Consider the following 111,841-nt stretch of genomic DNA (forward strand, 5'->3'; position numbering starts at 1 on the left):
ATAGACTATAACATGGTGTAGAGGTCTACTATAGACTATAACATGGTGTAGAGGTCTACTATAGACTATAACATGGTGTAGAGGTCTACTATAGACTATAACATGGTGTAATATCTAGGTCTATAAGACTATAACATGTGTAGAGGTCTACTATAGACTATAACATGGTGTAAGGTCTACTATAGACTATAACATGGTGTGAGGTCTACTATAGACTATAACATGGTGTAGAGGTCTACTATAGACTAAACATGTGTGTAGAGCCAGGTCTACTATAGACTATAACATGGTGTAGAGGTCTACTATAGACTATAACATGGTGTAGAGGTCTACTATAGACTATAACATGGTGTAGAGGTCTACTATAGACTATAACATGGTGTAGAGGTCTACTATAGACTATAACATGGTGTAGAGGTCTACTATAGACTATAACATGGTGATAGCCAGGTCTACTATAGACTATAACATGGTGTAGAGGTCTACTATAGACTATAACATGGTGTAGAGGTCTACTATAGACTATAACATGGTGTAGAGGTCTACTATAGACTATAACATGGTGTAGAGGTCTACTATAGACTATAACATGGTGTAGAGGTCTACTATAGACTATAACATGGTGTAGAGGTCTACTATAGACTATAACATGGTGTAGAGGTCTACTATAGACTATAACATGGTGTAGAGGTCTACTATAGACTATAACATGGTGTAGAGGTCTACTATAGACTATAACATGGTGTAGAGGTCTACTATAGACTATAACATGGTGTAGAGGTCTACTATAGACTATAACATGGTGTAGAGGTCTACTATAGACTATAACATGGTGTAGAGGTCTACTATAGACTATAACATGGTGTAGAGGTCTACTATAGACTATAACATGGTGTAGAGGTCTACTATAGACTATAACATGGTGTAGAGGTCTACTATAGACTATAACATGGTGTAGAGGTCTACTATAGACTATAACATGGTGTAGAGGTCTACTATAGACTATAACATGGTGTAGAGGTCTACTATAGACTATAACATGGTGTAGAGGTCTACTATAGACTATAACATGGTGTAGAGGTCTACTATAGACTATAACATGGTGTAGAGGTCTACTATAGACTATAACATGGTGTAGAGGTCTACTATAGACTATAACATGGTGTAGAGGTCTACTATAGACTATAACATGGTGTAGAGGTCTACTATAGACTATAACATGGTGTAGAGGTCTACTATAGACTATAACATGGTGTAGAGGTCTACTATAGACTATAACATGGTGTAGAGGTCTACTATAGACTATAACATGGTGTAGAGGTCTACTATAGACTATAACATGGTGTAGAGGTCTACTATAGACTATAACATGGTGTAGAGGTCTACTATAGACTATAACATGGTGTAGAGGTCTACTATAGACTATAACATGGTGTAGAGGTCTACTATAGACTATAACATGGTGTAGAGGTCTACTATAGACTATAACATGGTGTAGAGGTCTACTATAGACTATAACATGGTGTAGAGGTCTACTATAGACTATAACATGGTGTAGAGGTCTACTATAGACTATAACATGGTGTAGAGGTCTACTATAGACTATAACATGGTGTAGAGGTCTACTATAGACTATAACATGGTGTAGAGGTCTACTATAGACTATAACATGGTGTAGAGGTCTACTATAGACTATAACATGGTGTAGAGGTCTACTATAGACTATAACATGGTGTAGAGGTCTACTATAGACTATAACATGGTGTAGAGGTCTACTATAGACTATAACATGGTGTAGAGGTCTACTATAGACTATAACATGGTGTAGAGGTCTACTATAGACTATAACATGGTGTAGAGGTCTACTATAGACTATAACATGGTGTAGAGGTCTACTATAGACTATAACATGGTGTAGAGGTCTACTATAGACTATAACATGGTGTAGAGGTCTACTATAGACTATAACATGGTGTAGAGGTCTACTATAGACTATAACATGGTGTAGAGGTCTACTATAGACTATAACATGGTGTAGAGGTCTACTATAGACTATAACATGGTGTAGAGGTCTACTATAGACTATAACATGGTGTAGAGGTCTACTATAGACTATAACATGGTGTAGAGGTCTACTATAGACTATAACATGGTGTAGAGGTCTACTATAGACTATAACATGGTGTAGAGGTCTACTATAGACTATAACATGGTGTAGAGGTCTACTATAGACTATAACATGGTGTAGAGGTCTACTATAGACTATAACATGGTGTAGAGGTCTACTATAGACTATAACATGGTGTAGAGGTCTACTATAGACTATAACATGGTGTAGAGGTCTACTATAGACTATAACATGGTGTAGAGGTCTACTATAGACTATAACATGGTGTAGAGGTCTACTATAGACTATAACATGGTGTAGAGGTCTACTATAGACTATAACATGGTGTAGAGGTCTACTATAGACTATAACATGGTGTAGAGGTCTACTATAGACTATAACATGGTGTAGAGGTCTACTATAGACTATAACATGGTGTAGAGGTCTACTATAGACTATAACATGGTGTAGAGGTCTACTATAGACTATAACATGGTGTAGAGGTCTACTATAGACTATAACATGGTGTAGAGGTCTACTATAGACTATAACATGGTGTAGAGGTCTACTATAGACTATAACATGGTGTAGAGGTCTACTATAGACTATAACATGGTGTAGAGGTCTACTATAGACTATAACATGGTGTAGAGGTCTACTATAGACTATAACATGGTGTAGAGGTCTACTATAGACTATAACATGGTGTAGAGGTCTACTATAGACTATAACATGGTGTAGAGGTCTACTATAGACTATAACATGGTGTAGAGGTCTACTATAGACTATAACATGGTGTAGAGGTCTACTATAGACTATAACATGGTGTAGAGGTCTACTATAGACTATAACATGGTGTAGAGGTCTACTATAGACTATAACATGGTGTAGAGGTCTACTATAGACTATAACATGGTGTAGAGGTCTACTATAGACTATAACATGGTGTAGAGGTCTACTATAGACTATAACATGGTGTAGAGGTCTACTATAGACTATAACATGGTGTAGAGGTCTACTATAGACTATAACATGGTGTAGAGGTCTACTATAGACTATAACATGGTGTAGAGGTCTACTATAGACTATAACATGGTGTAGAGGTCTACTATAGACTATAACATGGTGTAGAGGTCTACTATAGACTATAACATGGTGTAGAGGTCTACTATAGACTATAACATGGTGTAGAGGTCTACTATAGACTATAACATGGTGTAGAGGTCTACTATAGACTATAACATGGTGTAGAGGTCTACTATAGACTATAACATGGTGTAGAGGTCTACTATAGACTATAACATGGTGTAGAGGTCTACTATAGACTATAACATGGTGTAGAGGTCTACTATAGACTATAACATGGTGTAGAGGTCTACTATAGACTATAACATGGTGTAGAGGTCTACTATAGACTATAACATGGTGTAGAGGTCTACTATAGACTATAACATGGTGTAGAGGTCTACTATAGACTATAACATGGTGTAGAGGTCTACTATAGACTATAACATGGTGTAGAGGTCTACTATAGACTATAACATGGTGTAGAGGTCTACTATAGACTATAACATGGTGTAGAGGTCTACTATAGACTATAACATGGTGTAGAGGTCTACTATAGACTATAACATGGTGTAGAGGTCTACTATAGACTATAACATGGTGTAGAGGTCTACTATAGACTATAACATGGTGTAGAGGTCTACTATAGACTATAACATGGTGTAGAGGTCTACTATAGACTATAACATGGTGTAGAGGTCTACTATAGACTATAACATGGTGTAGAGGTCTACTATAGACTATAACATGGTGTAGAGGTCTACTATAGACTATAACATGGTGTAGAGGTCTACTATAGACTATAACATGGTGTAGAGGTCTACTATAGACTATAACATGGTGTAGAGGTCTACTATAGACTATAACATGGTGTAGAGGTCTACTATAGACTATAACATGGTGTAGAGGTCTACTATAGACTATAACATGGTGTAGAGGTCTACTATAGACTATAACATGGTGTAGAGGTCTACTATAGACTATAACATGGTGTAGAGGTCTACTATAGACTATAACATGGTGTAGAGGTCTACTATAGACTATAACATGGTGTAGAGGTCTACTATAGACTATAACATGGTGTAGAGGTCTACTATAGACTATAACATGGTGTAGAGGTCTACTATAGACTATAACATGGTGTAGAGGTCTACTATAGACTATAACATGGTGTAGAGGTCTACTATAGACTATAACATGGTGTAGAGGTCTACTATAGACTATAACATGGTGTAGAGGTCTACTATAGACTATAACATGGTGTAGAGGTCTACTATAGACTATAACATGGTGTAGAGGTCTACTATAGACTATAACATGGTGTAGAGGTCTACTATAGACTATAACATGGTGTAGAGGTCTACTATAGACTATAACATGGTGTAGAGGTCTACTATAGACTATAACATGGTGTAGAGGTCTACTATAGACTATAACATGGTGTAGAGGTCTACTATAGACTATAACATGGTGTAGAGGTCTACTATAGACTATAACATGGTGTAGAGGTCTACTATAGACTATAACATGGTGTAGAGGTCTACTATAGACTATAACATGGTGTAGAGGTCTACTATAGACTATAACATGGTGTAGAGGTCTACTATAGACTATAACATGGTGTAGAGGTCTACTATAGACTATAACATGGTGTAGAGGTCTACTATAGACTATAACATGGTGTAGAGGTCTACTATAGACTATAACATGGTGTAGAGGTCTACTATAGACTATAACATGGTGTAGAGGTCTACTATAGACTATAACATGGTGTAGAGGTCTACTATAGACTATAACATGGTGTAGAGGTCTACTATAGACTATAACATGGTGTAGAGGTCTACTATAGACTATAACATGGTGTAGAGGTCTACTATAGACTATAACATGGTGTAGAGGTCTACTATAGACTATAACATGGTGTAGAGGTCTACTATAGACTATAACATGGTGTAGAGGTCTACTATAGACTATAACATGGTGTAGAGGTCTACTATAGACTATAACATGGTGTAGAGGTCTACTATAGACTATAACATGGTGTAGAGGTCTACTATAGACTATAACATGGTGTAGAGGTCTACTATAGACTATAACATGGTGTAGAGGTCTACTATAGACTATAACATGGTGTAGAGGTCTACTATAGACTATAACATGGTGTAGAGGTCTACTATAGACTATAACATGGTGTAGAGGTCTACTATAGACTATAACATGGTGTAGAGGTCTACTATAGACTATAACATGGTGTAGAGGTCTACTATAGACTATAACATGGTGTAGAGGTCTACTATAGACTATAACATGGTGTAGAGGTCTACTATAGACTATAACATGGTGTAGAGGTCTACTATAGACTATAACATGGTGTAGAGGTCTACTATAGACTATAACATGGTGTAGAGGTCTACTATAGACTATAACATGGTGTAGAGGTCTACTATAGACTATAACATGGTGTAGAGGTCTACTATAGACTATAACATGGTGTAGAGGTCTACTATAGACTATAACATGGTGTAGAGGTCTACTATAGACTATAACATGGTGTAGAGGTCTACTATAGACTATAACATGGTGTAGAGGTCTACTATAGACTATAACATGGTGTAGAGGTCTACTATAGACTATAACATGGTGTAGAGGTCTACTATAGACTATAACATGGTGTAGAGGTCTACTATAGACTATAACATGGTGTAGAGGTCTACTATAGACTATAACATGGTGTAGAGGTCTACTATAGACTATAACATGGTGTAGAGGTCTACTATAGACTATAACATGGTGTAGAGGTCTACTATAGACTATAACATGGTGTAGAGGTCTACTATAGACTATAACATGGTGTAGAGGTCTACTATAGACTATAACATGGTGTAGAGGTCTACTATAGACTATAACATGGTGTAGAGGTCTACTATAGACTATAACATGGTGTAGAGGTCTACTATAGACTATAACATGGTGTAGAGGTCTACTATAGACTATAACATGGTGTAGAGGTCTACTATAGACTATAACATGGTGTAGAGGTCTACTATAGACTATAACATGGTGTAGAGGTCTACTATAGACTATAACATGGTGTAGAGGTCTACTATAGACTATAACATGGTGTAGAGGTCTACTATAGACTATAACATGGTGTAGAGGTCTACTATAGACTATAACATGGTGTAGAGGTCTACTATAGACTATAACATGGTGTAGAGGTCTACTATAGACTATAACATGGTGTAGAGGTCTACTATAGACTATAACATGGTGTAGAGGTCTACTATAGACTATAACATGGTGTAGAGGTCTACTATAGACTATAACATGGTGTAGAGGTCTACTATAGACTATAACATGGTGTAGAGGTCTACTATAGACTATAACATGGTGTAGAGGTCTACTATAGACTATAACATGGTGTAGAGGTCTACTATAGACTATAACATGGTGTAGAGGTCTACTATAGACTATAACATGGTGTAGAGGTCTACTATAGACTATAACATGGTGTAGAGGTCTACTATAGACTATAACATGGTGTAGAGGTCTACTATAGACTATAACATGGTGTAGAGGTCTACTATAGACTATAACATGGTGTAGAGGTCTACTATAGACTATAACATGGTGTAGAGGTCTACTATAGACTATAACATGGTGTAGAGGTCTACTATAGACTATAACATGGTGTAGAGGTCTACTATAGACTATAACATGGTGTAGAGGTCTACTATAGACTATAACATGGTGTAGAGGTCTACTATAGACTATAACATGGTGTAGAGGTCTACTATAGACTATAACATGGTGTAGAGGTCTACTATAGACTATAACATGGTGTAGAGGTCTACTATAGACTATAACATGGTGTAGAGGTCTACTATAGACTATAACATGGTGTAGAGGTCTACTATAGACTATAACATGGTGTAGAGGTCTACTATAGACTATAACATGGTGTAGAGGTCTACTATAGACTATAACATGGTGTAGAGGTCTACTATAGACTATAACATGGTGTAGAGGTCTACTATAGACTATAACATGGTGTAGAGGTCTACTATAGACTATAACATGGTGTAGAGGTCTACTATAGACTATAACATGGTGTAGAGGTCTACTATAGACTATAACATGGTGTAGAGGTCTACTATAGACTATAACATGGTGTAGAGGTCTACTATAGACTATAACATGGTGTAGAGGTCTACTATAGACTATAACATGGTGTAGAGGTCTACTATAGACTATAACATGGTGTAGAGGTCTACTATAGACTATAACATGGTGTAGAGGTCTACTATAGACTATAACATGGTGTAGAGGTCTACTATAGACTATAACATGGTGTAGAGGTCTACTATAGACTATAACATGGTGTAGAGGTCTACTATAGACTATAACATGGTGTAGAGGTCTACTATAGACTATAACATGGTGTAGAGGTCTACTATAGACTATAACATGGTGTAGAGGTCTACTATAGACTATAACATGGTGTAGAGGTCTACTATAGACTATAACATGGTGTAGAGGTCTACTATAGACTATAACATGGTGTAGAGGTCTACTATAGACTATAACATGGTGTAGAGGTCTACTATAGACTATAACATGGTGTAGAGGTCTACTATAGACTATAACATGGTGTAGAGGTCTACTATAGACTATAACATGGTGTAGAGGTCTACTATAGACTATAACATGGTGTAGAGGTCTACTATAGACTATAACATGGTGTAGAGGTCTACTATAGACTATAACATGGTGTAGAGGTCTACTATAGACTATAACATGGTGTAGAGGTCTACTATAGACTATAACATGGTGTAGAGGTCTACTATAGACTATAACATGGTGTAGAGGTCTACTATAGACTATAACATGGTGTAGAGGTCTACTATAGACTATAACATGGTGTAGAGGTCTACTATAGACTATAACATGGTGTAGAGGTCTACTATAGACTATAACATGGTGTAGAGGTCTACTATAGACTATAACATGGTGTAGAGGTCTACTATAGACTATAACATGGTGTAGAGGTCTACTATAGACTATAACATGGTGTAGAGGTCTACTATAGACTATAACATGGTGTAGAGGTCTACTATAGACTATAACATGGTGTAGAGGTCTACTATAGACTATAACATGGTGTAGAGGTCTACTATAGACTATAACATGGTGTAGAGGTCTACTATAGACTATAACATGGTGTAGAGGTCTACTATAGACTATAACATGGTGTAGAGGTCTACTATAGACTATAACATGGTGTAGAGGTCTACTATAGACTATAACATGGTGTAGAGGTCTACTATAGACTATAACATGGTGTAGAGGTCTACTATAGACTATAACATGGTGTAGAGGTCTACTATAGACTATAACATGGTGTAGAGGTCTACTATAGACTATAACATGGTGTAGAGGTCTACTATAGACTATAACATGGTGTAGAGGTCTACTATAGACTATAACATGGTGTAGAGGTCTACTATAGACTATAACATGGTGTAGAGGTCTACTATAGACTATAACATGGTGTAGAGGTCTACTATAGACTATAACATGGTGTAGAGGTCTACTATAGACTATAACATGGTGTAGAGGTCTACTATAGACTATAACATGGTGTAGAGGTCTACTATAGACTATAACATGGTGTAGAGGTCTACTATAGACTATAACATGGTGTAGAGGTCTACTATAGACTATAACATGGTGTAGAGGTCTACTATAGACTATAACATGGTGTAGAGGTCTACTATAGACTATAACATGGTGTAGAGGTCTACTATAGACTATAACATGGTGTAGAGGTCTACTATAGACTATAACATGGTGTAGAGGTCTACTATAGACTATAACATGGTGTAGAGGTCTACTATAGACTATAACATGGTGTAGAGGTCTACTATAGACTATAACATGGTGTAGAGGTCTACTATAGACTATAACATGGTGTAGAGGTCTACTATAGACTATAACATGGTGTAGAGGTCTACTATAGACTATAACATGGTGTAGAGGTCTACTATAGACTATAACATGGTGTAGAGGTCTACTATAGACTATAACATGGTGTAGAGGTCTACTATAGACTATAACATGGTGTAGAGGTCTACTATAGACTATAACATGGTGTAGAGGTCTACTATAGACTATAACATGGTGTAGAGGTCTACTATAGACTATAACATGGTGTAGAGGTCTACTATAGACTATAACATGGTGTAGAGGTCTACTATAGACTATAACATGGTGTAGAGGTCTACTATAGACTATAACATGGTGTAGAGGTCTACTATAGACTATAACATGGTGTAGAGGTCTACTATAGACTATAACATGGTGTAGAGGTCTACTATAGACTATAACATGGTGTAGAGGTCTACTATAGACTATAACATGGTGTAGAGGTCTACTATAGACTATAACATGGTGTAGAGGTCTACTATAGACTATAACATGGTGTAGAGGTCTACTATAGACTATAACATGGTGTAGAGGTCTACTATAGACTATAACATGGTGTAGAGGTCTACTATAGACTATAACATGGTGTAGAGGTCTACTATAGACTATAACATGGTGTAGAGGTCTACTATAGACTATAACATGGTGTAGAGGTCTACTATAGACTATAACATGGTGTAGAGGTCTACTATAGACTATAACATGGTGTAGAGGTCTACTATAGACTATAACATGGTGTAGAGGTCTACTATAGACTATAACATGGTGTAGAGGTCTACTATAGACTATAACATGGTGTAGAGGTCTACTATAGACTATAACATGGTGTAGAGGTCTACTATAGACTATAACATGGTGTAGAGGTCTACTATAGACTATAACATGGTGTAGAGGTCTACTATAGACTATAACATGGTGTAGAGGTCTACTATAGACTATAACATGGTGTAGAGGTCTACTATAGACTATAACATGGTGTAGAGGTCTACTATAGACTATAACATGGTGTAGAGGTCTACTATAGACTATAACATGGTGTAGAGGTCTACTATAGACTATAACATGGTGTAGAGGTCTACTATAGACTATAACATGGTGTAGAGGTCTACTATAGACTATAACATGGTGTAGAGGTCTACTATAGACTATAACATGGTGTAGAGGTCTACTATAGACTATAACATGGTGTAGAGGTCTACTATAGACTATAACATGGTGTAGAGGTCTACTATAGACTATAACATGGTGTAGAGGTCTACTATAGACTATAACATGGTGTAGAGGTCTACTATAGACTATAACATGGTGTAGAGGTCTACTATAGACTATAACATGGTGTAGAGGTCTACTATAGACTATAACATGGTGTAGAGGTCTACTATAGACTATAACATGGTGTAGAGGTCTACTATAGACTATAACATGGTGTAGAGGTCTACTATAGACTATAACATGGTGTAGAGGTCTACTATAGACTATAACATGGTGTAGAGGTCTACTATAGACTATAACATGGTGTAGAGGTCTACTATAGACTATAACATGGTGTAGAGGTCTACTATAGACTATAACATGGTGTAGAGGTCTACTATAGACTATAACATGGTGTAGAGGTCTACTATAGACTATAACATGGTGTAGAGGTCTACTATAGACTATAACATGGTGTAGAGGTCTACTATAGACTATAACATGGTGTAGAGGTCTACTATAGACTATAACATGGTGTAGAGGTCTACTATAGACTATAACATGGTGTAGAGGTCTACTATAGACTATAACATGGTGTAGAGGTCTACTATAGACTATAACATGGTGTAGAGGTCTACTATAGACTATAACATGGTGTAGAGGTCTACTATAGACTATAACATGGTGTAGAGGTCTACTATAGACTATAACATGGTGTAGAGGTCTACTATAGACTATAACATGGTGTAGAGGTCTACTATAGACTATAACATGGTGTAGAGGTCTACTATAGACTATAACATGGTGTAGAGGTCTACTATAGACTATAACATGGTGTAGAGGTCTACTATAGACTATAACATGGTGTAGAGGTCTACTATAGACTATAACATGGTGTAGAGGTCTACTATAGACTATAACATGGTGTAGAGGTCTACTATAGACTATAACATGGTGTAGAGGTCTACTATAGACTATAACATGGTGTAGAGGTCTACTATAGACTATAACATGGTGTAGAGGTCTACTATAGACTATAACATGGTGTAGAGGTCTACTATAGACTATAACATGGTGTAGAGGTCTACTATAGACTATAACATGGTGTAGAGGTCTACTATAGACTATAACATGGTGTAGAGGTCTACTATAGACTATAACATGGTGTAGAGGTCTACTATAGACTATAACATGGTGTAGAGGTCTACTATAGACTATAACATGGTGTAGAGGTCTACTATAGACTATAACATGGTGTAGAGGTCTACTATAGACTATAACATGGTGTAGAGGTCTACTATAGACTATAACATGGTGTAGAGGTCTACTATAGACTATAACATGGTGTAGAGGTCTACTATAGACTATAACATGGTGTAGAGGTCTACTATAGACTATAACATGGTGTAGAGGTCTACTATAGACTATAACATGGTGTAGAGGTCTACTATAGACTATAACATGGTGTAGAGGTCTACTATAGACTATAACATGGTGTAGAGGTCTACTATAGACTATAACATGGTGTAGAGGTCTACTATAGACTATAACATGGTGTAGAGGTCTACTATAGACTATAACATGGTGTAGAGGTCTACTATAGACTATAACATGGTGTAGAGGTCTACTATAGACTATAACATGGTGTAGAGGTCTACTATAGACTATAACATGGTGTAGAGGTCTACTATAGACTATAACATGGTGTAGAGGTCTACTATAGACTATAACATGGTGTAGAGGTCTACTATAGACTATAACATGGTGTAGAGGTCTACTATAGACTATAACATGGTGTAGAGGTCTACTATAGACTATAACATGGTGTAGAGGTCTACTATAGACTATAACATGGTGTAGAGGTCTACTATAGACTATAACATGGTGTAGAGGTCTACTATAGACTATAACATGGTGTAGAGGTCTACTATAGACTATAACATGGTGTAGAGGTCTACTATAGACTATAACATGGTGTAGAGGTCTACTATAGACTATAACATGGTGTAGAGGTCTACTATAGACTATAACATGGTGTAGAGGTCTACTATAGACTATAACATGGTGTAGAGGTCTACTATAGACTATAACATGGTGTAGAGGTCTACTATAGACTATAACATGGTGTAGAGGTCTACTATAGACTATAACATGGTGTAGAGGTCTACTATAGACTATAACATGGTGTAGAGGTCTACTATAGACTATAACATGGTGTAGAGGTCTACTATAGACTATAACATGGTGTAGAGGTCTACTATAGACTATAACATGGTGTAGAGGTCTACTATAGACTATAACATGGTGTAGAGGTCTACTATAGACTATAACATGGTGTAGAGGTCTACTATAGACTATAACATGGTGTAGAGGTCTACTATAGACTATAACATGGTGTAGAGGTCTACTATAGACTATAACATGGTGTAGAGGTCTACTATAGACTATAACATGGTGTATAGAGGTCTACTATAGACTATAACATGGTGTAGAGGTCTACTATAGACTATAACATGGTGTAGAGGTCTACTATAGACTATAACATGGTGTAGAGGTCTACTATAGACTATAACATGTGTGTAGAGGTCTACTATAGACTATAACATGTGTGTAGAGGTCTACTATAGACTATAACATGGTGTAGAGGTCTACTATAGACTATAACATGGTGTAGAGGTCTACTATAGACTATAACATGGTGTAGAGGTCTACTATAGACTATAACATGGTGTAGAGGTCTACTATAGACTATAACATGGTGTAGAGGTCTACTATAGACTATAACATGGTGTAGAGGTCTACTATAGACTATAACATGGTGTAGAGGTCTACTATAGACTATAACATGGTGTAGAGGTCTACTATAGACTATAACATGGTGTAGAGGTCTACTATAGACTATAACATGGTGTAGAGGTCTACTATAGACTATAACATGGTGTAGAGGTCTACTATAGACTATAACATGGTGTAGAGGTCTACTATAGACTATAACATGGTGTAGAGGTCTACTATAGACTATAACATGGTGTAGAGGTCTACTATAGACTATAACATGGTGTAGAGGTCTACTATAGACTATAACATGGTGTAGAGGTCTACTATAGACTATAACATGGTGTAGAGGTCTACTATAGACTATAACATGGTGTAGAGGTCTACTATAGACTATAACATGGTGTAGAGGTCTACTATAGACTATAACATGGTGTAGAGGTCTACTATAGACTATAACATGGTGTAGAGGTCTACTATAGACTATAACATGGTGTAGAGGTCTACTATAGACTATAACATGGTGTAGAGGTCTACTATAGACTATAACATGGTGTAGAGGTCTACTATAGACTATAACATGGTGTAGAGGTCTACTATAGACTATAACATGGTGTAGAGGTCTACTATAGACTATAACATGGTGTAGAGGTCTACTATAGACTATAACATGGTGTAGAGGTCTACTATAGACTATAACATGGTGTAGAGGTCTACTATAGACTATAACATGGTGTAGAGGTCTACTATAGACTATAACATGGTGTATAGAGGTCTACTATAGACTATAACATGGTGTAGAGGTCTACTATAGACTATAACATGGTGTAGAGGTCTACTATAGACTATAACATGGTGTATAGAGGTCTACTATAGACTATAACATGGTGTAGAGGTCTACTATAGACTATAACATGGTGTAGAGGTCTACTATAGACTATAACATGGTGTAGAGGTCTACTATAGACTATAACATGGTGTAGAGGTCTACTATAGACTATAACATGGTGTAGAGGTCTACTATAGACTATAACATGGTGTAGAGGTCTACTATAGACTATAACATGGTGTAGAGGTCTACTATAGACTATAACATGGTGTAGAGGTCTACTATAGACTATAACATGGTGTAGAGGTCTACTATAGACTATAACATGGTGTAGAGGTCTACTATAGACTATAACATGGTGTAGAGGTCTACTATAGACTATAACATGGTGTAGAGGTCTACTATAGACTATAACATTGTGTAGAGGTCTTCTACAGACTATAACATGGTGTATAGACCTCTACACATGGTGTAGAGGTCTACTATAGACTATAACATGGTGTAGAGGTCTACTATAGACTATAACATGGTGTAGAGGTCTACTATAGACTATAACATGGTGTATAGAGGTCTACTATAGACTATAACATGGTGTAGAGGTCTACTATAGACTATAACATGGTGTAGAGGTCTACTATAGACTATAACATGGTGTGTAGAGGTCTACTATAGACTATAACATGGTGTATAGAGGTCTACTATAGACTATAACATGGTGTATAGCCAGGTCTACTATAGACTATAACATGGTGTAGAGGTCTACTATAGACTATAACATGGTGTAGAGGTCTACTATAGACTATAACATGGTGTATAGCCAGGTCTACTATAGACTATAACATGGTGTATAGCCAGGTCTACTATAGACTATAACATGGTGTAGAGGTCTACTATAGACTATAACATGGTGTAGAGGTCTACTATAGACTATAACATGGTGTAGAGGTCTACCATAGACTATAACATGGTGTAGAGCTCTACTATAGACTACAACATGGTGTAGAGGTCTACTACAGACTATAACATGGTGCATAGCCAGGTCTACTATAGACTATAACATGGTGTAGAGGTCTACTATAGACTATAACATGGTGTAGAGGTCTACTATAGACTATAACATGGTGTAGAGGTCTACTATAGACTATAACATGGTGTAGAGGTCTACTATAGACTATAACATGGTGTAGAGGTCTACTATAGACTATAACATGGTGTAGAGGTCTACTATAGACTATAACATGGTGTAGCCAGGTCTACTATAGACTATAACATGGTGTAGAGGTCTACTATAGACTATAACATGGTGTAGAGGTCTACTATAGACTATAACATGGTGTAGAGGTCTACTATAGACTATAACATGGTGTAGAGGTCTACTATAGACTATAACATGGTGTAGAGGTCTACTATAGACTATAACATGGTGTAGAGGTCTACTATAGACTATAACATGGTGTATAGACGTCTACACATGGTGTAGAGGTCTACTATAGACTATAACATGGTGTAGAGGTCTACTATAGACTATAACATGGTGTAGAGGTCTACTATAGACTATAACATGGTGTAGAGGTCTACTATAGACTATAACATGGTGTAGAGGTCTACTATAGACTATAACATGGTGTAGAGGTCTACTATAGACTATAACATGGTGTAGAGGTCTACTATAGACTATAACATGGTGTAGAGGTCTACTATAGACTATAACATGGTGCATATAGAGGTCTACTATAGACTATAACATGGTGTAGAGGTCTACTATAGACTATAACATGGTGTAGAGGTCTACTATAGACTATAACATGGTGTAGAGGTCTACTATAGACTATAACATGGTGTAGAGGTCTACTATAGACTATAACATGGTGTAGAGGTCTACTATAGACTATAACATGGTGTATAGAGGTCTACTATAGACTATAACATGGTGTATAGAGGTCTACTATAGACTATAACATGGTGTAGAGGTCTACTATAGACTATAACATGGTGTATAGAGGTCTACTATAGACTATAACATGGTGTAGAGGTCTACTATAGACTATAACATGGTGTATAGAGGTCTACTATAGACTATAACATGGTGTATAGAGGTCTACTATAGACTATAACATGGTGTATAGAGGTCTACTATAGACTATAACATGGTGTAGAGGTCTACTATAGACTATAACATGGTGTAGAGGTCTACTATAGACTATAACATGGTGTATAGAGGTCTACTATAGACTATAACATGGTGTATAGAGGTCTACTATAGACTATAACATGGTGTATAGAGGTCTACTATAGACTATAACATGGTGTAGAGGTCTACTATAGACTATAACATGGTGTATAGAGCTCTACTATAGACTATAACATGGTGTAGAGGTCTACTATAGACTATAACATGGTGTAGAGGTCTACTATAGACTATAACATGGTGTAGAGGTCTACTATAGACTATAACATGGTGTAGAGGTCTACTATAGACTATAACATGGTGTAGAGGTCTACTATAGACTATAACATGGTGTAGAGGTCTACTATAGACTATAACATGGTGTAGAGGTCTACTATAGACTATAACATGGTGTAGAGGTCTACTATAGACTATAACATGGTGTAGAGGTCTACTATAGACTATAACATGGTGTAGAGGTCTACTATAGACTATAACATGGTGTAGAGGTCTACTATAGACTATAACATGGTGTAGAGGTCTACTATAGACTATAACATGGTGTAGAGGTCTACTATAGACTATAACATGGTGTAGAGGTCTACTATAGACTATAACATGGTGTAGCCAGGTCTACTATAGACTATAACATGGTGTAGAGGTCTACTATAGACTATAACATGGTGTAGAGGTCTACTATAGACTATAACATGGTGTAGAGGTCTACTATAGACTATAACATGGTGTAGAGGTCTACTATAGACTATAACATGGTGTAGAGGTCTACTATAGACTATAACATGGTGTAGAGGTCTACTATAGACTATAACATGGTGTAGAGGTCTACTATAGACTATAACATGGTGTAGAGGTCTACTATAGACTATAACATGGTGTAGAGGTCTACTATAGACTATAACATGGTGTAGAGGTCTACTATAGACTATAACATGGTGTAGCCAGGTCTACTATAGACTATAACATGGTGTAGAGGTCTACTATAGACTATAACATGGTGTAGAGGTCTACTATAGACTATAACATGGTGTAGAGGTCTACTATAGACTATAACATGGTGTAGAGGTCTACTATAGACTATAACATGGTGTAGAGGTCTACTATAGACTATAACATGGTGTAGAGGTCTACTATAGACTATAACATGGTGTAGAGGTCTACTATAGACTATAACATGGTGTAGAGGTCTACTATAGACTATAACATGGTGTAGAGGTCTACTATAGACTATAACATGGTGTAGAGGTCTACTATAGACTATAACATGGTGTAGAGGTCTACTATAGACTATAACATGGTGTAGAGGTCTACTATAGACTATAACATGGTGTATAGAGGTCTACTATAGACTATAACATGGTGTAGAGGTCTACTATAGACTATAACATGGTGTAGAGGTCTACTATAGACTATAACATGGTGTGTAGCCAGGTCTACTATAGACTATTACATGGTGTATAGCCAGGTCTACTATAGACTATAACATGGTGTATAGCCAGGTCTACTATAGACTATAACATGGTGTAGAGGTCTACTATAGACTATAACATGGTGTATAGCCAGGTCTACTATAGACTATAACATGGTGTATAGAGGTCTACTATAGACTATAACATGGTGTAGAGGTCTACTATAGACTATAACATGGTGTAGAGGTCTACTATAGACTATAACATGGTGTAGCCAGGTCTACTATAGACTATAACATGGTGTAGAGGTCTACTATAGACTATAACATGGTGTAGAGGTCTACTATAGACTATAACATGGTGTAGAGGTCTACTATAGACTATAACATGGTGTAGAGGTCTACTATAGACTATAACATGGTGTAGAGGTCTACTATAGACTATAACATGGTGTAGAGGTCTACTATAGACTATAACATGGTGTAGCCAGGTCTACTATAGACTATAACATGGTGTAGAGGTCTACTATAGACTATAACATGGTGTAGAGGTCTACTATAGACTATAACATGGTGTAGAGGTCTACTATAGACTATAACATGGTGTAGAGGTCTACTATAGACTATAACATGGTGTAGAGGTCTACTATAGACTATAACATGGTGTAGAGGTCTACTATAGACTATAACATGGTGTAGAGGTCTACTATAGACTATAACATGGTGTAGAGGTCTACTATAGACTATAACATGGTGTAGAGGTCTACTATAGACTATAACATGGTGTAGAGGTCTACTATAGACTATAACATGGTGTATAGCCAGGTCTACTATAGACTATAACATGGTGTAGAGGTCTACTATAGACTATAACATGGTGTATAGCCAGGTCTACTATAGACTATAACATGGTGTAGAGGTCTACTATAGACTATAACATGGTGTAGAGGTCTACTATAGACTATAACATGGTGTATAGCCAGGTCTACTATAGACTATAACATGGTGTATAGCCAGGTCTACTATAGACTATAACATGGTGTATAGCCAGGTCTACTATAGACTATAACATGGTGTAGAGGTCTACTATAGACTATAACATGGTGTATAGCCAGGTCTACTATAGACTATAACATGGTGTAGAGGTCTACTATAGACTATAACATGGTGTAGAGGTCTACTATAGACTATAACATGGTGTAGAGGTCTACTATAGACTATAACATGGTGTAGAGGTCTACTATAGACTATAACATGGTGTAGAGGTCTACTATAGACTATAACATGGTGTAGAGGTCTACTATAGACTATAACATGGTGTAGAGGTCTACTATAGACTATAACATGGTGCATAGCCAGGTCTACTATAGACTATAACATGGTGTAGAGGTCTACTACAGACTATAACATGGTGTATAGGTCTACTATAGACTATAACATGGTGTAGAGGTCTACTATAGACTATAACATGGTGTAGAGGTCTACTATAGACTATAACATGGTGTAGAGGTCTACTATAGACTATAACATGGTGTAGAGGTCTACTATAGACTATAACATGGTGTATAGCCAGGTCTACTATAGACTATAACATGGTGTAGAGGTCTACTATAGACTATAACATGGTTCAGAGGTCTACTATAGACTATAACATGGTGTAGAGGTCTACTATAGACTATAACATGGTGTAGAGGTCTACTATAGACTATAACATGGTGTAGAGGTCTACTATAGACTATAACATGGTGTAGAGGTCTACTATAGACTATAACATGGTGTAGAGGTCTACTATAGACTATAACATGGTGTAGAGGTCTACTATAGACTATAACATGGTGTAGAGGTCTACTATAGACTATAACATGGTGTAGAGGTCTACTATAGACTATAACATGGTGTAGAGGTCTACTATAGACTATAACATGGTAGAGGTCTACTATAGACTATAACATGGTGTAGAGGTCTACTATAGACTATAACATGGTGTAGAGGTCTACTATAGACTATAACATGGTGTAGAGGTCTACTATAGACTATAACATGGTGTAGAGGTCTACTATAGACTATAACATGGTGTAGAGGTCTACTATAGACTATAACATGGTGTAGAGGTCTACTATAGACTATAACATGGTGTATCGAGGTCTACTATAGACTATAACATGGTTGTAGGAGTGTCTACTATAGACTATAACATGGTGTAGAGGTCTACTATAGACTATAACATGGTGTATAGCCAGGTCTACTATAGACTATAACATGGTGTAGAGGTCTACTATAGACTATAACATGGTGTAGAGGTCGACTATAGACTATAACATGGTGTGTAGCCAGGTCTACTATAGACTATTACATGGTGTATAGCCAGGTCTACTATAGACTATAACATGGTGTATAGCCAGGTCTACTATAGACTATAACATGGTGTAGAGGTCCTACTTAGACTATAACATGGTGTAGAGGTCTACTATAGACTATAACATGGTGTATAGCCAGGTCTACTATAGACTATAACATGGTGTAATAGCCAGGTCTACTATAGACTAATAACATGGTGTAGAGGTCTACTATAGACTACAACATGGTGTAGAGGTCTACTACAGACTATAACATGGTGCATAGCCAGGTCTACTATAGACTATAACATGGTGTAGAGGTCTACTAGACTATAACATGGTGTAGAGGTCTACTATAGACTAACATGGTGTAGAGGTCTACTATAGACTATAACATGGTGTAGAGGTCTACTATAGACTATAACATGGTGTAGAGGTCTACTATAGACTAATAACATGGTGTAGAGGTCTACCATAGACTATAACATGGTGCATAGCCAGGTCTACTATAGACTATAACATGGTGTAGAGGTCTACTATAGACTATAACATGGTTCAGAGGTCTACTATAGACTATAACATGGTGTAGAGGTCTACTATAGACTATAACATGGTGTAGAGGTCTACTATAGACTATAACATGGTGTAGAGGTCTACTATAGACTATAACATGGTGTAGAGGTCTACTATAGACTATAACATGGTGGTAGAGGTCTACTATAGACTATAACATGGTGTAGAGGTCTACTATAGACTATAACATGGTGTAGAGGTCTACTATAGACTATAACATGGTGTAGAGGTCTACTATAGACTATAACATGGTGTATAGCCAGGTCTACTATAGACTATAACATGGTGTAGAAGTCTACCATAGACTATAACATGGTGTAGAGGTCTACTATAGACTATAACATGGTGTATAGCCAGGTCTACTATAGACTATAACATGGTGTAGAGGTCTACTATAGACTATAACATGGTGTAGAGGTCTACTACAGACTATAACATGGTGTATAGCCAGGTCTACTATAGACTATAACATGGTGTATAGCCAGGTCTACTATAGACTATAACATGGTGTATAGCCAGGTCTACTATAGACTATAACATGGTGTATAGCCAGATCTACTATAGACTACAACATGGTGTAGAGGTCTACTATAGACTATAACATGGTGTATAGCCAGGTCTACTATAGACTATAACATGGTGTAGAGGTCTACTATAGACTATAACATGGTGTATAGCCAGGTCTACTATAGACTATAACATGGTGTATAGCCAGGTCTACTATAGACTATAACATGGTGTATAGCCAGGTCTACTATAGACTATAACATGGTGTATAGCCAGGTCTACTATAGACTATAACATGGTGTATAGCCAGGTCTACTATAGACTATAACATGGTGTATAGCCAGGTCTACTATAAACTATAACATGGTGTATAGCCAGGTCTACTATAGACTATAACATGGTGTAGAGGTCTACTATAGACAATAACATGGTGTAGAGGTCTACTATAGACTATAACATGGTGTATAGCCAGGTCTACTATAGACTATAACATGGTGTAGAGGTCTACTATAGACTATAACATGGTGTAGAGGTCTACTATAGACTATAACATGGTGTAGAGGTCTACTATAGACTACAACATGGTGTAGAGGTCTACTATAGACTATAACATGGTGTAGTGGTCTACTATAGACTATAACATGGTGTAGAGGTCTACTATAGACTATAACATGGTGTAGAGGTCTACTATAGACTATAACATGGTGTAGAGGTCTACTATAGACTATAACATGGTGTAGAGGTCTACTATAGACTATAACATGGTGTATAGCCAGGTCTACTATAGACTATAACATGGTGTAGAGGTCTACTATAGACTATAACATGGTGTATAGCCAGGTCTACTATAGACTATAACATGGTGTAGAGGTCTACTATAGACTATAACATGGTGTATAGCCAGGTCTACTATAGACTATAACATGGTGTAGAGGTCTACTATAGACTATAACATGGTTGTAGAGGTCTACTATAGACTATAACATGGTGTATAGCCAGGTCTACTATAGACTATAACATGGTGTATAGCCAGGTCTACTATAGACTATAACATGGTGTAGAGGTCTACTATAGACTATAACATGGTGTATAGCCAGGTCTACTATAGACTATAACATGGTGTATAGCCAGGTCTACTACAGACTATAACATGGTGTATAGCCAGGTCTACTATAGACTATAACATGGTTGTATAGCCAGGTTACTATAGACTATAACATGGTGTATAGCCAGGTCTACTATAGACTATAACATGGTTGTATAGCCAGGTCTACTATAGACTATAACATGGTGTAGAGGTCTACTATAGACTATAACATGGTGTATAGCCAGGTCTACTATAGACTATAACATGGTGTATAGCCAGGTCTACTATAGACTATAACATGTGTATAGCCAGGTCTACTATAGACTATAACATGGTGTATACCAGGTCTACTATAGACTATAACATGGTGTATAGCCAGGTCTACTATAGACTATAACATGGTTGTATAGCCAGGTCTACTATAGACTATAACATGGTGTATAGCCAGGTCTACTATAGACTATAACATGGTGTATAGCCAGGTCTACTATAGACTATAACATGGTGTATAGCCAGGTCTACTATAGACTATAACATGGTGTATAGCCAGGTCTACTATAGACTATAACATGGTGTATAGCCAGGTCTATATAGACTATAACATGGTGTATAGCCAGGGTCTACTATAGACTATAACATGGTGTATAGCCAGGTCTACTATAGACTATAACATGGTGTAGAGGTCTACCATAGACTATAACATGGTGATAGCCAGGTCTACTATAGACTATAACATGGTGGTATAGCCAGGTCTACTATAGACTATAACATGGTGTATAGCCAGGTCTACTATAGACTATAACATGGTGTATAGCCAGGTCTACTATAGACTATAACATGGTGTAGAGGTCTACTATAGACTATAACATGGTGTATAGCCAGGTCTACTATAGACTATAACATGGTGCATAGCCAGGTCTACTATAGACTATAACATGGTGCATAGCCAGGTCTACTATAGACTATAACATGGTGTATGCCAGGTCTACTATAGACTATAACATGGTGTATAGCCAGGTCTACTATAGACTATAACATGGTGCATAGCCAGGTCTACTATAGACTATAACATGGTGTATAGCCAGGTCTACTATAGACTATAACATGGTGTATAGCCAGGTCTACTATAGACTATAACATGGTGTATAGCCAGGTCTACTATAGACTATAACATGGTGTATAGCCAGGTCTACTATAGACTATAACATGGTGTATAGCCAGGTCTACTATAGACTATAAACATGTGTGTATAGCCAGGTCTACTATAGACTATAACATGGTGTATAGCCAGGTCTACTATAGACTACAACATGGTGTAGAGGTCTACTATAGACTATAACATGGTGTAGAGGTCTACTATAGACTATAACATGGTGTAGAGGTCTACTATAGACTATAACATGGTGTATAGCAAGGTCTACTATAGACTATAAAATGGTGTATAGCCAGGTCTACTATAGACTATAACATGGTGTATAGCCAGGTCTACTATAGACTATAACATGGTGTATAGCCAGGTCTACTATAGACTATAACATGGTGTATAGCCAGGTCTACTATAGACTATAACATGGTGTATAGCCAGGTCTACTATAGACTATAACATGGTGTATAGCCAGGTCTACTATAGACTATAACATGGTGTATAACCAGGTCTACTATAGACTATAACATGGTGTAGAGGTCTACTATAGACTATAACATGGTGTATAGCCAGGTCTACTATAGACTATAACATGGTGTATAGCCAGGTCTACTATAGACTATAACATGGTGTAGAGCCAGGTCTACTATAGACTATAACATGGTGTATAGCCAGGTCTACTATAGACTATAACATGGTGTAGAGGTCTACTATAGACTATAACATGGTGTATAGCCAGGTCTACTATAGACTATAACATGGTGTATAGCCAGGTCTACTATAGACTATAACATGGTGTAGAGGTCTACTATAGACTATAACATGGTGTATAGCCAGGTCTACTATAGACTATAACATGGTGTATAGCCAGGTCTACTATAGACTATAACATGGTGTATAGCCAGGTCTACTATAGACTATAACATGGTGTATAGCCAGGTCTACTATAGACTATAACATGGTGTATAGCCAGGTCTACTATAGACTATAAACATGGTGTATAGCCAGGTCTACTATAGACTATAACATGGTGTATAGCCAGGTCTACTATAGACTATAACATGGTGTAGAGGTCTACTATAGACTATAACATGGTGTATAGCCAGGTCTACTATAGACTATAACATGGTGTAGAGGTCTACTACAGACTATAACATGGTGTATAGCCAGGTCTACTATAGACTATAACATGGTGTATAGCCAGGTCTACTATAGACTATAACATGGTGCATAGCCAGGTCTACTATAGACTATAACATGGTGTAGAGGTCTACTATAGACTATAACATGGTGTATAGCCAGGTCTACTATAGACTATAACATGGTGTATAGCCAGGTCTACTATAGACTATAACATGGTGTATAGCCAGGTCTACTATAGACTATAACATGGTGTATAGCCAGGTCTACTATAGACTATAACATGGTGTATAGCCAGGTCTACTATAGACTACAACATGGTGTATAGCCAGGTCTACTATAGACTATAACATGGTGTATAGCCAGGTCTACTATAGACTATAACATGGTGTAGAGGTCTACTATAGACTATAACATGGTGTATAGCCAGGTCTACTATAGACTATAACATGGTGTAGAGGTCTACTATAGACTATAACATGGTGTATAGCCAGGTCTACTATAGACTATAACATGGTGTATAGCCAGGTCTACTATAGACTATAACATGGTGTATAGCCAGGTCTACTATAGACTATAACATGGTGTATAGCCAGGTCTACTATAGACTATAACATGGTGTATAGCCAGGTCTACTATAGACTATAACATGGTGTATAGCCAGGTCTACTATAGACTATAACATGGTGTATAGCCAGGTCTACCATAGACTATAACATGGTGTATAGCCAGGTCTACTATAGACTATAACATGGTGTAGAGGTCTACTATAGACTATAACATGGTGTAGAGGTCTACTATAGACTATAACATGGTGTAGAGGTCTACTATAGACTATAACATGTTGTATAGCCAGGTCTACTATAGACTATAACATGGTGTATAGCCAGGTCTACTATAGACTATAACATGGTGTATAGCCAGGTCTACTATAGACTATAACATGGTGTATAGCCAGGTCTACTATAGACTATAACATGGTGTATAGCCAGGTCTACTACAGACTATAACATGGTGTATAGCCAGGTCTACTATAGACTATAACATGGTGTATAGCCAGGTCTACTATAGACTATAACATGGTGTATAGCCAGGTCTACTATAGACTATAACATGGTGTATAGCCAGGTCTACTATAGACTATAACATGGTGTATAGCCAGGTCTACTATAGACTATAACATGGTGTATAGCCAGGTCTACTATAGACTATAACATGGTGTATAGCCAGGTCTACTATAGACTACAACATGGTGTATAGCCAGGTCTACTATAGACTATAACATGGTGTATAGCCAGGTCTACTATAGACTACAACATGGTGTATAGCCAGGTCTACTATAGACTATAACATGGTGTATAGCCAGGTCTACTATAGACTATAACATGGTGTATAGCCAGGTCTACTATAGACTATAACATGGTGTATAGCCAGGTCTACTATAGACTATAACATGGTGTAGAGGTCTACTATAGACTATAACATGGTGTATAGCCAGGTCTACTACAGACTATAACATGGTGTATAGCCAGGTCTACTATAGACTATAACATGGTGTATAGCCAGGTCTACTATAGACTATAACATGGTGTATAGCCAGGTCTACTATAGACTATAACATGGTGTATAGCCAGGTCTACTATAGACTATAACATGGTGTATAGCCAGGTCTACTATAGACTATAACATGGTGTATAGCCAGGTCTACTATAGACTATAACATGGTGTATAGCCAGGTCTACTATAGACTATAACATGGTGTATAGCCAGGTCTACTATAGACTATAACATGGTGTATAGCCAGGTCTACTATAGACTATAACATGGTGTATAGCCAGGTCTACTATAGACTATAACATGGTGTATAGCCAGGTCTACTATAGACTATAACATGGTGTATAGCCAGGTCTACTATAGACTATAACATGGTGTATAGCCAGGTCTACTATAGACTATAACATGGTGTATAGCCAGGTCTACTATAGACTATAACATGGTGTATAGCCAGGTCTACTATAGACTATAACATGGTGTATAGCCAGGTCTACTATAGACTATAACATGGTGTATAGCCAGGTCTACTACAGACTATAACATGGTGTATAGCCAGGTCTACTACAGACTATAACATGGTGTATAGCCAGGTCTACTATAGACTATAACATGGTGTATAGCCAGGTCTACTATAGACTATAACATGGTGTATAGCCAGGTCTACTATAGACTATAACATGGTGTATAGCCAGGTCTACTATAGACTACAACATGGTGTAGAGGTCTACTATAGACTATAACATGGTGTATAGCCAGGTCTACTACAGACTATAACATGGTGTATAGCCAGGTCTACTATAGACTATAACATGGTGTAGAGGTCTACCATAGACTATAACATGGTGTAGAGGTCTACTATAGACTATAACATGGTGTAGAGGTCTACTATAGACTATAACATGGTGTATAGCCAGGTCTACTATAGACTATAACATGGTGTATAGCCAGGTCTACTATAGACTATAACATGGTGTATAGCCAGGTCTACTACAGACTATAACATGGTGTATAGCCAGGTCTACTATAGACTATAACATGGTGTATAGCCAGGTCTACTATAGACTATAACATGGTGTATAGCCAGGTCTACTATAGACTATAACATGGTGTAGAGGTCTACTATAGACTATAACATGGTGTATAGCCAGGTCTACTATAGACTATAACATGGTGTATAGCCAGGTCTACTATAGACTATAACATGGTGTATAGCCAGGTCTACTACAGGTCAACTCATATGTTCTTCCTAAATAAATGTTCTTTATGTCATGATGTTTCTTTTATATCTGCTCAAACTAAATAAACAATTTATTGCGATGGCGTATATTAAATGTATTTATTATACTTTCTTAAATGTTGACGTTCCCGAAAGCGGCTTTTATACGAGGAGGTCTGGATTTGCCAAACATGTTAAAGTTAATTAACGGCCAATTACCATGAGGCCGGCAGTGTTTTATCATGGCAATAGTTAGGCCGGACTCAATTTCATGACTGCCTCTTAGAGTCCACTTGGAGTTACTTTCACCGATTCACCAGACCCCAATCACTTCTCCACCCAATCTGACACCACGTATTGATTAGGCAGAATAAACGGATCCATTCCCTTCACAAATCTCACTTCCACTGGGCCAGAATCATCTTTGCCATCATTAGGACAAAGCCTGAACGCAGCGGTCTTCATGGCACCACAGGTAATTCATTCTCACTCTCCTGAGATTCCATTTCTGAGCTACCAGAGTATATTGGGGTTTTTTGGACTTGAAGGCAATCTTCCTCAACACACTGCTTCACTCTACACTCAGCTCCTTTCCTCACCACACTACTTCACTCCACAGTCAGCTCCTTTCCTCCACACTCAGCTCCTTTCCTCACCACACTACTTCACTCCACACTCAGCTCCTTTCCTCACCACACTGCTTCACTCCACACTCAGCTCCTTTCCTCACCACACTACTTCACTCCACACTCAGCTCCTTTCCTCAACACACTGCTTCACTCCACACTCAGCTCCTTTCCTCACCACACTGCTTCACTCCACACTCAGCTCCTTTCCTCACCACACTACTTCACTCCACACTCAGCTCCTTTCCTCACCACACTGCTTCACTCCACACTCAGCTCCTTTCCTCACCACACTACTTCACTCCACACTCAGCTCCTTTCCTCAACACACTGCTTCACTCCACACTCAGCTCCTTTCCTCACCACACTGCTTCACTCCACACTCAGCTCCTTTCCTCACCACACTGCTTCACTCCACACTCAGCTCCTTTCCTCACCACACTACTTCACTCCACACTCAGCTCCTTTCCTCACCACACTGCGTCTTTTTCAGTTTTAGCGTATCTCTTTCGACAGTCTGTGAGGGATCCTGACCCGTACGCGATTGGCTGACCATCTTGTAGGATCACAGCTCCCAAGCCTTCTGTGAGCATCTACAAGATGGTGTCACAGTTTAGTTTTTTTATCACATCGTTGTACTTTGACACATTTGCTGACGAGTGTTTTCAAGCTTTCGAAGCTTGATTTCCTGCGAAGACTCCCAAGTGCCGACTGAAAGTCTCCTTCCAGCAGTTGTGTCAGTGGTGCGTTGACATCTGAGAGATTTGGGGTGAACTTTGTGAGATACTGCAACATTCCCATGAACCTCTGCTTTGTCCTCTGGCTCTGGCATTTGTATTTTTTTTGCTCTGACCTTTTGGGAGTCTGGTTTCAGGCCTTCCTCGCATTAACACACGACCAATGTAGCGGATTTTCTGTCATTCTGATTTTACACTTGTCCTTATTCAGTTTCAAGTTGATGCTTCTCAGTCTGTCTAGTAGCTGTCTCAGTCTCCGGGCCGTGCTGCTCTGTGTCATCACCTCAGACAAGAATGTCAACCACGATGTTTACGACACCTTCCGGCACCTTCCAGATGCTGTGTCGAGGGACCTCTGGAACACCTCCGGAGCGGGACGCGATTCCCAAATGGCGTATTGAACATGCAGAGTTCGGGAGCTCTCTTCGTCCAGTTGGATTTGACAAAATCCTTGGTTTGTATCAACAACTGAAAATACCTTGGTGCATTTCAGTACCTCTTTAACGAAACGTAAAGGATCCTGGTTTCTATTTAATGGCTTTGTTTGGATCCGGTGGTTCCATTTGTATTTTGTTTGGTTTCACGATTGTCGCCAAGGTTTTTTTTACCCATTCGGTAAGCTCAGTCTACCCGACGACAACATCCACGTTTTTCGGTTCATTTCCTTTTCCTGTTTTTGTTTGAGTGCTACAGGCACCAGCGAACCGCCGCTGTGACTTCTGGGTCGACGTGATGAACTACTGGAGCACTTCCAGGTCCTGTGAATAAATCTTAATATTCACTCAAAATGTCCGTCTCCGTGATTCATTCATATTCACTCAAAATGTCCGTCTCCGTGATTCGTTCATATTCACTCAAAATGTCCGTCTCCGTGATTCGTTCATATTTACTCAAAATGTCCGTCTCCGTGATTCGTTCATATTCACTCAAAATGTCCGTCTCCGTGATTCGTTCATATTTACTCAAAATGTCTGTCTCTGTGATTTGTTGTAATGGCTCTCGTCGGTGGATGAAGGTGAGGACCCAAGGTGCAGCGTTCATGATTTTTAATAATAATCAAAACTGAACACTGACTAACAAAACAACAAAGAAACAACCGGAAAAGTTCTGTCTGGTGGAGACACACAAAGACTGAAAACAACCGGAACAGTTCTGTCTGGTGGAGACACACAAAGACTGGAAACAACCGGAACAGTTCTGTCTGGTGGAGACACACAAAGACTGAAAACAACCGGAACAGTTCTGTCTGGTGTAGACACACAAAGACTGAAAACAACCGGAACAGTTCTGTCTGGTGTAGACACACAAAGACTGGAAACAACCGGAACAGTTCTGTCTGGTGGAGACACACAAAGACTGGAAACAACCGGAACAGTTCTGTCTGGTGTAGACACACAAAGACTGGAAACAACCGGAACAGTTCTGTCTGGTGGAGACACACAAAGACTGGAAACAACCGGAACAGTTCTGTCTGGTGTAGACACACAAAGAGTGGAAACAACCGGAACAGTTCTGTCTGGTGGAGACACACAAAGACTGAAAACAACCGGAACAGTTCTGTCTGGTGGAGACACACAAAGACTGGAAACAACCGGAACAGTTCTGTCTGGTGGAGACACACAAAGACTGAAAACAACCGGAACAGTTCTGTCTGGTGTAGACACACAAAGACTGAAAACAACCGGAACAGTTCTGTCTGGTGTAGACACACAAAGACTGAAAACAACCGGAACAGTTCTGTCTGGTGTAGACACACAAAGACTGAAAACAACCGGAACAGTTCTGTCTGGTGGAGACACACAAAGACTGGAAACAACCGGAACAGTTCTGTCTGGTGGAGACACACAAAGACTGGAAACAACCGGAACAGTTCTGTCTGGTGGAGACAAACAAAGACTGGAAACAACCGGAACAGTTCTGTCTGGTGGAGAAACACAAAGACTGGAAACAACCGGAACAGTTCTGTCTGGTGTAGACACACAAAGACTGAAAACAACCGGAACAGTTCTGTCTGGTGTAGACACACAAAGACTGGAAACAACCAGAACAGTTCTGTCTGGTGGAGACACACAAAGACTGGAAACAACCGGAACAGTTCTGTCTGGTGGAGACACACAAAGACTGAAAACAACCGGAACAGTTCTGTCTGGTGGAGACACACAAAGACTGGAAACAACCGGAACAGTTCTGTCTGGTGGAGAAACACAAAGACTGGAAACAACCGGAACAGTTCTGTCTGGTGGAGACACACAAAGACTGGAAACAACCGGAACAGTTCTGTCTGGTGGAGACACACAAAGACTGGAAACAACCGGAACAGTTCTGTCTGGTGTAGACACACAAAGACTGAAAACAACCGGAACAGTTCTGTCTGGTGTAGACACACAAAGACTGGAAACAACCGGAACAGTTCTGTCTGGTGGAGACACACAAAGACTGGAAACAACCGGAACAGTTCTGTCTGGTGGAGACACACAAAGACTGAAAACAACCGGAACAGTTCTGTCTGGTGGAGACACACAAAGACTGGAAACAACCGGAACAGTTCTGTCTGGTGGAGAAACACAAAGAATGGAAACAACCGGAACAGTTCTGTCTGGTGGAGACACACAAAGACTGGAAACAACCGGAACAGTTCTGTCTGGTGGAGACACACAAAGACTGGAAACAACCGGAACAGTTCTGTCTGGTGGAGACACACAAAGACTGAAAACAACCGGAACAGTTCTGTCTGGTGGAGACACACAAAGACTGAAAACAACCGGAACAGTTCTGTCTGGTGTAGACACACAAAGACTGAAAACAACCGGAACAGTTCTGTCTGGTGGAGACACACAAAGACTGGAAACAACCGGAACAGTTCTGTCTGGTGGAGACACACAAAGACTGAAAACAACCGGAACAGTTCTGTCTGGTGGAGACACACAAAGACTGGAAACAACCGGAACAGTTCTGTCTGGTGGAGAAACACAAAGACTGGAAACAACCGGAACAGTTCTGTCTGGTGGAGACACACAAAGACTGGAAACAACCGGAACAGTTCTGTCTGGTGGAGACACACAAAGACTGGAAACAACCGGAACAGTTCTGTCTGGTGGAGACACACAAAGACTGAAAACAACCGGAACAGTTCTGTCTGGTGGAGACACACAAAGACTGAAAACAACCGGAACAGTTCTGTCTGGTGGAGACACACAAAGACTGAAAACAACCGGAACAGTTCTGTCTGGTGGAGACACACAAAGATTGGAAACAACCGGAACAGTTCTGTCTGGTGGAGACACACAAAGACTGGAAACAACCGGAACAGTTCTGTCTGGTGGAGACACACAAAGACTGGAAACAACCGGAACAGTTCTGTCTGGTGGAGACACACAAAGACTGGAAACAACCGGAACACTTCTGTCTGGTGGAGACACACAAAGACTGGAAACAACCGGAACAGTTCTGTCTGGTGGAGACACACAAAGACTGGAAACAACCGGAACAGTTCTGTCTGGTGCAGACACACACAAAGACTGAAAACAACCGGAACAGTTCTGTCTGGTGCAGACACACACAAAGACTGAAAACAACCGGAACAGTTCTGTCTGGTGCAGACACACAAAGACTGAAAACAACCGGAACAGTCCTGTCTGGTGCAGACACACACAGACTGAAAACAACCGGAACAGTTCTGTCTGGTGCAGACACACAAAGACTGAAAACAACCGGAACAGTTCTGTCTGGTGCAGACACACACAAAGACTGAAAACAACCGGAACAGTTCTGTCTGGTGCAGACACACAAAGACTGAAAACAACCGGAACAGTTCTGTCTGGTGCAGACACACAAAGACTGAAAACAACCGGAACAGTTCTGTCTGGTGCAGACACACAAAGACTGAAAACAACCGGAACAGTTCTGTCTGGTGCAGACACACACAAAGACTGAAAACAACCGGAACAGTTCTGTCTGGTGCAGACACACACAAAGACTGAAAACAACCGGAACAGTTCTGTCTGGTGCAGACACACAAAGACTGAAAACAACCAGAACAGTTCTGTCTGGTGCAGACACACAAAGACTGAAAACAACCGGAACAGTTCTGTCTGGTGCAGACACACACAAAGACTGAAAACAACCGGAACAGTTCTGTCTGGTGCAGACACACACAAAGACTGAAAACAACCGGAACAGTTCTGTCTGGTGCAGACACACACAAAGACTGAAAACAACCGGAACAGTTCTGTCTGGTGCAGACACACAAAGACTGAAAACAACCACCCACCAAAACCCAGGTGGAAAAAGGCTACCTAAGTATGATTCTCAATCAGAGACAGCTAACGACACCTGCCTCTGATTGAGAACCATACCAGGCCGAACACAAAAACCAACATAGAAAAACAAACATAGACTGCCCACCCCAACTCACGCCCTGATCATACTAAAACAAAGATTAAACAAAGGAACTAAGGTCAGAACGTGACATTTGTTCATATTCACTCAAAATGTCCGTCTCCGTGATTTTGTTCATATTCACTCAAAATGTCCGTCTCCGTGATTTTGTTCAAGCTTGAATATTCTCTGTACTAAACAGACAAGCTGATATTCAAAGTATTACAGGGGATATCTTGTTCTATCACTTGAAATTCCAGTTCAAACCACGTTCTCTTTGTATTTGACATTTGAGCGTTTTCTTGCCTTTTGGCTCCATCTGGTGGCCAGAATATGGCACAAGCTTGCAGTTGGATTTTTGCATGGAATCACCATTCACTTTCACTTTCAGCGTTTTTCAAGTCTCCCAAAAATATTTGGCTCCCGTAATCCACCTTTAACAGAAAGTGTTGTGATTGTTTCTGTCCAGTGCTCTTTCTCAGTATTTGTCTCATTGCCCGTCATTAGCTGAGCTACATGCTGTCCTGCTGTAATCTGCCTGTCAACGCTTTGAATTTTTTCTGTAACTTTGTATATCTGACCGAATGCTGGACATTTTTGTGGTTCATATTTGTACCCACAATGTGAGGATTCTCCCTGCTACTTTTTTTTTTTTTTTTACAAGCTGTGTACTGTCTCTGTCTCTGTCTCTCTCTCTGTCTCTGTCTCTGTCTCTGTCTCTCTGTCTGTCTCTGTCTCTGTCTCTGTCTCTGTCTCTGTCTCTGTCTCTGTCTCTGTCTCTGTCTCTCTCTCTGTCTCTGTCTCTGTCTCTGTCTCTGTCTCTGTCTCTGTCTCTGTCTCTGTCTCTCTGTCTGTCTCTGTCTCTGTCTCTGTCTCTGTCTCTGTCTCTGTCTCTGTCTCTGTCTCTGTCTCTGTCTCTGTCTCTCTCTCTGTCTCTGTCTCTGTCTCTGTCTCTCTGTCTGTCTCTGTCTCTGTCTCTGTCTCTGTCTCTGTCTCTGTCTCTGTCTCTGTCTCTGTCTCTGTCTCTGTCTCTCTCTCTGTCTCTGTCTCTGTCTCTGTCTCTCTGTCTGTCTCTGTCTCTGTCTCTGTCTCTGTCTCTGTCTCTGTCTCTGTCTCTGTCTCTGTCTCTGTCTCTGTCTCTCTCTCTGTCTCTGTCTCTGTCTCTGTCTCTGTCTCTCTCTCTGTCTCTGTCTCTGTCTCTGTCTCTGTCTCTGTCTCTCTCTCTGTCTCTGTCTCTGTCTCTCTGTCTGTCTCTGTCTCTGTCTCTGTCTCTCTCTCTGTCTCTGTCTCTGTCTCTCTGTCTGTCTCTGTCTCTGTCTCTGTCTCTCTCTCTGTCTCTGTCTCTCTCTCTGTCTCTCTGTCTGTCTCTGTCTCTGTCTCTGTCTCTGTCTCTGTCTCTGTCTCTGTCTCTGTCTCTCTCTCTCTCTCTCTCTCTCTCTCTGTCTCTGTCTCTGTCTTTTTATGCCATTTCTGTGTTTTCTTATGCACCTTGAGAACCGGCACCTCGACTTCATCATGAAGCATTTTCAGCTCACTTCACTAGCACGGAAAATGTCTATTGCTCTAGCTAGCAGGAAGTCTGGTTCTCTGAGTAATCTGCCTCGCACTTGGTCATTTGTGATTCCAAACACACGTCTGGAATCCAGTGGGGAGACCTGAGGTCAACCTACCCCCGCTCCCCTCCCCCTCTCATACTTCTGAATGGGAGACCTTCCCAGATAGCAGCCTGCCTAGCTCCCAAACTAGAATCAGGGCGCCCACTCCGACAATGTTAATTGACCCACAGTCCCACACGGTGACATGATATCATTGACCTGACGTGCAAAGGAGCGATAGAACACCGTTCGCGCAAATGTCACCATTCAAAAAAATAATTGTGTGCGGGCGCCCCGTGCTGCCACCGGCAAGATGCCATCCTGGGCGGCTGCCCATGTTGCCTGAACTAAATCCGCCACTGCACACACACACACACACACACACACACACACACACACACACACACACACACACACACACACACACACACACACACTACTGTAGCATCTTGTATACATTTCTCACATTTTAGGCATCCAGCTGAGGCTTTGGATGGATGATGATGCTCTGAAATGGGCACAGAGGTATGTATGTAAAGTCCTTTTCAGTGTGGTGAGTTGAGTTGAACAGGAGAAGAGGATGAGAGGTTGTTTGTGGAGGGAGAGCAGGGTGGGTTGTGGGTAGAACAGCTGCAGTGACGTTGATTGGTTGCTCTGGCTCATCACTTGTTGACTAAAAGAAAGATAGATTTTGAAATGAGTTGGACTTTGCCATCATTCAACAGATGAAAATCCCCACATTAACATACTCCCAGAGATAGAACGACATCCAGTATTCACTGCCTGAAGTAGCCTACCCATCCTCATCAATGAAATAAATTATACTATAGGACAATCAATTACGGTATTATTGTAGACTTTAGGCTACTCCTGTATCAACCGTGTAATCATTGAATGAAGGACCGTACCCAGCCACATTTACAATTTCATTCATCAACTAGATAAATAACACTAGCATATACAGTTACATCATTGTAGAACAGTCTACTCCTGTATCCACACTATATTAGGATACCATTATGATGTCATCAGTGTAGAACAGTCTACTCCTGTATCCACACTATATTAGGATACCATTATGATGTCATCAGTGTAGAACAGTCTACTCCTGTATCCACACTATATTAGGATACCATTATGATGTCATCATTGTAGAACGGGCTACTCCTGTATCCACACTATATTAGGATACCATTATGATGTCATCATTGTAGAACAGTCTACTACTGTATCCACACTATATTAGGATACCATTATGATGTAATCATTGTAGAACAGTCTACTACTGTATCCACACTATATTAGGATACCATTATGATGTCATCATTGTAGAACAGACTACTGCTGTATCCACACTATATTAGGATACCATTATGATGTAATCATTGTAGAACAGTCTACTACTGTATCCACACTATATTAGGATACCATTATGATGTAATCATTGTAGAACAGTCTACTACTGTATCCACACTATATTAGGATACCATTATGATGTCATCAAATCAAATCCATTTTTATTGGTTACATACATATATTTATTAGATATTATTGCGGGTGTAGAGAAATGCTTGTGTTCCTAGCTCCAACAGTACAGTAATATCTAACAATTCACAACAATACACACAATTCCAGTTAAGGTAGTTTATTGACTCTGATTCACATAGAGCAGGAAGCTGCTCAATGGCAGCTATAAATAATATGGCTACAATTGGTTATCTGCTGCACAGGGCAATACAACCTAACAACATGGCTGTGACTTCACTAATGAATGATCAAAGGAGTGCAACTACACAGCACCACCGAGCAGCAGCTAACAATGCTAACAATGCTAACAATGCTACCCACAAAATCTATACAGTAAACATCCATACATCCACAGCGCATATACGACTAGACACTGGTGGACATTATACTATACACTGAAATGCTAAATGTCTGAAATTAGATAACAGAAACAATAGGGTTAGCAAGCTTACAGTTGCTAGCTCGCGGTAAAAAATGCTAATTAGCGTAACAACGTGGAGTGCGTCCACAACACATGAATAGTAAGAAATATGAAAGGACATTTCTGAAGGACGCACACTGGCCTTGGCTAAAACAAAGAATGCTAATTAAAGGTAATCACAGAAGATGGCTGGAACTTATCACTTGGCTTGTGTACTTTCTCGAGCTACTTCCTTCTCCTCAGTTATTGGAGTAGCAGGTAGGGCGGCTGGTAGCCTAGTTGTTAGAGTGTAGGGACGGCAGGTAGCCTAGTGGTTAGAGTGTAGGGACGGCAGGTAGCCTAGTGGTTAGAGTGTAGGGACGGCAGGTAGCCTAGTGGTTAGAGTGTAGGGATGGCAGGTAGCCTAGTGGTTAGAGTGTAGGGACGGCAGGTAGACTAGTGGTTAGACTGTAGGGACGGCTGGTAGCCTAGTGGTTAGAGTGAAGGGACGGCCGGTAGCCTAGTGGTTAGAGTGTAGGGACGGCAGGTAGCCTAGTGGTTAGCGTGTAGGGACGACAGGTAGCCTAGTGGTTAGAGTGTAGGGGCGGCAGGTAGCCTAGTGGTTAGAGTGTAGGGACGGCAGGCAGCCTAGTGGTTAGAGTATAGAGACGGCAGGTAGCCTAGTGGTTAGAGTGTAGGGACGACAGGTAGCCTTATGGTTAGAGTGTAGGGACGGCAGGTAGCCTAGTGGTTAGAGTGTAGGGACGGCAGGTAGCCTAGTGGTTAGAGTGTAGGGACGGCAGGTAGCCTAGTGGTTAGAGTATAGGGACGGCAGGTAGCCTAGTGGTTAGAGTGTAGGGGCAGCAGGTAGCCTGGTCGTTAGAGTGTAGGGACAGCCTAGTGGTTAGAGTTTAGGGGCGGCAGGTAGCCTTCCTTCTCCTCAGTTATTGGAGTAGCAGGTAGGGCGGCTGGTAGCCTAGTGGTTAGAGTGTAGGGACGGCAGGTAGCCTAGTGGTTAGAGTGTAGGGACGGCAGGTAGCCTAGTGGTTAGAGTGTAGGGACGGCAGGTAGCCTAGTGGTTAGAGTGTAGGGACGGCAGGTAGCCTAGTGGTTAGAGTGTAGGGACGGCAGGTAGCCTAGTGGTTAGAGTGTAGGGACGGCAGGTAGCCTAGTGGTTAGAGTGTAGGGGCGGCAGGCAGCCTGGTGGTTAGAGTGTAGGGACGGCCTAGTGGTTAGAGTGTAGGGGCGGCAGGTAGCCTAGTGGTTAGAGTGTAGGGACGGCCTAGTGGTTAGAGTGTAGGGGCGGCAGGTAGCCTAGTGGTTAGAGTGTAGAGACGGCAGGTGGCCTAGTGGTTAGAGTGTAGGGGCGACAGGTAGCCTAGTGGTTAGAGTGTAGGGACGGCAGGTAGCGTAGTGGTTAGAGTGTAGGGACGGCAGGTAGCCTAGTGGTTAGAGTGTAGGGATGGCAGGTAGCCTAGTGGTTAGAGTGTAGGGGCGGCAGGTAGCCTGGTGGTTAGAGTGTAGGGACGGCCTAGTGGTTAGAGTGTAGGGGCAGCAGGTAGCCTAGTGGTTAGAGTGTAGGGACGGCATATTGGTTAGAGTGTAGGGGCGGCAGGTAGCCTAGTGGTTAGAGTGTAGGGGCGGCAGGTAGCCTAGTGGTTAGAGTGTAGGGGCGACAGGTAGCCTAGTGGTTAGAGTGTAGGGACGGCAGGTAGCCTAGTGGTTAGAGTGTAGGGATGGCAGGTAGCCTAGTGGTTAGAGTGTAGGGACGGCAGGTAGCCTAGTGGTTAGAGTGTAGGGACTGCAGGTAGCCTAGTGGTTAGATTGGTGACGTTGGTATGACGATGTGTTAATTACACACAGTCGTCACGCAGGCGTTGGTATGACGACGTGTTAGTAACACGCAGCCTTCACTCAGGCGTTAGTAAGGCGTTCAATGGTAGGCGACAGCCACACAGTTGTACGGTTGCCTTGGCTTAATTCTGTCACTTATCACCCCCCATACTCCCCATCTTTCAGGTAGATTTCTATGGAATGCTGTTTGGGTCTTTGTGTGTCAAAAAAGAAACACACGTCAAATAACAAAATTCTATTGTAGAAGGTTGTGTGTGCTGAATTTGTGTTTACAATACTGAGTTGGTAATAAGGCATTATTTGTTCAACCAAATGGGAAAACGTCTGTGCTGAGGCATTTGAAATCAGAGCGGGATCAAAAATGTTTGCAAATATCTTTGATACAGATGTTATTCGAAGCTTTCGCTTGATACCTAGCTCGCACCAATACAACCAGCCTGAACACAATGACCAGTAGAAACGGCAGTCATTTTCATTATTCTTAGCAATGATTTAGGAATCCATGTGAGTAAGTATTAGCTAGTTATTAGCTAGTTAGCCACTTGTTGTTCTCCTATTGAAATCGAACTTCAGTTCATGAAAATAACTACATTAGCTAGACATCTACCCTGTTGCCCAAAGCTAACATTATAAGCAGCCAGCTAGCTCCAGTTGGCTAGTGAGACTTGACCGGACTGAGTTGTGTTATGAAGCTAGCCACAATAGTGGAATTTGCAGTTTGCCTTCAAAATCAAACTCAGTCTGCTCAATAAAAGAGAAGGGGGAAACAGTCCATTCTCTGTGGACACATTAAATGACGCGTGCATATGACATCACTAACAGACGAGTCATGACACACAGTCGCGCTCCACTTGACTCAGTCCATTCTCTGTGGACACATTAAATGACGCGTGCATATGACATCACTAACAGACGAGTCATGACACACAGTCGCGCTCCACTTGACTCAGTCCATTCTCTGTGGACACATTAAATGACGCGTGCATATGACATCACTAACAGACGAGTCATGACACACAGTCGCGCTCCACTTGACTCAGTCCATTCTCTGTGGACACATTAAATGACGCGTGCATATGACATCACTAACAGACGAGTCATGACACACAGTCGCGCTCCACTTGACTCAGTCCATTCTCTGTGGACACATTAAATGACGCGTGCATATGACATCACTAACAGACGAGTCATGACACACAGTCGCGCTCCACTTGACTCAGTCCATTCTCTGTGGACACATTAAATGACGCGTGCATATGACATCACTAACAGACGAGTCATGACACACAGTCGCGCTCCACTTGACTCAGTCCATTCTCTGTGGACACATTAAATGACGCGTGCATATGACATCACTAACAGACGAGTCATGACACACAGTCGCGCTCCACTTGACTCAGTCCATTCTCTGTGGACACATTAAATGACGCGTGCATATGACATCACTAACAGACGAGTCATGACACACAGTCGCGCTCCACTTGACTCAGTCCATTCTCTGTGGACACATTAAATGACGCGTGCATATGACATCACTAACAGACGAGTCATGACACACAGTCGCGCTCCACTTGACTCAGTCCATTCTCTGTGGACACATTAAATGACGCGTGTATATGACATCACTAACAGACGAGTCATGACACACAGTCGCGCTCCACTTGACTCAGTCCATTCTCTGTGGACACATTAAATGACGCGTGCATATGACATCACTAACAGACGAGTCATGACACACAGTCGCGCTCCACTTGACTCAGTCGCGCTCCACTTGACTCAGTCCATTCTCTGTGGACACATTAAATGACGCGTGCATATGACATCACTAACAGACGAGTCATGACACACAGTCGCGCTCCACTTGACTCAGTCCATTCTCTGTGGACACATTAAATGACGCGTGCATATGACATCACTAACAGACGAGTCATGACACACAGTCGCGCTCCACTTGACTCAGTCCATTCTCTGTGGACACATTAAATGACGCGTGCATATGACATCACTAACAGACGAGTCATGACACACAGTCGCGCTCCACTTGACTCAGTCCATTCTCTGTGGACACATTAAATGACGCGTGCATATGACATCACTAACAGACGAGTCATGACACACAGTCGCGCTCCACTTGACTCAGTCCATTCTCTGTGGACACATTAAATGACGCGTGCATATGACATCACTAACAGACGAGTCATGACACACAGTCGCGCTCCACTTGACTCAGTCCATTCTCTGTGGACACATTAAATGACGCGTGCATATGACATCACTAACAGACGAGTCATGACACACAGTCGCGCTCCACTTGACTCAGTCCATTCTCTGTGGACACATTAAATGACGCGTGCATATGACATCACTAACAGACGAGTCATGACACACAGTCGCGCTCCACTTGACTCAGTCCATTCTCTGTGGACACATTAAATGACGCGTGCATATGACATCACTAACAGACGAGTCATGACACACAGTCGCGCTCCACTTGACTCAGTCCATTCTCTGTGGACACATTAAATGACGCGTGCATATGACATCACTAACAGACGAGTCATGACACACAGTCGCGCTCCACTTGACTCAGTCAATTTTTTTTATTATGGGAAATATTTCTTATACATTGAAACATATAAAACACATCATTGAAGATCCATTAAATACTGCATTTCTGTACATGTTATTTTAGGTTGTTTTTTTTTCTGCGTTGATTAGCGTGTTTAGATTCAATTCACAAGCATTACTATCTTGCCTTTGGAAGAGGATGGTGGAGGGAATCACCCAGACTAACTTGGCTCTGTCTGCTCAGTACCCAAGTGCTCCTCAGAGTTATCAGACTCCAAAACATCCACGTTGCTTTGTTTTTAGTAGGTTGACTGGTACAATAAATGAGGGCTGTACAGTATTCATTCACAATACACGGGTATTACTTTTCTAAACCATCGCTAACAAAATATGCGGTCCCACATTGCCGTATACTGTTGAATATGAGTACTGCACGATTAATCCATACACTCGTGGATACATTGTTAATACCTGCGACGACTGCTCTGAATTCTGGGGTCCAGGCAGTATCACATCCGGCGGTGATTTTTGAGTGCCAGAGGTGCGGCGCACAATTAGCCCAGCTTCGTCCGGGTTTGGCCGTCATTGTAAATAACAATTTGTTCTTAACGGACTTACCTAGTTAAGTAAAGGTTAAATAAAACAAAACATTTTAAACAATACTCTGGTCTCTGTAGTCAGGAACTTGAGAGAAACACAGCGAGGATGGTTTGGTTTCCACTAGTTACCACAACTACGAAGTGTAAAATAAAAAAAATCGTCAAAAATGTATATTAACAAAACATAGCTTTTTGGTCTTAAATTATGGTTAGAGTTAAGCATAAGGTTAACATTGTGCTTATGGTCAGGTTTCAAATCTAATTTTAAGAAGCTACATTTAAGAAAAGGGCGGAGTTTATAACTCTGTGGCTGTGGTAACTGGTGACGACCGACTACTGAGACAACAATAACACAAGTCAGATTCAAGTCTGACTTTTACATCGGATTCAACCTATTCTGACCAACAACATCAGCGAATGTGTGCTTTCTTTCTCATGTTGATTGATGGGTGACACGCGTCGAATAGTAGGTGAGTATTTGATGCTACGTGGATATCGATCAGGGATATTTGTTTTCTTGAGTACACACCGCACATTGGTTGGTGACTGACGGTGTATTCTGAACGTTTCAAGAAATCTGTTCCATGCGGTGTTACCGGTTTGATACGTTGTACCATGGATTCAATCAAACGAATGATGAAGGGAGTGTATAAAGGTTACTAGATTGCTGTTGCAGTCTGGAAAGGCAGGCGAACCGGTTGAATTACTATTGTGTTTGGGGGATAGATGCGTTATGAACAAATATAGCCACTAAACTCGTGATCACAGTTTCAGACTAGTCAATCTCAGGCTGATGTGATTGTGAATTAGCCTAGTCGATGCATCATCTTACCGCAGCAGTTGTGCGAAACACAGAACTAGAATTAAAGTCGTGATTCTATTTAAATGCCTGCCAACACGTGATACTTACGGATGCAGGATCAGCACTTTTACAATCCTATAGTCCTCTCTGGTTGACTGGCTCATCAAAAAAAGAGGTTGCAAAATTCTTGTTTTGCAAGAAAATAGCAGAACGGAAGACCGCATCATTTAATCACATCACACCTATAACTGTATGAGTGACATTGGTTCACTGGAAAAAAGTATTGTGGCTTCATGTGATCTGTCTGGTCACGTTTTCATTGAAATCGGTTAACCCAGAACTAAAAGCTTGCGTAATTTGGTCAGATGCTTCGTTATGTTTAAGTAGTCTGTCAACGAGAGATAACGTTTTCATAAACTCCCTAACTGTAGGCTGGCTACTTTCATTTACATGGGCTGGTGTCGTCCTAGTGGGTCTGGCACAGTCAAGGACATGGGGACAGACTCACAGTCAAGGACATGGGGACAGACTCACAGTCAAGGACATGGGGACAGACTCACAGTCAAGGACATGGGGACAGACTCACAGTCAAGGACATGGGGACAGACTCACAGTCAAGGACATAGGGACAGACTCACAGTCAAGGACACGGGGACAGACTCACAGTCAAGGACATGGGGACAGACTCACAGTCAAGGCATTGCCACGGGGACAGACTCACAGTCAAGGACATGGGGACAGACTCACAATCAAGGACATGGGGACAGACTCACAGTCAAGGACATGGGGACAGACTCACAGTCAAGGCATAGCCACGGGGACAGACTCACAGTCAAGGCATAGCCACGGGGACAGACTCACAGTCAAGGACATGGGGACAGACTCACAGTCAAGGACATGGGGACAGACTCACAGTCAAGGACATGGGGACAGACTCACAGTCAAGGACATGGGGACAGACTCACAGTCAAGGACATGGGGACAGACTCACAGTCAAGGACATGGGGACAGACTCACAGTCAAGGACATGGGGACAGACTCACAGTCAAGGACATGGGGACAGACTCACAGTCAAGGACATGGGGACAGACTCACAGTCAAGGACATGGGGACAGACTCACAGTCAAGGACATCGGGACAGACTCACAGTCAAGGACATGGGGACAGACTCACAGTCAAGGACATCGGAGACTCACAGGTCAAGGACACGAGGACAGACTCACAGTCAAGGGAACATGGTGACAGACTCACAGTCAAGGACACGGGGACAGACTCACAGTCAAGGACATGGGGACAGACTCACAGTCAAGGACATGTGGACAGACTCAAGTCACAAGTCGCAAGGACACGGGGACAGACTCAGCAGTCAAGGACATGGGGACAGACTCCAACGAATCAAGGGACAACGGGGACAGAACTCACAATCCAAGGACATGGGGAACAGACTCACAATCAAGGACAAACGGGGAAACAGACTCACAGTCAAGGACATGGGGAACAGACTCGACAGTCAAGGACATGGGGACAGACTGCACAGTAAGGCATTGCCACGGGGACAGATCACGTCATGGACACCACCCAGACTCACAGTCAGGCATAGCCACGGGGACAGACTCACAGTCAAGGCATAGCCACGGGGACAGACTCACAGTCAAGGCATAGCCACGGGGACAGACTCACAGTCAAGGCATTGCCACGGGGACAGACTCACAGTCAAGGACATGGGGACAGACTCACAGTCAAGGCATTGCCACGGGGACAGACTCACAGTCAAGGACATGGGGACAGACTCACAGTCAAGGACACGGGGACAGACTCACAATCAAGGACACGGGGACAGACTCACAGTCAAGGACACGGGGACAGACTCACAGTCAAGGAATAGACACGGGGACAGACTCACAGTCAAGGACACAGGGACAGACTCACAGTCAAGGCATAGCCACGGGGACAGACTCACAGTCAAGGACACGGGGACAGACTCACAGTCAAGGCATTGCCACGGGGACAGACTCACAGTCAAGGACACAGGGACAGACTCACAGTCAAGGCATTGCCACGGGGACAGACTCACAGTCAAGGACATGGGGACAGACTCACAATCAAGGACATGGGGACAGACTCACAGTCAAGGACATGGGGACAGACTCACAGTCAAGGCATAGCCACGGGGACAGACTCACAGTCAAGGCATAGCCACGGGGACAGACTCACAGTCAAGGACATGGGGACAGACTCACAAGTCAAGGACATGGGGACAGACCTCACAGTCAAGGACATGGGGACAGACTCACAGTCAAGGACATGGGGGACAGACTCACAGTCAGGACAAGGGGACAGACCACAGTCAAGGACATGGGACAGACTCACAGTCAAGGACATGGGGGACAGACTCACAGTCAAGGACATGGGGACAGACTCACAGTCAAGGACAATGGGGACAGACTCACAGTCAAGACATGGTGGACAGACTCACAGTCAAGGACATGGGGACAGACTCACAGTCCAAGGACATGGGGACCAGACTCACAGTCAAGGGACATGGGGACAGACTCACAGTCAAGGACATCGGACAGACTCACAGTCAAGGACACGGGACAGACTCACAGTCAAGGACACGGGACAGACTCTACAGTCCAAGGACATGGTGACAGACTCACAGTCAAGGACATGGGGACAGACTCACAGTCAAGGACATGGGGGACAGACTCACAGTCAAGGACACGGGGACAGACTCACAGTCAAGGACATGGGACAGACTCACAATCAAGGACACGGGGACAGACTCACATCAAGGACATGGGGACAGACTCACAATCAGGACACGGGGACAGACTCACAGTCAAGGACATGGGGACAGACTCACAGTCAAGGACATGGGGACAGACTCACAGTCAAGGCATTGCCACGGGGACAGACTCACAGTCAAGGACACGGGGACAGACTCACAGTCAAGGCATAGCCACGGGGACAGACTCACAGTCAAGGCATAGCCACGGGGACAGACTCACAGTCAAGGCATTGCCACGGGGACAGACTCACAGTCAAGGACATGGGGACAGACTCACAGTCAAGGCATTGCCACGGGGACAGACTCACAGTCAAGGACATGGGGACAGACTCACAGTCAAGGGACACGGGGACAGACTCACAATCAAGGACACGGGGACAGACTCACAGTCAAGGACACGGGGACAGACTCACAGTCAAGGAATAGACACGGGGACAGACTCACAGTCAAGGACACAGGGACAGACTCACAGTCAAGGCATAGCCACGGGGACAGACTCACAGTCAAGGACACGGGGACAGACTCACAGTCAAGGCATTGCCACGGGGACAGACTCACAGTCAAGGACACAGGGACAGACTCACAGTCAAGGCATAGCCACGGGGACAGACTCACAGTCAAGGACATGGGGACAGACTCACAATCAAGGACACATGGACAGACTCACAGTCAAGGCATTGCCACGGGGGACAGACTCACAGTCAAGGCATTGCCACGGGGACAGACTCACAATCCTAGATTCAGATCATTCAGGTGAGAAAAAACATCACCCAGATAGACCAGTCGTGTGAGAAACTGGTCATCATGCAAGCGGTCAGAGAAGTGAAAATGATGGTCAGTAAAGAAAACTTTAAGCTCATCTCTCAAATTTTACCGTACCTCTGGGGAACCAGGTCAAAACCATTTGGGAATAGCTGCTCTATAACCATCAGCTGAAATAGTGCGATGTCCAGATCCAAAACCAGATTGGTGAAATGGTGCGATGTCCAGATCCAAAACCAGACTGGTGAAATGGTGCGATGTCCAGATCCAAAACCAGATTGGTGAAATGGTGCGATGTCCAGATCCAAAACCAGACTGGTGAAATGGTGCGATGTCCAGATCCAAAACCAGACTGGTGAAATGGTGCGATGTCCAGATCCAAAACCAGATTGGTGAAATGGTGCGATGTCCAGATCCAAAACCAGATTGATGAAATGGTGCGATGTCCAGATCCAAAACCAGATTGATGAAATGGTGCGATGTCCAGATCCAAAACCAGATTGGTGAAATAGTGCGATGTCCAGATCCAAAACCAGATTGATGAAATGGTGCGATGTCCAGATCCAAAACCAGATTGATGAAATGGTGCGATGTCCAGATCCAAAACCAGATTGGTGAAATAGTGCGATGTCCAGATCCAAAACCAGATTGATGAAATGGTGCGATGTCCAGATCCAAAACCAGATTGATGAAATGGTGCGATGTCCAGATCCAAAACCAGATTGATGAAATGGTGCGATGTCCAGATCCAAAACCAGATTGATGAAATGGTGCGATGTCCAGATCCTAAACCAGATTGATGCACATTTAGAATAGAATGAGAAGTTTAAAAAGTTATTAGCTGAGAGTTCTCCAAGGATTCTAAATCTTTGGAAAGACAAAAATAATTGGTGAATTGACAGAAGTCAGAAGGATCTCCTCTTTTATGGGGAAGAGGACATAGGAAGAGGACATAGGAAGAGGACATGTGAAGAGGACATGTGAAGAGGACATGTGAAGAGGACATAGGAAGAGGACATAGGAAGAGGACATATGCTGCTTTCCAGATCTTAGGGAGGGGGGGGGGGGGGTTCAAAGATTTAACTACTTTCCAGAAGTTCGCTGGATTCCAACCATTCTCCTACATAGTGTGAGACTTTCTTCTTGTTTTATCCAGTCAAGGACAGATGAAACAATTTCAACTGTGGTAGAAGTTAGGACTGTCTTTAACAGTTAACTGTGGTGTTAGTCTACCTCTGTGTCTATATAGACCTGTCTTTAACAGTTAACTGTGGTGTTAGTCTACCTCTGTATCTATATAGACCTGTCTTTAACAGTTAACTGTGGTGTTAGTCTACCTCTGTGTCTATATACAGTTAACTGTGGTGTTAGGTCTAGATAGACACAGAAGTAGACTGTCTCAACTAGGGAGGAGAGGTAGTTTTCACATTCCACTGTTAAGTGGAACACAAGCAGCTATGTCTAATGCTCTCTCACTTCTAGCCTAACTGTCTGTGACATTATTTACCATGGTGTTACACACACACACACGCACAGACGTATGTCTATAAGTATCTGAGTGGTAGTGTTGTGGGTCATGTGCTGATGTCAGGGGTCACGGTCATCCTGAACTTCCCGGTTTATAAGTGTGGAGGATACGTGTGTGTGCTCCTGTTACATGGTACAGATAACAGCACTATATTCTGTACTATAACTGTCATGGTCGTTGTCAAATGCATTCATGTGAGCTCTCTCTTCCCCCTCCCCTCGTCTCCTTCCTCTCTCTCCTTCCTCTCTCTTCCCCCTCCCCTGTCTCCTTCCTCTCTCTCCTTCCTCTCTCTTCCCTCTCCCCTGTCTCCGTCCTCCTCTCTCCTTCCTCTCTCTTCCCCCTCCCCTTCTCGTCCTCTCGCTCCTTCCTCTCTCTTCCCCCTCCCCTGTCTCCGTCCTCTCGCTCCTTCCTCTCTCTTCCCCCTCCCCTGTCTCCGTCCTCTCGCTCCTTCCTCTCTCTTCCCCCTCCCCTGTCTCTGTCCTTCTCTCCTTCCCTCCTTCCTCTCTCTTCCCCCTCCCCTGTCTCTGTCCTTCTCTCCTTCCTCTCTCTTCCCCCTCCCCTGTCTGTCCTCTCTCTTCCCCCTCCCCTGTCTCTGTCCTCTCTCTTCCCCTCCCTGTCTCTGTCCCCCTCTTCCCCTCCCCTGTCTCTGTCCTCTCTCTTCCCCTCCCCTCCCCTCTGTCTCTCTCCTCTCTCTCCCCCCTCCCCTCTCTCCTTCCTCCTCTTCTCCCCTGTTCTGTCCTCTCTCTCCTTCTCTCTCCCCCTCCCCTGTCTCTGTCCTTCTCTCCTTCCTCCTCTCTTCCCCCTCCCTGTCTCTGGTCCTCTCTCTTCCCCTCCCCTATCTCTGTCCTTCTCTTTCCTTCCTCTCTCTCTTTCCCCTCCCCTGTCTCTGGTCCTCTCTCTTTCCCCCTCCCCTGTCTCTGTCCTTCTCTTTCCTTCCTCTCTCTTTCCCCTCCCTGTCTCTGTCCTCTCTCCTTCCCCTCCCCTGTCTCTGTCCTTCTCTTTCCTTCCTCTCTCTTCCCCCTCCCCTGTCTCTGTCCTCTCTCTTCCCCTCCCCTATCTCTGTCCTTCTCCTCTCCTTCCTCTCTCTTCCCCCTCCCCTGTCTCTGTCCTTGTCTCTCTTCCTTCCCTTCCCCCTGTCCTCTGTCCTTGTCCTCTTCCCCCTCCCCTGTCTCTGTCCTTGTCTCTCTCTTCCCCCTCCCCTGTCTTGTCCTTGTCTCTCTTCCCCCCTCCCCTGTCTCTGTCCTCTTCTCTCCTTCCTCTCTTCCCCTCCCCTGTCTCTGTCCTCTCTCTCCTTCCTCTCTCTTTCCCCTCCCCTGTCTCTGTCCTCTCGCTCCTTCCTCTCTCTTCCCCCTCCCCCTGTCTCTGTCCTTGTCTCTCTTCCCCCTCTCCTGTCTCTGTCCTTCTCTCCTTCCTCTCTCTTCTTCCCCCTCCCCTGTGAGTCTGTCCTCTCTCTTCCCCTTCCCCTGTCCTCTGTCCTCTCTCTTCCCCCTCCCCTCTCTCCTTCCTTCTCTCTTCCCCCTCCCCTGTCTCTGTCCTCTCTCTCCTTCCTCTCTCTTCCCCTCCCCTGTCTCTGTCCTTCTCTCCTTCCTCTCTCTTCCCCCTCCCCTGTCTCTGTCCTCTCTCTTCCCCTCCCCTATCTCTGTCCTTCTCTTTCCTTCCTCTCTCTTTCCCCTCCCCTGTCTCTGTCCTCTCTCTTCCCCCTCCCCTGTCTCTGTCCTTCTCTTTCCTTCCTCTCTCTTTCCCCTCCCCTGTCTCTGTCCTCTCTCTCCCCCTCCCCTGTCTCTGTCCTTCTCTTCCTTCCTCTCTCTTCCCCCTCCCTGTCTCTGTCCTCTCCTCTTCCCTCCCCTATCTCTGTCCTTCTCTCTCCTTCCTCTCTCTTCCCCCTCCCCCTTCCTGTCCTTGTCTCCTCTTTCCCCTCCCCTGTCTCTGTCCTTGTCTCTCTTCCCCCTCCCTGTCTCTGTCCTCTCTCTCCTTCCCTCTCTCTTCCCTCCTGTCTCTGTCCCCCTCGCTCCTTCCTCTCTCTTCCCCTCCCCTGTCTCTTTCCCTCTCTCCTTCCTCTCTCTTCCCCCCTCCCCTGTCTCTTTCCTCTCTTCCTTCCTCTCTCTTTTCCCCCTCCCGCTTTCCCCCTCCCCTCTCTTCCTCCTCCTCCTCTCTCTCTTCCCCTCCCCTGTCTCTGTCCTTCTCTCTCCTTCCACTCTCTTCCCCCTCCCCTGTCTCTGTCCTCTCTCTCCTTCCTCTCTCTCTTCCCCCTCCCCTGTCTCTGTCCTTCTCTCTCCTTCGTCTCTCTTCCCCTCCCCTGTCTCTGTCCTCTCTCTCCTTCCTCTCTCTCCCCCTCCCCTGTCTCTGTCCTCTCTCTCCTTCCTCTCTCTTCCCCTCCCCTGTCTCTGTCCTTCCTCTCCTTCCTCTCTCTTCCCCTCCCCTGTCTCTGTCCTCTCTCTCCTTCTCTCCTCTCTTCCCCTCTCCTCTGTCCCTTCCCCCTCCCCTGTCTGTCCCTCTCTCTCTCTCTCGCCCCTCTCCTCTCTCCATCTCTTCCAACCAACTCCTCCTCTTCTCTCTCTCCTACTCCTCTACTCTCTCCTTCCTTCCTCTCGCTCTTTTTCCCCCCTCCCCTGTTCTCTGGGTCCTTCTCTCTCCTTTCCTCTCTCTTCCCACGCCCCTGTCTCTGTCTTCTCTCTCCTTCTCTCCTTCCCCCTTCCCCCTCCCCCTGTCCTCTGTCCCTCTCATCCTCCTTCATCTCTCCTCTCTTTCCCACTCCCCCTGTCTCTGTCCTTCTCTCGCCCTTCCTCTCTCTCTTCCCCTCCCCTGTCTCTGTCCTCTCTCTCCTTCCTCTCTCTGTTCCCCTCCCCTGGTCTCTGTCCTCTCTGCTCTTCCTGCTCTCTTCTCTTCCCCCTCCCCTGTCCTCTGGTCCTTCTCTCTCCTTCTCTCTCTTCCCCCTCCCTGTCTCTGTCCTTCTCTCTCCTTCCTCTCTCTTCCCCCTCCCCTGTCTTCTGTCCTTCTCTCCTCCTTCCTCTCTTCCCCTCCGCCTGTCTCTGTCCCTTCTCTCTCTTTCCTCTCTCCCCCTCCCCTGTCTCTGTCCTTCTCTCTCCTTCTCTCTCTTCCCCCTCCCCTGTCTCTGTCCTCTCTCCTTCCTCTCTCTTCCCCCTCCCCTGTCTCTGTCCTCTCTCCTTCCTCTCTCTTCCCCCTCCCCTGTCTCTGTCCTCTCTCCTTCCTCTCTCTTCCCCTCCCGTGTCTCTGTCCTCTCTCTCCTTCCTCTCTCTTCCCCTCCCCTGTCTCTGTCCTTGTCTCTCTTCCCCCTCCCGTGTCTCTATCCTTGTCTCTCTTCCCCTCCCCTGTCTCTGCCCATACTGCCCTGGTCCCCAGTGTCAGCCTGACTACCCATACTGCCCTGGTCCCCAGTGTCAGCCTGACTACCAATACTGCCCTGGTCCCCAGTGTCAGCCTGACTACCCATACTGCCCTGGTCCCCAGTGTCAGCCTGACTACCCATACTGCCCTAGTCCCCAGTGTCAGCCTGACTACCCATACTGCCCTAGTCCCCAGTGTCAGCCTGACTACCCATACTGCCCTAGTCCCCAGTGTCAGCCTGACTACCCATACTGCCCTAGTCCCCAGTGTCGCCTGAGTCTTTCCCCCACACTATGGACCTCAACCTTGGGTAGAGCAGTCCTACACACCCCTGGAGAAACATTCCACCCTCTCTCCTTTCCTCCCTCTTCCCCCTCCCCTGTCTCTGCCCTTCTCTCTCCTTGTCTCCTCCTCTCCTCCTCCTGTCCCTCTCCATCCCTCTCTCCTCCATCCCTCTCTCCTCTCTTGTCTCCCTCTTCCCCCTGTGTGTGATGATGGCTGATGGTACAGAGTCTCTACAGGCCAGTGTAAACTCCTACTGGGCAGCTTCTCCCATCCACGCCTCCGCTATGTCTGACGAGGAGACCGAGGGACAGGACACTGATGAGGTAAATGTCATCAACAAGTTTCAAGATGTGTTAGTTGTGTGTATATATATATACAGTGGGGCAAAAAAATATTTAGACAGCCACCAATTGTGCAAGTTCTCCCACTTAAAAAGATGAGAGAGGCCTGTAATTTTCATCATAGATACACTTCAACTATGACAGACAAAATTAGAAAAAAAATCCAGAAAATCACATTGTAGGATTTTTTATGAATTTATGTGCAAATTATGGTGGAAAATAAGTATTTGGTCACCTACAAACAAGCAAGATTTCTGGCTCTCACAGACCTGTAACTTCTTCTTTAAGAGGCTCCTCTGTCCTCCACTCGTTACCTGTATAAAAGACACCTGTCCACAACCTCAAACAGTCACACTCCAAACTCCACTATGGCCAAGACCAAAGAGCTGTCAAAGGACACCAGAAACACAATTGTAGACCTGCACCAGGCTGGGAAGACTGAATCTGCAATAGGTAAGCAGCTTGGTTTGAAGAAATCAACTGTGGGAGCAATTATTAGGAAATGGAAGACATACAAGACCACTGATAATCTCCCTCGATCTGGGGCTCCACGCAAGATCTCACCCCGTGGGGTCAAAATGATCACAAGAACGGTGAGCAAAAATCCCAGAACCACACGGGGGGACCTAGTGAATGACCTGCAGAGAGCTGGGACCAAAGTAACAAAGCCTACCATCAGCAAGGGCATTGAAGATGAAACGTGGCTGGGTCTTTCATTATGACAATGATCCCAAACACACCGCCCGGGCAACGAAGGAGTGGCTTCGTAAGAAGCATTTCAAGGTCCTGGAGTGCCCTAGCCAGTCTCCAGATCTCAACCCCATAGAAAATCTTTGGAGGGAGTTGAAAGTACGTGTTGCCCAGCAACAGCCCCAAAACATCACTGCTCTAGAGGAGATCTGCATGGAGGAATGGGCCAAAATACCAGCAACAGTGTGTGAAAACCTTGTGAAGACTTACAGAAAACGTTTGACCTCTGTCATTGCCAACAAAGGGTATATAACAAAGTATTCAGATAAACTTGTGTTATTGACCAAATACGTATTTTCCACCATAATTTGTAAATAAATTCATAAAAAATCCTACAATGTGATTTTCTGGATCATTTTGTCTGTCATAGTTGAAGTGTACCTATGATGAAAATTACAGGCCTCTCTCATCTTTTTAAGTGGGAGAACTTGCACAATTGGTGGCTAACTAAATACTTTTTTGCCCCACTGTATATAACCAGGATAGTTGTGGTATACAGCACCTACCTGACTGCTGACTACAGCAGACTGACTACAGCAGACTGACTACAGCAGACTGACTACAGCAGACTGACTACAGCAGACTAACTACAGTAGACTGACTACAGTAGATAGATGGAATATCCTGGTGTGATACTGGATAGATACAGTATACAGCACCTACCTGACTGCTGACTACAGCTTCCTTCTGGACAACAAGACACAATAAAAGATAAGAATACCAACATAAAGTCAATGTCTCAGTAGAATATAATAAACATTTTAGCATCAGTGTAAAACAGGAAGGCACATTTTATAGTCCAATATTTACCCGTGTTTTTGGGAAAGGGGGAATAAATTGGGCAGTATTTTACAACCATAAAAGAGAGTGTGTGTGCGTGTGCGTGTGCCTGCGTGTGCCTGTGCGTGCCTGTGTGCGTGTGCCTGTGTGTGCGTGTGCCTGTGTGCGTGTGCCTGTGTGTGTGTGTGTGCGTGCTAAGATGTAGACAACATATCATTTAGAAAGGCAAAAAAATCTCAAAACTCTGGACATTATAGAGAATATTAAACTGCTTTATTTTCAATGCTACACTAACCCAATGCTAACTTTTATAACCTTTCCCCATACCCACTTCCTTACATGGTAGATAGACAGGGCCCCTCTCCTGCCCAAGCAGCACCATGCAGGACCCCCGGGGGCCACCGGGCGGCCCCTAGCCTCCCGCCACTGTCCAGAAGACTCGTACTGTATGGTGTACATGATCTTCTTCCTGTTGGGAATCGGCTCCCTGCTCCCCTGGAACTTCTTCATTACAGCTAAACACTACTGGACCTACAAGCTGAGCAATAATACTGACGGGCACGGAGAGGAGCCGCGCTCAGACCTTAGTGTGAGTGTGTGTGTGTGTGTGTGTGTGTGTGTGTGTGTGTGTGTGTCTACTGCATTAAATCACTCGACAAGGAATTGAAGTGTTCTTTCGCTTGCAACACAATTATAAGAGAGAGGGGGGGGGGTGGCAGGGTAGCCTAGTGGTTAGAGTGTAGGGGCGGTAGGTAGCCTAGTGGTTAGAGTGTAGGGGCGGTAGGTAGCCTAGTGGTTAGAGTGTAGGGGCGGTAGGTAGCCTAGTGGTTAGAGTGTAGGGACGGCAGGTAGCCTAGCGGTTAGAGCGGTGGACTAGTAACCAGAAGGTTGCAAGTTCAAATCCCCGAGCTGACATGGTACAAATCTGTCGTTCCTCCCCTGAACAGGCAGTTAACCCACTGTTCCTAGGCCAGTTAACCCACTGTTCCTAGACCAGTTAACCCACTGTTCCTAGACCAGTTAACCCACTGTTCCTAGACCAGTTAACCCACTGTTCCTAGACCAGTTAACCCACTGTTCCTAGACCAGTTAACCCACTGTTCCTAGACCAGTTAACCCACTGTTCCTAGACCAGTTAACCCACTGTTCCTAGACCAGTTAACCCACTGTTCCTAGACCAGTTAACCCACTGTTCCTAGACCAGTTAACCCACTGTTCCTAGACCAGTTAACCCACTGTTCCTAGACCAGTTAACCCACTGTTCCTAGACCAGTTAACCCACTGTTCCTAGACCAGTTAACCCACTGTTCCTAGACCAGTTAACCCACTGTTCCTAGACCAGTTAACCCACTGTTCCTAGACCAGTTAACCCACTGTTCCTAGACCAGTTAACCCACTGTTCCTAGACCAGTTAACCCACTGTTCCTAGACCAGTTAACCCACTGTTCCTAGACCAGTTAACCCACTGTTCCTAGACCAGTTAACCCACTGTTCCTAGGCCAGTTAACCCACTGTTCCTAGGCCAGTTAACCCACTGTTCCTAGACCAGTTAACCCACTGTTCCTAGGCCAGTTAACCCACTGTTCCTAGGCCAGTTAACCCACTGTTCCTAGACCAGTTAACCCACTGTTCCTAGACCAGTTAACCCACTGTTCCTAGACCAGTTAACCCCACTGTTCCTAGGCCAGTTAACCCCACTGTTCCTAGGCCAGTTAACCCACTGTTCCTAGACCAGTTAACCCCACTGTTCCTAGACCAGTTAACCCACTGTTCCTAGACCAGTTAACCCACTGTTCCTAGGCCGTCATTGAAAATAAGAATTTGTTCTTAACTGACTTTCCTAGTTAAATAAAGATCTAAATAGTGGGTGCCATTTTAAAGATGATTCTATTGCCAACATGGTTAAACTATAGTGTTAGCCGTTCCAAAAGCCAGTTCAGACAAACAGATTGTAGAAAGGAGCCCTGACAGTGTTCAGGTCTGTGTGGACGATGGGAAACGGCTAGCTAGTTAGCGGTGGGGCGCGCTAATAGTGTTTCATCATGTATAGCGTGTTACCGTACAGACACTGAGCTCTGACATCATGTATAGCGTGTTACCGTACAGACACTGAGCTCTGACATCATGTATAGCGTGTTACCGTACAGACACTGAGCTCTGGCATCATTTATAGCGTGTTACCGTAGAGACACTGAGCTCTGACATCATGTATAGCGTGTTACCGTAGAGACACTGAGCTCTGACATCATGTATAGCGTGTTACCGTAGAGACACTGAGCTCTGACATCATGTATAGCGTGTTACCGTACAGACACTGAGCTCTGACATCATGTATAGCATGTTACCGTAGAGACACTGAGCTCTGACATCATGTATAGTGTGTTACCGTAGAGACACTGATCTCTGACGTATAGCGTGTTACCGTACAGACACTGAGCTCTGACATGTATAGCGTGTTAACGTACAGACACTGAGGTTTGACATCATGTATAGCGTGTTAACGTACAGACACTTAGACTAAATCTACCATTTTCAGCCCGTATAAGGGTTGACGGGCTGTTCGTGGGGAAGGTCTATGATGAATGCCCTGACTGTTAGACTCTCTGGATAAGAGTCTCTGCTAAATGACTAAAATGTGACTGTTTCCCTCTGCCCTTGACAGGAGTACTTTGAGAGCTATCTGGCCATCGCCTCTACAGTGCCTTCGGTCCTCTGTCTGGTCCTCAACTACCTACTAGTTAACAGGTAACCTCCACTATGCCTTCGGTCCTCTGTCTGGTCCTCAACTACCTACTAGTTAACAGGTAACCTCCACTATGCCTTCGGTCCTCTGTCTGGTCCTCAACTACCTACTAGTTAACAGGTAACAACTACCTACTAGTTAACAGGTAACCTCCACTGTGCCTTCGGTCCTCTGTCTGGTCCTCAACTACCTACTAGTTAACAGGTAACCTCCACTGTGCCTTCGGTCCTGTCTGGTCCTCAACTACCTACTAGTTAACAGGTAACAACTACCTACTAGTTAACAGGTAACAACTACCTACTAGTTAACAGGTAACCTCCACTATGCCTTCGGTCCTCTGTCTGGTCCTCAACTACCTACTAGTTAACAGGTAACAACTACCTACTAGTTAACAGGTAACCTCCACTATGCCTTCGGTCCTCTGTCTGGTCCTCAACTACCTACTAGTTAACAGGTAACAACTACCTACTAGTTAACAGGTAACACACACATACAAAACACACACAGAGGCCAAATCCCCGTTTCAGAGAACATCATTAGAGGAACCAGATTCAATCAGCCAATCAGTAGGCCTGGCTACAAACACTTGGAGCCTGTGAGGTCACGTGTTCTCTCAGCCAAACAGACGGTCTGTTCTGGATATAAAGGACTCAGTATCCTTCCACACCGTGACCTTCATATCACAGTCCTGCAGTGTGTTAAGGGAAGACATCACTGCTACTTCCTGAAACTTAACACGTTTTGGCCCTTTAAGAGCTTTCCTTGTATTAACGTCCATTGTCCTCCGAGAGTTGCTGAATCTCCTCTACTAAAGGAAATGGGTAAACGCCTGATCCCAGATCTGTGTGTGCTGTCTTGCCAACTCCTAGTTTAGTTAACAACTCACGACTGCACAAACAGATCTGGGATCAGGCTTGGTCTGGGACAGTCTACAATTATGAACATAGTCTCTCTGGCTGAACGTAATGTTAGGTATTAATGATGTTGTACCCTTGAGCAAGATGCTTGACCCCTGATAATTGCTCTAGTGGTTCTACTGTGCGGATGTCCCCCATTGCCTCCATCCCCTCTGGCTGTGTCTCTGGGGGGGGTGAAGACACATTTCACTTCTCTGTAAGTTAATGAAGTACATCTTATGTGTAATTAGTTTAAAGTGGCAGGTAGGTTTGAATAACACCATCACAGTCTCTCATATGCATTGACCAGACCTGGGTTCAAATAGTATTTTAAATCATTTCAAAATAGTTTCATATGTGCTTGATTTGAGCTTGCCTGGCACAATGGGACCAACAGAATGGTCTCTAAACCCCGCCCACCTAGCACTCCAGGTAGGCTAAAGAAAACACTCAAAAGTATTTCAAAGATTTTAAATAGTACTTGAACGCAGGTCATGTGTTGAGCAGTCTTTGCCGTCTAGTTTAATCCACCCGGTCTACTTCCTGTGTGATCAGCAACACCATAATCAAATCAAATGTATTTATAAAGCCCTTCGTACATCAGCTGATGTCTCAAAGTGCTGTACAGAAACTCAGCCTAAAACCCCAAACAGCAAGCAATGCAGGTGTAGAACCATACCATTAATGCATCCTCGTACGTAGGTTTGGTTCTCTCCTAGCAGAACACGGACATGCGGAGCGAACGTCTTATAAAATATTACTGTTGTTTTGTCCCTCTTGAGCCACTGAAGCAACAACATAGCCAGAAACACTATCTCAAAAATAAATCAAGAAATCTGTCATAAATGTTGACAGTGACGCCGTTTTAGGGCCTAGCTTTCTGCTCTCTCCTCTTTCTCGTTGAATGACGGCAAACACATTGAAGAATCACGTCCCACCCCTACTGTTGACCAATCCCCCAATCCCTCTCTCTCTCTCTCTCTCTCTCTCTCTCTCTCTGTCAGTCCCTCTCTCTCTCTGTCAGTCTCTCTCTCTGTCAGTCTCTCTCTCTCTCTGTCAGTCTCTCTGTCTCTCTCTCTGTCTCAATCTCTCTCTGTGTCTCTCTCTCTCTGTCTCTCTCTCTGTCTCTGTCAGTCTCTCTGTCTGTCTCTCTCTGCCTGTCTCTCTCTCTTAGGCAGTCTCTATGTCAGTCTCTCTCTCTCTCTCTGTCAGTCCCTCTCTCTCTCTGTCAGTCTCTCTGTCTCTCTCTCTGTCTCTCTCTCTCTCTCTGTGTCTCTCTCTCTGTCTCTCTCTCTCTGTCAGTCCCTCTCTCTCTCTGTCAGTCTCTCTGTCTCTCTCTCTGTCTCAATCTATCTCTGTGTCTCTCTCTCTGTCAGTCTCTCTCTGTCAGTCTCTCTGTCTGTCTCTCTCTGCCTGTCTCGCTCTCTCTCAGGCAGTCTCTCTGTCAGTCTCTTTCTCTGCCAGTCTCTCTGTCAGTCAGTCTCTCTGTCAGTCAGTCTCTCTCTGTCCGTCTCTCTCTTAGTCAGTCAGTCTCTCTCTGTCTCTCTCTGTCAGTCTCTTTCTCTGTCAGTCTCTCTCTCTCTGTCAGTCTCTCTCTCTCAGGCAGCCTCTCTGTCTGTCTGTCTCTCTCAGGCAGTCTCTCTCAGGCAGTCTCTCTCAGGCGGTCTCTGTCTGTCTCTCTCTGTCTGTCAGTCTCTCTGTCTCTCTCTCTGTCTCAATCTATCTCTGTGTCTCTCTCTCTGTCAGTCTCTCTCTGTCAGTCTCTCTGTCTGTCTCTCTCTGCCTGTCTCGCTCTCTCTCAGGCAGTCTCTCTGTCAGTCTCTTTCTCTGCCAGTCTCTCTGTCAGTCAGTCTCTCTGTCAGTCAGTCTCTCTCTGTCAGTCTCTCTCTTAGTCAGTCAGTCTCTCTCTGTCTCTCTCTGTCAGTCTCTTTCTCTGTCAGTCTCTCTCTCTCTGTCAGTCTCTCTCTCTCAGGCAGCCTCTCTGTCTGTCTGTCTCTCTCAGGCAGTCTCTCTCAGGCAGTCTCTCTCAGGCGGTCTCTGTCTGTCTCTCTCTGTCTGTCTCTCTCTGTCTGTCTCTCTCTGTCTGTCTCTCTCTGTCTGTCTCTCTCTGTCAGTCTCTCTCTGTCTGTCTCTCTATGTCAGTCTCTCTCTCTCTGTCTCTCTCAGGCAGTCTCTCTCAGTCAGTCTCTCTCTGTCTGCCTCTCTCTCAGGTTATCCCCAGCGGTGCGTATCCTGTCGTCTCTGCTCATCATCTTGGCTGTGTTCATCGTGACCACGGTCATGGTCAAGGTGTGTAATATATATACTACCGTTCAAAAGTTTGGGGTCACTTAGAAATGTCCTTGAAATGAGTTGCAAAGTGAATAGGAAATATAGTCAAGACATTGACAAGGTTATAAATAATGATTTTTAATTGCAATAATAATTGTGTCCTTCAAACTTTGCTTTTGTAAAAGAATCCTCCATTTGCAGCAATTACAGCCTTGCAGACGTTTGGCGTTCTAGTTGTCAATTTGTTGAGGTAATCTGAAGAGATTTCACCCCATGCTTCCTGAAGCACCTCCCACAAGATGGATTGGCTTGATGAGCACTTCTTACGTACCATACGGTCAAGCTGCTCCCACAACAGCTCAATAGGGTTGAGATCCAGTGACTGTGCTGGTCACTCCATTATAGACAGAATACCAGCTGACTGCTTCTTCCCTAAATAGTTAATGCAGAGTTTGGAGCTGTGCTTTGGGTCATTGTCCTGTTGTAGGAGGAAATTGGCTCCAATTAAGTACCGTCCACAGGCTATGGCATGGCGTGATAGCCTTCCTTCTTACCCTGTACAAATCTCCCACTTTACCCCCATCAAAGCACCCCCAGACCATCACATTGCCTCCACCCTGCTTGACCGATGGCGTATCCTCCAGCATATTTTCATTTTTTCTGCGTCTCACGAATGTCCTTCTTTGTGATCCGAACACCTCAAACTTAGATTTGTCTGTCCATAACACTTTTTTTTCCCCCCAATCTTCCTCTGTCCAGTGTCTGTGTTCTTTTGCCCATCTTAATCTTTTATATTTATTGGCCAGTCTGAGATATGGCTTTTTCTGTGCAACTCTGCCTAGAAGGCCAGCAGCCCGGAGTCGCCTCTTCACTGTTGATGTTGAGACTGGTGTTTTGTGGGTACTATTTAATGAAGCTGCCAGTTGAGGACTTGTGAGGCGTCTGTTTCTCAAACTAGAGACACTAATGTACTTGTCCTCTTGCTCAGTTGTGCACCAGGGCCACCCACCAGGGCCAGTTTGCGCTGTTCTGTGAAGGGAGTAGTACACAGCGTTGTACGAGATCTTCAGTTTCTTGGCAAGTTCAAGCATGGAATAGCCTTCATTTCTCAGAACAAGAATAGACTGATGAGTTTCAGAAGGAAGGTCTTTGTTTTTGGCCATTTTAAGTCTGTAATTAAACCCACATATGCTGATGCTCCAGATACTCAACTAGTCTAAAGAAGGACCGTTTTATTGCTTATTTAATCAGAACAACAGTTTTTAGCTGTGCTAACATAACGGGTTTTCTAAATGATCTATTACCCTTTTAAAATGATAAACTTGGATGAACTAACACAACATGCTATTGGAACACAGGAGTGATGGTTGCTGATAATGGGCTTCTGTACGCCCATGTAGATATTCCATGAAACAATCAGTCATTTCCAGCTACAATAGTCATTTACAACATTAACAATGTCTACACTGTATTTCTGATCAATTTGATGTTATTTTAATGGACAAAAAATGTGCTAAAATTTTATTTGTAAGTGACTCCAAACTTTTGAATCGAAGTGTACCTTATATATTTATGGCTTTACTACATGACTTGGGTACCAGTCAAATGTTTGGACCTACTCATTCCAGGGTTTTTCTTTATTTTTACCATTTTCTACATTTGTAGAATAATAATGAAGACATCAAAACTATTAAATAACACACATGGGAATCATGTAGTAACCCCAAAAAATATATTTTATATTTGAGCAGTCGTCCTTTGCATTGGCATTCTCTCAACCAGCTTCATGAGGTAGTCACCTGGAATGCATTTCAATTAACAGGTGTGCCTTGTTAAAAGTTCATTTGTTGAATTTCTTTCCTTCTACAATGTAGAAAATAGTCAAAGTAAAGACCCCTGGAATGAGTATGCATGTCCAAACTTTTGACTGGTACTGTATGTGTGTCTAAGACAGTTTTCACCTCAGGACATTGAAGTTGATGTTACTGTACAGGTGGATTCCTCTGGTTGTAGAGAGCAGTTCTTCTTTGGGACATTAGCCAGTGTTGCTATGGTCAGTGGGGCGTCCAACCTCTTCTCTGGCTCTGTGTTCGGGATCAGTGGGCATTTTCCCATGAGGATATCACAGGCACTCATATCAGGTATTACACACACACACACACACTAAGTCTCTCATATTGGGAAGAGGAATCTGTCTACATACCATACTCAGCCAATATCATATACCCAACAGTCGAGTCTACATGATAACAAACCAATATCATATACCCAACAGTCGAGTCTACATGATAACAAACCAATATCATATACCCAACAGTCTAGTCTACATGATAACAAACCAATATCATATACCCAACAGTCTAGTCTACATGATAACTAACCACCCAAACTGTTCCCTTGGAGAGTCTCTGTATCTGTCCCGTCACTGCTGACATCATCTTAGTTTCATACCAACAACTGAAACACTCATCAGCTGATTTGACTTCCTTCTCCTGCTTAACCCAGACATCATTTTATAACAGCATAACACAGTCAGTCATTTTGCCCTCCCCCATTCCTTTCTCCCTCTCCCCATTCCTTTCTCCCTCTCCCCATCCCTCTCTCCCTCTCCCCCATCCCTCTCTCCCCATCTCCCCATCCCTCTCTCCCTCTCCCCATCCCTCTCTCCCTCTCCCCCATCCCTCTCTCCCCATCTCCCCATCCCTCTCTCCCCCATCCCTCTCTCCCTCTCCCCATCCCTCTCTCCCTCTCCCCATCCCTCTCTCCCCCATCCCTCTCTCCCTCTCCCCATCCCTCTCTCCCCATCCCTCTCTCCCCATCCCTCTCCCCACCCCTCTCTTCCCCATCCCTCTCTCCCCCACCCCTCTCTCCCCCATCCCTCTCTCCCCCATCCCTCTCTCCCCCATCCCTCTCTCCCCACCCCTCTCTCCCCACCCCTCTCTCCCCCACCCCTCTCTCCCCCATCCCTCTCTCCCCACCCCTCTCTCCCCACCCCTCTCTCCCCACCCCTCTCTCCCCCACCCCTCTCTCCCCCATCCTTCTCTCCCCCATCCTTCTCTCCCCCATCCCTCTCTCCCCCATCCCTCTCTCCCCCATCCCTCTCTCCCCATCCCTCTCTCCCCACCCCTCTCTCCCCACCCCTCTCTCCCCATCCCTCTCTCCCCCTCCCCATCCCTCTCCCCCTCCCCATCCCTCTCTCCCCCATCCCTCTCTCCCCACCCCTCTCTCCCCCACCCCTCTCTCCCCCACCCTCTCTCCCCATCCCTCTCTCCCCCTCCCCATCCCTCTCCCTCTCCCTCTCTCCCCCTCCCCTCCCCATCCCTCTCTCCCCATCCCTCTCTCCCCCATCCTTCTCTCCCCCATCCTTCTCTCCCCCATCCTTCTCTCCCCCATCCCTCTCTCCCCATCCTTCTCTCCCCCATCCCTCTCTCCCCATCCTTCTCTCCCCCATCCCTCTCTCCCCCATCCCTCTCTCCCCATCCCTCTCTCCCCATCCCTCTCTCCCCATCCCTCTCTCCCCCATCCCTCTCTCCCCCATCCCTCTCTCCCCCACCCCTCTCTCCCCCACCCCTCTCTCCCCATCCCTCTCTCCCCCATCCCTCTCTCCCCCACCCTCTCTCCCCACCCCTCTCTCCCCACCCCTCTCTCCCCATCCCTCTCTCCCCCACCCCTCTCTCCCCACCCCTCTCTCCCCATCCCTCTCTCCCCCTCCCCATCCCTCTCCCTCTCCCCATCCCTCTCTCCCCATCCCTCTCTCCCCATCCCTCTCTCCCCCTCCCCATCCCTCTCTCCCCCATCCCTCTCTCCCCCATCCCTCTCTCCCCCATCCTTCTCTCCCCATCCTTCTCTCCCCCATCCCTCTCTCCCCCATCCCTCTCTCCCAGGCCAGGCTATGGGTGGTACTATCAGTGCAGTAGCCTCCATAGTGGACTTGGCAGCAGCTAAAGATGTGACTGACAGCGCTCTAGCTTACTTCCTGACGGCTGATGTCTTCATTCTTTTCTGTATCCTCATGTACCTGCTGCTGCCTAAACTGGATTACTCACGGTAGACACACACACACACACACACACACACAGACACACACACACACACACACACAGACACAGACACAGACACACACACACACACACAGACACACACACACACACACAGACACACACACACAGACAGACACACACACACAGACACACACACACACACACACAGACACAGACACAGACACAGACACACACACACACACAGACACACACACACACAGCATTAACACTCTCACTCTCACCATATCAATCAAATGTATTTATATAGCCCTTCTTACATCAGCTGATATCTCAAAGTGCTGTACAGAAACCCAGCCTAAAACCCCAAACAGCAAGCAATGCAGGTGTAGAAGCACGGTGGCTAGGAAAAACTCCCTAGAAAGGCAGGAATCTAAGAAGAAACCTAGAGAGGAACCAGGCTATGAGGGGTGGCCAGTCCTCTTCTGGCTGTGCCGGGTGGGGATTATAACAGAACATGGCCAAGATGTTAAAATGTTCATAGATAACCAGCAGGGTCAGATAATAATAATCATAGTAGTTGTAGAGGGTGCAACAGGTCAGCACCTCAGGAGTAAATGTCAGTTGACCTTTCATAGCCGAGCATTCAGAGGTCGAGACAGCAGGTGGACTGGGGACAGAGGGTGGACTGGGGACAGAGGGTGGACTGGGGACAGAGGGTGGACTGGGGACAGCTAGAGGACTGGGGACAGCTAGAGGACTGGGGACAGCGGGTGGACTGGGGACAGCGGGTGGACTGGGGACAGCGGGTGGACTGGGGACAGCAGGAGGACTGGGGACAGCAGGAGGACTGGGGACAGCAGGAGGACTGGGGACAGCAGGTGGACTGGGGACAGCGGGTGGACTAATATAGACTTTACAACAATGTGCATGCACATGTGTCAAAGAGGCTGAGGGAGATGTGGGGAGAGATGATGAGGAACTGTAGTGCCTCTGAGTTTTGTTCTGTTGTGGTCAGGCAAACCACAGTTAACTGAAACTCGTCTCCTCTCCCGAAACCAAGGAAACGGGCTTTATTGATACTGAGAATAAAATAAACCCTTCCCAGTTTCTGTTTGGTAACCTTTTGATATGAGCCTTTGTCAAAAAAAACTTCTCACAGGTGGCTCCTTTGACCTTTGGTGTGTTGTCAGGCCATCGGTGTGTTGTCAGGTCATCGGTGTGTTGTCAGGCCATCGGTGTGTTGTCAGGTCATCGGTGTGTTGTCAGGTCATCGGTGTGTTGTCAGGTCATCGGTGTGTTGTCAGGTCATCGGTGTGTTGTCAGGTCATCGGTGTGTTGTCAGGCCATCGGTGTGTTGTCAGGTCATCGGTGTGTTGTCAGGTCATCGGTGTGTTGTCAGGTCATCGGTGTGTTGTCAGGTCATCGGTGTGATAAACCTGCAGGAGCTCTTAGATCTTAGATCTATATCTTAGATATAACCTACAGGTGTTACCGACATTATTGCATAGATGATAGATGATTTAAATGTTGTGTACCCCGTGGATGTCGATTTAAGGCAGCCCCTCCCCACCTCTCTGATCCAGAGGGGTTTGGGTTAAATGCGGAAGACACATTTCAGTTGTACAACTGACTAGGTATCCCCCCCCCTTTTCCTTTCCCCGACTGAAACCGTTTCCCTTCCTCAGGCACTACATGCTGGCAGCAGAGTACAACAAGTCAGGGTCTATACCAGAGCCCCGCGGTGAGGCGGACGGCCCGGAGGGGGCACCAGCGAGCACGGTCTCCTCCGTGTCCATCCCTCCTCTAAAACCCATCCTTCAGAAGACATGGCTCCTGGGTCTCTGTGTCTTCTACGTCTTCTTCATCTCTATAATGGTGTTCCCTGCCGTCTCCTCTGGGATCCAGGTAGAAGGACGAAGATGTCTCCTTATTAACAATGACAGTTCTGAGGGGGGTAAACAGGGCTGCTAGTCTACAACGCAAACTGTATTCTAAGACAATAGTCAACTTGGGGACAATTTAGTTATTTTCTTGTATTTTATGTTATATTATCTTATGTTGTCTTCTCTTATCAGTCTGTTCACCAGGACAGCATGTTGTCTTCTCTTATCAGTCTGTTCACCAGGACAGCATGTTGTCTTCTCTTATCAGTCTGTTCACCAGGACAGCATGTTGTCTTCTCTTATCAGTCTGTTCACCAGGGCAGCATGTTGTCTTCTCTTATCCGTCTGTTCACCAGGACAACATGTTGTCTTCTCTTATCAGTCTGTTAACCAGGACAGCATGTTGTCTTCTCTTATCAGTCTGTTAACCAGGACAGCATGTTGTCTTCTCTTATCAGTCTGTTAACCAGGACAGCATGTTGCCTTATCAGTCTGTTAACCAGGACAGCATGTTGTCTTCTCAGTCTGTTAACCAGGACAGCATGTTGTCTTCTCTTATCAGTCTGTTAACCAGGACAGCATGTTGTCTTCTCAGTCTGTTAACCAGGACAGCATGTTGTCTTATCAGTCTGTTCACCAGGACAGCATGTTGTCTTATCAGTCTGTTAACCAGGACAGCATGTTGTCTTCTCTTCTCAGTCTGTTAACCAGGACAGCATGTTGTCTTCTCTTCAGTCTGTTAACCAGGACAGCATGTTGTCTTCTCTTCAGTCTGTTAACCAGGACAACATGTTGTCTTCTCTTCTCAGTCTGGTAACCAGGACAGCATGTTGTCTTCTCAGTCTGTTAACCAGGACAGCATGTTGTCTTCTCTTCTCAGTCTGTTAACCAGGACAGCATGTTGTCTTCTCTTATCAGTCTGTTAACCAGGACAACATGTTGTCTTCTCTTCAGTCTGTTAACCAGGACAACATGTTGTCTTCTCTTCAGTCTGTTAACCAGGACAGCATGTTGTCTTCTCTTTTCAGTCTGTTAACCAGGACAGCATGTTGTCTTCTCTTCTCAGTCTGTTAACCAGAAGAGTGGCAGCCCTGGACAACAACATATTTCACCCCCATCACCAGGTGAGAATCAGACTGATTTGGCTCTTTATTTTGTCAGTAGGTGTCTAAATCAAATCAAATTGTATTTGTCACCTGCGCTGGATACAACACAGTGTAGACCTTACCGTAAAATGCTTACTACAAGCCCTTAACCAACTATGCAGTTTTAAGCAAAATAAGAGGTTAAGAAAATATTTACTAATAAATGAAAAGTTGCTTTTTAATACGTACAAAAAAAAAATCACAATTGTGCGAGGCTATATACAGGGTGTTCCAGTACACGAGTCAATGTGGAGGCTATATCAGGGGGTACTGATACAGAGTCAATGTGGAGGCTATATACAGGGGGTTACGATACAGAGTCAATGTGGAGGCTATATACAGGGGGTACTGATACAGAGTCAATGTGGAGGCTATATACAGGGGGTACTGATACAGAGTCAATGTGGAGGCTATATACAGGGGTACTGGATACAGAGTCAATGTGGAGGCTATATACAGGGTATTACGGTACAGAGTCAAGTGTGGAGGCTATATACAGGGTATTACGGTACAGAGTCGTGTGGAGGCTATATACAGGGTATTACGGTACAGAGTCAATGTGGAGGATATATACAGGTGTTACGGTACAGAGTCAATGTGGAGGCTATATACAGGGTTACCGGTACAGAGTCAATGTGGAGGCTATATACAGGGTATTAACGGTAAGAGTCAATGTGGAGGCTATATAACAGGGTGTAGGGTACAGAGTCAATGTGGAGGCTATATACAGGGTATTACGGTACAGAGTCAATGTGGAGGCTATATACAGGGTATTACGGTACTGAGTCAATGTGGAGGCTATATACAGGGTATTACGGTACTGAGTCAATGTGGAGGCTATATACAGGGTATTACGGTACAGAGTCAATGTGGAGGCTATATACAGCGGTATACGGTACAGAGTCAATGTGGAGGCTATATACAGGGTATTATGGTACTGAGTCAATGTGGAGGCTAATATACAGGGTATTAATTGGTACAGAGTCAATGTGGAGGCTATATACAGGGGGTACCGGTACAGAGTCAATGTGGAGGCTATATACAGGGTATACGGTACAGAGTCAATGTGGAGGCTATATACAGGGTATTACGGTACAGAGTCAATGTGGAGGCTATATACAGGGGGGGGGGTACCGGTACAGAGTCAATGTGGAGGCTATATACAGGGTGATTACGGTACAGAGTCAATGTGGAGGCTATATACAGGGTATTACGGTACAGAGTCCATGTGGAGGCTATATACAGGGGTACGGTACAGAGTCAATGTGGAGGCTATATACAGGGTATTACGGTACAGAGTCAATGGGGAGGCTATATACAGGGTGGGTATACGGTACAGAGTCAATGTGGAGGCTATATACAGGGTATTACGGTACAGAGACAATGTGGAGGCTATATACAGGGTATACGGTAGAGTAATAGGGTAGTAGAGGTCAATGTGGAGGCTATATACAGGGTATTACGGTACAGAGTCAATGTGGAGGCTATATACAGGGTATTACGGTACAGAGTCAATGTGGAGGCTATATACAGGGTATTACGGTACAGAGTCAATGTGGAGGCTATATACAGGGTATTTACGGATAGTCAGAGTCAATGTGAGGCTATATACAGGGTATTACGGTACAGAGTCAATGTGGAGGCTATATACAGGGTATTACGGTACAGAGTCAATGTGGAGGCTATATACAGGGTATTACGGTACAGAGTCAATGTGGAGGCTATATACAGGGTATTACGGTACAGAGTCAATGTGGAGGCTATATACAGGGTATTACGGTACAGAGTCAATGTGGAGGCTATATACAGGGTATTACGGTACAGAGTCAATGTGGAGGCTATATACAGGGTATTACGGTACAGAGTCAATGTGGAGGCTATATACAGGGTATTACGGTACAGAGTCAATGTGGAGGCTATATACAGGGTATTACGGTACAGAGTCAATGTGGAGGCTATATACAGGGTATTTACGGTACAGAGTCAATGTGGAGGCTATATACAGGGTATTACGGTACAGAGTCAATGTGGAGGCTATATACAGGGGGTACGGTACAGAGGTATATTAGCGTGTTGGTTCAATAAGATACAGGGGGGTTACGGTACAGAGTCAATGTTGCTATATACAGGGTGTACAGAGTACAGAGTGGAGGCTATACTTACACAACCGAGGTAGAGTCAATGTTCCCGCTATATACACCGTACAGGACAGACCTGGAGGTATTAAGGGTTATTACGTTACAGAGTCAATGTGGAGGCTATATACAGGTATTACGGTACAGAGTCAATGTGGAGGCTATATACAGGGTATTACGGTACAGAGTCAATGTGGAGGCTATATACAGGGTATTACGGTACACCGAGTCAATGACTAGGGTGGGAGGAGGTACAGGACAGACGGTAGAGGATAGGGTGGTATACGGTACAGAGTCAATGTGGAGGCTATAATACAGGGTGTAAGGTACAGAGTCAATGGGGAGGCTATACAGGTGTTACGGTACAGAGTCAATGTGGAGGCTATATACAGGGTATTACGGTACAGAGTCAATGTGGAGGCTATATACAGGGTTTATACGGTACAGAGTCAATGTGGAGGCTATATACAGGGTATTACGGTACAGAGTCAATGTGGAGGCTATATACAGGGTATTACGGTACAGAGTCAATGTGGAGGCTATATACACGGTATTACGGTACAGAGTCAATGTGGAGGCTTATACAGGGTATTACGGTACAGAGTCAATGTGGAGGCTATATACAGGGTATTACGGTACAGAGTCAATGTGGAGGCTATATACAGGGTGTTACGGTACAGAGTCAATGTGGAGGCTATATACGGGTATTACGGTACAGAGTCAATGTGGAGGCTATATACAGGGTGTTACGGTACAGAGTCAATGTGGAGGCTATATACAGGGTATTACGGTACAGAGTCAATGTGGAGGCTATATACAGGGTATTACGGTACAGAGTCAATGTGGAGGCTATATACAGGGTATTACGGTACAGAGTCAATGTGGAGGCTATATACAGGGTGTACGGTACAGAGTCAATGTGGAGGCTATATACAGGGTATTACGGTACAGAGTCAATGTGGAGGCTATATACAGGGTATTACGGTACAGAGTCAATGTGGAGGCTATATACAGGGTATTACGGTACAGAGTCAATGTGGAGGCTATATACAGGGTATTACGGTACAGAGTCAATGTGGAGGCTATATACAGGGTGTTACGGTACAGAGTCAATGTGGAGGCTATATACAGGGTGTTACGGTACAGAGTCAATGTGGAGGCTATATACAGGGGTGTTACGGTACAGAGTCAATGTGGAGGCTATATACAGGGTGTTACGGTACAGAGTCAATGTGGAGGCTATATACAGGGTGTTACGGTACAGAGTCAGTGTGGAGGCTATATACAGGGTGTTACGGTACAGAGTCAATGTGGAGGCTATATACAGGGTGTTACGGTACAGAGTCAATGTGGAGGCTATATACAGGGTGTTACGGTACAGAGTCAATGTGGAGGCTATATACAGGGGGTACCGGTACAGAGTCAATGTGGAGGCTATATACAGGGTGTTACGGTACGGTACAGAGTCAATGTGGAGGACTATATACAGGGTATTACGGTACAGAGTCAATGTGGAGGCTATATACAGGGTTTACGGTACAGAGTCAATGTGGAGGCTATATACAGGGTATTACGGTACAGAGTCAATGTGGAGGCTATATACAGGGTGTTACGGTACAGAGTCAATGTGGAGGCTATATACAGGGTGTTACGGTACAGAGTCAATGTGGAGGCTATATACAGGGTGTTACGGTACAGAGTCAATGTGGAGGCTATATACAGGGTTGTACGGTACAGAGTCAATGTGGAGGCTATATACAGGGTATTACGGTACAGAGTCAATGTGGAGGCTATATACAGGGTGTTACGGTACAGAGTCAATGTGGAGGCTATATACAGGGTATTACGGTACAGAGTCAATGTGGAGGCTATATACAGGGTGTTACGGTACAGAGTCAATGTGGAGGCTATATACAGGGTACTACGGTACAGAGTCAATGTGGAGGCTATATACAGGGTATTACGGTACAGAGTCAATGTGGAGGCTATATACAGGGTATTACGGTACAGAGTCAATGTGGAGGCTATATACAGGGTGTTACGGTACAGAGTCAATGTGGAGGCTATATACAGGGGGGGTACGGTACAGAGTCAATGTGGAGGCTATATACAGGGTGTTACGGTACAGAGTCAATGTGGAGGCTATATACAGGGTGTACGGTACAGAGTCAATGTGGAGGCTATATACAGGGGTATTACGGTACAGAGTCAATGTGGAGGCTTTATACAGGGTATTACGGTACAGAGTCAATGTTGAGGCTATATACAGGGTATTACGGTACAGAGTCAATGTGGAGGCTATATACAGGGTATTACGGTACAGAGTCAATGTGGAGGCTATATACAGGGTATTACGGTACAGAGTCAATGTGGAGGCTATATACAGGGTGTTACGGTACAGAGTCAATGTGGAGGCTATATACAGGGTATTACGGTACAGAGTCAATGTGGAGGCTATATACAGGGTATTACGGTACAGAGTCAATGTGGAGGCTATATACAGGGTGTTACGGTACAGAGTCAATGTGGAGGCTATATACAGGGTGTTACGGTACAGAGTCAATGTGGAGGCTATATACAGGGTGTTACGGTACAGAGTCAATGTGGAGGCTATATACAGGGTATTACGGTACAGAGTCAATGTGGAGGCTATATACAGGGGTTACGGTACAGAGTCAATGTGGAGGCTATATACAGGGTATTACGGTACAGAGTCAATGTGGAGGCTATATACAGGGTATTACGGTACAGAGTCAATGTGGAGGCTATATACAGGGTATTACGGTACAGAGTCAATGTGGAGGCTATATACAGGGTATTACGGTACAGAGTCAATGTGGAGGCTATATACAGGGTGTTACGGTACAGAGTCAATGTGGAGGCTATATACAGGGTGTTACGGTACAGAGTCAATGTGGAGGCTATATACAGGGTGCTACGGTACAGAGTCAATGTGGAGGCTATATACAGGGTATTACGGTACAGAGTCAATGTGGAGGCTATATACAGGGTATTACGGTACAGAGTCAATGTGGAGGCTATATACAGGGGGTTACGGTACAGAGTCAATGTGGAGGCTATATACAGGGTATTACGGTACAGAGTCAATGTGGAGGCTAATACAGGGTGTTACGGTACAGAGTCAATGTGGAGGCTATATACAGGGTATTACCGGTACAGAGTCAATGTGGAGGCTATATACAGGGTATTACGGTACAGAGTCAATGTGGAGGCTATATACAGGGTATTACGGTACAGAGTCAATGTGGAGGCTATATACAGGGTATTACGGTACAGAGTCAATGTGGAGGCTATATACAGGGTATTACGGTACAGAGTCAATGTGGAGGCTATATACAGGGTATTACGGTACAGAGTCAATGTGGAGGCTATATACAGGGTATTACGGTACAGAGTCAATGTGGAGGCTATATACAGGGTATTACGGTACAGAGTCAATGTGGAGGCTATATACAGGGTATTACGGTACAGAGTCAATGTGGAGGCTATATAACAGGTATTACGGTACAGAGTCAATGTGGAGGCTATATACAGGGTATTACGGTACAGAGTCAATGTGGAGGCTATATACAGGGGTTATGGTACAGAGTCAATGTGGAGGCTATATACAGGGTATTACGGTACAGAGTCAATGTGGAGGCTATATACAGGGTGTTACGGTACAGAGTCAATGTGGAGGCTATATACAGGGTTATACGGTACAGAGTCAATGTGGAGGCTATATACAGGGTTTACGGTACAGAGTCAATGTGGAGGCTATATACAGGGTATTACGGTACAGAGTCAATGTGGAGGCTATATACAGGGTGTTACGGTACAGAGTCAATGTGGAGGCTATATACAGGTGTTACGGTACAGAGTCAATGTGGAGGCTATATACAGGGGTTACGGTACAGAGTCAATGTGGAGGCTATATACAGGGGGTTACGGTACAGAGTCAATGTGGAGGCTATATACAGGGTATTACGGTACAGAGTCAATGTGGAGGCTATATACAGGGTATTACGGTACAGAGTCAATGTGGAGGCTATATACAGGGTATTACGGTACAGAGTCAATGTGGAGGCTATATACAGGGTATTACGGTACAGAGTCAATGTGGAGGCTATATACAGGTATTACGGTACAGAGTCAATGTGGAGGCTATATACAGGGTTTACGGTACAGAGTCAATGTGGAGGCTATATACAGGGTATTACGGTACAGAGTCAATGTGGAGGCTATATACAGGGTATTACGGTACAGAGTCAATGTGGAGGCTATATACAGGGTATTACGGTACAGAGTCAATGTGGAGGCTATATACAGGGTATTACGGTACAGAGTCAATGTGGAGGCTATATACAGGGTATTACGGTACAGAGTCAATGTGGAGGCTATATACAGGGTATTACGGTACAGAGTCAATGTGGAGGCTATATACAGGGTATTACGGTACAGAGTCAATGTGGAGGCTATATACAGGGGGTATTACGGTACAGAGTCAATGTGGAGGCTATATACAGGGTATTACGGTACAGAGTCAATGTGGAGGCTATATACAGGGTATTACGGTACAGAGTCAATGTGGAGGCTATATACAGGGTATTACGGTACAGAGTCAATGTGGAGGCTATATACAGGGTATTACGGTACAGAGTCAATGTGGAGGCTATATACAGGGTATTACGGTACAGAGTCAATGTGGAGGCTATATACAGGGTATTACGGTACAGAGTCAATGTGGAGGCTATATACAGGGTATTACGGTACAGAGTCAATGTGGAGGCTATATACAGGGTATTACGGTACAGAGTCAATGTGGAGGCTATATACAGGGTATTACGGTACAGAGTCAATGTGGAGGCTATATACAGGGTATTACGGTACAGAGTCAATGTGGAGGCTATATACAGGGTATTACGGTACAGAGTCAATGTGGAGGCTATATACAGGGTATTACGGTACAGAGTCAATGTGGAGGCTATATACAGGGGTATTACGGTACAGAGTCAATGTGGAGGCTATATACAGGGTGTTACGGTACAGAGTCAATGTGGAGGCTATATACAGGGTGTACGGTACAGAGTCAATGTGGAGGCTATATACAGGGTATTACGGTACAGAGTCAATGTGGAGGCTATATAAGGGTAACGGTACAGAGTCAATGTGAGGCTATATACAGGGTATTACGGTACAGAGTCAATGTGGAGGCTATATACAGGGTATTACGGTACAGAGTCAATGTGGAGGCTATATACAGGGTATTACGGTACAGAGTCAATGTGGAGGCTCTATATACAGGGTGTACGGTACAGAGTCAATGTGGAGGCTATATACAGGGTATTACGGTACAGAGTCAATGTGGAGGCTATATACAGGGTATTACGGTACAGAGTCAATGTGGAGGCTATATACAGGGTATTACGGTACAGAGTCAATGTGGAGGGCTATATACAGGGTATTACGGTACAGAGTCAATGTGGAGGCTATATATACAGGGTATTACGGTACAGAGTCAATGTGGAGGCTATATACAGGGTGTTACGGTACAGAGTCAATGTGGAGGCTATATACAGGGTATACGGTACAGAGTCAATGTGGAGGCTATATACAGGGTGTTACGGTACAGAGTCAATGTGGAGGCTATATACAGGGTATTACGGTACAGAGTCAATGTGGAGGCTATATACAGGGTGTTACGGTACAGAGTCAATGTGGAGGCTATATACAGGGTATTACGGTACAGAGTCAATGTGGAGGCTATATACAGGTGTTACGGTACAGAGTCAATGTGGAGGCTATATACAGGGTATTACGGTACAGAGTCAATGTGGAGGCTATATACAGGGTATTACGGTACAGAGTCAATGTGGAGGCTATATACAGGGTATTACGGTACAGAGTCAATGTGGAGGCTATATACAGGGTGTACGGTACAGAGTCAATGTGGAGGCTATATACAGGGGTGTTACGGTACAGAGTCAATGTGGAGGCTATATACAGGGTATTACGGTACAGAGTCAATGTGGAGGCTATATACAGGGTGTTACGGTACAGAGTCAATGTGGAGGCTATATACAGGGTATTACGGTACAGAGTCAATGTGGAGGCTATATACAGGGTATTACGGTACAGAGTCAATGTGGAGGCTATATACAGGGGGTTACGGTACAGAGTCAATGTGGAGGCTATATACAGGGTATTACGGTACAGAGTCAATGTGGAGGCTATATACAGGGTGTTACGGTACAGAGTCAATGTGGAGGCTATATACAGGGTATTACGGTACAGAGTCAATGTGGAGGCTATATACAGGGTATTACGGTACAGAGTCAATGTGGAGGCTATATACAGGGTATACGGTACAGAGTCAATGTGGAGGCTATATACAGGGTATTACGGTACAGAGTCAATGTGGAGGCTATATACAGGGTATTACGGTACAGAGTCAATGTGGAGGCTATATACAGGGTATACGGTACAGAGTCAATGTGGAGGCTATATACAGGGTATTACGGTACAGAGTCAATGTGGAGGCTATATACAGGGTATTACGGTACAGAGTCAATGTGGAGGCTATATACAGGGTATTACGGTACAGAGTCAATGTGGAGGCTATATACAGGGTATTACGGTACAGAGTCAATGTGGAGGCTATATACAGGGTATTACGGTACAGAGTCAATGTGGAGGCTATAACAGGGTGTACGGTACAGAGTCAATGTGGAGGCTATATACAGGGGTATTACGGTACAGAGTCAATGTGGAGGCTATATACAGGGTGTTACGGTACAGAGTCAATGTGGAGGCTATATACAGGGTATTACGGTACAGAGTCAATGTGGAGGCTATATACAGGGTATTACGGTACAGAGTCAATGTGGAGGCTATATACAGGGTATTACGGTACAGAGTCAATGTGGAGGCTATATACAGGGTGTTACGGTACAGAGTCAATGTGGAGGCTATATACAGGGTGTTACGGTACAGAGTCAATGTGGAGGCTATATACAGGGTGTTACGGTACAGAGTCAATGTGGAGGCTATATACAGGGTGTTACGGTACAGAGTCAATGTGGAGGCTATATACAGGGTATTACGGTACAGAGTCAATGTGGAGGCTATATACAGGGTATTACGGTACAGAGTCAATGTGGAGGCTATATACAGGGTATTACGGTACAGAGTCAATGTGGAGGCTATATACAGGGGTATTACGGTACAGAGTCAATGTGGAGGCTATATACAGGGTATTACGGTACAGAGTCAATGTGGAGGCTATATACAGGGTATTACGGTACAGAGTCAATGTGGAGGCTATATACAGGGTATTACGGTACAGAGTCAATGTGGAGGCTATATACAGGGTATTACGGTACAGAGTCAATGTGGAGGCTATATACAGGGTATTACGGTACAGAGTCAATGTGGAGGCTATATACAGGGTATTACGGTACAGAGTCAATGTGGAGGCTATATACAGGGTATTACGGTACAGAGTCAATGTGGAGGCTATATACAGGGTATTACGGTACAGAGTCAATGTGGAGGCTATATACAGGGTATACGGTACAGAGTCAATGTGGAGGCTATATACAGGGTATTACGGTACAGAGTCAATGTGGAGGCTATATACAGGGTATTACGGTACAGAGTCAATGTGGAGGCTATATACAGGGTATTACGGTACAGAGTCAATGTGGAGGCTATATACGGGTATTACGGTACAGAGTCAATGTGGAGGCTATATACAGGGTATTACGGTACAGAGTCAATGTGGAGGCTATATACAGGGTATTACGGTACAGAGTCAATGTGGAGGCTATATACAGGGTATTACGGTACAGAGTCAATGTGGAGGCTATATACAGGGTATTACGGTACAGAGTCAATGTGGAGGCTATATACAGGGTATTACGGTACAGAGTCAATGTGGAGGCTATATACAGGGTATTACGGTACAGAGTCAATGTGGAGGCTATATACAGGTATTACGGTACAGAGTCAATGTGGAGGCTATATACAGGGTATTACGGTACAGAGTCAATGTGGAGGCTATATACAGGGTATTACGGTACAGAGTCAATGTGGAGGCTATATACAGGGTATTACGGTACAGAGTCAATGTGGAGGCTATATACAGGGTGCTACGGTACAGAGTCAATGTGGAGGCTATATACAGGGTATTACGGTACAGAGTCAATGTGGAGGCTATATACAGGGTATTACGGTACAGAGTCAATGTGGAGACTATATACAGGGGTATTACGGTACAGAGTCAATGTGGAGGCTATATACAGGGTATTACGGTACAGAGTCAATGTGGAGGAGGCTATATACAGGGTATACGGTACAGAGTCAATGTGGAGGCTATATACAGGGTATTACGGTACAGAGTCAATGTGGAGGCTATATACAGGGTGTTACGGTACAGAGTCAATGTGGAGGCTATATACAGGGTATACGGTACAGAGTCAATGTGGAGGCTATATACAGGGTATTACGGTACAGAGTCAATGTGGAGGCTATATAAGGGGGGTACCGGTACAGAGTCAATGTGGAGGCTATATACAGGGTATTACGGTACAGAGTCAATGTGGAGGCTATATACAGGGTATTACGGTACAGAGTCAATGTGGAGGCTATATACAGGGTATTACGGTACAGAGTCAATGTGGAGGCTATATACAGGTAGGTGGTAGGTACCGGAACAGAGGAACTGTGGAGGCTATATACAGGGTATTACGGTACAGAGTCAATGTGGAGGCTATATACAGGGTATACGGTACAGAGTCAATGTGGAGGCTATATACAGGGTATTACGGTACAGAGTCAATGTGGAGGCTATATAAGGGTATTACGGTACAGAGTCAATGTGGAGGCTATATACAGGGTATTACGGTACAGAGTCAATGTGGAGGCTATATACAAGGTTTTACGGTACAGAGTCAATGTGGAGGCTATATACAGGGTATTACGGTACAGAGTCAATGTGGAGGCTATATACAGGGTATTACGGTACAGAGTCAATGTGGAGGCTATATACAGGGTGTTACGGTACAGAGTCAATGTGGAGGCTATATACAGGGTATTACGGTACAGAGTCAATGTGGAGGCTATATACAGGGTATTACGGTACAGAGTCAATGTGGGACTATATACAGGGTATTACGGTACAGAGTCAATGTGGAGGCTATATACAGGGTATTACGGTACAGAGTCAATGTGGAGGCTATATACAGGGTATTACGGTACAGAGTCAATGTGGAGGCTATATACAGGGTATTACGGTACAGAGTCAATGTGGAGGCTATATACAGGGTGTTACGGTACAGAGTCAATGTGGAGGCTATATACAGGGTATTACGGTACAGAGTCAATGTGGAGGCTATATACAGGGTATTACGGTACAGAGTCAATGTGGAGGCTATATACAGGGGTTACGGTAGAGTCAATGTGGGGCGGTATACGGGGTTACGGTACAGAGTCAATGTGGAGGCTATATACAGGGTATTACGGTACAGAGTCAATGTGGAGGCTATATACAGGGTATTACGGTACAGAGTCAATGTGGAGGCTATATACAGGGTATTACGGTACAGAGTCAATGTGGAGGCTATATACCAGGGTGTAGGTGGGGGTACGGTACAGAGTCACTGTGGAGGCTATATACAGGGTATTACGGTACAGAGTCAATGTGGAGGCTATATACAGGGTATTACGGTACAGAGTCAATGTGGAGGACTATATACAGGGTATTACGGTACAGAGTCAATGTGGAGGCTATATACAGGGTATTACGGTACAGAGTCAATGTGGAGGCTATACAGGGTGTTACGGTACAGAGTCAATGTGGAGGCTATATACAGGGTATTACGGTACAGAGTCAATGTGGAGGCCATATACAGGGTAGTACGGTACAGAGTCAATGTGTAGGCTATATACAGGGTATTACGGTACAGAGTCAATGTGTAGGCTATATACAGGGTATTACGGTACAGAGTCAATGTGGAGGCTATATACAGGGTATTACGGTACAGAGTCAATGTGGAGGCTATATACAGGGTATTACGGTACAGAGTCAATGTGGAGGCTATATACAGGGGGGGTACGGTACAGAGTCAATGTGGAGGCTATATACAGGGTATTACGGTACAGAGTCAATGTGGAGGCTATATACAGGGTATTACGGTACAGAGTCAATGTGGAGGCTATATACAGGGGTACGGTACAGGTACAGAGTCAATGTGGAGGCTATATACAGGGGGTTTGTACCGGTACAGAGTCAATGTGGAGGCTATATAGGGGGGGTACTGGTACAGAGTCAATGTGGAGGCTATATACCAGGGGGGTACCGGTACAGAGTCAATGTAGAGGCTATATCAGGCGGGTGGGTACCGGTACAGAGTCAATGTGGAGGCTATATACAGGGGTGGTCGGTACAGAGTCAATGTGGAGGCTATATACAGGGGGGTACCGGTACAGAGTCAATGTGGAGGCTATATACCAGGGGGTACCGGTACAGAGTCAATGTGGAGGCTATATACAGGGGGTACCAGTACAGAGTCAATGTGGAGGCTATATACAGGGGGTACCAGTACCTAGTCAATGTGGAGGCTATATACAGGGGGTACCAGTACAGAGTCAATGTGGAGGCTATATACAGGGGGGGTACCGGTACAGAGTCAATGTGGAGGCTATATACAGGGGGTACGGGAACAGAGTCAATGTGGAGACTATATACAGGGGTACCAGTACAGAGTCAATGTGGAGGCTATATACAGGGGTACCGGTACCAAGTCACTGTGGAGGCTATATACAGGGGTACCGGTACCAAGTCACTGTGGAGGCTATATACAGGGTTATTACGGTACAGAGGCATGTGGAGGCTATATACAGGGTATTAGGGTACAGAGTCAATGTGGAGGCTATATACAGGGTATTACGGTACTGAGTCAATGTGGAGGCTATATACAGGGTGTTACGGTACAGAGTCAATGTGGAGCTATATACAGGTACATGTATGGTACTGAGTCAATGTGGAGGCTATATACAGGGTTACGGTACAGAGTCAATGTGGAGGCTATATACAGGGTATTATGGTACTGAGTCAATGTGGAGACTATATACAGGGTATTATGGTACTGAGTCAATGTGGAGGCTATATACAGGGTGTTACGGTACAGAGTCCATGTGGAGGCTATATACAGGGTAGTACGGTACAGAGTCAATGGAGGCTATATACAGGGTATTACGGTACAGAGTCAATGTGGAGGCTATATACAGGGTATTACGGTACAGAGTCAATGTGGAGGCTATATACAGGTGTTACGGTACAGAGTCAATGTGGAGGCTATATACAGGGTGTTACGTACAGAGTCAATGTGGAGGCTATATACAGGGTATTACGGTACAGAGTCATGTGGAGGCTATATACGGGTTTACGGTACAGAGTCAATGTGGAGGCTATATACAGGTATTACGGTACGAGTCAATGTGGAGGCTATATACAGGGTATTACGGTACAGAGTCAATGTGGAGGCTATATACAGGGTATTACGGTACAGAGTCAATGTGGAGGCTATATACAGGGGTACCGGTACAGAGTCAATGGGAGCTATATACAGGGTTATTACGGTACAGAGTCAATGTGGAGGCTATATACAGGGTATTACGGTACAGAGTCAATGTGGAGGCTATATACAGGGTATTACGGTACAGAGTCAATGTGGAGGCTATATACAGGGTATTACGGTACAGAGTCAATGTGGAGGCTATATACGGGTATTACGGTACAGAGTCATGTGGAGGCTATATACAGGGTATTACGGTACAGAGTCAATGTGGAGGCTATATACAGGGTATTACGGTACGAGTCAATGTGGAGCTATATACAGGGGTGCACGGTACAGAGTCAATGTGGAGGCTATATACAGGGTATTACGGTACGAGTCAATGTGGAGGCTATATACAGGGTTACGGTACAGAGTCCATGTGGAGGCTATATACAGGGTATTACGGTACAGAGTCCATGTGGAGGCTATATACAGGGTTATTACGGTACAGAGTCAATGTGGAGGCTATATACAGGGTGTTACGGTACAGAGTCAATGTGGAGGCTATATACAGGGTATTACGGTACAGAGTCAATGTGGAGGCTATATACAGGGTTACGGTACAGAGTCAATGTGGAGGCTATATACAGGGTTTACGGTACAGAGTCAATGTGGAGGCTATATACAGGGTATTACGGTACAGAGTCAATGGGGAGGCTATATACAGGGTTTTACGGTACAGAGTCATGTGGAGGCTATATACAGGGTATTACGGTACAGAGTCAATGTGGAGGCTATATACAGGGTATTACGGTACAGAGTCAATGTGGAGGCTATATACAGGGATGTACGGTACAGAGTCAATGTGGAGGCTATATACAGGGTATTACGGTACAGAGTCTATGTGGAGACTATATACAGGGTGTTACGGTACATAGTCAATGTGGAGGCTATATACAGGGTATTACGGTACAGAGTCAATGTGGAGGCTATATACAGGGTGTTACGGTACAGAGTCAATGTGGAGGCTATATACAGGGTGTTACGGTACAGAGTCAATGTGGAGGCTATATACAGGGTATTACGGTACAGAGTCAATGTGGAGGCTATATACAGGGTATTACGGTACAGAGTCAATGTGGAGGCTATATACAGGGTGTTACGGTACAGAGTCAATGTGGAGGCTATATACAGGGTATTACGGTACAGAGTCAATGTGGAGGCTATATACAGGGTATTACGGTACAGAGTCATGTGGAGGCTATATACAGGGTATTACGGTACAGAGTCAATGTGGAGGCTATATACAGGGTATTACGGTACAGAGTCAATGTGGAGGCTATATACAGGGGTACCGGTACAGAGTCAATGTGGAGGCTATATACAGGGGGTACCGGTACAGAGTCAATGTGGAGGCTATATACAGGGGGTACCGGTACAGAGTCAATGTGGAGGCTATATACAGGGTGTTACGGTACAGAGTCAATGTGGAGGCTATATACAGGGGTACCGGTACAGAGTCAATGTGGAGGCTATATACAGGTGTTACGGTACAGAGTCAATGTGGAGGCTATATACAGGGTATTACGGTACAGAGTCAATGTGGAGGCTATATACAGGGTGTTACGGTACAGAGTCAATGTGGAGGCTATATACAGGGTGTTACGGTACAGAGTCAATGTGGAGGCTATATACAGGGTATTACGGTACAGAGTCAATGTGGAGGCTATATACAGGGTATTACGGTAGAGTCAATGTGGAGGCTATATACAGGGTATTACGGTACAGAGTCAATGTGGAGGCTATATACAGGGTATTACGGTACAGAGTCAATGTGGAGGCTATATACAGGGTATTACGGTACAGAGTCAATGTGGAGGCTATATACAGGGTATTACGGTACAGAGTCAATGTGGAGGCTATATACAGGGATTACGGTACAGAGTCAATGTGGAGGCTATATACAGGGTATTACGGTACAGAGTCAATGTGGAGGCTATATACAGGGTGTTACGGTACAGAGTCAATGTGGAGGCTATATACAGGGTATTACGGTACAGAGTCAATGTGGAGGCTATATACAGGGGGTACGGTACAGAGTCAATGTGGAGGCTATATACAGGGTATTACGGTACAGAGTCAATGTGGAGGCTATATACAGGGTATTACGGTACAGAGTCAATGTGGAGGCTATATACAGGGTATTACGGTACAGAGTCAATGTGGAGGCTATATACAGGGTATTACGGTACAGAGTCAATGTGGAGGCTATATACAGGGTATTACGGTACAGAGTCAATGGGATGTGTATAAGGGGCAGGCTATATACAGGGTGTTACGGTACAGAGTCAATGTGGAGGCTATATACAGGGTGTTACGGTACAGAGTCAATGTGGAGGCTATATACAGGGTATTACGGTACAGAGTCAATGTGGAGGCTATATACAGGGTGTTACGGTACAGAGTCAATGTGGAGGCTATATACAGGGTATTACGGTACAGAGTCAATGTGGAGGCTATATACAGGGTATTACGGTACAGAGTCAATGTGGAGGCTATATACAGGGTATTACGGTACAGAGTCAATGTGGAGGCTATATACAGGGTATTACGGTACAGAGTCAATGTGGAGGTATATACAGGGTATTACGGTACAGAGTCTATGTGGAGGCTATATACAGGGTATTACGGTACAGAGTCAATGTGGAGGCTATATACAGGGTGTTACGGTACAGAGTCAATGTGGAGGCTATATACAGGGTATTACGGTACAGAGTCAATGTGGAGGCTATATACAGGGTGTTACGGTACAGAGTCAATGTGGAGGCTATATACAGGGTATTACGGTACAGAGTCAATGTGGAGCTATATACAGGGTATTATGGTACAGAGTCAATGTGGAGGCTATATACAGGTGTTACGGTACAGAGTCAATGTGGAGGCTATATACAGGGTATTACGGTACAGAGTCAATGTGGAGGCTATATACAGGGTGTTACGGTACAGAGTCAATGTGGAGGCTATATACAGGGTATTACGGTACAGAGTCAATGTGGATGTGTATAAGAGACAGGTATTACGGTACAGAGTCAATGTGGAGGCTATATACAGGGTGTTACGGTACAGAGTCAATGTGGAGGCTATATACAGGGTATTACGGTACAGAGTCAATGTGGAGGCTATATACAGGGTATTACGGTACAGAGTCAATGTGGAGGCTATATACAGGGTATTACGGTACAGAGTCAATGTGGAGGCTATATACAGGGTGGTACGGTACAGAGTCAATGTGGAGGCTATATACAGGGTATTACGGTACAGAGTCAATGTGGAGGCTATATACATGGGTACTGGTACAGAGTCAATGTGGAGGCTATATACAGGGTATTACGGTACAGAGTCAATGTGGAGGCTATATACAGGGTATTACGGTACAGAGTCAATGTGGAGGCTATATACAGGGTATTACGGTACAGAGTCAATGTGGAGGCTATATACAGGGTATTACGGTACAGAGTCAATGTGGAGGCTATATACAGGGTATTACGGTACAGAGTCAATGTGGAGGCTATATACAGGGTATTACGGTACAGAGTCAATGTGGAGGCTATATACAGGGTGTTACGGTACAGAGTCAATGTGGAGGCTATATACAGGGTGTTACGGTACAGAGTCAATGTGGAGGCTATATACAGGGTATTACGGTACAGAGTCAATGTGGAGGCTATATACAGGGTGTTACGGTACAGAGTCAATGTGGAGGCTATATACAGGGTATTACGGTACAGAGTCAATGTGGAGGCTATATACAGGGTATTACGGTACAGAGTCAATGTGGAGGCTATATACAGGTATTACGGTACAGAGTCAATGTGGAGGCTATATACAGGGTATTACGGTACAGAGTCAATGTGGAGGCTATATACAGGGTATTACGGTACAGAGTCAATGTGGAGGCTATATACAGGGTGTTACGGTACAGAGTCAATGTGGAGGCTATATACAGGGTATTGGTACAGAGTCAATGTGGAGGCTATATACAGGTGTTACGGTACAGAGTCAATGTGGAGGCTATATACAGGGTATTACGGTACAGAGTCAATGTGGAGGCTATATACAGGGTATTACGGTACAGAGTCAATGTGGAGGCTATATACAGGGTGTTACGGTACAGAGTCAATGTGGAGGCTATATACAGGGTATTACGGTACTGAGTCAATGTGGAGGCTATATACAGGGGTTTACGGTACAGAGTCAATGTGGAGGCTATATACAGGTATTACGGTACAGAGTCAATGTGGAGGCTATATACAGGGTATTACGGTACAGAGTCAATGTGGAGGCTATATACAGGGTGTTACGGTACAGAGTCAATGTGGAGGCTATATACAGGGTATTACGGTACAGAGTCAATGTGGAGGCTATATACAGGGTGTTACGGTACAGAGTCAATGTGAGGCTATATACAGGGTATTACGGTACAGAGTCAATGTGGAGGCTATATACAGGGTATTACGGTACAGAGTCAATGTGGAGGCTATATACAGGTGTTACGGTACAGAGTCAATGTGGAGGCTATATACAGGGTATTATGGTACAGAGTCAATGTGGAGGCTATATACAGGGTGTTACGGTACAGAGTCAATGTGGAGGCTATATACAGGGTATTACGGTACAGAGTCAATGTGGAGGCTATATACAGGGTATTACGGTACAGAGTCAATGTGGAGGCTATATACAGGTGTTACGGTACAGAGTCAATGTGGAGGCTAATACAGGGTATTACGGTACAGAGTCAATGTGGAGGCTATATACAGGGTATTACGGTACAGAGTCCAATGTGGAGGCTATATACAGGGTATTACGGTACAGAGTCAATGTGGAGGCTATATACAGGGTATTACGGTACAGAGTCAATGTGGGAGGCTATATACAGGGTATTACGGTACAGAGTCAATGTGGAGCTATATACAGGGTGTTACGGTACAGAGTCATGTGGAGGCTATATACAGGGTATTACGGTACTGAGTCAATTTGGAGCTATATACAGGGGTATTACGGTACAGAGTCAATGTGGAGGCTATATACAGGGGTACCAGTACAGAGTCAATGTGGAGGCTATATACAGGGTGTTAATGGTACAGAGTCATGTGGAGGCTATATACAGGGTATTCGGTACTGAGTCAATGTGGAGGCTATATACAGGGGGTACCAGTACAGAGTCAATGTGGAGGCTATATACAGGGTGTTATGGTACAGAGTCCAATGTGGAGGCTATATTACAGGGGAGGTTATTACGGTACTGAGTCAATGTGGAGGCTATATACAGGGGGTACTGGTACAGAGTCAATGTGGAGGCTATATACGGGGGTACGGTACAGAGTCAATGTGGAGGCTATATACAGGTATTACGGTACAGAGTCCAATGTGGAGGCTATATAACAGGGTATTCACGGAGAGCAGGGTTACGGTACAGAGTCAATGTGGAGGCTATATACAGGGTGTACTGGTACAGAGTCAATGTGGAGGCTATATACAGGGTATTACGGTACAGAGTCAATGTGGAGGCTATATACAGGGTATTACGGTACAGAGTCAATGTGGAGGCTATATACAGGGTATTACGGTACAGAGTCAATGTGGAGGCTATATACAGGGTGTACTGGTACAGAGTCCAATGTGGGAGGCTATATACAGGGTGTTATGGTACTGAGTCAATGTGGAGGCTATATACAGGGTGTTATGGTACTGAGTCAATGTGGAGGCTATATACAGGGTATTACGGTACAGAGTCAATGTGGAGGCTATATACAGGGTGTTATGGTACTGAGTCAATGTGGAGGCTATATACAGGGTGTTATGGTACTGAGTCAATGTGGAGGCTATATACAGGGTGTTATGGTACTGAGTCAATGTGGAGGCTATATACAGGGTATTATGGTACTGAGTCAATGTGGAGGTTATATACAGGGTATTACGGTACAGAGTCAATGTGGAGGCTATTACAGGGTGTTATGGTACTGAGTCAATGTGGAGGTTATATACAGGGTATTACGGTACAGAGTCAATGTGGAGGCTATATACAGGGTGTTATGGTACTGAGTCAATGTGGAGGCTATATACAGGGTATTACGGTACAGAGTCAATGTGGAGGCTATATACAGGGTGTTATGGTACTGAGTCAATGTGGAGGCTATATACAGGGTGTTATGGTACTGAGTCAATGTGGAGGCTATATACAGGGTGTTATGGTACTGAGTCCAATGTGGAGGCTATATACAGGGTGTTATGGTACTGAGTCAATGTGGAGGCTATATACAGGGTGTTATGGTACTGAGTCAATGTGGAGGCTATATACAGGGTATTACGGTACAGAGTCCATGTGGAGGCTATATACAGGGTATTACGGTACAGAGTCCATGTGGAGGCTATATACAGGGTATTATGGTACAGAGTCAATGTGGAGGCTATATACAGGGTATTACGGTACAGAGTCAATGTGGAGGCTATATACAGGGTATTACGGTACAGAGTCAATGTGGAGGCTATATACAGGGTATTACGGTACAGAGTCAATGTGGAGGCTATATACAGGGTATTACGGTACAGAGTCAATGTGGAGGCTATATACAGGGTGTTACGGTACAGAGTCAATGTGGAGGCTATACAGGGTATTATGGTACTGAGTCAATGTGGAGACTATATACAGGGTGTTACGGTACAGAGTCAATGTGGAGGCTATATACAGGGTATTATGGTACTGAGTCAATGTGGAGGCTATATACAGGGTATTATGGTACTGAGTCAATGTGGAGGCTATATACAGGGTGTTACGGTACAGAGTCAATGTGGAGGCTATATACAGGGTATTATGGTACTGAGTCAATGTGGAGGCTATATACAGGGTGTTACGGTACAGAGTCAATGTGGAGGCTATATACAGGGTATTATGGTACTGAGTCAATGTGGAGACTATATACAGGGTATTATGGTACTGAGTCAATGTGGAGGCTATATACAGGGTGTTACGGTACAGAGTCCATGTGGAGGCTATATACAGGGTATTACGGTACAGAGTCAATGTGGAGGCTATATACAGGGTATTACGGTACAGAGTCAATGTGGAGGCTATATACAGGGTATTACGGTACAGAGTCAATGTGGAGGCTATATACAGGGTGTTACGGTACAGAGTCAATGTGGAGGCTATATACAGGGTATTACGGTACTGAGTCAATGTGGAGGCTATATACATGGGGTACTGGTACAGAGTCAATGTGGAGGCTATATACAGGGTATTACGGTACAGAGTCAATGTGGAGGCTATATACAGGGTATTACGGTACAGAGTCAATGTGGAGGCTATATACAGGGTATTACGGTACAGAGTCAATGTGGAGGCTATATACTGGGTATTACGGTACAGAGTCAATGTGGAGGCTATATACAGGTATTACGGTACAGAGTCAATGTGGAGGCTATATACAGGGTATTACGGTACAGAGTCAATGTGGAGGCTATATACAGGGTGTTACGGTACAGAGTCAATGTGGAGGCTATATACAGGGTGTTACGGTACAGAGTCAATGTGGAGGCTATATACAGGGTATTACGGTACAGAGTCAATGTGGAGGCTATATACAGGGTGTTACGGTACAGAGTCAATGTGGAGGCTATATACAGGGTATTACGGTACAGAGTCAATGTGGAGGCTATATACAGGGTATTACGGTACAGAGTCAATGTGGAGGCTATATACAGGGTATTACGGTACAGAGTCAATGTGGAGGCTATATACAGGGTATTACGGTACAGAGTCAATGTGGAGGCTATATACAGGGTATTACGGTACAGAGTCAATGTGGAGGCTATATACAGGGTGTTACGGTACAGAGTCAATGTGGAGGCTATATACAGGGTATTATGGTACTGAGTCAATGTGGAGACTATATACATGGTGTTACGGTACAGAGTCAATGTGGAGGCTATATACAGGGTATTATGGTACTGAGTCAATGTGGAGGCTATATACAGGGTATTATGGTACTGAGTCAATGTGGAGGCTATATACAGGGTGTTACGGTACAGAGTCAATGTGGAGGCTATATACAGGGTATTATGGTACTGAGTCAATGTGGAGGCTATATACAGGGTGTTACGGTACAGAGTCAATGTGGAGGCTATATACAGGGTATTATGGTACTGAGTCAATGTGGAGACTATATACAGGGTATTATGGTACTGAGTCAATGTGGAGGCTATATACAGGGTGTTACGGTACAGAGTCAATGTGGAGACTATATACAGGGTATTACGGTACAGAGTCAATGTGGAGGCTATATACAGGGTGTTACGGTACAGAGTCAATGTGGAGGCTATATACAGGGTATTACGGTACAGAGTCAATGTGGAGGCTATATACAGGGTATTACGGTACAGAGTCAATGTGGAGGCTATATACAGGGTGTTACGGTACAGAGTCAATGTGGAGGCTATATACAGGGTATTATGGTACAGAGTCAATGTGGAGGCTATATACAGGGTGTTACGGTACAGAGTCAATGTGGAGGCTATATACAGGGTATTACGGTACAGAGTCAATGTGGAGGCTATATACAGGGTATTACGGTACAGAGTCAATGTGGAGGCTATATACAGGGTGTTACGGTACAGAGTCAATGTGGAGGCTATATACAGGGTATTACGGTACAGAGTCAATGTGGAGGCTATATACAGGGTATTACGGTACAGAGTCAATGTGGAGGCTATATACAGGGTATTACGGTACAGAGTCAATGTGGAGGCTATATACAGGGTATTACGGTACAGAGTCAATGTGGAGGCTATATACAGGGTATTACGGTACAGAGTCAATGTGGAGGCTATATACAGGGTGTTACGGTACAGAGTCAATGTGGAGGCTATATACAGGGTATTACGGTACTGAGTCAATTTGGAGGCTATATACAGGGTATTACGGTACAGAGTCAATGTGGAGGCTATATACAGGGGTACCAGTACAGAGTCAATGTGGAGGCTATATACAGGGTGTTATGGTACAGAGTCAATGTGGAGGCTATATACAGGGTATTACGGTACTGAGTCAATGTGGAGGCTATATACAGGGGTACCAGTACAGAGTCAATGTGGAGGCTATATACAGGGTGTTATGGTACAGAGTCAATGTGGAGGCTATATACAGGGTATTACGGTACTGAGTCAATGTGGAGGCTATATACAGGGGGTACTGGTACAGAGTCAATGTGGAGGCTATATACAGGGGGTACCGGTACAGAGTCAATGTGGAGGCTATATACAGGGTATTACGGTACAGAGTCAATGTGGAGGCTATATACAGGGTATTACGGTACAGAGTCAATGTGGAGGCTATATACAGGGTGTACTGGTACAGAGTCAATGTGGAGGCTATATACAGGGTATTACGGTACAGAGTCAATGTGGAGGCTATATACAGGGTATTACGGTACAGAGTCAATGTGGAGGCTATATACAGGGTATTACGGTACAGAGTCAATGTGGAGGCTATATACAGGGTGTACTGGTACAGAGTCAATGTGGAGGCTATATACAGGGTGTTATGGTAATGAGTCAATGTGGAGGCTATATACAGGGTGTTATGGTACTGAGTCAATGTGGAGGCTATATACAGGGTATTACGGTACAGAGTCAATGTGGAGGCTATATACAGGGTGTTATGGTACTGAGTCAATGTGGAGGCTATATACAGGGTGTTATGGTACTGAGTCAATGTGGAGGCTATATACAGGGTATTATGGTACTGAGTCAATGTGGAGGTTATATACAGGGTATTACGGTACAGAGTCAATGTGGAGGCTATATACAGGGTGTTATGGTACTGAGTCAATGTGGAGGTTATATACAGGGTATTACGGTACAGAGTCAATGTGGAGGCTATATACAGGGTGTTATGGTACTGAGTCAATGTGGAGGCTATATACAGGGTATTACGGTACAGAGTCAATGTGGAGGCTATATACAGGGTGTTATGGTACTGAGTCAATGTGGAGGCTATATACAGGGTGTTATGGTACTGAGTCAATGTGGAGGCTATATACAGGGTGTTATGGTACTGAGTCAATGTGGAGGCTATATACAGGGTGTTATGGTACTGAGTCAATGTGGAGGCTATATACAGGGTATTATGGTACTGAGTCAATGTGGAGGTTATATACAGGGTATTACGGTACAGAGTCAATGTGGAGGCTATATACAGGGTGTTATGGTACTGAGTCAATGTGGAGGTTATATACAGGGTATTACGGTACAGAGTCAATGTGGAGGCTATATACAGGGTGTTATGGTACTGAGTCAATGTGGAGGCTATATACAGGGTGTTACGGTACAGAGTCAATGTGGAGGCTATATACAGGGTGTTACGGTACAGAGTCAATGTGGAGGCTATATACAGGGTGTTACGGTACAGAGTCAATGTGGAGGCTATATACAGGGTGTTACGGTACAGAGTCAATGTGGAGGCTATATACAGGGTATTACGGTACAGAGTCAATGTGGAGGCTATATACAGGGTATTACAGTACAGAGTCAATGTGGAGGCTATATACAGGGTGTTACGGTACAGAGTCAATGTGGAGGCTATATACAGGGTATTACGGTACAGAGTCAATGTGGAGGCTATATACAGGGTATTACGGTACAGAGTCAATGTGGAGGCTATATACAGGGTGTTACAGTACAGAGTCAATGTGGAGGCTATATACAGGGTGTTACGGTACAGAGTCAATGTGGAGGCTATATATAGGGTGTTACGGTACAGAGTCAATGTGGAGGCTATATACAGGGTGTTACGGTACAGAGTCAATGTGGAGGCTATATACAGGGTGTTACGGTACAGAGTCAATGTGGAGGCTATATACAGGGTGTTACGGTACAGAGTCAATGTGGAGGCTATATACAGGGTGTTACGGTACAGAGTCAATGTGGAGGCTATATACAGGGTGTTACGGTACAGAGTCAATGTGGAGGCTATATACAGGGTATTACGGTACAGAGTCAATGTGGAGGCTATATACAGGGTGTTACGGTACAGAGTCAATGTGGAGGCTATATACAGGGTATTACGGTACAGAGTCAATGTGGAGGCTATATACAGGGTGTTACGGTACAGAGTCAATGTGGAGGCTATATACAGGGTATTACGGTACTGAGTCAATGTGGAGGCTATATACAGGGTGTTACGGTACAGAGTCAATGTGGAGGCTATATACAGGGTGTTACGGTACAGAGTCAATGTGGAGGCTATATACAGGGTATTACGGTACTGAGTCAATGTGGAGGCTATATACAGGGTATTACGGTACTGAGTCAATGTGGAGGCTATATACAGGGTGTACTGGTACAGAGTCAATGTGGAGGCTATATACAGGGTGTACTGGTACTGAGTCAATGTGGAGGCTATATACAGGGTGTACTGGTACTGAGTCAATGTGGAGGCTATATACAGGGTGTACTGGTACAGAGTCAATGTGGAGGCTATATACAGGGTGTACTGGTACTGAGTCAATGTGGAGGCTATATACAGGGTGTACTGGTACTGAGTCAATGTGGAGGCTATATACAGGGTGTACTGGTACTGAGTCAATGTGGAGGCTATATACAGGGTGTACTGGTACAGAGTCAATGTGGAGGCTATATACAGGGTGTACTGGTACTGAGTCAATGTGGAGGCTATATACAGGGTGTACTGGTACTGAGTCAATGTGGAGGCTATATACAGGGTGTACTGGTACTGAGTCAATGTGGAGGCTATATACAGGGTGTACTGGTACAGAGTCAATGTGGAGGCTATATACAGGGTGTACTGGTACTGAGTCAATGTGCGGGGGCACCAGTTAGTCAGAGTAATTGAGGTAATTTGTACATGTAGGTAGGGGTGAAGTGACTGCATAGATAATAAACAATGAATAGCAGCCGCATTAAAAAAAGGAGGGAGTCAATGTGAATAGTCCGGGTGGCCATTATTATCTGTTCAGCAGTCTTATGGCTTGGTGGTAGTCAGCTGTTTAGGAGCCTTTTGGACCTAGACTTGGTGCTCCAGTACCACTTGCCGTGCGGTAGCAGAGAGAACAGTCTATGACTGGGGTGGCAGGAGTCTATGACAATTTTTAAGGCCTTCCTCTGACACTGCCTGGGACAGAGATCCTGGATGCCAGGAAGCTTGGCCAGTCATGTACTGGGCCGTACACACTACCCTCTGTATCGCCTTGTGGTCGGATGCCGAGCAGTTGCCAATATCAGGCGGTGATGCAACAGGTCAGGATGCTCTTGATGGTGCAGTTGTAGAACTTTTTGTGGATCTGAGAACCCATGCCAAATCTTTTCAGTCTCCTGAGGGGGAAGAGGCGTTGTCGTGCCCTCTTCACGGCTGTCTTGGTTTGCTTGGACCATGATAGTTTATGATGATGTGGACACCAAGGAACTTGAAGCTCTCGACCTGCTCCACTACAGCCCCGTCGATGAGAATGGGGGTGTCTTTATCACGTTCAGGGAGAGGTTCTTGTCCTTGCACCACACTGTCTGGTCTCTGACCTCCTCCCTATAGGCTGTCTCATCGTTGTTGGCGATCAGGCCACTGTGTCTTTGGAAAATGAACGATGGTGTTAGAGTCATGCTTGATCACGCAGTCGTGGGTGAACAGGGAGTAAAGGAGGGGACTAAGCACACACCCCTGAGGGGCCCCGGTGTTGGGGATCATGTGGCGGATGTGTTGCTACCTACCCTTACGACCTGGGGCGGCACGTCAGGAAGTCCAGGATCCAGTTGCAGAGGGAGGTGTTTAGTCCCAGGATCCTTAGCTTAGTGATGAGCTTTGAGGGCACTATGGTGTTGAACGCTGAGCTGTAGTCAATGAATAGCATTCTCACATAGGTGTTCCTTTTGTCCAGGTGGGAAAGGGCAGTGTGGAGTGCAATAGAGATCGCATTATCTGTGGATCTGTTGGAGCAGTATGCAAATTGGAGTGGGTCCAGGGTTTCTGGGATGATGGTGTTGTGAGCCATGACCAGCCTTTCAAAGCACTTCATGGCTACAGACATGAGTGCTACCGGTCGGTAGTCATTTAGGCAGGTTACCTTGGTGTTCTTGGGCACAGGGATTATGGTGGTCTGCTTGAAACATGTTGGTATTACAGACTCAGACAGGGAGAGGTTGAATATGTCAGTGAAGACACTTGCCAGTTGGTCAGCGCTCTGAGTACACGTCCTGGTAATCAGTCTGGCCCTGCGGCCTTATGAATGTTGACCTGTCTAAAGGTCTGACTCACATTGGCGGGATCACACAGTCTTCCGGAACAGCTGATGCTCTCATGCATGTTTCGTTGTTACTTGCCTCGAAGCGAGCATAGAAGTTATTTAGCTCGTCTCGTAGGCTCGTATCACTGGGAAGCTCATGACTGGACTTCCCTTTGTAGTCTGTAATAGTTTGCAAGCCCTGCCACATCCGACGAGTGTCGGAGCCGGTGTAGTACGATTCAATCTTAGTCCTGTATTGACGCTTTGCCTGTTTGATGGTTCGCCGGAGGGCATAGTGGGATTTCTTATAAGCATCCAGGTTAGTGTCCCGTTCCTTGAAGTGGCAGCTCTACCCTTTATCTCAGTGCAACTGTTGCCTATAATCCATGGCTTTTGGTTGGGGTATGTACGTACGGTCACTGTGGGGACGACATCATCAATGCACTTATTGATGAAGCCCGGTGACTGATGTGGTGTACTCCTCAATGCCATTGGAAGAATCCCAGAACATATTCCAGTCTGTGCTAGAAAAACAGTCCTGTAGTTTAGCATCTGCTTCATCTGACCACTTCTATATCGAGCGAGTAACTGGTGCTTCCTGCTTTAGTTTTTGCTAGTAAGCAGGAATCAGGAGGATATAATTATGGTCAGATTTGCCAAATGGAGGGCGCGAGAGAGTTTTGTATGCGTCTCTGTGTGTGGAGTAAAGGTGGTCTAGAGTTTTGTTCCACATGTGACATGCTGAGAGAAATGAGGTAAAACAGATTTAAGTTTTCCAGCATTAAAGACCCCTGTCACTAAGAGCTGGATGACAATTTTCTTGTTTGCTTATGGCCTTCTACAGCTGGTTGAATGCGGTCTTAGTGTATCTATGCTTCCTATATGTATGCTTGATATGCCATGAAAGCGTTACAGAGGAGGGCTGATCTAGGATCAGTTTTGTCTTTTTAGATCATAATGAAATTGATTACATGGACAGGGAGAACCTGATCCTAGATCAGCTACTCTGAGACTCTTTATGACCTGATCCTAGATCAGCTACTCTGAGACTCTTTATAACCTGATCCTAGATCAGCTACTCTGAGACTCTGTATGACCTGATCCTAGATCACCACCACTGAGACTCTTTATGACCTGATCCTAGATCAGCTACTCTGAGACTCTGTATGACCTGATCATAGATCACCACCACTGAGACTCTTTATGACCTGATCCTAGATCACCTACTCTGAGACTCATTATGACCTGATCATAGATCACCACCACTGAGACTCTTTATGACCTGATCCTAGATCACCTACTATAAGACTCATTATGACCTGATCCTAGATCACCACCACTGAGACTCTTTATGACCTGATCCTAGATCACCTACTATAAGACTCTTTATGACCTGATCCTAGATCACCTACTGAGAAGTTTTATGACCTGATCCTAGATCACCACCACTGAGACTCTTTATGACCTGATCCTAGATCACCTACTGAGAAGTTTTATGACCTGATCCTAGATCACCTACTGAGAAGTTTTATGACCTGATCCTAGATCACCTACTGAGAAGTTTTATGACCTGATCCTAGATCACCTACTATAAGACTCATTATGACCTGATCCTAGATCACCACCACTGAGACTCTTTATGACCTGATCCTAGATCACCTACTATAAGACTCTTTATGACCTGATCCTAGATCACCTACTGAGACTCTTTATGACCTGATCCTAGATCACCTACTGAGAAGTTTTATGACCTGATCCTAGATCACCACCACTGAGACTCTTTATGAATATGGACCATGGGGGATAATGTAGTCATTATCTTCTCTCCAGCTTCTTCCTCTACAACGTGGCTGACTTCTGTGGTCGTCAGGCCACGGCCTGGCTGCAGGTTCCAGGCCCCACCAGTAGAGTCCTCCCCGCCCTGGTCCTCTCCCGGACAGTCCTGGTGCCTCTCCTCATGTTCTGCAACTACCAGGTAAAGAAAAGGAGAGAACGTCCACAACTCTTATCCTCTAGTGGAAATAAGGTAAAGGGTGCTTGGAGGAGCACCAACGGTCGATTAGCCAGTCTGTCTGTGCTATCATGCCAACTCCTTGTTACTCATTGGCTAGAAACATGACCAGGCAGTCGATCACATCAAATATATATTTTTTTTTAATTAAAAGACCAGCACTCAGTTGAATATAATCTTTGTTAAAAAAAACAATAAGACATTTGTTTAAAATAAATAAATACAAATTATTCTTATTGCAACACGTCTTAGTAGTCTTTTTAGTAACACCTTCTATGTAGTACATGTGTATAATACGTTATAACGTCCTTTATAATGCCTCATAATACACTTAGTGGGGAGAACAAGTATTTGACACACTGTCGATTTGGCAGGTTTTCCGACTTACAAAGCATGTAGAGGTCTGCAATTGTTATCATAGGTACACTTCAACTGTGAGAGACGAAATCTAAAACAAAAATCCAGACAATCACATTGTATGATTTTTATGTAATTAATTTGCATTTTATTTCATGACATAAGTATTTGATACATCAGAAAATCAGAACTTAACATTTGGTACAGAAACCTTTGTTTCTTTACCTGTTATGACATTGACTATTAGCTTATTGTTTTCTCCCTGTAACTACCCAAGAGGGCTAGCGCTAGTCCCAAATGGCACCCTATTCCCTATATATACTGCACTACTTTTGACCGGTACCTATAGGGCACTAGTGCACTACTTTTGACCAGGGCCTATAGGGCACTAGTGCACTACTTTTGACCAGGGCCTATAGGGCACTAGTGCACTACTGTTGACCAGGGCCTATAGGGCACTAGTGCACTACTGTTGACCAGGACCTATAGGGCACTAGTGCACTACTGTTGACCAGGACCTATAGGGAACTAGTGCACTACTGTTGACCAAGACCTATAGGGCACTAGTGCACTACTGTTGACCAGGACCTATAGGGCACTAGTGCACTACTGTTGACCAGGACCTATAAAGAACTAGTGCACTACTGTTGACCAGGGCTTATAGGGAACTAGTGCACTACTGTTGACCAGGGCTTATAGGGAACTAGTGCACTACTGTTGACCAGGACCTATAAGGAACTAGTGCACTACTGTTGACCAGGACCTATAGGGAACTAGTGCACTACTGTTGACCAGGACCTATAGGGAACTATTGCACTACTGTTGACCAGGGCTTATAGGGAACTAGTGCACTACTGTTGACCAGGACCTATAGGGAACTAGTGCACTACTGTTGACCAGGACCTATAGGGAACTAGTGCACTACTGTTGGCCAGGACTTATAGGAACGCTTCCTTTGCTTTCATTTAGTTTGTCCTATAGAAACTTGTCTTTAATTAAAAAAAATGTCTTTGTGTAACCTCTAGCCCAGAGACCACCTTCACACGGTCCTCTTCAGCCACGACCTCTTCCCTGTCTTCTTCATCTGTCTCCTGGGCATCACCAACGGGTACCTGGGCACCTTGCCCATGATCTACGGACCCAAGGTGGTGCCACGGGACCTGGCAGAGCCCGCAGGCGTGGTCATGAGCTTCTTCCTGACGTTGGGACTGGCTGTGGGATCGGCCTTCTCTGTGTTGATAGTACACTTCATCTGAAGAGGAGGAGGAGACGGGAGGAGGAGACGGGAGGAGGAGACGGGAGGAGGAGACGGGAGAAGGAGGAGACAGGAGGAGGAGGAGGAGACAGGAGGAGGAGGAGGAGACGGGAGGAGAAGGAGACAGGAGGAGGAGGAGGAGACAGGAGGAGGAGGAGGAGACGGGAGGAGGAGGAGACAGGAGGAGGAGGAGGAGACGGGAGGAGGAGGAGGAGACGGGAGGAGGAGGAGACAGGGGGAGGAGGAGGAGACGGGAGGAGGAGGAGGAGGAGACGGGAGGAGGAGGAGACGGGAGGAGGAGGAGGAGAGGGGAGGAGGAGGAGGAGACGGGAGGAGGAGGAGACAGGAGGAGAAGGAGACAGGAGGAGGAGGAGGAGGAGACGGGAGGAGGAGGAGACTGGAGGAGGAGGAGGAGACAGGAGGAGAAAGATGGCAAATCCAGACTGACTTCTCCAACAAACTTGGTCTCCATGCAGAATCCGACATTTGTCCATAAACGTCAAATTGCGGAGGTTAAGTTTAGGCATTTACTCTGAATGGTTAAAGTTTGGGATTGAACTCATGACCCTCGGTGCCGAAACTCACGGCATACGCCCATCCGCCATCCCAGTCCACAACGGCCTACTTGACGGTTGTTCCACAACGCCTTACACTCACCGTTGTTCCTACTGGCCCGTTTGGAAGTCGTCTCCCGACGTCCTGCTTACCTTGGACGGACGTCGAATTTGACAGTGGATTTTGGGCGACCTGGCTGAACTTCTCTGTCCTCATAGTCCACTGTATCTGAGGAGGAGTAAGGCCGATCAGATAAAGCGATAGCTGACACCCATGTAAATGTATGGATTTTATTTTAAATGATTTGACTAAAGGCATTACACAGTTGGTTCAGTTCTCTCCATGTATTATAACAAGTCATCTACATTTCCTGTTTTGATAGTTTCGTAATAAATGGTTGCAGTAAGTCATTTTGTCAGTTCTTCTCTCTTCCACCCATCACATTGGTTATCATCACAGAAGTTTAATAAGAAGTGGAGACTGCGTCCAAGATGTCCGACCGTTGTTTTCAAGGTAAGGCTACTCATGTTCGCATATGCCCAGGGTTGCCAGGTCTAGGGCCTGAGGCCCTAAGCAACCACTTACGTAGCTTATGGCTGGAGCCGGCCCTGCATAACACCATATCGTCTTTATGTACATGCATCATGTTCGTGATGTTGCCAAACCCTTTAAAGCCAGCTAATATATAGGATGACTCATTAGAGAGAACAGAAATAGAAGGCTGGCTGGCTGCTACTGTATGAGAACAGAAAGATGGCTGGCTGCTACTGCATGAAACAGCTAGATGGCTGGCTGCTACTGCATGAAAACAGCTAGATGGCTGGCTGCTACTGCATGAAAACAGCTAGATGGCTGGCTGCTACTGCATGAAAACAGAGATAGAAGGCTGGCTGGTTGCTACTGCATGAAAACAGCTAGATGGCTGGCTGCTGCATGAAAACATCTAGATGGCTGGCTGACTGCTACTGCATGAAAACAGCTAGATGGCTGGCTGCTGCATGAAAACATCTAGATGGCTGGCTGACTGCTACTGCATGAAAACAGCTAGATGGCTGGCTGCTGCATGAAAACAGCTAGATGGCTGGCTGCTACTGCATGAAAACAGCTAGATGGCTGGCTGACTGCTACTGCATGGAAACAGAGATAGAAGGCTGACTGCTACTGCATGAAAACAGCTAGATGACTGGCTGCTACTGCATGAAAACAGCTAGATGGCTGGCTGCTAATGCATGAAAACAGCTAGATGGCTGGCTGGCTGCTACTGCATGAAAACAGAGATAGAAGGCTGACTGCTACTGCATGAAAACAGCTAGAAGGCTGGCTGGCTGCTACTGCATGAAAACAGCTAGATGACTGGCTGCTACTGCATGAAAACAGCTAGATGGCTGGCTGCTACTGCATGAAAACAGAGATAGAAGGCTGACTGCTACTGCATGAAAACAGAGATAGAAGGCTGACTGCTACTGCATGAAAACAGCTAGATGGCTGGCTGCTACTGCATGAAAACAGCTAGATGGCTGGCTGGCTGCTACTGCATGAAAACAGCTAGATGACTGGCTGCTACTGCATGAAAACAGAGATGACATAACGACATGGAATAAAGTAATCAAATAAAACATGCACATATATACACAACTGAAATATTACTTAACTGAAATATTTTATTAAAGTAATGTAGATAAATTAAGGTTAATAAGTGATCAGCAGTAATGGACAGTCACTACCATCATGGGACTTTTATTCATTGTTTTATTCTGGGTTGTTACAGCATTCAACCCACATAGAGCCTGATTCAGACATGGGAAATATACACCTTTCTTACACACTCCTCAGTAGTTGGTATTCACACTTACCTTATGAAGGTGCGTAGCGGTCTTTGTAGGTCTGGCTCCTTTGCGCACTGAAAACCCTAACATTTGCTGGCCTGCAGATTTTCTCACTGAGTTCTACTTCAATAGGGATTTAAATACATTTATCTAAAGCCATATCTTTCATTTTGGTGTACCGTTTAATTCTAATTCTCTTGACAGACTGATAAGGGAATTATATGCTTAAAGGTAACGATTAAAGTATTCCACCCTGAAACGTAACTATTAGTTTATGTAGCATGTATAATGAATGATTCAAGTACTAAACATAAGTCCAATAATGTTCGGTAGAGACATGCGAGAGGGCAAGTGTGTGTGTCTAAGAAAATACAGAGAACAATTCAACTGTGTTTGACCCGACCTGGCTAGAACCGTAGGTTCCTCTAATCTCGGGGGGAATGGAACTGACAGCGCTGGGTAGTGATAAACAGTGGTGAGAGCTATGGAGAAGGATACAACTCACCTACTGTTTGTGTGTATGTATGTGCGTAGGATATCTACTGTTTGTGTGGAGGTATGTGCGTAAGTGGGGAGCAAGTTATAAAATGGATGTCTTTGTATTATGGACTTCAGAACGTTCTCGTGAATAAACTGTACAAACTTTTTGCAGAAGCTGAGTCTTTGCCTAATTATTACAAACCTCGGGGATTACAAACCTCGGGGATTGGTCAAAGTTTATTGATTGTTAGTTATTATCATTGGGATTGAACATTCTCATGACACAGACTCACTAGAATATATGGAGAGAAGGGTTCCGAATGTATTGATCAATGACATGATCCTTTCCAGCACCAACTGGTAGATTAAAATCATACTATGATCATGTATATTATTTAGGGTTAGGAAAGTATTTATGAATGATAATAAAAAAATAAACATGTTTGGGGTGCTTTTACACACTAACTATATTGGTGAAAACAAAAATACAGTGGTTTGATTCATCCTGAAAGAGGTGTTATTAAATGGTTCAATTCATTAAATATTGGAAGGTGAGAAAAGTGTCCAATAGGTGTTGTTGAACAGTAGTAAATCTACCCCGATAATCGTCACTAATCATGGAACTGTGGTGACAATGGTCCTATCGTGATCAACCAGGCTCCAGGTTTAACCTGCTAACTGCACGGCCTGCCGTTCCATAATGATTCAATAGGCCACCTGTCCCAAATGATTGCACTTGTAATATGGTTAGCCTGATATCACCCACTATTACTAGCGATCCTCAGGAATGTGACAGAGAAAATAAAGGTAAACTAATGATTTATTCTAATGGAATGATGCAAAATGTAAGGAAACTAACACTGAAGTCATCCGTTTCAATAACACGGTACCTCATTTTATTTATCTGTCGGCCCCAGCCTCGAACTCAGGTCCTGTATGTACCTAACTGACCCACTCTGCCCATTCATCACCATTTACCTGTCGGCCCAGCCTCGAACTCAGGTCCTGTATGTACCTAACTGACCCACTCTGCCCATTCATCACCATTTACCTGTCGGCCCAGCCTCGAACTCAGGTCCTGTATGTACCTAACTGACCCACTCTCCCCATTCATCACCATTTACCTGTCGGCCCAGCCTCGAACTCAGGTCCTGTATGTACCTGACTGACCCGCTCTGCCCATTCATCACCATTTACCTGTCGGCCCAGCCTCGAACTCAGGTCCTGTATGTACCTGACTGACCCGCTCTGCCCATTCATCACCATTTACTTTTCGGCCCAGCCTCGAACTCAGGTCCTGTATGTACCTAACTGACCCGCTCTGCCCATTCATCACCATTTACCTGTCGGCCCCAGCCTCGAACTCAGGTCCTGTATGTAACTTACTGACCCTCTCTGCCCATTCATCACCATTTACCTGTTGGCCCCAGGCTCGAACTCAGGTCCTGTATGTACCTGACTGACCCACTCTGCCCATTCATCACCATTTACCTGTTGGCCCCAGCCTCGAACTCAGGTCCTGTATGTACCTGACTGACCCTCTCTGCCCATTCATCACCATTTACCTGTCGGCCCCAGCCTCGAACTCAGGTCCTGTATGTACCTGACTGACCCTCTCTGCCCATTCATCACCATTTACCCGTTGTTGTCTCTCCTGATCAACACCTTTGGTTGCTTTATACCCCTCTCTAATGTCAGAATGTCTACTGATGCTTTTGGCTAGTTCTTATTGTTGTATTTCACTGTAGAGCCCTCCGTCCCGCTCAACATGCTTTAGATAGCTCTTTTGTCCGACCCCACACACATGCGGAGACCTCACCTGGCTTAACTGGTGCCTCTGGAGACGAAACCTCTCTCATCGTCACTCAACGCCTAGGTTTACCTCCACTGTACTCACATCTTACCATACCCTTGTCTGTACATTACGCCCAGAAATCTGCTCCTTTTATTCTCTGTTCCCAAAGCACTAGACGACCAGTTCTTATAGCCTTTAGCCGTACCCATATCCTATTCCTCCTCTGTTCCTCTGGTGATGTAGAGGTTAATCCAGGCCCAGCAGTGCCTAGCTCCCCTCCCATTCCCCAGGCGCTCTCTTTTGTTGACTTCTGTAACCGTAAAAGCCTTGGTTTCATGCATGTTAACATCAAAAGCCTCTTCCCTAAGTTTGTTTTATTCACTGCTTTAGCACACTCTGCCAACCCTCATGTCCTAGCCGTGTCTGAATCCTGGCTTAGGAAGGTCACCAAAAAATCAGAAATTTCCATCCCCATCTACAACATTTTCCACCAAGATAGAACTGCCAAAGGGGGTGGAGTTATCCTGCAGAATTCTGGGATACTATCCAGGTCTATGCACAGACATTTCGAGCTTCTACTTTTTAAAAATCCACCTTTCCAGAAACAAGTCTCTCACTGTTGCCGCTTGTTATAGACCCCCCTCAGCCCCCAGCTGTGCCCTGGAAACAATATGTGAATTAATTGCCCCCCATTTATGTTCAGATTTGGTACTGTTAGGTGACCTAAACTGGGATATGCTTAACACCCCGGCCGTCATACAATCTAAGCTAGATGCCCTCAATCTCACGCAAATCATCAAGGAACCTACCAGGTACAACCCTAAATCTGTAAAAACGGGCATCCTAACCAACCTGCCCTCCAATTACACCTCTGCTGTCTTCAACCAAGATCTCAGGATATTGACCTCATTCCGTCAGTAGAGGATGCCTAGTTATTCTTTAAAAGTGCTTTCCTCACCATCGTAAATAAGTATGCCCCATTCAAAAAGTTCAGAACCAATATACACAGGCAGTTAGGAAAGTAAAGCCCAGCTTTTTCAAACAGAAATTGGCATCCTGTAGCACAACTCCAAAATGTTCTGGGACACTGTAAAGTCCATGGAGAATAAGAGCACCTCCTCTCAGCTGCCCACTGCACTGAGGCTAGGAAACACTGTCACCATCAATAAATCTACGATAATTGAAAATTTCAACAAGCATTTTTCTACATTTGGCCTTGCTTTTCACCTGGCTACCCCTACCCCGGCCAACAGCTCTGCACCCCCCACAGCAACTTGCCCAAGCCTTCCCCACTTCTCCTTCACCCAAATCCAGACAGCTGATGTTCTGAAAGAGCTGCAAAATCTGGATCCCTGTAAAGGGCTCCCGAGTGGCGCAGCAGTCTAAGGCAAAAAGACACACAGAACATATATTACATTCGCAATCAACAGTCAGTGAAAGAGCAGCATTTACCTGCACATTTATTTCGTTTTTTTCTTATCCTTTTGTGGATAAAAGTAATTGTATGACGTAGGGATGGGCATGGTAATGTTGGCTGTTTGTAACTGTCACAGTCACCGTGGTACCTGGCTATTTGTTGGATCGAATCCCCGAGCTGACAAGGTAAAAAAGAAATGTGTCGTTCTGCTCCGGAGTAAGGCAGTTAACTCACTGTTTCTCAGTCACTGAAGACGTGGATGTCGATTAAGGCTCCCCCCCATCCCCCCCCTTCCCCCTCTCTGTTTCAGAGGGGTTGGATTAAATGCGGAAGACATTCAGTTGAATACATTCAGTTGAATACATTCAGTTGGATACATTCAGTTGGATACATTCAGTTGGATACATTCAGTTGGATACATTCAGTTGGATACATTCAGTTGAATACATTCAGTTGAATACATTCAGTTGAATACATTCAGTTGGATACATTCAGTTGGATACATTCAGTTGGATACATTCAGTTGGATACATTCAGTTGGATACATTCAGTTGGACAACTGACTAGGTTTCTCCCCTTTTCCTTTCTGCTTCTTTCTCTTTCAACCAGAGAGAAAGCGGAGCTTCTGAATTAGTTGTATTGGGACAGAAGCAAATTAAATCATGTAAATTTAATAATGATAAAAATGGAAATGTATGTGATTTTTGATCCAGTGGATGATAAAGGTGTGGATGATGTTTTTAGAGTATTGGGAGGCTGGTGTCTGTGAGTGGGCCTGAGAATGGGAGGCTGGTGTCTGTACGTGGGCCTGAGAATGGGAGGCTGGTGTCTGTGGGTGGGCCTGAGAATGAGAGGCTAGTTTCTGTGCGTGGGCCTGAGAATGGGAGGCTGGTGTCTGTACGTCGGCCTGAGAATGGGAGGCTGGAGTCTGTGGGTGGGCCTGAGAATGGGAGGCTGGAGTCTGTGGGTGGGCCTGAGAATGGGAGGCTGGTGTCTGTGGGTGGGCCTGAGAATGGGAGGCTGGTGTCTGTGGGTGGGCCTGAGAATGGGAGGCTGGTGTCTGTGCGTGGGCCTGAGCATGGGAGGCTGGTGTCTGTGCGTGGGCCTGAGAATGGGAGGCTGGTGTCTGTGCATGGGCCTGAGAATGGGAGGCTGGTGTCTGTGCGTGGGCCTGAGAATGGGAGGCTGGTGTCTGTGCGTGGGCCTGAGAATGGGAGGCTGGTGTCTGTGCGTGGGCCTGAGAATGGGAGGCTGGTGTCTGTGCGTGGGCCTGAGAATGGGAGGCTGGTGTCTGTGCGTGGGCCTGAGAATGGGAGGCTGGTGTCTGTGTGCGTGGGCCTGAGAATGGGAGGCTGGTGTCTGTGTGCGTGGGCCTGAGAATGGGAGGCTGGTGTCTGTGTGCGTGGGCCTGAGAATGGGAGGCTGGTGTCTGTGTGCGTGGGCCTGAGAATGGGAGGCTGGTGTCTGTGTGCGTGGGCCTGAGAATGGGAGGCTGGTGTCTGTGCGTGGGCCTGAGAATGGGAGGCTGGTGTCTGTGCGTGGGCCTGAGAATGGGAGGCTGGTGTCTGTGCGTGGGCCTGAGAATGGGAGGCTGGTGTCTGTGCGTGGGCCTGAGAATGGGAGGCTGGTGTCTGTGCGTGGGCCTGAGAATGGGAGGCTGGTGTCTGTGCGTGGGCCTGAGAATGGGAGGCTGGTGTCTGTGCGTGGGCCTGAGAATGGGAGGCTGGTGTCTGTGCGTGGGCCTGAGAATGGGAGGCTGGTGTCTGTGCGTGGGCCTGAGAATGGGAGGCTGGTGTCTGTGGGTGGGCCTGAGAATGGGAGGCTGGTGTCTGTGCGTGGGCCTGAGAATGGGAGGCTGGTGTCTGTGCGTGGGCCTGAGAATGGGAGGCTGGTGTCTGTGCGTGGGCCTGAGAATGGGAGGCTGGTGTCTGTGCGTGGGCCTGAGAATGGGAGGCTGGTGTCTGTGCGTGGGCCTGAGAATGGGAGGCTGGTGTCTGTGCGTGGGCCTGAGAATGGGAGGCTGGTGTCTGTGCGTGGGCCTGAGAATGGGAGGCTGGTGTCTGTGTGCGTGGGCCTGAGAATGGGAGGCTGGTGTCTGTGCGTGGGCCTGAGAATGGGAGGCTGGTGTCTGTGCGTGGGCCTGAGAATGGGAGGCTGGTGTCTGTGCGTGGGCCTGAGAATGGGAGGCTGGTGTCTGTGCGTGGGCCTGAGAATGGGAGGCTGGTGTCTGTGCGTGGGCCTGAGAATGGGAGGCTGGTGTCTGTGCGTGGGCCTGAGAATGGGAGGCTGGTGTCTGTGCGTGGGCCTGAGAATGGGAGGCTGGTGTCTGTGGGTGGGCCTGAGAATGGGAGGCTGGTGTCTGTGCGTGGGCCTGAGAATGGGAGGCTGGTGTCTGTGCGTGGGCCTGAGAATGGGAGGCTGGTGTCTGTGCGTGGGCCTGAGAATGGGAGGCTGGTGTCTGTGCGTGGGCCTGAGAATGGGAGGCTGGTGTCTGTGCGTGGGCCTGAGAATGGGAGGCTGGTGTCTGTGCGTGGGCCTGAGAATGGGAGGCTGGTGTCTGTGCGTGGGCCTGAGAATGGGAGGCTGGTGTCTGTGCGTGGGCCTGAGAATGGGAGGCTGGTTGTCTGTGCGTGGGCCTGAGAATGGGAGGCTGGTGTCTGTGCGTGGGCCTGAGAATGGGAGGCTGGTGTCTGTGCGTGGGCCTGAGAATGGGAGGCTGGTGTCTGTGCGTGGGCCTGAGAATGGGAGGCTGGTGTCTGTGCGTGGGCCTGAGAATGGGAGGCTGGTGTCTGTGCGTGGGCCTGAGAATGGGAGGCTGGTTGGGCCTGAGAATGGGAGGCTGGGTCTTGCGTGGGCCTGAGAATGGGAGGCTGGTGTCTGTGCGTGGGCCTGAGAATGGGAGGCTGGTGTCTGTGCGTGGGCCTGAGAATGGGAGGCTGGTGTCTGTGCGTGGGCCTGAGAATGGGAGGCTGGTGTCTGTGCGTGGGCCTGAGAATGGGAGGCTGGTGTCTGTGCGTGGGCCTGAGAATGGGAGGCTGGTGTCTGTGCGTGGGCCTGAGAATGGGAGGCTGGTGTCTGTGCGTGGGCCTGAGAATGGGAGGCTGGTGTCTGTGCGTGGGCCTGAGAATGGGAGGCTGGTGTCTGTGCGTGGGCCTGAGAATGGGAGGCTGGTGTCTGTGCGTGGGCCTGAGAATGGGAGGCTGGTGTCTGTGCGTGGGCCTGAGAATGGGAGGCTGGTGTCTGTGCGTGGGCCTGAGAATGGGAGGCTGGTGTCTGTGCGTGGGCCTGAGAATGGGAGGCTGGTGTCTGTGCGTGGGCCTGAGAATGGGAGGCTGGTGTCTGTGCGTGGGCCTGAGAATGGGAGGCTGGTGTCTGTGCGTGGGCCTGAGAATGGGAGGCTGGTGTCTGTGCGTGGGCCTGAGAATGGGAGGCTGGTGTCTGTGTGCGTGGGCCTGAGAATGGGAGGCCGGTGTCTGTGCGTGGGCCTGAGAATGGGAGGCTGGTGTCTGTGCGTGGGCCTGAGAATGGGAGGCTGGTGTCTGTGCGTGGGCCTGAGAATGGGAGGCTGGTGTCTGTGCGTGGGCCTGAGAATGGGAGGCTGGTGTCTGTGCGTGGGCCTGAGAATGGGAGGCTGGTGTCTGTGCGTGGGCCTGAGAATGGGAGGCTGGTGTCTGTGCGTGGGCCTGAGAATGGGAGGCTGGTGTCTGTGCGTGGGCCTGAGAATGGGAGGCTGATGTTTGTTTTAAGGTATTATTTATCTTGATGAAACCCACCTAAAGCCAAAGATGTGTTTGGGCTGGACTCTACCTTTCTTAAAAACTACAAAGAGTCACTCATTGGCCCCATTACTAAGGTCACCAACACATCTATGGTCTGGGGGTGTTTCCAAGGGTATGGAAGTTGTTCATAATAACGGCCATCTTTAAATCGGTCGACCCTGCTGACGTGAGTAACTACAGGCCCCTTAGTATACTACCTGTGGTGTCAAAGGTTGTTGAAAAGTGTGTAGCAGAGCAACTGATTGCCCACCTCAACAACAGCCCCTTCACATTACACTTCATAACAGTTTGGCTTCAGAGCGAAACACTCCACAGAAACGGCCAACTGCTTTCTTCTGGAAAATGTGAAGTCCAATATGGACAAAGGGTGCGTTGTTGTCGGGCTGTATTACTAGACCTAAGGAAGGCTTTTGATACTGTTAACCATGAGATTCTCATCACAAAACCAGAGTTCAACTTTTCCCCCGATGCCTTGAGAAGGATGAAATCTTACCTTGAAGGTAGAACCCAGTGTGTCAGAGTGAGCAATGAGCTGTCGCCCACTCTTAGCTATGATGTGGGCGTGCCCCAAGGGTCAATACGGGGGCCCCTCCTGTTCAGCCTGTACATTTAATGATCTGCCTTCTCTCTGTACTGGGTCTGAAGTGTAAATTTATGCAGATGTACAGTGATATATATGTGCATTCAAAGAGCAAACAAGAGCAAAAGAGCAAACAACAAGCTGCACAAGAACTCACTACTGTAATGGTCCAGGTTTCAAAGTGGCTCAGTGACTCGTGTGAAAAAAACTGTTTGCATGTTCTTCACAAAGAGGGCAACAGATGCTACTGAGCCAGATGTCTATGTGTCAGGGGAGAAGCTCCAGGTGGTATCTGATTTTAAATACCTTGGAATCATAATTGATTCCAACCTCTCTTTTAAAACGCAAGTGAAAAAGGTCATTCAAATAACCAAATTCAACCTAGCTAATTTCCGATTTATACGAAATTGTTTGACTACAGAGGTAGTAAAACTGTACTTCAAATCTATGATACTCCCCCACTTAACATACTGCTTGACTAGTTGGGCCCAAGCTTGCTGTACAACATTAAGACCTATTCAGTCTGTCTACAAACAGGCTCTCAAAGTGCTTGATAGGAAGCCCAATAGCCATCATCACTGGTACATCCTCAGAAAGCATGAGCTCCTGAGTTGGGAAATTCTTGTGCAATACACCGACGCATGTCTTGTATTCAAGATCCTAAATGGCCTGGCTCCTCCCCCTCCACTCAGTGTCTTTGTTAAACAGAAAACCCAAACATATGGCAGCAGATCCACAAGGTCTGCCATGAGAGGTGACTGTATAGTTCCCCTAAGGAAAAGCACCTTTAGTAAATCTGCATTCTCTGTGAGAGCTTCCCATGTCTGGAATATACTGCCATCAGACACACATAACTGCACCACATATCACACTTTCACAAAATGCTTGAAGACATGGCTAAAGGTCAATCAGATTTGTGAACATGGTCCCTAGCTGTGTGTTGCCACTCTCCATGTTGTCTGTTGTCTGTAGCTTGTGAGGTGTGGAAACACTTTGTTGCTTTTATGAATTTTGACTTGCTGCTTTTTGTTCTATGTTGCTCTGTCTGTATGCTATGTCTTGCTTGTCCTATGTTTCTCTGTCTTAATGCTACGTTCTGCTTGTCCTATGTTGCTCTGTCTGTATGCTGTCTTGCTTGTCCAATGTTGCTCTGTCTGTATGCTACGTCCTGCTTGTCCTATGTTGCTCTGTCTGTATGCTATGTCTTGCTTGTCCAATGTTGCTCTGTCTGTATGCTACGTCCTGCTTGTCCTGTTGCTCTGTCTGTATGCTATGTCTTGCTTGTCCTATGTTGCTCTGTCTGTATGCTACGTCCTGCTTGTCCTATGTTGCTATTGTCTGTATGCTACGTCCTGCTTGTCCTATGTTGCTCTGTCTGTATGCTACATCTTGCTTGTCCTATGTTGCTATGTCTGTATGCTATGTCTTGCTTGTCCTATGTTGCTATGTCTGTATGCTACGTCCTGCTTGTCCTATGTTGCTATGTCTGTATGCTACGTCCTGCTTGTCCTATGTTGCTCTGTCTGTATGCTATGTCTTGCTTGTTCTATGTTGCTATTGTCTATATTGTAATTGTTTTTAATAACCTGCCAAGGGACTGCGGTTGAAAATTAGCCGGCTGTCTAAAACCGGCACTTTTACTGAAAGGTTGATTAATGTGCACCGTCCCTGTAAAAATAAAATAAACTCAAACCCAAACAAAAGAGTCGAGGAGTACCTCGAATAAATAACACACGAGCACAATGATTAACACACAGGACGAGACCCGTAATCATCTGTGCAATCCACAAGGGCACGAAAGCCCAGAACACACATCACACGCCCCAACGGACATTGTAACAATAACGGACAAGACCAACGGAAACCAAAGGGCCCACTTATACAAGTACTAATCCGTGGACAGGTGTGCGTAATGAAAGTTTGTAATTATTTTTTACAGAATATATTATTCACGTATTAGCTGTAAACAAATTAGCGCTGGTAATTATGACTGAACAGTTTTAGCAGTATAGCACCAACTTCTGTATAGTTGGTTGTGTTTCATCGGTTCAGGGTAGTGCTGCCACCATGGCGCATCGGTGAGAAAGCAGTGAAGTCAAAAGGAAAGAGCTCCATTATTGGATATTTATTACACAGATAAAAACAATAACACAGAGGCACATGATGATGATGATGATGATGATGAGGTTTGAATGGAGACGAAGTCGTTGGAGTTTCAAGCGCTGTAGGATGGTTGCGGTCGGTAGGAAGGTTTGTGGTTTCTGGAAGGGAGATGAAAAGCACATATTAGGATAAACATAATATAAAAAGCAAACGAATGATCGTGTCGTGGGAAATATAGTGATTAATATGTAGGGAGAGTGTCAGAACTGAAGAAGGAAAAGGTGGGAACGAAGAGGATCCTAACTAGGGAAGAAAAGCCGGACTATCATAACGATGTGCAATGAAACGAGCTTTGTATTGGCAGAGTTATTTATTTTCCAGGTTTAATAGTCTGGACTTTAGTACTGAGAAGGGTGAGCTGCTGTGTAAACTCTTATCATTAGAGCACAAGAGGAACATTGATTTGGTAATAGAGGAAGAATTGTTGCAATAAGCAGTTTCTGCATACATTTGTTTATGTATTTTTTTAAATTTACCTCAATTTTAACAGGGAAGACACAGACTTAGGTCTCCTTTACAAATGTGCCTTGTATATACACACACATATATATATATACATATATATATACACACAAACAATATACACACACTATATATATAAATATATATATATATACACACACAGTTGAAGTCGGGAAGTTTACATACACTTAGGTTGGAGTCATTGAAACTTGTTTTTCAACCACTCCACAAATTTCTTGTTAACAAACTATAGTTTTGGCAAGTCGGTTAGAACATCTACTTTGTGCATGACACAAGTAATTTTTCCAACGATTGTTTACAGATTATTTCATTTATAATTCACTGTATCACAATTCCAGTGGGTCAGAAGTTTACATACACTAAGTTGACTGTGCCTTTAAACAGCTTGGAAAATTCCAGAAAATGATTTCAAGGCATTAGAAGCTTCTGATAGGCTAATTGACATCATTTGAGTCAATTGGGGGTGTACCTGTGGATGTATTTCAAGGTCTACCTTCAAACTCAGTGCCTCTTTGCTTGACATCATGGGAAAATCAAAATAAATCAGCCAAGTCCACAGTAAAAAGAACATTTGTAGACCTCCACAATTCTGGTTCATCCTTGGGAGCAATTTCCAAATGCCTGAAGGTACCACGTTCATCTTTACAAACAATAGTACGCAAGTATAAACACCATGGGACCACGCAGCCGTCATACTACTCAGGAAGGAGACGCATTCTGTCTCCTAGAGATGAACGTACTTTGGTGTGAAAAGTGCAAATCAATCCCAGAACAACAGCAAGGGACCTTGTGAAGATGCTGGAGGAAACAGGTACAAAAGTATCTATATCCACAGTAAAATGAGTCCTATATCGACATAAGCTGAAAGGCCGCTCAGCAAGGAAGAAGCCACTGCTCCAAAACCGCCATAAAAAAGCCAGACTACGGTTTACAACTGCACTTGGGGACAAAGATCGTACTTTTTGGATAAATGTCCTCTGGTCTGATGAAACAAAAATATAACTGTTTGGCCATAATGACCATCGTTATGTTTGGAGGAAAAAGGGGGAGACTTGCAAGCCGAAGAACACCATCCCAACTGTGAAGCACGGGGGTGGAAGCATTATGTTGTGGGGGTGCTTTGCTGCAGGAGGGACTGGTGCACTTCACAAAATAAATGGCATCATGAGTTAGGAAAATTATGTGAATATATTGAAACAACATCTCAAGACATCAGTCAGAAAGTTAAAGCTTGGTCGCAAATGGGTCTTGACCCCAAGCATACTTCCAAAGTTGTGGCAAGATGGCTTAGGGACAACAAGGTCAAGGTATTGGAGTGGCCACCACAAAGCCTGACGTCAATCCTATAGAAAATTTGTGGGCAGAACTGAAAAAGCGTGTGTCAGCAAGGAGGCCCACAAACCTGACTCAGTTACACCAGCTCTGTCAGGAGGAATGGGCCAAAATTCACTCAACTTATTGTGGGAAGCTTGTGGAAGGCTACCTGAAACGTTTGACCCAAGTGAAACAATTTAAAAGGCAATGCTACCAAATACACTCAATTAGTATGTAAACTTCTGACCCACTGGGAATGTCATGGAATAAATAAAAGCTGAAATAAATCACTCTCTCTACTATTATTCTGACATTTCACATTCCTAAAATAAAGTGGTGATCCTAACTGAACTAAGACAGGGAATTTTTACTAGGATTAAACGTCAGGAATTGTGAAAAACTGAGTTTAAATGTATTTGGCTAAGGTGTATGTAAACTTCTGACTTCAACTGTATATATTTATATACACATACATACACACACAATACCAGTCAAAAGTTTGGACACCTACGGACCTAAGGATTTTTCTTTATTTTTTATTATTTTCTACATTGTAGAATAATAGTGAAGAAATCAAAACTATGAAATAACAAATATGGAATCATGTAGTTACCAAAAAGTGAAAAGAAGACCAGGTGTGTCTGAAATGTTGACTGGTACTGTGTGTGTGTGTGTGTGTGTGTGTGTGTGTGTGTGTGTGTGTGTGTGTGTGTGTGTGTGTGTGTGTGTGTGTGTGTGTGTGTGTGTGTGTGTGTGTGTGTGTGTGTGTCTGTGTGTGTATATATATATATATTTATATATAGATTCAAATACAAATACACAGTCAAGGGAATCACAAATAAAACATCACAAATCACCCAGTAAAAAAGTTACATTCCTCCACAAATAAGTCCCTAATCAATACTTTAAACTGAACGGCACCAGAACATCAATAAGTCCCTAATCAATACTTTAAACTGAACGGCACCAGAACATCAATAAGTCCCTAATCAATACTTTAAACTGAACGGCACCAGAACATCAATAAGTCCCTAATCAATACTTTAAACAGAACGGCACCAGAACATCAATAAGTCCCTAATCAATACTTTAAACTGAACGGCACCAGAACATCAATAAGTCCCTAATCAATACTT

The 111,841-nt window shown here is 44.4% G+C and overlaps 1 protein-coding gene across 1 annotated transcript; it reads left to right on the forward strand.

The window, feature by feature from the left end:
* The first annotated feature begins 41,293 nt into the window (after positions 1 to 41,293).
* Positions 41,294 to 96,405, forward strand: slc29a3 (solute carrier family 29 member 3). The gene is given in 12 exon segments (XM_031799297.1): positions 41,294 to 41,855; positions 50,629 to 51,221; positions 53,116 to 53,358; positions 55,432 to 55,514; positions 58,619 to 58,697; positions 60,673 to 60,820; positions 62,564 to 62,726; positions 64,366 to 64,585; positions 65,630 to 65,651; positions 65,654 to 65,687; positions 94,521 to 94,665; positions 96,084 to 96,405. Coding segments are annotated over 11 exon segments (1,485 nt in total). The 5' UTR covers positions 41,294 to 41,855; positions 50,629 to 51,104; the 3' UTR covers positions 96,315 to 96,405.
* The last annotated feature ends 15,436 nt before the right edge of the window (positions 96,406 to 111,841 follow it).

This window comes from Oncorhynchus kisutch, linkage group LG20 (assembly GCF_002021735.2).
Source record: "Oncorhynchus kisutch isolate 150728-3 linkage group LG20, Okis_V2, whole genome shotgun sequence".
NCBI lineage: Eukaryota > Metazoa > Chordata > Actinopteri > Salmoniformes > Salmonidae > Oncorhynchus > Oncorhynchus kisutch.